This window comes from Tiliqua scincoides, chromosome 7 (assembly GCF_035046505.1).
Source record: "Tiliqua scincoides isolate rTilSci1 chromosome 7, rTilSci1.hap2, whole genome shotgun sequence".
Lineage (NCBI taxonomy): Eukaryota > Metazoa > Chordata > Lepidosauria > Squamata > Scincidae > Tiliqua > Tiliqua scincoides.
In genome coordinates this window covers 26,451,100-26,566,690 of record NC_089827.1, presented here as the reverse complement: position 1 = coordinate 26,566,690, position 115,591 = coordinate 26,451,100, and the positions used below count along the sequence as shown (strand labels likewise).

The following is a 115,591-nucleotide window of genomic DNA, read 5'->3' as shown; positions in this document are numbered from 1 at the left end:
AGTCCTTATGGCTATGAATTGAAGCTTGAGAATGTGCAGGCAATGCCTGGTAAAACCTCAAGCCAAAGACTGAATTGTTATATGATTGGGAGCAGGCCTTCAATATCCCCATGACTATCTGACCAAAGCAGAATTAACAAATTCCATGCAAAAATGCATAATTAGTTCTGGTATAATTTTCCTAGTGTAAATATCAGTCTAGCACATAACGTCTTCCTTGAAGAGTCTACTACTTGAACCATACTTGAGCCATACACACTCAAACACTTCAAACATAACTCACTTCTACTCTCATACAAGAGCTGCAAGCAATTTAAACTTCAATGCCATCTCTGCCACTCATCGGAGCCACTCCACATCCATGTAGTCATTTTTCATGTCCATTACAGAAACTGATAGTGGTCGTACCCTTTAATCCTGCCCCATTTTGTTTTTAAACTGAGTTTCAGACTAGATCAGCATGTATGTGCTTCTGGTTAAATATTTTTAATTTTTGTAAGCCTTTTAAAGCTTTTTGTCCAAGATGACTGTAGAAAACTATCATTTAAAAAAAACAAAACACACACACACAGTACAAACTTTGAAGTATTATGCTACAATAAGACATGGATAATACCAAATAGCCATGTATATTCAGGGTAGATACCCACTCCTAGCTCTGCTTTATACCTGCCACTTCTGACTCTCTTCTGTATACATCTCCCTGCTGTTGGTTTTTCTTCTTATATTTGAAGGCTACCTCTACAGCATCCAGAAACACCCACAGTCAAGCTGCTTGAGGGGGGTCATCTAACACAGCCCCCCCCCCAATTGCACTCTCATAAATTGCCTGAATGTGTCCATGCAGCATCCAAAACCCAGTTCATCCTGAAGGTTACTCTATCTCACACATGCACCCTGGATGACCAGGCAATTAACACATAGTTGATAGGCTTGAAGTGTGCACAAAAGGAAAAGGCATCTATTAACAGTAATTTACCATCACTTACCTTTTATAATATACCTGCTGCATTTACATATGACCTTCTCCATAAATGTAGTACTGTCTTTAACAGTTATGATCTATATTTCTGGGCAATCAGACAATTATTAGTATGCTTGTTAAATTCTTTTCATCAGGTAGACTTTTGATCTAGTAATCTGTGTTCAAAAAAAGCAGTAGGAATGTATGTCTACTTTCCAAGGACAACACAATGTGTCCAATATAGGTGCAGAGAAAATTAACCTCTTTTGAAGAGGCAGCTAATTTCAAATGATTTTAAAGAAGCAAAAGTCTACTTCCTCTTAACTATTCCAGTCTTTTTACACAGATTTTTCTATTCTGGAAGCCAGTTCTTACCTCCAAGAAAGAACTGATTAACTAAAACTACCATTTGAAAATAACATGAGAAAGGTACAATTTACTAGAAAGTGTTCTAAACCTATATGCCAGCGGTTCTCAAACTTTTCGCACCAGGACCCACTTTTTAGAATGAGAAGCTGTTGGAACCCACTAGAAGTGATGTCATGACCGAAAGCAAGAAATTTTTTAACAATCATAGGCTGCAATCCTACCCATGCTTACCCAGGAGTAAGTCCCAATTACTATCATTGTTAAAAGCATATACACAGTAGCCTGTTAAAAGTACAGATCTGTAACATTTCCCCAAATGCAATCCTATACCATGGTAGCATCAAGTCTAATACATGAAAAATAAAATATTGAAATGAATGGGGACCCACCTGAAATTGGCTCGCAACCCACCTAGTGGGTAATGACCCACAGTTTGACAAACACTGGTATATGCAATTTCATTGAATTAAACAGAAATAAGTAAAGCTGCCATGCAGCTTCTGATTCTGTGTTATGTATGATTTATGTAAGTGCATTTTTCTTTTACATCGTAACTGAAGTGTGTGTAAATCCTTCATAAAAGCAATTTTTTAAATCAATTTGTGATGCTGCTAATCACTACAATTTTCTGCTGCATTTTGGCCTAAGCAGTACTTGTTTTAAGTAGGCATTTGTCTTCACGCTATAGATGTTGAAAAGTATTGAAAAGTACTCCATGATTAATGCAAAAGTAAAGTTTTTGATTAGCAAAGAAAATATGTGCAATAGTATGTACATATTGTAAACAAAATTCCCTTTTAGGAGGAATATTTTAAATATATATTAAAATTGTACTTTTGTAATTCAGATCAGACTATCCAGTTACCCTGATCCACTGACAGTCTTATGTAGCCTGCTGCCAGCATCCTCCTCCTACCAGAAGCCCTTTATCATGCTGTCTGTAGAAAATGAAGGCAACTGGGCTGATAATTTCCCTCTGTTCCTGCCTCCTCTGAGAAATGCTCAGAGAAAGTGCTGCTTTTTAATCCCAAATAGTTATGTCAGAGCTAGAAGCACAGCAGGTTCTCCAAACCCGGGGTCACTCCATCATACCGTAGACCAGGGGTGCTCAATAGGTGGATCGCAATCTACCGGTAGATCGCGAGGCAAAATGAGTAGATCGCGGAGTGCTGACCCCCCCCTTCAGGTGCCTCTGGGAGGAAACGCCGGGAGAAAGGCCCATTGTACTCAATGGGGCTTACTCCCAGGTAAGTGTGGCTAGGATTGCAGCCTCACAGCCTAATCCTAGGCATGTCTACTCAGGAGTAAGTCCTGTTATACTCAGTGGGGCTCAAGGTACACCAACATACATTGAACACATAAATGTTATATGTTATGATGGCACGAACATTGTAAAAAAAAACTCTGGTAGATCTCCGGGCCTTGCTGGGTTTCAGAGTAGCTCTCGAGCCAAAAAAGTGTGAGCACCCCTGCCTTAGATACTCTCCTATAAGTCGATCTCACGGATAAGCTGAGGGCAGACTTTGAGCCAAAAATAATGGAATTTTCTATGACCCTTGGATAAGTTGGAGGTTAAATGTAGGAGAGTGTCTGACTATAGTTTTGTCTGATTTTACCAAATGCCAAATCCTGAAAAATAACCTACCAGTAATTGTTACCTAAGAACTGTACAATCTCTAATTTATTAAAAACATAGTATAAAAGGATCAAAAGATACATTTTTATTCTTTAATTTTTTAAATTCTGGTCTTCACAACCTTTTTTGTAAACACTATCAGAGTAAGTGTACTGTAAACAACATACCAGTAAAACAGTGGTTCCCAATTTGGGGTACATCTACCCCCAGGGCCACTCAACAGGACCTGTAGGGGTACTTGAAAAAGAATGGAATAATGGCAGAAAAAGGCAGGTAATGCTCCAGAATGCCTTGCAAGTCCGGCAAGGCAGGAAGGGAGGAAGCTAGTTGGCTGTGAAAGCCCCACCAGGAGCTAGTTTTTGGTCATCAATTCATGTATGAACCAGTGATTGAAAACCAGCACAGTAAAAAAGCTGAAACAGAATATTGAAAGTGCTCAATCAGCCAGAATTTCTCAGGGCACTTCTGGTGCAAAATAGTCTTCAGTTCTTCAAACAGATAAAAACAGAAAACATTGTGATGCATACATGAAGTCTGGGTTTCCATGCAGAGGAGATGAGGGTTTATAGTATTAATTACAAACATTTTGCTAATATGAAGGGTACAATTTATGGAAATAGGCTGCCAAGGGATATGCAAGTGAAAAAGGTTGGGAACCACTGCAGAACCATGAATCAAATCTACCTTTAAGGTGTCTGGTGTGTTAAGCCAGAAGCTCAACATGTAACATACTACTTAGAACACGTAACTGGACGTCTGCAATTCAAAGCACAGCAGAGAGATGGGCAAGTGCAGTTGCACATAGTTGCAACCCAATTTACTCAGAAGTAGACCCATTGCTTATTCTTAAGTAATGGTGCACTGAATTGTAGCTTGGGACTTTGCTTCAAATGGAAACTAGGATTACATCCTGGTGTTTAAAAAAGGATCTCTGCAAAATGCAAGCAGGGTTGATTTCAGTGGAAGCTTTTAGTCCTTTTCTCTGGAGGAGAATAAAAGGTTAACTTTGGCTGGGATTTCCCAGGTCAGTTACCATAGAAATTAATAGCTCTCTAATGATCTCTGCTTTGCTTCTAATGGTGAAAGCTCTGCCCTCTGATCAACCTCAGAGATAAGGGAAGGTGATAATCTAAGCTTGATTTGTTGGCCAAAATTTCTTGCCCTGTAGGCAAGTATCTACATGTTTGGCCCTTATAGTTTAGAACAGCCATTTTCAAACTTACTCAGGTCACGGCACACTGAAAAGGCACTAAAGCTGTCAAGGCACACTATTAGTTTTTAATTGCATTATTACGATACAATTAATTTACTATAAGGGCACAATGCTAGCCAGGTCTACTCAGAAGTAAGTCCTATTTTGTTCAATGGGTCTTACTCTCAGGAAAGTGTGGTTAGGATTGCAGCCTTAGATCATTACATGACAATGAAAGAAATTCCCAAGAGGCTTGCTGAGGGAGGTGTATGTGGTTTCTGGAAAGGAAGAACAATGTTTTGAAGCAGGTCTGCTCAAACTGTTATCAATTGATATGCTCTGATATGTCAGGAAGTGTTGGCAAAGAGAGATGAGACTGAGCATACTGGAGAAATGTGGGATGAGGAGCAGTGAGGTGATGTGGCTGAAAACAGTGAAGGATTCAGTGGGGTGGAGGAAAAGAGAGAATAGGAGGCAACTGGTGCTGAACTTTGGAAGGTGGGGAAGAGGGAGGGAGTGTCAGTAAGAATGTGTGTGGAGGAGGAGTGGAATGGGGGAGAGGAAAAGCATCACTTGCCTGCTCATGTATTCAAGAAAGAGTGCTACCAAGCTTCTGTATGTCTCTTCAGAAGTAAGCCCCATTAAAGTCAATTGTAATTGTGGATAGGATTGTGACTCAGCGCCCTTACTGCCAAAGACTTGCCAGTGGAGGCAATGCAGGGAGGGTTTGGGGCATTGCAGGCAAGGAAAAGGGTCTCTCATGGATTCTTTTCCAGCCAGCTGTTTCTGGCTCTGTCCCTGCTTTCACCTCGCCCTCACTCCCTCCTTGCTCTTGCTGCTTGCCCTCACTCCCGCCCACCAGGACCTCTTCCAGGCTTGGCTGGCTGCCTGCCCAATCAGCACGTGCACAGCAGGCACCAGCAGAAGCAGGAGCTTCAAAGCCCCTTCGCAGGCTGCCCCCTTTTCTCCTGCTGCTGTTCAAGGCTCCAAGTGGCCACTTTTCCTGTGCACACCGCTGCTGCTGCTTGACAGCTGAGGCAGCCTCACGGCACACCAATATGCCACAGCACAGTGGTTGAAAACCCCTGGTTTAGAATATTGCAGCGGTTCTCAAATGGTGGGTCTGGGGTCCACCAGTGAATTGTGACCCAAGTTCTGGTGGCCTGCCAAACTGACAGGGTAGATTAGGCTATGACAAGGCTTCCCAAACTGGGGCATTGTAATATCCCAGCCAGGGAAGCCCTGTTCCTATCCCTTTACGGAACAGGGGAAGTGGAAGGCAGCAGTGCAACCCCCAGAATCACACTGTTGCAGGGGAGAGGGGTTATTTTTGTTTAGCAGGAGCCAGTATCATTGTCATGGGGGCTCCAGGGAATTCTGTCGCAGAATTGGAAGTGCCCTTTTTTTAAACATGTAGCGGCACAGGTAGCCCTGCAGAGGGCTCCTCGCGCACCCCCAGACCCACCAGGCCAATGGTGCGTGCTCCTGGCAAGTAAAAGAAACCCTCCTGTTCCTGGCAGCAGGGCAATCTTAGGGATTGCTTTGCTGCCTTAGCCCCTCCTATGCATGTCACTTACCTTGGTTCCTGAGGAGTTTGAGAACCTCAGGGCTATACACATCAAGGGTTAAACAAGCTACCACTCAGGAAAGCACTGCTGCCTAATCACCATTATAGCCATACCCCTTGGCATTTATATACATCAGGCAGCATCCTCTAGGGCAGGGCTCTCCAAACCTTGGCCCATGGGCTGGATCCAGGGTTTGGAAGAAGCCCCCCCCCCCCAAGCCATGTTTACCATTCTCCCACGATGCTGCTGCTTTTCCAATTTGATCATTGCACATGGACACTCTGGGCAGTCTCAGCTGCCCAGACATTCTGCTGCACAGCCTGCTGGGACAATGGGCAATAGACATGACTGCCCAAAGCATCCCTGTGCAGCGATCAAGTTGGAAAAGAAGCAGCGCCATGGCAGAACCGTAAAGCATAGGGTGAGATGACTTTCCCCAGACCCAGCAGTCTCAGTTTGGAGACTGCTGCTCTAGGGCCTCTAAAAAGTTTGAGAACCGCTGGTTGAGAACTATAGCAACTAACACAGTGTGATGTGTGGATTGTTATGCATAATATTTGAGTAGCCTGACAGTTGGTAAAAGTAGATTCTTCTTACTCTACAGTATGTTCAATATTGCTGTCAAAGTTAAACTAAAGGACTAACTTCAATAGCAAAGCTACATGTATTATCTGTCAATGAATGATAAGTTAGTTGTCTTTTATTTCTATTTTTAAAATTGTCCCTCTTCCAGTATACTAGAACAGTGGGGAAACAAGTCTGATGACACATGTCCCTTGATAAGAGCATGAATTGGTGTTACTGTGACAGCAATTTCTAACTGAGCTTGACACAGCAATGTGGTGTGTTTAACGCCCTTTATGTCCCATGGTATGGATCTTTTTTAGACATACAAAAGTAAGAAGATACATTAGATGGTTTTGTTGACAGGGAGGAAAAACATACTCCCCTCCCTTATTAGACAAAGATGTTGGGGTAGTTAGGATGCAAGCAGTGACTTGCATAATACCATATTATGTTTCTCTACAATTAGGATTTTCTCAAAATGTAGTGTCATTTTAATCTAATTTTTCTAGAACAGCAACTTTAGGACAAGTTGTTAAAACTGACATAATTGTGATTTATTAACATGAATTAAAATGCCCAACCAGTGCTGCAATGTGACAGTATATTAAAAAAATTAATGTTCATATACTGTACTACTTCCACAAAGATCACACGCTTTTGCAAAAGACTTGTATGTACAATACTATATCAAATGAGAAGCACTAAGCAGTTTTACACGCAAAAGAAACAGTATTTACAGCACTTGTCAGAGACATAAGAAACAATCTATACATTAAATTACAATGTCTGCAAATAACTTGAAATAAGAGTCATGTCCACACCAAACTATAAAAATCTGTATTGCATTTTCTATCTATATGCACACAAATTGTTGACAGAAGATGAAAAACCTGTTAGTGCCGTCACTTAGTTGTGTACTTATTTTAATTACAATATGTATAAAAAGTAAATAGAAAACATTCACTAAATGAATTTAACTGCAACAATAAAATTTAAAGTTATGCAGCATCAAATCTACTGCCAGAACAAACAGCTGGAATGTTCACATACAAAATAAAAAATGCCTAATACTGGCTCAATAGCACAGTTTCAGGAATTTTTAAAAGCAAAAATGGAAAGAATACAATGACAGAGCAAGCGCGCACGCACTGGTGTCTTTTATACAAAGTATCCATGTACAAGCTTTAAAAAGTACCTTGAATAGGTACATATGAAATATACAGTTTTTACAGAACATTTTTAAAATGTTTAGAAGCAAAGGGTCCATTTTAATGCCACCCTGACCCATGATAATTGTTTTGAAACGTTGGCGGCACCTGTGCTCTGTGAATAGGTATTTGTCCAGGCACTGGAGATGCCTGCTGAGGTCCTTGCACCCCATGTGGAAGGGTGACAGAGCCAGGATGAGGACAGAACCCTGAAGCAGTAGGTGCAGGAATACTGTTTGGTCCTTGAGGCTGGATGTGAGGACCTTGACTGGGGAGTGAACAGTGAGGTCCTGTTCCAGCAGGCTGATGCTGAGGGCCAGGTCCCAAAGGTGTGTGGTGTGGAGGTTGTGATGGGTAAGAAGATACCGCTGAGTGAGCACTTGAAGGAAAAAGTGGGGGGCCCTGATGAGATGGATGATGCAATCCTTGCGCTGATGCTGTGTGATGCCCAGAGCCTAAAACGCTGGAGGGGGGTGGTGGCGGCGGTGGTGGCGGCGGCGGCGCTGAATTTACTACATGCTGGTGTTGTGCTTGCAAACCTTGGTGAGCTGTTGTGGCGTGAGTAGAATGGTGGTGAGGAAGAGGGCCAGGAGGAGGCGGAGGTGGTGGCAGATGATGACCAGCAGCTTGAGAATGTATGTGTGACCCAGGAGCCACTGCTACTGCATGCACAGGCCCTACGACGTGCGCCACGGCATGCTGCTGATGAGAACTTTGCTGCTGCACAAGATGTGGTCCTGGCGCAGGTGGTGGTGGTGGTGGTGGTGGTGGAGGAGCAGCAACTGCTGGAGTCTGGTGGTGAATACTGGGAGTCTGAGATTGCAAAAAATGCCCACTGCTTACATGGTGCCCTGAAACTGGCTGCTGGCACGTTGTACCAGCAAGTGCTTGATTTGGTCCAGAGGGAAATACAGTCTGTTGGGGTGCTATGCTACTTTTTAACTGACTATAATTTTGAAAGTTTCCTGAGGGGGGCTGCTGGTTTTGATAGTAAGTAGAGGAAGGGGGTGGTGGTGGTGGCGGAGGGGGGGCAGTGGTGTTCAAATTTTGTTGGTGGAACTGATTGAAAGATACTGAAGATGTTTGGGAAAAGAGGGCTGCACTGGGCTGCTGTTGGGTACTAGGCTGAAGGTTCTGCGTTGCCGCATAAAAATTTCTATGAGAGTCTCTTTGAGGTGTTCCAACTTGAGGTGACTGAGGATGGTGAGGTCGGTATGGCGATCCCAATTGTTGCGAATGAGGCTTTGGTGACAGGTAGCCATGCTGTACAGGTGGGTGTGGAGTAGAGGATTTTGGAGGATTTTCTACATGAGGTGAAGGGGGACAATGTAGCTTCAATGGGGTAGAAGGCAGTTTTTGCGAGTGCGTGAGCTGCTCTGCCGTGCTACGGAGATGGGGCTGGGATGGATGGTTTTTTGAAAGTGCTTCAGCGTTGTTTGTCAGCGGTTTCTGCACCTGGTCAGGTTTCGGGTGAGTTGTGTTCTCAGCTTCTGGCGTAGCTGCTGCAGCCTCCCACTGGGGCTCCTGCTTGGTGGGTGTTTTCCCCAGAGACTGAGCAGGAACTGCAGGACTTGGTGAAGGCGGCTACGTTAAGAAAAAGAAGAGTGAATATTGACATGCCTTGTGTTGAAAACCCAGCCATATGTCTCAAAGTTTTTTCTAACAGTGTATTGGCTTGCTTGAAAAATAATTTCTCTCCTGTGGGAGAAGTAGGCTGCTCTCTATGAAATGGCAAAAGCAGCTCTGTACCATAGGACACCTGTGAAAGCAAATTAAAAATTCAGACCCCTCCCCATCTTTCCATTGGAAATTGAGGTTCCAACCTCTCTAAGTGTTTGTGGGTAATGTGTCTTGCTACTTGCCACACTTCATTAGAGCCACACAAGCAATGCAGAGCTGGCTTAGTGCATTCAGTCCCGTTACCATACCAAGTAATGCTGTATTTGTTTAACTCAGCAGATGGTTACTGGGGTTGTTGCAAATAAGTCTTCTGAGAACTACAGGGAAATGGGAACTTTGAAACCATAAATTTTGCCTCCTGTGGACAGAGGGCAGCACTGGAAGGGAACAAGAGAAACAGTGAAACCCCCCTGCACACACTTGCTACTGCTGACAAGTGTGTAATTGCAAGTAATTAGCCAGCAGATTAGCAACTGTACCTCCTGTAGAGGTGTTTAATTTAAAAGAAAGCTTTGGGGTCCTGATTCATTTTAAATAAGACACTTCTGCAGTCAAGATGATCCTTCCCAATTACATACTTGTATATATGCAGGATTGTAACTTTTTACATGGATGCTAAACATTAGATCCATCTCGTACAGCTTTCTGTGTCTGACAGCTGCTAAGCAAGACATGATGGTGATCGTATTCCAGTATTTGTCTCCAGCACCTTGTGTAAAGGGTTTGGGTGTAAAGCCTTGCAGAGACTGAGCTTTGAGTCAAGAGAACTTCCCAGTTCAAATCTGTTCTCTGCAATAAACTAGAAGGCCTTAGGCAAGCCACTCCCTCTTAGCCCTAGCTTGCCAGCTGCAGTATGGGGTCAGTAATACTTAGCTTACAGGGTTGTTGTAAGTCGAGACAATGCATGCACAGTGTGTTGCACACTCTAAAAGTGCTATATAAGTGTTAAGTTTGATTTATCATCATTATATGGCCTCTGTCCATGGGTGCGCTCTCCCTAAATTTTGAACATAAATGTCAGTTTGCAGGGACCTGGAGTGATGGAGGGAGGTTCAAGCCATGCATTCACTAACTTGGTATTACTGATGTATAGAAGTACCTTGCTCACTTTGGAAGGGCTCCTGCAAGTCTTCAGAGAAGTATCTGGGGACGGACATTCACTTGTGGGCTCAGAATTTTCAGGATCAGGGTCTACAATAAAAAAAACCAATTGCATAAAGGTATTCTGTGCTTAAAACCACCTCTGTCATTCACTTAATTCTCGAAATCAGCAGAAATCAGAAGCATAGATATAATACTGGGTCATGAAGAGCAGCTACTGAAGCAAGCCTGCCACCCTGCAACACTACTAGAAATGAGTGAAAGTGCTTTCAGAAGCAGCCACAGGATTTCTTACCGCTGTCTTTGTCTTTCCTATGGTCACTAAGAAGCAAAGCTCGCTGATAACTTCGCTCCCTCACTTGCTCCACTGAAGTTGAAGCAGTCCTTCAAAACAAAATAAGTTGTAAACATGTATTTGTTCTTTTAAATATGCACAAAGGAACATTATACCCTCTGTAAGCTACAATATAATCTCCCCTGGAATTAAAACAGTCTGGAAGCAATTCAGCGCCTTTGGGTAAGATGCAAATTTTGGTGCATATATGTGGTACTTAACAGGGTACAATGACCTGGGCCAGTCTATAGAGTGGATTATACCATTTGTAAAATAAAGTTTGTCTCCAATATGAAATCAAGGACAAAGGAAGGTCTGACACATTCTGGAGGCAAAATAGTGGAAGATGCGGATCAGCAGAGGCCTAAACATTTGGTGGACTGTTGGCCCTGAAGTCTGGTAATTCAGCCAAATCTACACTGACAATTTTTAGGTAAAGGTAATATCCCTAATTCAGATCTGAAATTCAAACTTCTCAAAAGCAGGTGGAATGGAACCTAGACAAAGTCTACAGTGTTATTTTTTCATGGAACTTGGTACTGATAATTAACTAAAATTAGTTATTTTACTTTCTCTGTAAACCACTTTGTGAACTTTTCATTTAAGTGCGGTATATAAATACTGTCAATAATAATAATAATAATAATAATAATAATAATAATAATAATAATAATAATAATAATAATAATCTGGGTTGTCTGGAACTTGAGCTGTAACAGACTACCACAACATCCACATCTATGAATAGTTTCAAACCAGTATTCTGGAAGTTCTTTTGGGGTTGGCCTCTTTGATCCAACCTTACAGAGGGAAGCAAAGGGACCTCTGAGGGGGAGAATTACAGGACTGGGAGTTGTAACTTATTGATATAGCCTCGTTAGCAATTAATTAATGGAGAATGTGGTGATATTGCATAATAAAGTAACATCTCAAGTCATTATAGCCATGGGGAGCTACAAAGCCTACACAAAACTATCACACTGATCTGCATGAAATGAATTTGGATTCAATTGGTTACAAAGCCAGTTTTCAAAGCTAGTGTCTGAACTGGACAGTTAGGAACTATTTATGAATCTGAACTCATTGTTTAATCATTTAGCTTCCCTGCACAGGTTGTAGAATCACAAAGAGTAGGATCCATCCAGAAAGATTCCTGGAGATGTGCATTATTAAAGACTGAACCATGTGTTTCCTCTTACAAGTAACATGATCCAAAAATACACCAAAAGACTTAAATATCTTTATCTGCCTGACAGGTATGGCATACCTGTCATCAGCCAACCACATAGAGCAAATCTACCTTGGCAGTTTATTGGCTCTGAAATGGTCCCATCATATTTTGAAGGTCTTGCCTTTATTCAGAGTGTGTTCAAACATCTCTTTATCATTTTACTAATCCAAGCACTTTCTTAAGGGCTTACCATTGAACCTCAGGATCATTTTTCTCACTTGAACCTTCTTTTGATGGAGAAGAGTTTTCTGTTTCTTCTGAAGTCACACTATAATCAGTGGCTGGTAATGGTAAAGGAAAGCTAGCTGAGTGCTCCCTCTCAGCTTGCTCCCCATTTTCACTGCTGTTATACCCATCAGTGGCACCACTGGTTCCTCCACTAGCTGTGTATGGTGACATAGTAATAAGGGAAAAGCTTTCTGCCTTAGAGCCACTTTTTCTAGCTTCTCGTTGCCTCTTGCGATATTCTAGAAGCGACACCTGCAGAAGGAAGAATTGAGAATGTTCTACTATTCTTAGGGCTTGTTTCCAATTTTCCCGAGATTTCTTGGCACATGAAATAAACATACAGTTTCTCTTATCTCTAACACACATGGATTTGGTTTCAAACATGGGCCACTTATTGAGATAATCATGTTGCAACAAGATACGGCAGTGTTTCTCAACCAGTGGTATGGTTGTACCAGTGGTACTTGAGGTGGTGTCTGGTGGTACTTGCAGGACCTCGGGACCCCTGCCACCCAGCAGTGAGACCAGGAATGGAATACAACAAAAAGTGGTAGGAGGCTCAGCTCGGCAGGCAATGCTCCAAAGCATGCTTTTCTGTGCTCGAAAAAGCCCTCCCATCCATCCTGAGCCTCTTACTGGTCTTGATAATGTTGTATTTGGCCTCCCACCCTAGAAGTAACTGTTCATGAGGTCATTGCCAGTTACTTCTGGTGGTACTTCAAATAGGTGGATCATGTGAAGTGGTACAGTAGAGGACAAACATTGAGAAACACTGAGATAAGGCTATCCTCTCATGTTTACAACATACCTACTGCTTTTTGAGTAAAGTTAACCACCAACAGGGAATGAGGAAAAAGACTGGATTCAACTGTGAGAAAAAGGAAACTAGTAGCTAGCACTGTTCCACAATACTTGTGCATCTGCACAAATCTGCACAAATCTGCACAAATCTGCACACTGCTGCAAAAAATCTGCAAACAGATCATCCTACTTGGATTAGTTTTACCGTCCTTGTATAACACTTGAGTGTGAGGTGTGCAGTGACCTTCCTTTGTGCGGAAGATGCCTTCCATGTGACAGAATACCTTTTGAGCCAATGTAATTGTTCTATATTGCTATATTTTACATACAAAAACTCTGTTTTTCTGCTGGACTTTATGCTCTAGAACAAGGTGCAACTCTAGAGCCAAACTGCTTTACAGCCAAAACAATGTCAGTGTGTGGGAGTCTTAAGAGGCAGACTGACAGCAAGAACATAGGAAACATCAAGCAGATACAAATTAATAGCTTTACCTCACCTACATTTGTCACTTATAGGACCAACAAGATGCAATTCCTACAGCTTAAAATGTTTGGCACATCTGTGCTAGCTTAGCTTTCTAGCTAAGAGACAGCAGATTAGACTCAAAATGTGACGTTGGGCAAGCAGCAGTCTTTGGCCTTAAATACCGAAGCCCCTATGTAACTTGTATCATTCTGGAGGGTCCCCAACCCTCAGAAATGCAAGAAGCAACAGCAAAAAGGGGGAAGTAGGAAAGCCCTCTGCTGGAAACGGAACTTCACTCACAGAAACAAGGATTCCAAGCTACTGTCCTGGCAATTATTTTCTTGCTGGTACTGTGTTATTTCTACCTGTATCTATCTGTTCTAAGGGGAGGCTCAGAATGTAAAATGTGGAGTATACAATGCAAACACTGATCAGATACACACCTGCTTAGCTTTAACAATACTATAGTATCTGATTCTTCTACTTCAGACACTCAAATCTTATTTCACTTAAATATTTCATCAGCGTTGGTTATTTTTAATTTTTCAAGTCTCTTTAAAGGATCCTATGTTCTACATAAGCAAAACATCAATCTTTTGCTTTTACAGCTATACTAGCCTGACTTTAGCTTTGTTAAAATATACACATTGATACAAAATTAGTAACACATGAAATTAGGGGAGCTAAAAAACTTGCTGTCAACATCACAGGAATTAGTACATTTGTTTACAGACCATTCACATGGGGCTGCTACAATTGGTGCCTTGATATAGCCTAACAACAATTGATTCAACCGAATCCCAGGGTACATTCTATCCCCTGTATAAACTATTCCATTAACTGAGCCTATTTTAATGATATTATCGAAAAGCTTTTGTAATGAAGTGATTACAACCTGAACAGCCAAATTAATTTACTCACTCTTAAAGTGTACATATTTACCTGGCTTCAACTGTACTTACACTTCATAACCTCCTTTGGATGCTAGTTTGGAAATGACTTTTTACTACTTTTTAAAATGGCTATCCTTAAGGCCAAATTAAGATGTGCCTTGAGAAAGTTTGATAACATCTATAAAAAGTAGTCGTAATTCATTTCAAAGCAGAACAAAAGTTTAAGTGAATAGGGGTTCCTTGTCAACTTTTTCTTGCACAGAGTATTAAAGAAGTGAATTAGGCTGAAGCTTATAACCTTTTTCTTTTGCGGAGGATTCTGGGGTGTGCAATTTCCATCCATCAAGTTGTCACTAATGACAGTCCTTCCAAAGCCAGCCACAAGTCCATCTTCAGAAGTACAAAATACAGGTGCTTCCATGAACATGCCTCTAGCATCATCTGGAATCAGGCACTTTGACTCACTTATTCGGAATCCACCTCCTACCTCCAACTGGTGTGAAGGAGTTAAGTCCCTCAAATTAGAATTCATTGAGAAGTTTACACCTGTCCTATCGGGACTTTTTACCCAGGTAGAGTAAACTGTTCCCCGTCCACAGTGGGCAGTTTCTAGTTGGCTGCTTGAATCAGTCCTTTCATGGCAGGGGGCATCCAGGGGCTTATGCAGGGCACTTTGCTCAATTGCTTCGAGTCCCAACTGGAGGTCTGAGGCTGTTTCTTTTTCTCCGGAGCACTGCCTGGTGCCATCAGTCCTACTCCTTGGACTGGAATATCCAATAGTCTTTATTTCTTGCAGGCACATTTCAGTTAGGTTGGAATTTCTGAATGAGTTGAGTGCTATCATTGCCGATGATGGCCGGTCATATCCCTACATAAAGAAGGAAATCATCAAAATGTAACTGACAATATTTGGAGGGACATACTGGAAAGGGGGATGAAAATGTTCCTGTGAATCCACTTAATTGAAAACATTTTGAGAATATTCACATGTTGACATTTGATGGCATGAAGATTACAAAAATGTCTAATTGTTCGTAATGCGACAGGAATGTAGGGTGTGTGCCCATTCTTACAAACCTGCTCGAACCAAATATTGGGAAAATAATAGAAGTTATGAGAACTGAGGTACAGGTAGACCTCATAGTGGTGACACTGAGCTATTTGGAAGAACTGGGTTTGATACCCAAGATCAATCAGATTTATTTTTTATTTTATTAATAAATTTAATAAAATAGATTTTATTTTATTTTTTTAGTGGTAAGGATTTTAATAGCCCGGTAGCGGATAAAAGATATCCCATCAATTAGGCAGTGGAAGATTGTGAAGTTGTTGAAAACATGTGGATAACAGAATGTGGTATCAGTTGAAATGTCTTCCTGAGATACAAATTTTTAGACCAGTGAATTAACAAATCTTGTCATTACTACTGTTTCACAGCTTATATAAAAAATTTTATATCTTTGAATTGTTTCTTATAAAATACTCTCTATATGCTTAATACTAAAACAATGCTTTAAAAATTACAACAGGCTAATTTTGTAATATAAAATTTTTTTTAAAATAAATGACTGCATTTCCACAAAAACCTATTTGCCCATATGTTACTGGGTTGCATCTTAAGTTTACTGAAATTATCTTGTCATTGAAATCAATGGGACTTAGCTATGAATATTTTTTTTTAAGTCATGACTAATTAAATATCAGGGATGGACAAATCCAGCATGGCTTGACTCAAGTCAAGTCATGAGTCTTCGCCCCCGTATCTCAAGTCAAAATGAGTCCTAAAGTGGACATTTTCCGAATCGCCTGGAGCATTTTTGCAACTCAAAGACTCAAGTGACAAGTCTTTTTGATACACATGTAAGGTGCAGAAAAAATGGAGCTGCTGCTCTTGTGTGTGTGTGCGCGTGTCAGAGTTCTCTTCAACCACTCCCCTGCTGCCCCAATACAGCTGTAAAAAAGGCAGAAAGGAGTGGGATGGACTGTGAGAGAGCAGGGAACAGAAGCAGCAAAAGGGAGGAGGGTCATGTGCAGCACACAGGATGACCCAATCCTTTGCAGCTGTACTCAGAAGTAGTCCCTCTGCTGCTGGTCATTCAATGGGGCTTCCTCCCCCCCCCCAAGTAACAACGGAACTCACAGTAGCCATGCGATGGGAAACAAGATCTCTAGGAACTTCCCCCCTCTGCTTCCCCACCTCCTTTTTCCCTGAGCTTCTCTAGCTAATTCCAGGGCAAGAACCTGCTTGGGCTCCTCCTCCTGCCCTCCCTCATTCAAAGAAGCAAAGCAGACCTCCTATCTTTCATCCAATGATCATCGGTTCCTTCAGAGATGGGCAAGAGAGCCCACTTCTGCCTTCCCCCCTCCTGCTCAGATGCAAAAGCAAAACACTAACCCTTCCCTGCCTCCTGTCTGGAACTTCCCTGCCACTTTCCTGGTCTAAATGATGACTCCACAACATTTTTCATGCCGCAAAAACATAAGCAAGCACACCCAGACACAGAGAGACTCGAGTTGCATGTGTGAGGACCGAGTGCCGAGTCAGGGATACTTGAGTGTTTTGCAGAGTCTTCCATGCACGCAACTCGAGTACACAAGTCAGTGAAAAATGCTGATTTTCGTGACTCACTTGAGTCAATCTGACTCAAGTTCCCATCCCTGCTAAACATACAATCCACTGACAGTTTAAAGAAGGTTGCTAAAGTGAACAAATCAGGGTTTTCTCATAAGCTTAGATGCCCTTACCTCTTGATTATACGTTCGCCTCTTAACTTCTGGGGAACTTTCTGGTGAAGAAATATTCTGAACCAAAACAAATTAAGAATGAAGAATTTTAACACTATAATTTTGGATTATTTTAATAGAACACAAATGAAAATGGTTCCAAACTGCAAAACATATAAATTGTATGTTGATCATTCTCTGCAACTGGAATATATGCTAGGTTTAAAACTGCACAAAGAATTTCTTTATAACACAAGTGACACACTTGGAATTGTTTGTAAGATCAGCAAGATGCTAGTTCCCACATGAGCAAAGCTTTACCCACTTTCTTAAGCAACTTTGAGACAATCTAAATGACAGAAAAATCCATGCTTATACAGCAGGTTTGCTTGCATAATAGAGCTCAGTTTAAGCACAGATTTTGATAGATTCTGTGTTAACTTCTTTAATATTATATTATTCTGAAGAAAATTCAAAGTGCTCTAAAGCGACAAACTGAACATCTTTTAATAAATTAATTTCCAGGATTAAAAAGGCAGAAAGATAACTTTTGAAGTTTTTGAACGCAGCAGTTACTAACTTAATGTTATAGTCCCTCCAAGTTATGATAAGATCAACCAATGTAGTCACTGATGTAAATTAATGTATAAATAATGTAAATTAAATTAAAAAGAGCACAGAACATGCAAATCTCACCTCAAAGTGCATTGCATTTCCATGTACACATGGAACCACTGGTGTAACAGGTGAGTAAATAGGTTTATAGCCATTCCTACAGGTTTCATCTTCTGCTTTTATTCTAGGAGGAGTAGCAAACAACAATGGATCTGATGCAGAGAGATCAGCATGGGTTGGTGTGGCATATGGAGAAGGAGTAGGTGTAGAGCTTTCTGAATAGGCAGAATCCAACAGCTGATATAGTCTTCGTTTTTTTAGTGGTGTTGTGAGGTCTGCAGTTCAAAAGAGGGATTAGTAATTATTAAAGCATAAAGACAACTATGGACTCTGTCACCTTTAGATCAGCAGTCTCCAAACTACAGGTCACATCCCCCCCACAGAAGATTTTACCTAGCCTAAGGCACGGTAGTAGGGAAGCACTGAACCTGCTGACACCCCCAGTAACTGCAGAACCTTTCGGGGTAATCTTCCATGGAAGCAACTCCACAGTGAAACGCTTTGTGGTCACCTGGGGCATCAGCAGGTTGCTGCGGGCCAGAATGTTCAACGCTTCCCCACCACGTGGCCACCCGCTTGGCCTCCTAAGGGCCTCCTCATTGTAATCTGGCCAGTGTCTGCCCTCATTCTGCTGAAGTGCTGTGGCTCCCCAAGTCCCCAAAGCAGAAACCCCAGCAGAAGTGGAGGAGGTGGGGAGTCAGTGATCAGCCTGCATTTTACTGCCTCACTTAGTGATGAGAAAGTCTCCTTTGCCTTTCAAAAGCCATTAAGTAGTCTTTGAACCTAGTGCACAGACCAGGAAACAGTCAGAGAGAGAGAGAGAGAGCATGTGTGTGGGCAAAGGGGTGGGGCCACAGTTTATATGGCCAAGAAAAATTTAAATCAAATGGTGGGCAGATGTCCTGACATCATTATTCTATTTATTTCCCACTTAACACAAAAGTTAACAAAGCAGATCGGGTAGCAAAATAGCAACCAGCTGACAGGTTCACCTGGAAAGGTAGTGATATTTATGGAGTGAGATGGAAAGGTTGGTATAGGAAGAAAGGAGGGGGGAAATGGAGGAGGAGGTTTCATTTAAAGCTTATTCATTCACCGCAGGCACCCGTCTATAAGTTGATCCCACAGACAAGGCGAGGGCAGGTTCTGAGCCAAAAATCATGGAATTTTCTATGACCCTCGGATAAGTTGGGGCGTTTAAACTTAGGAGGGTGTCTGACTATAGTTTTGTCTGATTTCATCTGAGGCCAGATCCTGAAAAATAACCTACCATTAATTGTTACCTAAGAGCTATAGTCTCTATTAAAAACACAGTAAAATATCCTAAGATACATTTTTATTTTTTTTAAATTCTGGTCTTCACCACCTTTTTGGAAACACTATCAGAGTAAGTGCACTGTAAACAACAGACCAGTAAAACAGTGGTTCCCAACCTGGTATTCATGTACTTCCAGGGACACTCAACAGGACCTTTAGGGGTACTTGAAAAAGAATGGAATAATGGTAGAAAAAGGCAGGTTGTGCTCCAGAATGCCTTGCAAGGCGGGAATGCCTTGCAAGTATCAGCAAAGCAGGAAGGGAGGTAGCTAGTTGGCTGTGAAAGCCCACCAATAGCTAGTTTTTGGTCATCAATTCATGTATGAACCAGTGATTGAAAACCAGCACAGTAAAAAAGCTGAAACATAATATGGAAAGTGATCAATCACACAGAATTTCTCAGCACACTTCTGGTGCAAAACAGTGCAAAGGCAGAGTCTTCTGTTCTTCAAACAGATGAAAAGAGAAAATATGTGATGAATACATGAAGTCTGGGTTTTCATAGAGAGGAGATGAGGGCTTGTATTATTACAAATGATTTGCTAATATGAAGGGTACAGTTTATGGAAATGGGCTGCCAAGGGATATGTAAGTGAAAAAGGTTGGGAACCACTGCAGGAGATCCATGAATCAAACCCAGCTTTAAGGTGTCTGGTGTGTTAAGCCAGAAGCTCTATATACAACATACAACCCATAACACATAACTGAGAGTGTGCAATTCAATTCACAGCAGAGAGATGCAGCTGCATATATTTGCAACCCTTTTTACTCAGAAGTAGACCCACTGCTTTCCATGGGTGTTATTCTTAAGTAATGGTGCACTGAATTGTAGCCTGGGACTTTGCTTCAAATGGAAAGGAGGATCCCATCCTTGAAAAAAAGACTTCTGCCAAATGCATGCATTTGCAAAAAGGAACCAGGTTGCAGCAGCATTTGCAAAAGGGAACGGAGGAGAATAAAAGGTTAACTTTGGCTGGAATTTCCCAGGAAAGTTTCTATAGAAACAAATGATCTCTGCACTGCTTCTAGTGAGCCTGCTTTAGCAAGAAATGAAACTTTTCAGAGTTGAAAAGCTCTGCCCCCTGATTGACCTGGAGAAAAGGTGAAGTGATAATTTGAGCTTGATTACTTGGCAAAAATTTTACATACACTCTACAGTATTTATAAAACTGATTTTTAAAAAAATTCAGCCCCCGAACATGCGTAAAATATATTATGTAGCCCTCATACTGAAAAGTGTAGACACCCCTGTTTTAGATCCAAGAACTGTTAACTTAAGACACATGTCTGTTTTGGTTCTACAAAGAGGGTAACGATATGCATTCAGTTTCAAAGCTAACATTTACGAATCATGAAGACATCTCAGACCTGAATATATATCACAGTTCAGAGCAGTATATAAGGTTCTAGCCCCCCCACACACACACCCCATTTATTCTCACAACAACCCTGTGAGGTGAGCTAGGCTGAGAGCAACTGACTGGCCCAGGATCATCCACTGAGCTCTATAACTGGACCCTGCCCCACCTGACTGCTCCAGTCTGCCTTTTCATTTGACAGGAATTCAGCTTGCTGTGGGTCTTTGCTGTGTCTGGAACCAGAACTGGATGAAGAAGGACCCAGCCACCAGTCCCAGCGTGTACTGTGACCACATCTTGATGTACCAAATCAAATCCTGCTCTGCAGGATCCATAGCTCCACGTTGGGCCTCCCAGCCTGACAAAGGGCTACTCTGTGCCAGCTAAATTCAGAGCAGAGAAATATCTGGCCATACACAGGTAGATACCAACACAGATATTCGTGTGTGTGTATACACATACATGCGCAGAAATAAGTCACTAATCATTAACAGTCAATGCAAATGAATGCTGTCCACTTGGCCCTCTATTTGAAACTCATATTCTTTTAATGTGAGGTACATGGAAAATAAAATTTCACCTGGTAAGGAACCGCTGTCATTCAGCAACAAGGGACTTCTACTTTCACCATTGATCGCAGGACTTCTAGATCTTTCATGAGATGGTGAATTAAATCTATCTACAACTACTGTGTTTTCCTCTTCCAAAGCTTGCTTCAACCAACGCTACAAAAAATAAAATCATTTTTATATGATTAAAATCAGTTAACTATACTGTAAAAATCCAAGTTGGATCCGTTTTCACTATTCATTAATGTGAACTAAATGAGCTATCTGCGTCAATTTCAAAAGGAAGACACTTTAAGAGGGCATGTTACCTTCTTGCATGAGCCAATAATGTTTTCCACAGGTTCTTTTCGCCTCCTCTTTTCAGACAGGAATGGGGATGTAAAACGAATATAGTGCTTAGGAGTAGTATATACATGTGGGCTGTAAGTAAGGCCTGGTAAAGAATTCAGCTGTGTAGCTAAAACTTCAGGATCTGTTGTTATACGTAGTGGCCTTTCTGAAAGGCTGTCTGTTGGTTTTCCGGTCTTCTCATTCTTTTCACTTAACCACTCATTCACCAAGTGCTAAACAAAGAGAGAAGAAAGTCAACATTGTAAAATCTTTCCTTACGTAAATGTTACCAACTGCACATAAAGAACATATTCAGGATCATGCAAGATACTCACTTGCCCAATGAAGCTCACTTATTCCTTACAGTCCACAGTGTAAATATTTTTTAATTACTGAAAGTACTTGAAACAACTTCAGTTTAGTTCAATTAAATAAGTTCTGATTTAACCTCTATGTAGGATTAAAATTTAATTCTGCATATTTTAATTGGTAATTGAAGAAGAAACTGCATCAAGGTAAGATAGATAGTAAATAAGTTGTTTTTATGCCAAATCCTAAAAAGTGCCAAATTTGTGCCAAAATGTTATGGTCTTTATTTTGGTCTGCAAGGTCAAAGATTCTTTTACTACAGCTAACAAACAAAACAAACAAAAGGGGGGGCTGGATGGAAATAATGAACACAAAGTCATCTACAAAGCCCTCCTGGTGCATAGAATGCTCAAAAGCCAAGGAATAAGAATGGTAATAATACTGTCACAAGCCCTATAGGAACCCCTCCAAGTATGGGGTTCTGACAACCCCTTTCTTAACAGGAGGAGCCAAATCCCACCAAGAGTTTCCTTTCAGAGAATCAGTCTTCCGATTCACTTGATTTTCCCTAGGGGAAAAGGGAATCTGTGCAGGTGAAGAGAGAAAGTTAGTCCTCTTTAATGAGGTCTTGCTTCAGAGAAGAATAACTTTAACTGTGGAAATACACATACCTTTTTTGTTTTAGGATATTTAGTAGGGCATTTATTAAGTGCTGGGACTTCTGGTTCAGTAACTATTTCAGCAACAGTTGTCTCTGGTGTTTCTGGTTCAGCTGCGAGTACAGTGTTTTCAGGTTCATTGTGCTGTGAATTAACTTCTACATCAGGAGAGGATGGTTGAATATCTGAACACATGCTAACAGTTCTATGCCGTCTCCGCTGTTGCCCAATATGAGTTCTGCTCCGAGAGAAGCTCTTTCTCTGTTTCGTCCTGTTTACTTTGGCAGGGGTTGGTTTGCTGGCAGTTTCCTCCTTTGATGGTTCCTGTATAGTACATATAACACAAAGTAAATTGCATGTGAAATTTTCCACAACTGTGGAAAAAGACTTCCACAGATATAAGGAACAACTTATGCTGGAATTTTTTTCTGATTAAAATAAATAAAACTCTTGCTTTTAAGAAATCTATTACTCAACTTCTGTGTCAGATGTAGTGCAACAGCTCTGGCTGCAATAGGACATGGCAAATATTTTCAAAAAAGCAACTTTTCCTGTAATAAATACTATACTTTTCCTGTAATAAATACTATAATAATAATAGTAATAAATAATATAAATAATAAATAATATAAATATAAATAATAGTAATAAATACTATACTTTTCCTGTAATAAATACATTTCAGTATTCTGGAGACGGGGTGTGTGTGTTACCTACATCCAGTAGCATAAGCATTACTTGGGAACAGTCTTCTTTAAATGGTATGCAAACTGTCCAAGTAAGATTTCAGAAGGGATTGTTTTCATGTTTGTGTAACAGTACATGACTCCTTTCAAGTCAATGAAAGCCTCAATAAAATTAAATAGCATCATACAGAAGTGGTTACCTTAATATTATGGTTGTAAAATGTTATCACATAAGCTTGCTCAAATGAAAGAGGGCATTAGATAACTTTGGATGTTTACTCTCTATACTTAATATAACTGCATGCAACTACCTGAACAAATTCTGCATCATTAATGATCTGTGTATCCTTGCACTCAGATTTTACTTCAGTTTTTGCAGTACTGATCCTTTCCAAAGCTTGCTCTCTTCTTTTTTCTCTTTTTTCTAGTCTGGCAAAAGCTTGAAGGATGGCTTCCATTTTGCGTTCTTCTCTGGTCTGAAGAATTTAACAACATTAAATTTTTATGTAGTTAATACCTAAGATAGTGACTTAATCTAAAAGGTATAGGAAATATTAGTAGTTTATGCAAAAGTCAAAATCTAGAAAAACAAGTTACAGAATCAGAATGCTTAAAATATAAAGCAACGTTCCAACTCCCAAGAATGACTTGCATTTTAAAACTCTGAGCAAAAGAAAACAGAACCATCACCACATATACCAACAAACTGTTGTGCAAACGACTTAGTGGAATTCGTTAAAGAGGTAACAACAGTAACCAGAATTAAAATTCAAGTAGCTTATTTAACTTTACACTACAAAAGCACTTCAAATACTCTCAACAGAAGAAAAACTGCTGCATGTATAAATGAAAACAGACTGGTATGTTAAAATTATATTACATCAAATTTTTAAGCAATATAGTTATTTTCACAACTAAGCAACAGTTTGTGAATAGTGTATATGTCTGAAATGGAACAATGCTTTCCTTTTCTGTCTGACTTTTTAAAAATATATTTTATAAACATTTATATTTGAAATTAGCAACAGAGTAATTTAACTTCAGCTCAGCCAGATTAAAGGGTAAACCCGTACAGGAGTCTTGACATTCGCAGGGTTCCGTTTCCAGAACTCACAAGGATGGCAAAAATCCCATTAAAGCACATCCATTTTAAAAAACAATGTCCCTTTGCTAGGCAATTTAAAAACAGTCTTGCTGACCTCTGTGATGTGAGACAGTCATTAGGCAGACAAGCAAGCAATCAGTCTCTCTCCAGGTGCTTAGAAAGGCTTCACTGCAAGCCAGCGAACCCTCCCTTTACCCAGTGCACAGCACTGGGAAGGAATGCAAAGTGATTATCTTTCTTTCACATGCTCGGGGGGGGGGGGTCATTTGCCTTGGAAGGAAGCTTTCTAAGCACCTGGAGAGAGAATGATGAATTGTCAGCCTGCTGCCCTTTGTTAAACGACTTTTTTCCTTTAAAGGATTCTTATGTTGAGATAAAACCGCAGGTTAAAAATCTGTGGATAATTAGGTTATACCTGTACAGATAGAAAAACAAACATTTTAAGATTTCTCCAGCTCAGACAGAAGAGGATGGCCCTAATAATGATACTTCTGATGAACCAAAAAGAGCAAGTTTGAGCTCAAGCTCTGCTTACTGTGTCAGCATCTAAAGATACTACAAAAGTTTATCTGCAATATTGGTGTGTGAGGTTTTCACATCTTGGACATAAATTGCATGTATCTAATTTCAAGACTGAAGGTTGCCAACAGGTAATTTGGCATACTAGTAACACATGAAACACTGACACCTACTGACTCTCAAACCAGGAAAAATGCTGAACTTGAAGATGATTGCATCTTACTTAAGTAGTTATACCCCACATTTCTATGATAAATATATTCAAGGTGATGTACATATTAAAATATACATCATAACATCTTGTAATGGACACTGGCTATTCTTCACTGTTAATGTCCTAGAAACCTGTCTCACCCTAATTTTCATTTAAGAATGACATAGCATTTTCTGTCTTCATTCAATAATAATAGCAGCAATGTGACCATTTTTGTTTAGCAATAACACTGTCTGAGGAACAAATAATATTAAGGCTTGGGGATTGCAACAGGACTTGGAGCAGCACCAGTAACTCACCAGATCCCTGCATTCATGGATCCAATTCTAATGAGTCTTCATTCTAACTTATCACTCTTTCAGAGTTAAGTCAACAGAGTGAAAAGAAAAATGAAAGTAAATCATCGCTGAGCTATCAGGGATGTTTCAAATGATGAGAAGTAATGTCATATGTTCCAGGGAGAGATGGTATCACACTATAAGGAATCAAACAAAATGTCCACTGTAACTAGGGTCTGCACACAGGAACCGGCCCATGTGACCTAAACAAAGCTTCAGGAGGGCAAACTTAAAAACATATTTGTAAGTGGTGCTGTACTGATGGGGAAGGCTAGGCTTTCATGGATTGGGGAATGCATCCTTTACTGAAGGCCTTCAGCGCTCCAGCAAACAGCTCTTATGCCCAGCTGGATAAAGCTGAAGCACTATCAGCCTCAGAGATCACCTTCCTTGACATTGTTTTCTCTTTGTTCTGGCACAACAGCAAGAGATGTGTCCTGTTTCTCCCCCCAACCAACCCCTTATGATGTTCGTCAGTAAATATCTTCCAGCTGCACTTCAGTCCATCTCCCCTGAGCACTATTCCCTCTCTTACTAATAGGCAGGCCAGCTGAGCCAACCAGCTGGCAAAGCTCGCAGCAAGAAAAAGAAATAGCCAGGTCTGCTTCTGCTGTGCCTCCAGAGACACAGGACTCAGCTTGACCTCATGGCATGCATCTACAATCTCAGAGACTCCCCTTCTGCTCTCTAGTCAGGGATCCAAAACAGCGGCATACCTGGCCAGTGGAGAAAGATAATACTGGTTCTGTTTCATCACAGGACCATCTTTCATCCTTTCTAACTCCCCATTTCCCTCCAACTCTCCTGATAATAAATGTATTATAACTTATCATGTTATTGTTGACAGCATGATAATGGATGACATGATTGTGGAAGTTTTCTATCAATGAATGTGGTGGACATCCATAATCTAAACTAGGATGCCAAAGTGATGCCCAGACTACTATGGATGCCCATAACATCACTCTTTCATGTAAAAAAGTTTTTTCCAGTACCCCACAGAACACTGGGATGATAATCTCTCATCTTCTTATGGAGAAGGATGCTGTTGTTTCCTTTACTATAGACATCAGTTGAAGAGTCAAGACCAGCTGAGGGCCAAAACTGCCACAGTGGTAAATAAGATAGACAACAACTATTTTTAAATCCTTCAGCTACACTAATACAGACAATACATGCTACCTCTGCCACAAACACTCCTTAGCACTCTTTCCTCATGAAAAGGAATTACTCAAATAGCAAGGATACATACAAAGTAAAACTGGAGATAGGAATGACATGAAAAACAGCATACTCTCAAAAAAATACGACAAAGATTAAGAAAAAATTATGCAGATGATTAGTTTGTATGCTAAGGTGAGCCATGAACGCTGAACTGAAACCTAACATGCTCCTGCAATCACATAGCATGCTATTTGTCCATATGAACATCATGACAAAAAACCTTAAAACATTATTTACATCTTTCAATGCCTCCTCACATATAATAATAACAACTTTATTTTTAGCCCGCCTTTCTCCTTGAAGGGACTCAAGGCGGCTTACAACAGGTTAAAACAGATTAAAAACATAGTTTAAAACAAATAAAAGCATATTAACACATATCACAAAAACAGCAGTCAGATAAAAAGCAGTCAGGTAAAAAGAGCATAGAGCAGCAAGTCATAAAAGAATCAGGCCTGTAAAAAATATTAAAAGATGTTGAAAAGATGTTAAAAAGGCCGAGAACTCAGAAGGCTTGTTTAAACAGAAGAGTCTTCAGGCCTCGCCGAAAAGTCTCAAGAGAGGGAGTCCTTCTAAAGTCAAGGGGAAGAGTATTCCATAGCATTAGTGCCACTACTGAGAAGGGCCTATTTCTTGCCGCCACCCCATGTACCTCCCTAGGCAGCGGCACTTATAAAAAGGCCTTCTCTGATGACCTAAGAGGACAAGTCGGATTATACGGGAGTAGGCGATCTCTAAGATACCCTGGCCCAGAGCAGTATAGGGCTTTAAAGGTCAAAACTCGCACCTTGAATTGGGCCCGGAAACGAATGGGCAGCCAATGCAGCCGCTGGAGAAGTGGACTGACAGAGTCAAACTGCCTACCTCCAGTAACTACACAGGCCGCCGCATTCTGCACTAATTGCAGTTTCTGAAACGTCTTCAAGGGCAGCCCCACATAGAGCGCGTTACAATAATCTAACCTTGATGTCACCGTGGCATGGATCATCGTGGACAAGTCTGCACGATCCAAGTACGGCCGCAGCTGGCGCACCAGCCGAAGCTGAGTGAAGGCCCTAGGAATCCAGGAGCAGCTGCGAGTCCAGGAGGACCCCCAAGCTGCAGACCTGCTCCTTCAGGGGGAGTGCAACCCCATTTAGCGCAAGCCAATAGTCCAGCACCTGCATCGAGGATTTCCGAACCAGGAAAGCCTCTGTCTTATCCAGATTTAATTTCAGCTTGTTAGCCCCCATCCAGATCTTCACTGCCCCCAGGCCCTCAACCGCCACCCTGGAGTCTGGAGGAAAGGAGAGATAGAGCTGGGCGTCATCGGCATATTGATGGCACCTCACTCCAAACCCCCAGATGACCTCTCCCAGCGGTTTCATGTAGATGTTAAATAGCATGGGGGACAGAATTGAACCCTATGGCACCCCGCACCTCAAGGGCCAGGGTGTCGGACAGGCATCCCCCAGCACCACCATCTGGGACCAATCCTCCAAGTAGGAGCAGAACCACTGCAAAACAGTGCCTCCAACTCCCAAATCAGCCAATTGGCCCAGAAGGATACCATGGTCGATGGTATCGAAAATTGCTGAGAGGTCTAGCAGGACCAACAGGGACGCACTCCCCCTGTCCAGTCCCCGGCATAGGTCATCCACCAAGGCGACCAAGGCAGTTTCCGTCCCAAAGCCCGGTCTGAAACCAGACTGAAAAGGATCCAGATAATCCACTTCATCAAAGACCCTCTGGAGTTGAGATACCACCACCCGCTCAATTACCTTGCCCAGAAACGGGATGTTGAAGACTGGCCGGTAGTTGTCCAACACAGTGGAATCCAGGGAGGGCCTCTTCAGGAGGGGGCGAACCACCGCCTGTTTCAAAGCACATGGCAACGTCCTCTCCATCAAGGAAGAGTTGACCATCCTCCCTGTCCACTCAGCCAGTCCACCCCGGGCAGCTCTTATCAGCCAAGCTGGACAAGGGTCAAGAAGGCAGGCAGATGGCCTCACACTTCAAAGGAGTCTGTCCACACCCTCAGGCTGTACAAGCTGAAAAGAATCCCACAACACTGGACACGCAGTTGCCAAGGGGACATCGTCAGACATTGTCAATGTGGCATCCAAGTTGTGACGAATACGATCTATTTTATCTGCAAAATGTTGTGCAAACACATCACAGCGGCTGACCATGTGTTCCTCCTGGTCTACTGGAGGGGCCTGATGGAGGAGGCCCCGCACCACACGGAACAGCTCTGCCAGACAGTTGTCAGCAGATGCAATGGTAGCAGAGAAGAACGATCTCTTTGCTGCTACCACCGCCACGGAATAGGCTCTGTAATGAGCTCTACTCCGTGTCTGATCAGATTCATCCCAAGTTTTCTGCTACCATCGCTCTAGAAGCCTGCCCTGCCACTTCATCATTCGCAGCTCCTCAGTGAACCAAGGAGCCGCTCCGAGTCTGCAACGTGGCAGAGGTCGCTTTGGAGCAATCTCATCCACTGCCCTGGTCATTTCCCCATTCCAGAGATCAACCATGGCCTCAGATGAGACGCCAGTCTTGGCAGTGGGGAAATGCCCCAGAGCCCTCAGGAAACCTTCAGGATCCATTAGCCTCCGTGGGCGGACCATAGAAGACGGTCCCCCACCTCTGCGGAGGTAGGAAGTCGAAACAAGCCTAAACCTTACCAGGAAGTGATCTGTCCATGACAATGGAGTGATCTTGATCTCCTTTACATCCAGATCACTACCCCCATGCCCAGCTGTAAACGCCAGGTCCAGCACGTGTCCAGCAGTATGTGTTGGGGCCAAGATCTTCTGGGACAGGCCCATGGTTGTCATGGCAGCCATGAAATCCTGAGCTGCACCTGCTGCAGGGGCCTCGGCATGAACATTGAAGTCCCCCAGCACTAGTAGGCGGGGGGACTCCAATGCTACCCCTGAGATCACCGCAGTCAGCTCAGGCAGGGAGACTGTTGGGCAGCAGGGCGGGTGGTACACCAACAGAATCCCAATCCTGTCCGGCCCTCTCAACACAACATGCAGGCACTCGAACCCAGCAAACTGCTGGACAGGGCACCTGGCAAGGGAGATGGACTCATGATAGACCATTGCAACTCCCCTTCCCCTTCTCTGCAATCTTGGCTGCTGCAACACCTGGAAACCTGGAGGACAAAGTTCGGAGAGACTAACTCCTCCCGCCATGTCCAACCAGGTCTCCGTAATACATACCAGGTCGGCTTTCTCATCCAGGATTAAATCCCGGATGATGCAGGTTTTGTTATTCACCGACCTGGCATTCAAAAGCAGCAGCTTCAGATCCAGGGACTCACTGCCAAGACGACCAGGCATCCGAGAATTGGGGGAAGGACCAGAAGGAGAGATGACACTAAGCCCCTTTGTTTTTAGAGTCTTCAAAAATTAGATACATCTTAAAAGCAATGTCAATAAAACCAAGAGAATCTGACATTTCAAAGCTTTACAAGTTTGTGTGGCCAGCTCAATAGTGCAATGAAAGGGACATTTTGGTGACTGAACTTGACCTTTATTGTCCCTCTGTAAATGCACTGCATAAATGCATAAAGAGATGCATAATGGTAAAAGCTATAAGGAGAATTACTGTCAGAAGCAGAAATGCAGGAATAAAAGTAACATGCCCTTTGGAAGCATCATTTAAGGGTCATGTTACCTCAGTGTAAGGAAGAGGGAATTCAGTTGTTCAGTTATAGAAATGCCCGATTGTATTGTGCACTTGAAAGTGAAGTGAACTTTATAGGCACGCATGTGCTGACCCTGAAGCTAAGTCAGATTTTTCCACACAGGAAAAAAATGTATGCTTTGGGTTCCCTAAAAGTGACAAAGCAGAAAAAACAATACAGAAGATTTGGGATCCTTTCCCATGATCCCAAGCTTCCCTGAGCCCCTCTGAACAAAAACAAAAACTCCGGTGCTTGGGACTCCTTAAGCCACAACACTTTCTACAATAATTCTGTATGGCTTCATGTTCCCAGTGCACACGGGAAGTAGGTATGAACTCTGACCAACTGCCAGCCTATTACTGTGCAGGCTTTTGGACTGCATAATCTGACATCCAAGACAGGATGGAAAACTGTATGTTCCCCACCACTGCAGGGGAGCAAGGGGAAGGGGGAAGAGACATACACTCTTTTTTCATCTGTCCTTTCTCCCCTGCACTATAAACTTGCTCATGTTTTAATAAACTGTGAAGTCTGGTCCTTTTCCTAAGGTTCCAGAATAAAAAGTAAGAAGAATTGCTCAGGCTCTTTACATTCATATTTGTGTAACATTATAAACTATACTTTTTACAACAACAGTTTGCAAATCTGTTTATGAATGCATATAGGGCAATATTAAATGTCTGGGTTCTACCCACCTTTCCCCCAAACCATGACAAATCAACACAACTGAGGAGTGAGAAGAAAATCTCCTATTTAGTATTAATAAACTTCCAACAAAGATGAATTAAATAATATAGTTATCAATTATGGCTAGTGATCAGTTACCGTCAGTTTTGGTTGTGAACTAATCATTCAAAATTAGCAATCACAGTACATTTGTATCTTCATACATTCCTCCCAGACCATCTTCCCCCCACCTCAAAATTTCTTCTTAAACCATTATACCACAAACAGCTTGCTACTCTGTGCTTCTCAGACACAGCAGTGATTTTCAACCTCTCTCATCTCATGACACAATGACAAGGCACTGAAATTGTCAAGGCACACCACTGGTTTTTTGACAAGGCACCCTACACTGCTGGCAGGGTGCTCACATTCCCCATTAGCCCTACTATAATATGATCCTCCCCCAAATTCCTGCAGCACACCAATGTGCCACAGCACAGAGGTTGAAAGTCACTGCTTTAGAGAGAGTGCTCTTCAAAGACTTGTGCAGTCTTCTACTTTCTTCCCCGTCATTTCTGCAATCAGTAGAAACTCCAATACCACAATTAAATCTACTTTACACAGAGTGCCAAGTCTATGTAGGACACAGGATGTCAGAATTCCCACTTGCAGGCTCTCCATTCACACTAGACAGGTAGGACCAGGATGACAGAGAGATGAGTTACGGATACATGAGTAGTAAAGTACAGGATTCAAGAAATAATGGAAGTGTACAATCAGGAAAGCCTTTGCACATGGATCTGAAGGAGAGACCAACAGCCCAATCCTAACCTGCTCTGGAACAGTCAAGCCATAGTGGGCTGGACTGTATCCAGCACATGTTAGGTGCAGGCTGGAGGTCACTTTGGAATAAGTGGATATTTTCCTTCTTACCCCATGTCAAGCTCCAGCCTGCCCTATGGGGCTACTTATGGGGTCTTATGGTACATTTGTGACACTTGGGAGCCAGTGGGGGGGGGGAGGAGTCGGCACCAGCTCAAAGCGTTTTTTGGATTGTGACCATAATAAGAAAGTAGCCCAACAGTGTGATGAAGCTGTTCCAGGCATAAAAAAACATGATAGTTTAGTGCATGGAAACTGGGAGGAGTGAGAGATTCACAGAAAGGGACTTGGAATAAATGAGTTTCAACTGAATAGACATGAGTAGGTGCAGAGGAGATACCAATCTTTAATAGTAAGAATGTGAGCTTGGGAACTAATATGGAAGACATCTATTAGAAAGACTTAAGGGAAATTGTAACATAATTGCATTAGAAGGATTGAGTGTAATATTTGGAATGGACAGAAATTGAAGGTTGGAGAGAAGGCTAATGTAGAGAAAATATTATCTACTTGAAATCTCTCTACAGAATCAATAAGGGCTTTAGCTGAAGATGCAGGGCAGAAAGGGAAGCAATTGGGGATCATGCAGTTAATGAAGAGGAAGATACTGTAGGATCTAGTAACTGCTTATTATGGGAGAAGGGAAGACCCAAAAATGACCTCAAGATTGAGCTTGGGAGGCCAGTCTGATAACAGTATCTCCTGAAAGACAAGCATAAGAAAGGAGTTTGGATGGAAAGACTGGGAATTAACTTTCTTATGTTCAATTTGAAAGAATGACATGAAACTCAGAAGGGTTAGTGAGATAGGCAAAATTACATTACTGGGTACAAGGCAAGCAAAATAGCTTTGGCTAATATCACTTCTGAGAACCAATTAAGCTCCCAAGAGAAAGAATGCAGACCAAGATAAGTAACAAGCACAAGGACCAAGCCCTGTGGGGAGCAGATGCAGCAAACAAGAAGGGTGGAGAAAAATGTCAAAATAAATTTTTAAAAATATCAATGAAGTAATTCCTCTCTCAAAAAGAAGTGGAAAATTGGATTATATTTATAAGCAGTTACCACATCCCCCAATTTTGGGAGGGCCAAGATGATAGCATTTTAGGACTCTGTCCCAAACCTTCACTACTGCTCATTCACCCTTTGCCTCTCGCCATGTGCTTGAGCCATTGCCCAGTTCCTGCTTCATAACAAAGTCAATATGAATGCAGAAATATGCAAATTAAGTATGTTTAAGCACTTTCTTAATTTATACAAGTGCAGGTCAAAGCATCTAATTTCTCCCCTGAGAATTTCTGTCTTTCACAATCCTTACAAATGTATTCAACTTAAATAATCCCATGAAAATCCTAGACTCTTTTATAGATGGCTAGCCAAGGTAAGTGCAATAATCAAGGTACAGAAAGTGTTTTTTGTGAACTGTGACAACACTTCAGAGTCAACAGACAGTAATTTATAAGCAGAATCTCTAAAAGCATACACACATCCTTTTCAGAAAGAAACAAGCAAGCCAAAAAACAGAAACAAAGTCACACACTCAAATAGCAAGCTTTAGATATGGTTAGCACATATCAGGAGCAGATTTCAAATATTCTCAAATGCTAAAATACCTAAGAAAGGCAGCAATGATTAGCATGGGAAGAGCAGCTGTCACTAAACTTAGTGACAGCTTTAAGCAGCTACTAGCTTCCCAACTTACCATTTTCCTTTTCCTTTCTGCAATTTGCTCCTCTGATTCCATTTCTACTTCACTGCTAATAGGAGTTTTTTCTTCTATATCCTCAATAAAATCTGGCTCCTGAAAGATGGAAATGACTGCTTTACAGAAGCTCAACTATGCTGCTGCTGCTGCTGCTGCTGCTGCTACTATATCCTAGGAAACTCTAAATACTGTAAGATACGAAGACACCTCAAGTCATCACTACTGTAAGAGCAACCAACCAATTTGCCAGTGCAACACACAAAAGCTACATATCACACTTTCGAGTCCTAGAAATAAATAAATAAATATCCACAGCAAACACATCTTTTCTACTCTGAATATACAGCCAAATATTAATTTGTCAGAACGCATATAGACAAAGTCATGACAATTGTCTGGTGTATTGAACATTCAGCCTCTTAACAATATTTTTTAAAAAACCAAAAAACTACAAACCTAAATTATATCTTATTTTTAGGAAGTTTTGCATCTAAACGGGGAAACAATTGTTACAAAAGCATTTTACTCCAGTCTATGTATAGCACACCATGGAGGATAAGATGCCCATCAGTAAACCAGATTTTTATTGTCCAGTCTTGTTATGGTAACTAAATTACCTTAAGCATATATAACTGTCTACTCACAAATTACTCCAATACTTTATTAATAAGCAAAATAAGCATCTCATTTTAATGTTACTATTATTTAATGAATTTTGTCTTTTACCATAACCTTTGATCTGATTAATCCTATCATGAAAAAACAAGGTTTAAGACCCATAGTACATAAGATGGCTCCATAAATTATTGGTGACAAACCAGATAGAGAACTGAGTGTTATTCAGGATGATTTCTGATTCTCTTTGTTTCACTTTTGTGCCAACCAAACCAGATTTCTCATAAGACTGAAATGTACTGTACTTGCAAAACAGAACACCACAGTACAACAACTCACATGCATGCTTTCAGTGTGCTCTGTGTTATGGTGTGAACTCTGACTGCATTAGCAGTACTATGTGTGGTGGTTCTGAACTCCTCCTCCATATCCCCCTCTTTTCTTACCTCTTACCTTCTGGAGTATTTTAATCAGCAACTTTTGTTTTTTAATGGGTGAGAGACCAGGTGTGTCTGCTTGCATGAATCCCAAATAAATTTCTTCACATTTTCCTTTGATCTTGCTCAGATTTAAAGAGGCAATTTGCCTAGTCCTCCCTTAGGTCCATGTATTGCTTTATTATTTTTTTAATTGTGCAGATCAGGAATTGGTGACCACAACTCCAATATAATATGAGTCAGATGTGTGCTAGACTAGAGGATCACTGTACTTTGCATACAAAGATTCCAAGATTTATGTAAATGGCCTTGAACTGTAAGAATCCACCTAAACCTCTGCTTTAAAAAAAAACAACTTGAGGCACTAAGGGTGACTATGTCTGATGGCCACCAAGACAGCATTAGTAGAGAGACAGGGAAAAGTGGCATGAGGAGAGATCTGCCTTTACCAGCAGAATAGTAACCTGAACATTCATTCTTTGCAGATCAGTCCCTGTAGGAATCACATACTGTGCCTTGTGAGCTCAGTGGAAAAGCAAACAATGTTTTTGATGTATCCCTCAAAAAACAAGCAAAGCACTTAGGAACAAGTAATAACCAAAACAGCCATGTTTGCCTCAAATTCACATATTCCTCAAGTTTCATATCATCTTTATTTCCTGTCTCACTTTTTGCTCCTCAAATGTGTTTAAAGTAGACTGACCACTAACTGCTCGCATGAATGCACACCACCCATCTCCCCATTTTTCAATCACCAAATAAGTCTTGTTGAAGGATCGAGAGCCTCATCTCCTGAACATTTTAAAACCCCATGGGATCTGAAATTTCTATCAGTTTCATTTGTTTGAAAACTGGCTTTTTCTCAAGCTAAAACGTGGAAAACAATTTTTTATCAGAACTATGAAATACAGCAAACATAATGATTACAAACGCTCATAGCATTGTACACCAGAATTTTCCCAGAATAAAATTTCAAAAACATGAATGGCCATTTTCTGTTGTCCGCAGCTCTCCGAAGACCATAATCAAGTGCACAACCATTCCACAAGACATGGAGAGCCTGTTCCTGGATCCAAATTTAACAGCAACTCTTTTCCCAATGTGCATGTCGATTATGCAACTGAGGTGCAATCCTATACATATTTCCCTAGAAGTAAGGTCTAATTAACTCAATGAGACTTACTTCTGAGTAGGCAAACCTGGGCTCCCACTGTTAGAATCTTAACATGGTTTTCCTAGAATTTGGAAAGTCTTCAGTTTGGACTTCTTCTCATGCTATACTTATACTTATTGGAGACCCCCCATCCTACAAAAGAGGCTCTAAGCAGCAAACAAAACAGTTGTTGTTTGCCTAAAATCTAGTGGGCATTAATTACAGAATCCATTTCCACATTTTTCTAATTAACAATCAATCTCTAAAGGGTGAATCTGGGATCATGAGGCACAGAATGATGCTCTTACATTAGTGATCTGCAAACATATTCAAGGCAAACCATTTTGATGCACAATGATGTAGCTCAAGGACAACGGAATAAAGAAATCAGGAAGTAATTTTTTTGGAGAGAGATTTCCAATCAAAGTACATACAGCCCAAAGCCAGTGGTCCCATGAATGTTCAGAAGTTCTTATTTGCACACAGAGCTCCCAATCCATAATATATATGCCCATGGTGCCACCCCCTTACTGAAGTGAGTCAAAAAGTTGCTGAGTTGGAGTTTGTAAGCATATCTAAGGGGCATGGAAAAGCATGTTCGATACTAAGAGAATTTATTTAACAAATCAGACTCTAGAACATGCTGCAATACCTGATTATTTGAGATGGATAGCCTAAGGGGAGAAAGCTTTCTCTGTCGGTTTTCTGGAAACTTTGTTTTGGTGGCTACTCCTTCACAGTCCAAAGTGATGTTTTGGTTTTGCGTTTCCTTCTCTTTTGAAGCATCCCTCTCTTTTTTGCCCTTTTTTCTTCTAGTTTCATATCCTGTATTTATGTTTTCTGTAGGTTCAGAGACTCGTTTAAGAACTGGACATTCAGGATTTTCTTTGAGGCAAGCACAGTCCACTTTGTATTTGCTGAAAAAAATGAAGAAACTGGATGTAAAATTTTGTGAATGTGATTATTAGATGCTCAAACACTATTTGCACAACAACAATAGTTGTTGTAATTACTGCTGTAATAGTAACTATTACTGTTGCAATAGTAATAATTACTGTTTGCTAAAGTCCATTGAGGTCAATGGGCCAGTAGCCCCCATTAACCTCCAACAAACATTCATTTTTTAAACAATCTGGATATCAGATAAAAACTTTCCATTTGCCAATGATGCCACACATGCTACTAGTTTGATATGCCTAAAGGGCCTGAGGTGCTTATCAAATAACAACCACTTCAACTTGATTGCAGACCACTTTGGAAACCAAGGAAAATCTCAACTTCAGTTTGATATGAAGCTTATCTAAAGTAGCTCCCTAAATGCGGGGCAGAAGGTTTTTTTAAAGCAGCATTTCTCAGAGTGTGCTCCTAGGAGCCCTGGGATTCCCTTCAGAGGTTTCATGAGCACACCGCAAGTGGCTGCCATATGCCCATTACTGGGTTTGCTCATCCAGTTCCCCCCACCGCTTGTTCATGGCTCTCCTTCCTCAATCCCTCCTGTTCCAGTTCTTCAGTATTTGGTGTTCCAGTTAACCAGTTCCAGTTCACCAGTATTTGGTGTTGGGCTCAGTGTTGCACCACTCCATGCATGTGCCAGTGCTCTGAGGCTTCCAGAGACTTTGTGGATGCTCTGACAGGGCTGCCCAAGACTCCTTTCAATAGTGAAGGGCTCCCAAGACTGAAAAGCTGGAGAACCACTACTTAAAAGGAAAATCTTGCAAGAGTACCATTAACAATGTGTGAATGCAATTAACATGTTAATCCAATACATTTGCAAACCACAAGGAATTTGTACCAGAATATCATCAGGTTCCTATGGCACCATGTGAAAAGGGATTCTAAAAATCACTACATTTAATGGTGATCTGTTATTGTAATCTTTAAACACAAACTGAAGATCATTCAATTGCTCATGAACACACAAACACCATACATGAAAACAAGAGTCTAATACTTGATGCTTAATATTACTTACCAATTTCCATAATCAAAATCAAATGCAATAGTTATTTCTGTTCCTTTTGGAATGTTTTGGATGGAGTAGATATAAAGATGAATAGTTCCATCTTCAATGGCATGTCTAACCTAAATGCAGATAAGACAGACATATTTGTTCATTCCAAAAATTTCTGTTTTGAGGTTTCTCTTTTGAATGATGAAAATTTTAACACTCAGATGGGAAAGGGGTCAAAGGATTTCTTATGTGAAAGAGCTTAGAGCAGAGGTTCTCACACATTTAGCACCGGGACCCACTTTTTAGAAGGAGAATCTGTCAGGACACACCAGAAGTAATGTCATGACCGGAACTGACATCATCAAGCAGGAAAATTCTTAACAATCCTAGGCTGCAATCCTACTCACACTTACACTGGAGTAAATCCCATTTACTATTATTGTTAAAAGCATATACAGAGTAGCCTGTTCAAAGTACAGGTCTGTAACATTTCCCCAATGCAGTCACATACCATGGGAGCATCAAGTCTGATTTATTAAAAATAAACTACTGAAATAAATGGGGACCTACCTGAAATTGGCTCGTGAACCACCTAGTGGGTTCCAATAACCAGTTTGAGAAACACGGAATTAGAGGATACATTATCCCTGAAGGTGGAGCATGCTTCAACATGTTTATGTCAAAAGTACAGGTGGAGCCTCATTATTCGTGATATTTTTAACCTTGAATCTGACTCAGTGCTGGTCCCCAGGACCTGTGTGGAGCCAGACTTGGCCCCACCTGAACCCTCCAGAGCACAGTCGCCTCTGGAGGCACTTCAGAGGCCTATGGAGGCCGCATGTAGCCTCCACAAGCCTCACAATGGCCTCCAGAGGTCCTAGAGATATACTTCTGGTTTTCGGTCGAAAACCAGAGGTGCTTCTCTAGGACCTCCGGAAGCCATACAGATGCCTGTGTGGAGGCTGCACACAGCCTCCATGGGCCTCATAAGAGCCTCCGGAGAAGTGGTCTCCAAGGCTTTCAGGGGTCTTTCAGGGGTTGGACAAAAACCGGAAGTGCCTCTCTAGGACCTCCAGAGGCCTTTCCGAGGCCCATGGGGGCTGCAGAAGAGCCTCTGGAGGCGACTGGCGTATAGCTCCAGTCATCTCCGGAGAACTGGCCTCTGAGGCATTTAGAGGCCTTTCTGAGACCCACAGAGGCTGCACACAGCCTCTATGGGCCTTGGAAAGGCTTCTGGAGGTCCGAGAAGGGCACTTCCGGTTTTTGGTCGAAAACCAAAGTGCCCTTCTAGGATCTCCGGACACCATTTTGAGGTCCATGGAGGCTGCACGTGGCCTCCATGGGCCTCAGAACAGCTCTGGATGTGACCGGAAAAAGACTCAGGTTGTGTTCGGAGGTGGGTGGAGCCCAAATTTCAAGTGACTTGATTCCACACTAAATTTGGTATTTGCGTAGGTTCCAGGAACGAGGCTCCACCTGTACTGGGAAAATGGAGTAAGACTGGGTAAGATCTCAGCACCTTTACAGCTGCTAAAAAATTTGTATTAAAACACTGGAAGGATAAGTGCCCTTCTTACGTTACTTATGCACACCTCACTTCCAATCTGCAAAGTAATTCGGCTATGTAACCTCTGAAGTACTTTGTAAATGAGCAGCAGTGTGCATCAGTGACTGATATGGAAGTGGGGACCATATGAGCGGTAACAGATTCTGTGGTAGGTGGTTTAATCACAAATGGTGTACTAATTCCTTCCTTTCCCTCTGCTTTATGCCAAAATTCTATGTGTTTTTAATGAATTCTAGAACAAGTATCTAGGTCCAATATTATATTGTATTTAGGGGTACAACCTTGCCATTTCCTCCATTTCTCACTCGTAACAATAATCCTTTGGTACTTAATGCTGAATGCAATCCCTGACATCTGAGAATTGATTGTTTTGTTATTTTATTGTTGGAAACCAAAGAAATTCAGTGGTGTTGATATAAGATTCTATCTTGCTCAACAGATTTTTACTAGAAAAGTTTTTAAAATTTAGAAAAGCCTACCTCAGCATTGGGTGTACAAGAACGTCTGATAAATCGAGCTTCATTTCCAAAGGTTCTTGCATCCACGCACATTTCTAGTCCATGGAATTTAGAATAGAACAGAACAAAGGGGTATGGCCTAGAACAGCAACAGCAGCAACAAAACTCTTAGCTTAAAGTAGTTAAACATTGGAAGAAAGAAGATTTTGTTTTCAAAAGTTTAGAAAATTTTGAATTATGAACAAAAACTTTACTTTTTCTTCCATAGTGGAAAAGTTACTATTTCAAACATACGTATCGAGTTTCAGATTCACTATCCAAGTATAAGGATGGGCTATGTCAGAATGCCAGATGCAAAGGAGGGCGCCAGGATGCAGGTCTCTTGTTATCTGGTGTGCTCCCTGGGGCATTTGGTGGGCCGCTGTGAGATATAGGAAGCTGGACTAGATGGGCCTATAGCCTGATCCAGTGAGGCTGTTCTTATGTTCTTAAGGATTACACACAATTACCATTGGCCTGATGCTTCATACAACAATTTCATCATTAAATGTTCCTTAAAATAAGAATCCTGCAAGCCAAATAACATGCACTATACTTGTAGATGTTATGGTACTTTCTTAGTGAGCCCAACAAGAATCCCACTCATTCAAAGTCCCAGATGTTGACATTTCTCTGCCATCCTCTAAGGCAGTGGTTCTCAAACTTTGCTCCCTCAGTAAGTTCTTGTGGTGCTCTCTCCAAGCTCTCTGAGGCTTGGAACATTCGGAAACAGCAGGAGCAAAGCGCCTCCTGCAAAATGGAAGTGCTTTGCACCCGCTTTTTCCAAACATTCCAAGCCTTGGGGAGTGCTCCCCGCACCTCCTGCAGCCCTACCTAGCCCCCCCTCGCCCCCCAAACGGACGCAATTCTGGGAATTGCTTCCCTGCCCCTCCCCTTCCCCCGCCCTTTACAAGAAAGGGACCTTTACAAGGGAACCTTTACAAGAACTGGTGGGTCATGACCCATTGGTTTGAGAAACACTGCTCTATGTCCAATTACAGACAGTCACAAGAAGAGACTGGATATCTGGTTGGAAGAATTTATTCAGTCACTCAATTACCATACGTGGGATTACAAAGTCAGTTTCCTTTAAGACAGGTTAGACCTGGTGGAGCAGGAATTTTGCCCCTATGTGAAGAACAGCACAGCCCTCTGTGCTTCAAGTTTATGCTAAATGGTTTATGCTAAATTTATGCTTTGTTTATGCTAAATGGTTTCTTTTTCCTGCAAGAACTTTTAGTGCCACACATACAACTCTTTGTTTGTGGCACACTATAAACTGAATGATGTAGGATAATATAACAGGCATGTTTGGGTACAGAGAAGCATTCTTAGTATCTTAACACAAAGATAGATAGAGTAAGTTTTTCATGGAGAAAAACTCTAGGGCTTTTTCACTGTTTAGCTTAATTTGTATAGCTTCCTCAGTGTGCATGGCATTTTACAGAATGAAGGATGAAACCTTTCTCTATTGGACATGGAAAAGGAGGGTGCAGGGAGATGCCAACAAAAGACTAAAAGCAAGACTAGAGGCAAATGCAAGTGCATTTACACTTCCAAATGGAGGGCTTTTCTGAGCATCAAGTGAGCTGAATAAGTGTGCCACAGATGCACAAGGGAACTGTGTTAATCCTTGCTAGCACAAATTTGACAGATCAGAAGCTAATAGGACTACAGTGGGGAGTGCACTAATTCCTCTTCCAAACTAATTCCTCTTCCACAAAGTAACATTTCTATCATATTTGTTATAGTGTAACATGAGCTAGGCAAACTGCTGTCTGGACAAAGACTGAACTTGGATTCTTTGAAATAGCCTACACCAGTAGTTTTCAAACTGGGGCGTTGCAACACCCTAGCCTGAAGGCCCTGGCCTCTGCCCCCTTAAGGGGCGGGGGCAACAAAGAGGCAGGGAGGAGGCAGACCACTTTCACTTTTAAAAGCCCGGGGAGCCCTGCAGATGCTCACGCAGGGCTCCCCCCACCCCAAGGAGGCTGCTGCAGGGACTGGTGAGTACATGCCAGTCCCTGCAGCCCCATTAGTGACACAATGCTAGGGATTGCGTCACTGCCTCCCCCCACCCCCACCAAGACTTACTGCGGTTCAAACTCTCCCTGAGAGTTTGAAAACCGCTGGCCTACACCATCTTGAAAAAGGAACAAACAGATTGCACAGTGTCCTATGAGAAGTGTGCCATGCAAGAGAGGGAGAATGGATAAAGCTGCTGAAAGAGGAGACTTGGGTGATGGAAGCAACTGCGCTGTAATGGCAAAGTACTGAGAAGGCTGAAGTGAGAAATAAGCTTTGAAAAAGCAAAGTGAAGCAAAACCATGACAGGCCAGAAATGAAGCATCAAAGGGTCTGTGGTGGATGAGACAAAAATCATATCAAAATAGCAAGCAAACTACTAGTTTTTAACAATGGTAAATGAACTCAAGTGTGAGGTAAAGAAATGCCAGAAAGAGTTATAGTCTCAAAGACAAAATGTTTGCCATTTGCTGAGAGAAAAACCAAAAGGTAGCTGTAGAATCATGTAGAACTTAAAGTAAAATTTTAAAGAAATGTACCTCTTAAAGAAATATCCATTTGCTTCAAATTGTTCTCTCAGCATGAACTTTCCTCTATATTCAATAATAAGTGCATCTGGAGGCAAGTCTTTGGCAGCTTTTAGGATTTTCTTATTTTTTTGAATATAGCTCTAAACGAAAAGAAGAATTTAAGAAGTCTAGTTAAACTGATTGCATTAATGCCATTAAGCACATAATAATTTATGTGCTGCTTTAGGAACAACTTGGTGATTTTAACATTTATTTTAAAAAACTGAAATTGACCAGTCCTGAAAGGGCAAACTAACAATAATTGCTTAGTGCAGGAACAATGCCTCCATAATTCAGTATTATAGGTGATGTCTTATTAATTTACATTTAAGGAAAGAACAACAACTTCAAAATATCAATTCTCATAACTGAAAACCAAGAAAACCTTTCAACATATATCAGGGAAGTATTTCCTCAAAGACCTTTTGCACCCTCTGGTTAAAAGGTGCAGGGTTCGGGTGGGGCAGGAGAAGAAATGACAATATGTAAAATATGCAGTCTGTTTTCTCATTGCTAGCAAGAGCAAGGCCTGATGCCACGTAAGATGCATTTTAATGAAAATGTCAACATCTTAATTTCTGGGAAAAGGAAGCTTTTTGTGCATTTAGACAGCCTCAAATGAGAATAGGCCTCTCTAAGTAAAATCTTACTGTACTCTTGACACAACAACTAAGGAACTCACACCTCTTGTAATTGTGTCACTTCTGATCAAAAGAGAATTGGCCTATATTTAGGCGAAGGTCTCTGCAAGCAGGGGCAATCCTCCAAGGAGTGCGTCACGTGCGCCATGCTGATGCTAGAGGGAAAGAAGCAAAGATGCTTCTTATTACGAGATCTGAGAAGGTAACTTTTCTTAGTCTCTCTACAAACATTAATTTAATCAAATAGCTTGCAGATTCCTTCCATAGACTGCATGACAGATAGCAGATGGTATAATTTTGTGTTCCTCTCCCTTTCCTTTGCTCTTGCTGTCGCAATTAATTGACATGGATTAAGGGGAAATATTGCATGACATCTCTGTAAGTCCTACCTAGCATTTCAAAAAAGGTGGTAGGAAAGGTAATCATCTTGGTTAAAGACAGGAAATTTCTAGCCTGCTCATAAGTGCTGCAATCAATAAGCCACAAGCACATAATAAATGAACAACCACACATTAATAGGTACTGTAATAATTCCCATGCTGACCATTTTACTATTTAGTTGGAAGGTTTTTAGGCTGCCCTTCAATATAGAACTCCCAGACAACAAGAATAATTGTACAACAAAAAGATAATTAGAAATATACAACAAAATAACCAAAGATCACAGCAGATTGTAACATGTCAATACAATCCAACAGCATCATAAAAACTGACAAGTGTTAACAAAACATTCTGGAATGCCTGGACAAAAAATGATTTTGTCTTGTGCTGAAATGATTTCAGGTTTGGTGCCGAATGAGCTCCCCAAGGAAGGACAGTCAATGAACAGAAACATTATATGTACTGTAACTGAGAAGATCCTCTCTGTTGTCTCCACCCACTTAGATACAGTGAGGATTCAGATGAAATGCATAAGGGGTTCAGACTTGTGTAGTAGAAAGTAGTTCGTCAGGAAGAAGTGCCCCAAGTCATTTAAGGCTTTAAAAGGTAATCACCAGTACTCTGAATTGTGTCTGGAAGTCAACCAGAAGCCAGTGTAACAATTTAAGCAGTGATTAGATATGTTCACTGCAGCTAGACCCAACAGCACACAGCAGCAGTGTTTTATACTAACTAAAGTTTCTTAGAAGTTTTCAAAATATAGCCCCACATAAACTACTATGTGCAGTGTAAGCATATTGGCACAATACACACATGGTGGGTGGGTGGTAATATACCATACACATACGATTTGAAAAATGGTAAATGTGGCAATAGCTGAAGTGGAACTAATGTATAGTAGTTTAAATTTTTGTTTATGCTGAAGGTAGCAGTACTATTGTTAGTAGTGGAATGTCATTACACAATTAGGTGGGTATCTATTTTATGACACCTCTGAGCATGCTTAGTTTTTTATCTTCCTGGGAAACTCAATTGGAAAAGAGGTAAAAGTGTTAAAAAGAATAAATGGCTTGTTGCAAAAATTCTGCTCCTGCTAACTGAACAAAGAAGCACCTTTTAAGTGCTGGCTTTCTCATATTTTTAGCTGAGGGTGAGCATCAATCCTATTCATTTCAGCATACTGTCCCTCTCAGTGCTTATTGCCAGTATCTCCCTTGTGTTTCTTTTTAGACTGTGAACCTTTTGGAGTCAATCTTCTCATTTCTTTTGACATATAAACTGCTTTTAGAACTTTGGGGTAGAAAAGTGTTATAATACATGATATAGCACATTGCTTTAATCTAGCTCAGGGGTGCCCAAACCGAGGCCTGGGGGCCACTTGAGGCACTCAGGGACTCCAAATCCAGCCTGTGAGCAGCCCCCAGTCTCCAATGAACCTCTGGCCCTCTGCAGACTTGCTGGAGTCTATGCTGGCCCAACGCAACTGTTTTCAGCGTTAGGGTGACTGTTCGACCTCTTGCGTGGGCTGTGGGATGAGGGTTGTTTGCTGTTTGACATCTGTGATGCAGCAGCAGCAGCAAAGGAAAGGCCGGCCTTGATTTGTGCAAGATCTTTATAGGCCTTGAGCTATTGCAAGACCTTCATTCATTTATATAAGTTCCACCTCTAATATATTCATTTATGTAAATTTATTCAAATTTTATTCCCTGCCTCCAACACTGTGTCAGAGAGATGATGTGGCCCTTCTGCCAAAAAGTTTGGACACCCCTGATCTAGCTTGATAGAATTCTATTTTCTTTCCTAGAAATTGTACTGAAACAAAATTAACAGTTGGAGTGTCAGCATAGTGGAAAAAATGCAAGATTTTAGCGCTACTTTACTAGAATCCAATGTTTCTTACATTTACCTCAATTGGAGGTTTGAAGATTGAGTTGGTGTTAATCACTTCCTTTTTGTCATCTCCATTTCCTATTCTCAAAGCTATTCTTTGTGCCTCTCTTTGAACACCTTCACTGTACTGGTTGTTGTTTGCTTCTTCATAACGATCCATCCATGCCTTGATTTTAGTTTCCCATCCAAAGTTTGAACTGTCAGAAGGATCAATCTCTGGAGCTGAGCCCTAAATCACAGTTGGCAGATTTAAGTTAGGATATGTGAGCTTCAGAGCAACTCAGCATACACAAAACCTTAATGCAGGATACAATTCTGAAACCAAATATAGCTGGTTGGTTCAAATCATTGCAAAAGTTAAGCGTATTTGTTTGCTGACAGGGCAAACAGCTTTAGGGCACTGGTTCCCACACTTTTTCAACTGGCAGCTCCCTTGAACTACTGGGTTACTGGCTGCAACTCCCCATTAGGACTATAATCCTTTACATCAGTGGTTCTCAAACTTTTAGTACCGGGACCCACTTTTTAGAATGAAAATCTGTCAGGACCCACCAGAAGTAACGTCATGACCGGAAGTGACATCATCAAGCAGGACAATTTTTAACCATCCTTGGCTGCAATCCTACCCACACTTACCCAGAAGTAAGTCTCATTTACTATCACTGTTAAAAGTATATACATAGTAACCTGTTAAAAGTACAGATCTGTCACATTTCCCCAAATGCAGTCACATACCAGGGTAGCATCAAGACTAATATATTAAAAATAAAATATTGAAATGAATGGCGAACGACCTAGTGGATCCCGACCCACGGTTTGAGAAACACTGCTATACATTGTATAGGGTAGTGGATTTTCATGAGGATTTTATGGCTCCACTCGCTGGTTTCCACAACCCCTAGGGAGCCGTGGCTAACAGTTTGGGAACCATCAACTTTAGGGGGATAATTAAACATAGCACTTGCTGGGGGGCATTCAACCCCTCTCACCCAGCACTGCAGCGCAAGTTTGATTTTTCCACCCTCAATGGACTGCCTTTAACTTAAAAAAAAATAAAAAATAGAAGAGCTGATCACAGATTTCCAACATCTCATTAGTTGTGCCCAAGCTTCCAGTCTCGCAAAATCCTGGAGATTCTTTTCATAGTCATTAGTCTGGATTGAAACCAGTCCAAGTAACCATTGGGCTACTTAACCACTGCAATGAAGGCATAACCAAAAATACACAAAAACAAAAGAAAATGAATAATTTTAAGCAAGGAAACTGTATGTAATTCTGACTAAATTTGCAGCCTGAATATTACTGCTTTACACTATAGTGCAAACAAACATTACTGGACTGACAAGCATGAGATACTATATTTTATACACAGCTCTCTCAAAGAGTTATTTCTAAAAAGAATACTGTTAACACTTAGCTAAAGAAAAGCATCACTTGTAAAACAAGCCTCTATTTTGTTTTTTAAACTGAACACCTCTGGGCAATATCGATTTATCCATGCATGCATAGCACTCAGTGGGGTCATAGAGGAATGTATGCATTGGCTCAGTTAAAAGTACAGGTTGAGTCCCAGAACTCAGTGGATGGCAAAAATCGCATTAAAGTAAATCCATTTAAAAACAATGTCCTTTTGCTAGGTGATTTAAAGACAGCCTTGCTGACCTTTGTGATGTAAGTCTGAGTCAACAGGCAGACAATCCATCAATCAGTCTCTCCAGGCGCTTAGAAAGGCGCTGCGAGTCAAGCCACCTTGTCCCTTCATCAATGCAAAGGGACCAATAAAAATTGCACTAATGCAAATTATCTGTCTTTCAAGTGCTCAGGGGGAAGGGTTGCATGCCTTGGAGTGAAGCTGTTCTAAGTGCCTGAAGAGAGAATGATTGATGGATTGTTAGCCGGCTGCCATCTCTCGCATTAACGAGGCTATTGTTAAACAACTTTTTCCATGTAAGTGGTGTGGAATGTATGTGTACAGCAACTTTCGAAGGCCTAAGAGGAGGCACCTGCTGTGACACCACACAGCAAGAAGACTCATTGAGGAAGGAGGAGGGCCAGCACAGCACCCTCCTGGCCCAGCTGCTATCTCAGCCGCTGGCTTGTAGTTGAGACAAAGGGGTATGGTTTGGGGCTGCTGGGCAACCCCTATCCATCTACATGGGCTCTCACACTAACAGGGCCACCTGCAGGCCCAAGACAGGACTCATTAATCAAGTGGGTCACTATCATCACCATGCCATACGTGACTGTCCTAAGCTGGCCTCTTATAGGCAAAGCTGCCCATCTGATACAGATGTCATCCTTGTGTGCCACATTGCCCCTCCAACTATGACGCTCTTTGCCCCACTTTTTCTCTCTCTTCACTGGCTGAGCCAAACACCAGCTACAGACCAGTGGTTACCTTGATCCCACCCATACCCAGTCAGGGAGTGTTTCCTATTGGCTTTCTGCTTAAGGACAAGAGCCAGCCAGCGGTGCTTCCTGTGGATGATCCAAAATGGTGGAGGTTAGGCCAAGCATGGCTGAGGAAGCAGCAGGGCTGCAGATGGCTATGGGATGGATGATTTCAGGTGGCGGGCCAGTTCCAGCCTGTGGGCCATAGGTTGCAAATCCCTGCCTTAGTGGAAAAAGCATGTTATCTGTGTTGCTAGATATGTAATGCACCACTACTTTCCTGATTCTTTAAAATGACCAAATGGTGTAATAGTTAACAATACATACAACAATACTAAAATCAACTGTTGCAAAAGTGCCAACAGCAAACATTTAAGCAACAGATTCATTTACCTTAACTCTTGAAGATTTCCGTGAACCTTCACGAAAAGCCTGAAATAAATATACAGTTATCATTTTAAGAGTATTTAAGATTAAAGTAGAAATTATCTGGAGGAAAACACAAACAGTAACAGTTCAATTTACAAAACATGGTATCACAGAAGAAAAGTTTCTTGTAGCATTGTGAACAAAGTTTCTTTTCATGTCTATATGTTTTTAGTTAAGAGTACAGCAGTATGCATTTTAACTTTTGTATGATATATTCAACATTACCATAGGTTTCATGGGATGCCCATAAAATTGTGAGAATATGTAACTGTGCAGTCAGTCACCATCTCTGACACCAGCTGGTTTTAACCCATCTTTCTTTCTCTGGGCTCTTATTTCCACCCTCTCATTGTTTTGGGACCCTTGCCTCTGCACACTATCTGCACCCTTACCTCAGTAGCCTCATTCACCCGTTTCCTTCAGACCTATTAGCAGTAATCCATCCCTGTGGTCCAGTGGTTCCCAACCTTTAGGAGCTCAGGGACCACTAACGCAAAATTTGGAGACACCGAGGACCACATGCAACCCACCACTCCTGCACACAAAAAACACAATTAAATACATAATACATGGAGAAGATTATTTAGAATTAATGTGATGCTTGTGCTTGCATTTGCTTCACTAGTTGCGAAATTATTGGGTTTATACTGCTGCTCAAAGCTATGAACACGTCGTCATTAGTGACCAACTGATTCCAAGCTTCTCTCTATCCCCTCTGCCATTAGTCTGTGGAATCCCTTGCCACAGGATGTGGTGATGACATCTGGCCAAATGCCTTTAAAAGGGGATTGGACAAATTTCTGGAGGACAAGTCCATCACAGGTTACAAGCCGTTATGGGTATAGGCAACCTTCTGATTTTAGAAGTAGGCTACCTCAGAATGCCAGGTGCAAGGGAATGGCAACAGGATACAGGTCTCTTATTGTCTTGAGTGCTCCCTGAGGCATCTGGTGGGCCATTGTGAGATACAGGAAGCTGGATAGGTCTTTGGCCTGATCCAGCTGGGCTCTTCTTATGTTCTTAAGAGCAGAAGTGGTTGTGGCAGCAGCAACAAAACAGCACACTGGCTGCCAGGAGGGATATGGGACGGAGTGCGGCTGTTGCTGGGGCTGCCCAGCTTCAGTTCTCTCTGGTCGAGTAAGCACTGAAGTTGCTCTGATTGCCTTCTGGGACTACTAGCTCTTTACAAGTCTTTCCAGGAGATAAGCAGCAGCCACACCAGTTAAGCATGTGGGGGGTGGGGAACTGTCACAGTTTGCCTTCTTGGCCCCTTTTACTGGCTGGGCTGTGAGCCTGGTTTTCCCTCATCACCTTGCAGCTCCTTTCCTACACCCCTGAATTCTTTTCTACCCTCTGCACCTTCACCCCCAACAGGCTTTGCACTCAACAGAGAGACTGGAGACCTGACACAAGTGGGTGGCAGAGACAAAGGTACGGGTGGAGCAAGAAGTGGTTTCCCCACTCATCCGTCTCCCACCCACCCCAATTCGCCCCTCTAAGAATCTGGAGTTGCTTTATTTTTAACCCTGTGAGTGGCCTGTCAGCTTCGAGAAAGGACTCCTTGCAAAGAAACCAAGTCTGGATCCTGCAACTCCCAGGCAGGATGGGAGGCGCATCTCCTCCAGCCAAGCAGCCTGCCCTCCTTTTCCCCATGCAGCACCTGATGCCTGCAACAGACCCTGTTTTGACCCTTCTCCAAGGGCTGATCTTTTTCTTCCCCCCTTCTGGGCTGCAAGTGGCTGATTTGGACTGCAGCTTGCCCCTCCACACCCCCAAGCTGTGTAGCATGGGGTGGAGAATGGCCAGAAGCTGTGTTTGCCACAGGGGTCTCTCCAAAGGAAAAAGAACAGCAAAAGTGCTTTTTCCCTTTCAGAGAGGCAGAGATGGTAAACACTTGCCCTGACTGCTCTCCGCCATTGCTCCACCACCTCCCCCCAGCACCAGCCCCCCAAAGCCTCCAAGTATGTAAGCCTTTGAGTATCTCGTGTCCTCCAACACAGCCTCAACTGAGCTTGCTGTGAGTAAGAGCATATGCCCAAAAAACGCAGAGGAGAAGCCCACTGATCCTCCTTACCCTGGAGTTACCGAATGGAACTGAAGCCAAGCCAGCCAATCAGATGCAGACCAACGAGGAGAAAGGAGGAGCAAGGGGGTAGCCATGAGAAGGCACTGTCAAGCTAACCCTAACCCTAAGGCTAGGACTGCAAAGTTTTTTCTTACCCCTCCTGGGATGCATTGAGAGCTTTTTCCCCCTTTCTTCAGGAGACCTCACGGAACACCTGGCAGGGTCCTGTGGACCATCTGTGGTCCATGCTGGAACCCATGGGAACCCATGCTGTGGTCATATCAGTGAGAGGTTTATCAAGCTCCCCACCCAAACAGTGTAAAATGACCCTGCACAATTCTTGCACTATCATATTTCTAAGATCGCAATCCTAACTACAAATTACTGTGACACAGCCCCCCTGTACCAGCCTGCAAGCATCACAAATGTGCTGTAAAGCACGTTTGCAACAACTTATGAACAGAGAAGGGCGCCACAAAGATGTGCAGCAGCCTCCTGGTGCCAGATCCAGTGGCAGAGCGGTCAAGTAAGCACCAGCCTAGGAAGGCTAGTGCAGATGGTCAGAGAGGGACCTTCTTGGGTGGAACTGGCCTCAGCACCTTAGGTTGCAACCTAACTCCCCTCCCAGCCAGCCCAGAATTACACTAGGTTGCCTGGATCTGCGCTGGCAATTTCACTGGTGCAGATCCGAGTAGCCCCATAGGGGTGGCTGGTGTGCAACACTGAGTACGGGATAAATACCCCCTTGCTCCAAGCTGTGCTGCAGCCACCTTATACCCTGTGCTGGATACAGTGCAGGCCATTGGCCTGCATGTTCCTGTGCAGATTAGGATTGGGCTGTCCAGCTCATAACCCAGTTAGAAGGTTTCTAATACAGAGATTTATTAGAAATTGAAATCTCTAGCACCAGAAATCTGCATAAATATCATGAGAAGCTGAACATTAAATTAACTTACCTTTCTACATTTTGTGATGTTTTGCTCTCTTTCTCCACTTTTTTTCCGTTTCTTATCAGTGACCTTGGTAACTCGTGTAGCAGTTAGAGTAATTGTAGTCGGTGTGTGTTGAAAAGCAGTATATAGTTCTACAGGAACCTCATCACCACTTTCAGTTGCACTAGTATCCCCATCTTTAAAACAAAAAGAAGTCTCATATTATTTCTAGTACTGAAAGATTTCTGGATTTCAACAGTCAGCAAACAGAGCAATTATAAAAATTCCTATGGTCACTAGTTGTAAACCTAGAGCCAAAACCTTCTCTATCATAGCTGAAAAGCACTGATTTAGGATTACAGATTGAACCTACATATCTGAAGATTTGGCTCAAAGTGGGTCTCCTGGACCTGCATTGAACCAGATTTGACCCAACCTGAAGATTCCAGAGGCAAGGAGCTGTGCTCTAGTCCCCTCCAGAGGCTCTTCTGAGGCCCACAGAGGCTGTGCACAACCTTTATGGGCCTCAGAATGGTCTCTGGAGGTTGCAGAAGGGCATTTCTGGTTTTCAGCTGCAAACTGGAAGTGCCCTTCTAGGACCTCTGGAGGCCATTCTGAGACCATGAAGGCCTTGCGTGGCCTCTACAGGTCTTAGAATGGCTCCAGTTACTTTCGGAGCTCAGATGGGGTCTGAAAACTGTGCATTTCATTACATGTGGGTGTGTGTGTGTGTCCAGGAACAGAATCCCCATGGATAAAGAGGCTCCACCTGTGTATGATAATAAACATTATCTTTTGGCATTTTTTGGTTTCTGTCCCTCTTCACCCACCAGCACAGTGTCTTTCTAGTGACTGTTACTTGTGTTCTTCTGCATCTTTTTAGATTATGAGCCATTTTGGGACAGGGAGCTGCCTTACTACCATCTTATAATTATTGTATTGTTTTCTGCCACTGCTCCAGATATCTAGGTGAGAATAATTTTTTTATTACTGTTACCTGCTGCTATTTTATTGCCTGTTGATTTATCACTGTCTATTTGTTGTGCTTTAAGGTTAAATGATTGTGTTGGATTTTAATATAAGCCAATGCCGAACTTCTACGTTGCTGAGCACCCAGAAGTCGACCATGTGGAGCTTGGCTTAGGAGCCTTTGCCTCCCACCCGGTTTGTTGCATGCAGGATGAGGAATGGTGGAGCTGCCAGCCCAAAGTTCCTGTGCCATGCTGCAGCACAGGGATTCTGTGAAACCAGGCAGGTAGCTCATCCTTTCCTTGTCAGGCACACAGTAACTTGGATGAAAGTCAAAGCCTCCCAAGTCAAGCTCTGCATAGTCCAGATATCAGCTGATGGATCAGATTCGGTCTAGGGGTTGTAGGTTGCCAACCCCTGCTATAGAAGTATCTCTGTATAAACCAATATAGGGTCTATATAAATACAGGGTACAGGAAGAGCTACTGAATAAATGTTGTATGGGGGAAAATGTTTGAAGAGCATTCCATAAACAGACTAATATTTGAAGTTATTCAACCATATTTGCATATGCATTTTTCAGATTAAGGTTCCTTAATGTCATGATAATTAATTTCTTAATTCAGCATTTTTTCAGACTGGGGCGTCACGACGCCCCAGTCTGTGGGTCCTGGCCTCTGCCCCCTTAAGGGGTGGGGGCAGCTAAGAGACAGGGAAAGCAAAAGTGGAGTGATTGTGCCCTGCCTCCTCTAAAGCCGAAGTGGCGCGTGATCACTCCACTTTCACTTCTGAAGCTGCAGGGAGCCCTGCAGGAAGCCCCTGCAGCCCCCCTGAGCGGCGCAATCCTGGGGATCACACCACTGCCTTTCCCCCGCCCCCACTAGAACCTAGAGCAGCTCAAACTCTCCCTGTGAGTTTGAAAACTGCTGTCTTAATTACATCAAATGATAATTTCTCATGATACTTGCACTCTGGTTATAAAATTGTATTATTGAAATTGTGTAAAAAATATTAGTAACAAGAACAGAATAAGGCTGTAAATCAAAAGCTATAAAATAGTCTGCATCAATGCATGTATTTGAGGGATAGGAAGATTAATTTAGACTTTTATGAACTTTGTAACTTACCTGACATATTCTCTCTTTTCCTACGCTGCAGTAACATTGCTCTCTCTTTATCTAAACTCCTGTTTAAAAACAGAAAATAAATGAGGACAAATGTTAGTGATGTGATTTGTCTGAACTGAAAAACTTTCTAGTTTGATGGAGCCTACCTATCAAATGAATGAAATAATAAAAATATGAACTTGCTGTTTCTCCTTATTGTTCAATACCAATTCATTTTCCTACTCACATTAACTATTAGATGTTAAGAAAGAGTTCTCTATTTCAGCAATTTCAAATCAGGTATAAAGCCCATAACAAAACACAGAAGAACTTAACATCTCTAGATGTATCTCATTTCTCCATGTGCTTCAGGATTCTAGTTTCCTAAGGAATTAAGCAGAAGCCCCAAACTATTGACTTAAAATCACTGCAGGTGTATATAAATCTAGAGACACTTTGATTCTCTATGTTTAACAATTTCCTGCTTTATTTATGAAATTTCTACCCACATTTCTACCAACCCACCTAAGGTGTCCTCTCAATTCTTGAAAGGGCAGCTATTGCTGTTTCCATCCTCTTCCCATCCCAACTCATGCCCCTGAATGTCATCAGTTGGAAAGCCAGTTGCTGGAAGTTATGAGCTCCTTACAGCCCAATTCTAACTGCACTGGAATGGGGAGGCCGACTGGCCTGCGCCATATCCAGAGTGGGGTTGGAGCTGCCTGGGGCAAAAGAAATGCATTACCCTTACCCTGTGTAATGCTGCAGAATCCCCAATTGGGCTACTCAGATCTACGCCACCTAAAGAGGATGCCAGAGTGGTGTAGTGGTTTGAGAGGTGGACTTAGACCTGGAAGATCCAGGTTTGAATCCCCCCTCAGCCACGAAGCTTCCTGGGTGACCTTGGGTCAGTTACTTTCTCTCAGCCTCACCTACCTTACAGGGTTGTTGTGAGGTCAAAAAGGAGGGGAGCAGATGTGTATACCACCCTGAGCTCTTTGGAGGAAGGGTAGTATAAAAATATGAAAAAAAAAAAAATCCAGGTTGCCCAGGATTCGATTTAGGATCCTGGCCCTAACCCCTGCTCTGCCCTAAGATCTGCTGTCTACTCTCCTCCCACCCCAGAACACCTCCATTCTGCCCTTCCCCCACCCACTCCAAGCCACCACACAGGCTTGACTTGGCTGGCATGATCTTATCTTTGCACTGGCTCTGCAGGACCCAAATTGGCCTCTTTCCTCTCCTGGTGGTATGAAAGTGCCTTATGGTACTTTTGCAAGACCTCCAAGCCGGCGCATGTGATTTGCGCTGGCTCAAGGGCAGATTAGGATTAAGCCCTTAGTCTACCTTCACCTGAGAACTGCAGCTCTTTTCACTGTCCCATGGTAAAGAATAGGGCACCAAGGTACCAAGCCTCCCTCAAGAAGTACAGCAATAGCAGCGGACTGCTAGTTGTGATACAGAGAACTGCATCAGCACAAACTACCTTGCATATGGCTCTGCATTTGGATATGCACTGTTTGCATATAAAAGAGGCAGAGTTGGAGATTTAACATTTACTTGGAATATTTTTGCTGAAACAGAAGAGCTGATAAAAAATGCAGAAACTGGATTCGACATGTATATTGGTTGTTCTCATCTCATATTGGAGAACTCATCTTTGTTTTATTAGTCTATTTAGATGCTTAAAAAGTCAAGTGGGACCAGCAACAAAATGTTGCATTTTCCCAAGCCTTATGCTTACCTGGCTTCTAGCAGGCCAATTCCTTCCTCCTGTTTACCTTCTGTGTTCTGCTGATTTTTGCCAACTGACACCTCAACATTCTATGGCTTTTGGGGGAGAGTGACTGAGCATGCTCACTCTGTATCAGACAGATTTGGGGGGACCTTTCCTTTTTAATTAAAAAACTTATCTACTCCTGCATACATACAGAGATCCTCCCCAAATATGTAGTAACCATTACAATGCCTGATGATGGATCCAGTTCATGTATAAACCAACACTACACAACCACCTTTCACTATTTGCATATACAAAGATTTAAATTTAATGTTAGAGTTTAACTAAAAAAAAATTACCTTTATTCACTTCAAAAAGCAGCATTTTTCATAACACAAAATACTATTTTATAATCTTCTGGGATGAATTTTTCAGGCAAGATTTTTTACATAATTATAAATGATCTTAAGCCATTTCTGCCAAGTGTTGCATATATGCATCAGGGATCAAATGTGTACACTTGTGGGCTGGGCAGAATGGGTTAATATTGGTTTTCTGTACTTGACTAATTTGTCATTGATATGCTAATGCATTTTATTGATTGTTCTAACAATTTTGCAAAAATTTCTTTGTGAGATTCATTTGAAAAGTAATATACATATGCTTAACAAATAAAATGTTGAAAAGCATTTTAGGATTAAAAGACTTATCACAAATAATGTGAAGACAAGCAACAGGAGGGCAGGAGGTCTGGTCTAGAGGGTAGAGCCTCCATTAGCCCGAAGTTAACATCAGAAGGTCTGTTCGAGGACACCGGCAGCTCCCTGAACAGCTGAGAATGGCGAGACCTTGAAGCAGCTGACAAACCAAGCTGAGTGATTCCACCTGCTCTTGGTGTGAGCAAGAAGCATCTTGGCTGCCCTCCATGTGAGAGATGGAGCTGCTTGTCAGACTGTGTCGGAGAACTGGGGGCCAGAAGTGAGACCAAACCAGGAAGATCCATTCTGAAATGTTGTTGGTTCTTGAAAGAGAGAACCTTTATGATTGTAAAAATCCCCTTGAGGGATTTAGGAACGCCTGCCTATGTAAACTGCCTTGAATAAAGTCAAAGGAGTAATCTGATGACCAGAATGGCGGTATATAAATACCGAGTTGTTGTTGTTGTTGTTATTATTATTATTAACATAATCAGTTGATCATTCTAGGCATGAGTTTCAAACTGCATGCAAACAACATTAAGTGTCCTACTTACCTAGGCTGACAACGCTCACACAGGTATATGTCAGGAATATGCTGCCTGTCAATCCCCATGCAATCAATGTGCTGCCAAACACTATAATAATAATTTTAAAAATGTTTAGTGTTCTTTTCAAGGAGTATTCAAGGTCTGCATGAAAAAATCCCTTATACAGTATTCCAGACTTTTGCTGTTTTACACCACTATGGGTCAAAAACAATGCACTTCAGCAATATAAACATTCAAAAGGAAGAGACAATTGAGTCCACAATTGCAAATAAGTTCAGGGGTGGGTGGGTCAGTGATTGAAATGAGCACACAAGCCTCTTTGGCTGGCAGTGTACCCATTTCAGATACTGACCTCCATGGTGCTCTTGAACTCTCCTACAGTAATTTGTTCCTACAGTACTTCTACTGAGTTCCTACAGTAATTTGGCTTTCCAAGACAAAAGCAATTTCTACAGAAATTGCAGTCAGCGTATGTTCTATTATTCCAAAGTTTCCTTTTATTCATTTGATCAATTTAAAGTGCAAATTATAACCTGTTCTTCAATGAAAAAAGTTCAGAGCAGCTTATAAAATACAGGCGTCAGCTGTATCTGTGGTTTCACTTATCCAGGGTTCTCAAATCCCCTTCCCATCATGCTCATTACTTATCTCTCTTCTTTTGCAGCCCTCCTTGTTAGGTTGTTTCTCATGTCTCTTCCTTTGCAGCCCTTCCTGTTACACAATGCTAGAGGAGAAATGCAAGAAGCAATCAGCCATTTTGCTACAGGAGGGAGGCAGCGAGAATGCTAGCTGGAAGGAAGGGCTGCAAAGGAAGAGACAGGAGAAACAATGCTAACAGGAAGGATTTGCATGGCATCACAGTATTGTAAGTATAGGGGTAACTTTTAATCACAGTTTTTTATATCTGTAGCAGGAACGTATCACCCGCAGATACACAAGGATGCCTGTAAATTTACAATCAGCCAAACAGCGACACTTCCCATGGCGCATAAAAAGGATGGAAAAACCAAGTCTTTGCCTCTTACCAAAAATACAGGCACCACACAAACCTTCCTGAGGAGAGCATTCTATAGGTGCAGTGATGAAAGGAAGGAGAGAAAATCCTCTCCAAAGATTGAGTGTACAGGCAGGCTCATGTTTTAAACTGCCCTCACACCATAACACAATTCTATGCACTCCTAGTCACGCAATACCTTCAACCACCACACATTAATAACTTCAGCCCTGGGATCAGCTGTGACCAGCTGGCTAAGATGTCCATCTCTCAAGGCCTCCCTGCTTACCCTCCTGTAAGGTTAACACTGAGTTTTGAGCAGTGACCTTCTTTAGTATGACTCCTCTTCGCAGTCTTTGGTGCCATGGCTGGTCTATCACAAAAACAAAGCAGTGATGGCTTCTATTTCTTCCATATTTGCTCAGTGCCCTATGAAGCTTGTGAAGTAAAAATGACTTGCTAAATAGGAAAATGGCTCCAAACAATTAGGGACAAAGAAGGCTAGTGTCAGTATTACACAACAAGAATATTTAAAATGGAGTTAGCATAAAATAAGATTACTTATACAGGATGACTTTACCTGCATTTGTCACAGCAAATCATATATCCATCATCATGTGTAAATCCACAAATGCACCTGGTTATATCAGTTCCATAGCTTCCATCCTCAGATGTGCTGATAGTAGTAGCACTGGATGTCTCATCAAAATTGGGAGCTGTATATATGCCTATTTCATTCTTGCTTATAAGAACTGATGGAGGAGGAGATGCTGGAGGTGTTGGAGGAGGACGAGCACCATAGTTATGGTCCTGGAAAATGTTTTATATAAAACAATTCACATTTTAAAGCTTAATATTCACTTAAGCTTTTCATATTCATTTATACAGTGAACCCTCAACTTAATGAACTTTGGAAAGAACAATATCTGCAGAGATCTGTTAAACCTCTACAGTATGGAGTTCTCTAAGGCAATGTTTCTCAACCAGTGGTACGGATACCATCAGTGGTACCTGAGGTGGTGTCTGGTGGTACTTGAAGGACTCCAGACACCTGCCGCACTGCAGTAAGACCAGGAATACAACAAACAGTGGTAGGAGGCTCCAAAGCATGCTTTTCCATTCTCGAGAAAGCCTTCCTGTCCACTCTGAGTCTCTTACTGCTGTTTGTTGCATAGCATCTGGCCTCCCAATTCGAAAGTAACTGGCAGTGATGTCATCACCAGTTACTTCTGGTGGTACTTTGAATAGGTGGACCATGTGAAGTGGTATGATGGAGGACAAACATTGAGAAGCACTGCTCTAAGGTAGGTAAATGTTGGAACAGGATTGAGGCAGAGATACCTATCTTCCAGGGCTCCCTCAGCATGGATGCTCCATTCTTAACCAGGGCACTCTAGGACATTCCAGAATGTCTTCATTTCTAGAGTGGCATGAGGAATGGAGGAGCTTCTCCATTAGAGAAGGGTGGAGAGGAGAGTGGCAGCGCTGATGCCAGCACCAAAGCAACTCTGGAAGGTAAGTAAGTCAGCCCCCTGGGTACAAAAGATTCCTTGTGCAAGCCTTGCTCCACTCACACAAGTCTAAATCCAACTCAATATCACACTCTCTCTTACAGCCCAATCCTGTCCTGTGCTCTAATAGGCAGGCCGAATGACCTGTGCAGTATCCAGTGTAGGGCAAGAGGTGGCTGCTGCGCAATTCATAGTAAGGGGATTTAGTTTCCCTTACCACATGTTGTATGGCAGCTATTTTGCTGGTGTAGATCCGAGCAGCCCAGTGCAACCAGACTGCTCAGGACGGGGGTCAGGATACAGCGTAGGTTGCCCAGGTCAGTCCCACCCCCCCTTCCTGGTCATCCTGCCTTCAAATGCCCCCATTCCACCCTCCCCAACCCCCCTCCCGCACTGGCTGCCCCCAGCTCGCACAAATTCAGCAGGTACAAATTCACTCACTCCAGTTTGGATCCCGCATGGGGAGGCCAGCACACATCCTCATACCGGCCTCCTCAGCTCACAAGGAGGTGCAAACATGCCTTAAGGCATGTTTGTGACACTCCTGGGCTGGCGTAAGGGACTTGCACCAGTCAAAGACTGGGCATGAATTGTGCTCTTATTCTTTTAAAAAGTGAAAACAGCATCTCTTTTCCAAATGTTTATTGCTCAATAGGTTTTGAAATTCATTTCTTATCCACAGTGAACAACAAGCATCTGTTTAATCACTAACACCAATGTCCAGGCAAACTGCTAGGCATCATTGAGCAAGATGCCTGACAAGGCTCTACATATACACTTGCATGCTTTAATCACAACACAATACAGCAGAGAAACTTATCTGGGTTGCATTCTAATAAATACATTAATGCAAAGCACACCTCAGTTTCTCAGCACCAATACAGATTTTTGTATCTGGTTTCCACCCCTGGTTAGGAGAGATATCAGAATTCTTCAGTATCAGAACAGTACTGTGTGTCTTAACTCCTTTAAGAAAAGGCACATTTCCATTTTATACACAGACAGGTGCCATTACCAGTTCCTAGCTGAATGCCATTTATCTACAAAGAAGAAAACTATGGCTATTCTCTTGCATAGATTCAACAATCTATAAACTGTTACAGACAGACATTATGAACTGCTACACTGAGGGAAGGGCTTACATTATCAGGAATAAATGTCACTGTGCTAGTATAGGAGAGGATAGAAGCTTGGCTGTTTTGTGGTGCAGCAATGTTCCTATATTGCCTAGAGACATTATAGACACTGAGACTAACAAAAAGATGTATGTGATTGCCCTCACTGTTCCATTTACCTGCAACATAGCTTCTTTGTACATGTAACTTATGTCACTCTGGTGAGGCCCCTCATCTTCTCATAAATATCCTGCATCCCTGCCTTTCACACCAAGAACTTTGATACAGCAAGGAAGGCAGAGCTGGTGAGCCTGCTCAACTTCCAAACAGCAATACTTCTTCAGCTATCACAACTGAATGCACTTTCTGTATAGCAACAACTGAAGGACATTTCTAGGATCAGGATGCAAATAGACAGTAATCTATGCAGAATTGTTTTAAACACCATTACAACAGGAGAAAAAGTATTTTGTTCAAAAAGGACAAAAATAAGAGAATATAAGACTCCTAGTACTGTAAGACAAGTATGAAAAAAAATCTAAGAATATCAAGATTTTGGCCATTTCAGTGAACTACTTTACAACAAGCCATAACAAGATAAATAATCAAGGTACCTGACAGTTCTGATTGATCTCTTTAAAAAACTTACCGCATAAGGCAAACCAATATAACTATGTGAATGATGAGAGCTGCTGTTATAAAGCTGGTGTGGATAACTGTTTGACTTCTCAACTACCACAGGGCTAGCTTCTACAGATTCAGGTCTGAAAAGCAAGAAGTATGGCAAAATAAGATTCCACTTTTGATTGTTATCACATTTCATTTATTTTGTTAATTAGTGATTAATATTAATTCTAATGTTATTAGAAAGTAAAGATACGAACACAAAATGGTTCTAAAGGAAACCACTTAAGAAAACTTCTTACAGGAGGTCAGTTAAGGGGCTCATAAAATTGCTATTGTATTATGGGTGCTACCAAATGATCACTATCAATTTAAACAACGCAGACAACAATGTTGTGCAACACAACACAGTTGCACAAAAGTGACTACAAGACAGGAGCACATTAGCATCAATAAAACTTTTTTTTTCAGTGAATACATATGAAGCGTAGGAGTCTGCCCATATGTTGTTAGCAGTATTTGAACCCCCAATAAAAAAAGTTACAACAATGACATCTAGTGGTAGCATAAGCACAGCACCACAGGTTCCCTGAGTTAATAGCACAGAATAAAGGGAATCCTCTCAAAGAGAAGGCAAAAATTAAGGAACTCCTGATTATTCCTCTCCCCCCCCCCCATTTTAAGCACAAGTTATGTACCAGCATTCTGTATTTGACTTCTCCTGGTTACTAGAGAAATATATAAGCTCAGAGTAAAATAAGGTGGTATATTAAGAAATTCCATTGGCACAACAATTACAAAAATTACATATGAATGCAAAACTTACCCTTGGATGCTACAATGCAAATAAAACACTTTGTTTGAAAATCTATTCCTAAAACCCACATGCTTTAAGAAACGAGAATTTAAGAAATCAAGAAACATGCATTTAAAAGTATGATTCAACTGCTGAAGATACTGAAGATATTCTTTACTGAATAAAGCAGTTTGTGAAGATGGAAGCAACAGCATGAAGGTCTTGCATGCAGACTCCTAACAGAACCCTAATTCGACTTTGCTCTTCTACAACATGTTACTCAATATGACACAAATGTCAGCACAACATTGTGCAGTTTCTTCCTCATACAATTTGCATGGATGCATGTTAGAAATTTGCATACAATTTGCATGCATGTTAGAAATGGGCTATGTCAGAATGCCAGATGCAAAGGAGGGCACCAGAATGAGGTCTCTTGTTATCTGGTGTGCTCCCTGGGGCATTTGGTGGGCCGCTGTGAGATACAGGAAGCTGGACTAGATCCAGTGGGGCTGTTCTTATGTTCATGCAAAATAGCACCACATGTCTCCGTATTTCCACATGTGCTCCTTAGGATACAATCCAACCTGCTATTGGAAAAGTTTCCATCTATCAGAACCAGAAGCTGGTCAGCTGAAATTTGACAACAAATACTGCCCCAATGAATAAAATGCAGTGTAACACATAATCAGCCTTGCACATCTGCTTTCTGACACAATACTTACTCCGAGCCTGCAGCCATTTCCAAATATGAAGCTTCTGCTGTGTCAACCCCCACCGGGACCACTATGCTCATGACGTTCGTTTCTGAAAAATTCGATTACTATGGAGTTCTGTGCATTGGTATCCAAAACACTGGGGCATGCCAGCCACAGTGCTCATTGCAAACATCTAAGTGCATCCACAAACTCTGTTTGAAAACAAAACAAAAAAGGTTGGCACATTTACTCATTTCAATGTTGACTTACACCATAGCCCAAAAGAATTCACTTTTTTCTTTAGAATAAAAACAAAGTGATTAAAGACTGCAAAACTGATTCAATCATTTGCAAAACACTTCAATCATTTTCTCTTACACGTATTTGCCAATTTTATCGAAACCCACCAAAATATGATTAGTTCCATTAAAAATATCCCCAGAGACTACAAAATACAGTATATGCAATAGTTCACACAGATTAACAGCATGATCCTAACTCCCCGTACAGTGATGCAGTGGTGCCAATGCAGGTACCGCTGTACCCCGCAACGGAGTTTTGGACTCCAGAGACCAACTCAAGAGTACAGAAACATTTGTTCCTTTGCCCTGGGGTAAGCCTCTAGCACCTCAGTGGGTTTACTTGGACCTGCGCCAACTCTACAGCTGGCACAAGTATGAGTTGATCTGTGCAGGTGGATCAGGCCCAGGAAGGGGGTTAGGATTCGGCTGGCTGCTGCCACCACCTATCCCCTCCAAGGCCCAATTTGCCCCCTCCCAACCCATCTCCTCTCCTCTCCATCCTCCCCCACCCCATTCTGTTTCACCCTCTGAGCAGTCTTACCCACTGTAGAGGGCATCCACTGCTTGTGGCAGCAGCCAGACCATGCACACTGGTACAGTCACATTTGCAATTGCTGTAAAGCATGCTATGGCGGCAGAACACATGTTCTGCCAGCATAACAGCTAGGTAGGATTAGGCCATTAGTTTAGGGGTGGGCATGTGCTTGTACATGTTACATCTGTAATGTTAGAACTGTACTTTAATGGCTATGGCATAACAAATATTACTAGGCATTTCTTTAGCACATAAGCAGAGTACAAATGGAAAACATGATTAAAGTAAAGACTTTCTATTTGATGTTTTAAACTAGGGATAGCTAACTGATGGACTGTCTTAGCCACCATTGTCGTTCTCTCTGCCTCCTCTACTCTTCCTGGCAGCAGAGGAGTGGAGTGCAACTCTCACGCATTCCTTTTAGCCTTACTAGTGCCAGAGTCTTCAGTATTGGGGTGGGTGTGAGAATCTCCCCCATCAAACCTTCTGAAACTGGGCAATCACATTGCTTAAGGGGTCTCCAACACTGACCCAACTAAAGGCAACACTGGATTTAAATACTCTTGACTAAAATAAATTTCCTCCAATACAGGGCCAATACAAACCTTATGCAACATAAAACTACCTAAAAAAAAAACCCCCATATAAATTAATCTATATAGTCATTTTCCTTTATACCAATTCCCATTTCTTTTTTCATGCCCCTTTGAACCAACGAGCTATCTTTTCAAGGTTCCCGACTTTTTAGGATAAAGTAGACTTAATTCTATCATACTGATAAAAGTTCATTACATTTCAACTTGATGTATTACAGAAAACTGATAATTTAATGAACAAATTGCAAAGGTAGGACTGAAACTGGAAAAAAACCCATCTGCCCCAGCATGAAGGAGAAGCTGTTAACATTCTATCCTACCTGGGCGAGGGTATTGCCCAGTTTAATGGAATGCCCTTTCTCTACCAGGAAAATGATAATTTAATGAAGGGGGGGCTATTTAAAGAGATTCCACAAACTGAAATTATATTTCTGGCGCCTTGTATAATATCACTTGCCACTCACAAAGTGTGGAATGTGTGCACTACTTACACTTTTTAAGAATGTATTTGTTTCATAATGCTTTATATATATTCATGCTACAGGCACTTTTCTATGTGAAATTAACCAGCTGTTTTTAGGAGGTGTCTGAAAATGACTTGCACACATCTAACTCCTCCAAATGAGATCCAAACCACAAAACATCAGAGCTACTTTCCTAAAGCTTTTTCCACTTGAGCTATGAAAACAATTGTTCTCCCTTTTTAGCCACCAGGGACAAGGTTTGTTAACCAGTGACAGCCAGGCAAGCTGAGCTGCTTGGAGTCTTATGCTGAACTTTTTTCCCCTGATTTCTATAACCTTCTATAACTAAACATGCATGCAACATTGTGGTGTATTTCATTAAGTCTCAGAGTATGATCTTGCTCAATAATCAATGGTGATGTAAAAAGAATCTGGAGAATTAAAAATTTAAATTCACTGCATCTACACTCCTAGTTTCGAAAACATTCCCTACAATTGTACAACAGGATAGAAAAGCACACCTCTTCCAAGTGTCTGAACAGTTTCACTGCTTACCATCTGCTCTGACTGCCCTCAGCAGGAATGAAACTGACACATCTGTCAGAAAAATGCAGAATAGAAAAGGTTGGTTTTCTAAATTCAGAAGATCTTAACTGGTGGAGCACTAGCTATTCCAACAACGCATCTACTATAAGACATACATTTTATACTTGTAAACCCATCGTTTACCAATGACTTCCTGCTATTTTAAAAGATTCCCCATGTAAGGTACCATCATGAACTTTTTTTTATTTTGGAGTCTAATGTTCTATAGAGCACAATATGAAATATAAGGGAAATTTAAACAATTATGGCTATGGTACTTCTTGGCTGTAATAATGCCTAACCAACCAATAAAACAAATTGGAAGGTTCTAGAGGGCCATACAAAATTCAAGCTTATTCTCATATAGAATTCCAAGTATTATGAAAATGAAAACAAATCCTTAACAGTAAGGCTGTGATAACTGTAAAACAAGAATAAACAGAGAGCTAGATAGCAACATGCTTCTTAAGAAATAAATTGGGTCATATCAATAAAACAGTCTCTACAGCCTCCTAACTGTACTATGAACATGACATTAGCAGAAATCCCTGTCCCTAAGTGTGGTTGAATTTAACAAATACAGAATTGGAACCATCACACATCAAATGCACCAGGTTATATTAACACAGTCCTGCAGTCCATAAAACATATAACATGTTTTACAGGGCAGCTAGTGCTCTTGGACTGACAGCTACTTGACACAGGAAGGTAAGCGACAAACTGCAAAGCTGTACTAATAGAAGTATGCTCAGCTTACATCAAGAATTAGTTCAGTACATGCTGAATCCCGCTAATAAGTTGGTTGTGTTCATCAGAACCCCTAAACTAGTGGTTCCCAACCTGTTTCGACTGACATCTCCCTTGACCTGCTGGGCCACTGGCCATGGCTCCCCATCAGGGCTACAATCCTATACATTGTATAGGGCAGTGGGTCTTTCCCAAGGATTCTGTGGCTCCCCTAGTTGGCTTCTGCAGCTCCCCATTTGGGAACCCCTACCCTAAATCATTTGACCAAGCAGTTGATTTTTTTCAAGTACAATACAGTACTTGAAAAACAATGACTTGATTTTCTGGCCAAGACTAGACACATGAAAACTATACCCAATTATGATTTCCCATATAGTCCTTTAAATGAGGTCTAAAAATGAGGCCTAAAATGGAATTGCTAGCTAGCTGTCCAATTTATCACAGTTCAGAGCAGCAGTTATCAAAGTCTCCAGGAGTTTGAGAACCGCTTTAAGTCTTTGCGGGAGTGAGGGAGTGATGACAACACGATCACTACGACCACAGCGGTGGCAGAGACAGAAGGGGTTTTTTGATACTTACCTATGCCAGTGCTGGCCTCTGGGAGGTGCAGGGAGCCCCACAAACCCCTTCACATGACTCCCCGCATTTCAGAAAAGTTAAAAATAGCCATTGCAACCTATTTCAGTGTTGCAATCGTGAAACCAGAAGTGTGTTGCAATCACTATGTTTAATTTTTCTGAGGTGCAGGGAGCCCTGCAGAAGGGTTCGGGGAGTTCCCTACATCCTCCAGAGGCCAGCACTGGCATACGTAAGTATTAAAAAAAAACGCTTCTGTCCCCAGCATTGCTGCAATCATGGCGATTGTGTTGCCCCCATCCTCCACCCCACCTCTTAAGGGGACAGAAGTAGGGCTTTCCTGGCTGGTGGGTCAAGATCCACCAGTTTGAGAATTCTTGGTTTAGAGAATTCCAAAATGGCTATTTCTAAACCTTTTGGTAAGAGTTATAATTCACTCAATAACGAAGGTGACCTACACTACATTCAGAACTGGTCCCTGCAGAATTCCATTTGATACCTCTTTCCAGTTTGATGCTGATCCATTCATTATTACTGTCTGAGTGAAGTTGTTCAACCAATTGCAGTTACTCATCTTTATTACCTGAAAGCAATAGGCATTTCATAATCATGTTTCAATATCAAATAGCTCTAAAAGATTAAAACTAGCCAACACAACTGGATTTGTAACAATTGTTTAAATCAGCTAACACTCAGCAAGTCAACTCAAAAATTTTGAACAAGGAACTAACAAAGTAAGCTGATATTTACAACATGACAGTATACTAAAATGTGAGTCCAGAACTAAATTTGCTGAGGGATCAGTACTATGACAATGTACAAAGAAACCAGCCAAATCAGAAGCCTCTGTATATCAAGTAGCACAGGAAATAGAACAAAAGCAGAAAAAGACAATCAAGTGAGAAAGATACTATATACCAGCAGTTCCCAAACTGTGGGGACCCACCAATGGGTCATGACTCAATTTTTGTTGGGTTGTGAAACTGACAGGTAGATTGGGATACGTGCATCAAGGATAAAAAGGTGGCTATTTGGGTGGGAGCACTGCTGCTCAATCACCATCATAGCCACACCCCTTGGCATTTATAAATTAGGCAGCAGCCTCAAGGGCCTCTAAAAAGTTTGGAAACCACTGTTATACTCAGTTGGGAAGCAAGAAGTGATCACAGAACCACCTCTGGCAGGAGTCCCCATATGTCTCCATTTTTTTCTGTATTCTTATGCTAAACACAGACCACTGGAATGAGGACTAGCACTCTATCTGCTAAGTACAGGAAGAAGAGACAGAAAAGAACGAAGAGGACACCTCATTGCTGTTGTAGCAGACAAATGGATTTCAATTGGAAGTCCTCCACAGGTGAAATCTGACTTGTATGTTACCCACTGCTGACCACTATACTCAAGAGATAACTGAAAAGCAATTGTCCAAGCTTGGGCAACAAGAAGCTTCCAGACAATAACTTCAATTCCCAATACATGAAGGAATTTATTTTGCTCTGATATTTCAAAACCTAAGGATAGACACTGAAGTCAAATGATCAAAAGAGATCAGTTAGCAACTATAGCAGAAGAAAGGTTTTCCAGTTACTCTGAGGACCTAATCTTACTAAAATCATTTGTCGCCCTCACTGCATACAATTTCAAGCTTCATAATGAAAAGCAAACATTAGAAACATAGTATTTGAAAATATAGATTTGCAAGCTTATATTGATCTAGCGCCAATCCAATTCTCAAACATATTTTGTTAATCTAAATTCAAATGAAGAAAAGAGGCAGTCAAAGCCTGGAATAAGGCCCTTACTTTACATGTTCACTATTTAGTCTAAGAGAAAATATTATATTGCAGTAGAGTATTGCTGTTGACAGCAATATGACAGTTTTCTGTGGTACTTAAATGTACATTAACTTAACACAACGTAGCTCACAGTGTCTAATCCAGCTTTTTTCAACCAGTATGCTGTGGCACATTGGTGTGCTGCAGGAATTTGGGGGATGGTCATTTTTTAGTAGGACAGCTGGGGAATGTGAACGTCTGGTTGGCAGTGTGGTATGCCTTGCCAATTTTCAAAAAATCTGCAGTGTGCCTTGACAATTTTATTACCTTGTCAGTGTGCTATGAAAGGACACTGTCAGTGTTACCTTGTCAGTGTGCTATGAGATGAAAAACGTTGAAAATCACTATAACCCATCCCACTAGCTATAACTCTACATCTACTGGCTGGCATGATATAATGGATCAGAGTGTGGGCTGTGAACTAGGGATAAAATCCTCCCCATGAACTTCAGCAAGAATAGTTACCATAAGACTGTGTAATAGGGATGATGTAATATAAATTCTCTGAATATCAAAAAAGAAAAGCATTCTATAAATCCTAACAATTATTATTAGAACCCAGAACAAAAGGTCTTGCTGAGCTTTAAAGTCAGCTTGAATTGTGCAGGGCTGAGCTTTACTCAACACAATTTTGAAAGATATTGAACAACAGCAAACAGAAAAGCCACCCTCAGCTTGTTCACCTGTGCAGCTATTAGTGTTTCGCCAGATGCCATTGTTCACGGTTCCCATTATTTCCTGAAAGGTCACACAATGTCAACATGACCTTTTCTACACCAATAGTCTCTAATAATGAAATGTCAGATTATTGGCTATTTCTTATCGAATAAGAAATAGATTATGAAAAAATATACACATCTGAGAGAAGTTTATTCAACTAAAATAAAACCAGAACTATAGTTGAGACCAAGAATGCTAGATATGAGTGGGGGGGAAGAGGTCTAGGTTTTATTTATTGTTTTAATAGTTGTGAGCTGCCTTATAGTCGAGAGATGCATATAAAAATTATAGCACACAAAACTTTCCATCACTTGACTACTGTTGTGCGAAAGTGCAAGAAGTTAGCTAGACTTTTTAAGTGTCAAATATTTTAAAAATTATATAGTGTATATATAGATAAATATGTATATGTATGTATGTTTTAGAATACACAGTTTTAACTAAATGCATTACAAATTACTATTTTTAAGTCTCAATATTTGCGGCCGGTACAGAAAAAAAAACTATGGAACATCTGAGTCAAGCAAACACTTTCGCCCAGACTCAGAGGAAGTAGCTTGCAAGAGAATAGCTGTGGGTAGAACTAGTTACATCAACTGGTTGGAGAAGCTGAAAAAAAGTTTTCCTTTAAAATGTGTAACTCATACCATTTGCAGGAAGTGAGGAATGCTTTTGGCCTGAAGCCACTGTGCCGTTTCCTAATTGGCCAGACAACTTTTCCAAAAATGTTCATAAAGGCATAGTTCTCACTTTTTCTAATACATGGATTCTCTCCCTTTATTAATGTCATTCTAATGGAAAGCATTCAGAGCAATTTCAAAGTAAAAATGAGGGGTAGAGGGCAGAAGCAATGGTGTGTTATTCTTCCTGAAAAACCAAAAGACACTTTCTCCTACTCTCAGCCACCAGTGCCTTTATCTTTTCCCCCCTGCCCTCCTACTTTTCCCCCATGTATCCTGTCTAATTGAACTGTAATTTTTTAGGCATAGATTCCTTGTTCGTTTGCATTTAGCAGGACTCATGTTTAAGTGGCACACAAACAATCTCCGAGATGATCCAAGCAAATGAAACATGGCAAAATTACACCCACTCTATATTACTGGCTCTCTTGCTATCATACCATTATGAAATAGGCCTTATCCATATCTCCAACAGAAAGGCCTCCTGGGTCTACCACCTATGGGGTCAAAGACGGGGCAAATAAATTTACAGGGGCCATAGAAAAAAGGTTAGATAAACAAGAGGTTAGATAAACAGTAATTTGTGGCCATATATCAAGCTTTACACTTTTAATTCAAGGAACAGTTGCCTAGACAAGAGCTTTCTGAAGTTTAGAAAGAGAGCATAGGAGAACTGAAAGACTATTTTTAAAAACTTCATTCTTTGAGTAAATATTTTGCAGTATATAAAGAAATGCTTTTTCTTATAGAAAGAAACATTACTGTATAAAGAATTTTTATTTTCCTATAAAGCAAACCATGACAAGTCATCTTTCATCTCTGCGGCACACCCAATTTTGGTCCTCCTTCCTTCAAAATCTGGAACAGAAGCAGGCTCACCACAACAGCTCCACCCCCGGTTCTGTGAACAGATGTACATACTCACCATGAAATGGTGGGATCATACTCATTTGTGTTTGCTGTCTTAAAAGTGCAAAACAAAACACAGTAAGGGTAAAAAGAAAATACAACTGACTTTTGAAATGGTCTAACTCAGTGGTTCGGAAATATTTTAGTGTAAGAACTCACCTTAAAAAAAGTTTCACTTTACCAGCTACTCAAGCCTCTGTGGCTATAATGATTGGGCAGCAGTGCTCCCCGCAAGCAGCAGGTTGTTCAACCCTTGAGGCACAGAGCCTAATCTACCCTGTCAGTTTCACAAACCAGCAATAACTGGGTCGTGGGCCAGAGACCCACATTTTGGGAATCAAAGGTCTAAGTTTTAAAAAAATGTTATCCTGCTTTCATAAACACAAGTCTGTTAGTTAGAGCAATGAAAAAAGTGTACCCAAATCTTCCATCCATTGTTTCTCCACATATTAACAGCACTGGATAGCTACCATTCAATTTTTACTTTAACCCAGTTCCTCTATTTCAGTAAACACTTACCTAAAACTCTTCACGTGTGGTAGAATATATTTTAGGGTTAGAACAAGTTCTCCCTCAGGTTTAGTTTTACTAACATCTAGGAACAGGAAAGCCGGTCAGCAAGATATTACAGTATACACTATCTACAACTATAAATTACCTCCACAGACTAACCATCTTTAAATAAATGCATATCAATGTGATGTGTTAAGACCCCTGCAAACTGGGTAAGGGGCACTTTCTTCAAGTGGGTGCTCCTCTTTTTAGCAGGGAGAGAGTAACTGGCACTCCTCACCCCAGCAGTGTCTTTTCTAGCAGCTGTCTACGGGTGTTCTTTTGCATCTTTTTAGATTGTGAGCCCTTTTGGGACAGGGAGCCATTAGTGATTTTTCTCTGTAAACCGCTTTGTGAACTTTTTTGCTGAAAAGCGGTATATAAATACTATTAATAATAATGTAAATAACTTCTAGAAAAATGCTCAGGATATGGCAACTCTTGAGATTAAGCAAGTCTTAAAGTTGAAGCACGACCATCAAAACTCCTCATGCCTTTCTTGGACAAACCTGACATGTACTGGTAGAGCTTCTCCATTCTTGGAACCCCTGTGGATGCTGAATTTTGTGGATAATCAAATCAGCCCCACCTGAGATCTCCAGAGAGAACCAGAGCTACGATCCAGTCGCCTCAGGAGGGCTTTCTGAAGCCTGCAGAGACAGCATGCATCCACCTGCTGCCTCTGCAGCCTTCAGAATAGCCTTTTTGGCTGAAAAAAAACATACTTCTGGCTTCCCAAGGGAAACTGGAAGTTACTTTTTATGCCATATAAGGCATTCCGAATGCCATAAAAGGCACTTTGAGGCCCTAAAGGGCTTCCCTGGGCCTCAGAATGCCTTACATGGCATTAAAACATCACTTCTGGTTTTCCCTAGGGAAACCAGAAGTAGCTTTTTTCAGCCAAAAAGGCCATTCTGAAGACCACAGAGGAAGCAAGCAGACGCACCTTCAGAAAGCTCTCCAGAGGCAACCAAAGCACAGCTCTGGTCTCCTCTGGAGGGCTCAAGTGGGGCCAAGTCTTGCTCCATGAGAGTCCAGGGGGACCTGTGTTGAGCCAGATCTGTGGATGAATAATTTACAGATATGGAGGCATATGTAGATTGGTGCTCTTGATGCATCTCAAGAATCACAATGGGACAAAAAAGGGAATTTGTCCTTTCAATGATTATTCTTATTAAGAATTCAAACATGTTTTTTACAATAAGCATAATATTTCAGTATACTAGTGTTCTGAGTTGCCAAAACCAAGTATCACAATATAAATACAATTGTTGTGAATGGCCAAACATGCTCACAAAACTGCAAAAACAAGTCAGTGGAAAACAATTTACTTGCCAAGAAGGATTTATCGCAAAGTTCTGCTAACTCCAGGGTACTTATCACACACAAACGCAGAAAATAAAACTACAACATGACCAACATGAAAGTACTGACCAACCCAGTACTGTGTAAGGGCAAGATTAACAACATGTCTCTATCCAAATACTGACTTGTCAGATTTTGCTGTTGTGATGTCAACAGGGTTCAAGTAACAGTATCAGAAGTCACTAAAAGGTTTGTAGAAACAAAAGGGTGATAGTCCCCCATTTGTCTTAGCACAGATAGAGGACTATGGCCATAAACACAGAGTCAACCTATATGTGCATACAAATGTGCTATAGAGGCTTCTAAGTAGAATCATGTTTTCTGTGTGTATCTACATATACAAAGACTCCCCTGGGGAAGCCAGTGGTGTTAAAAATGAATTTAAAGCCAGAAAGCAAAAGCCAGTGTCACTAACTTTTAAACCAATTATTCCCAAACTGTGGATCACAAGCCAATTTTTGCTGAGTCACAAAGAAGTTGTATGCCACTTCTAGCTGTGATGCTACAAGGCATTCTGGAGTGCTACCTGGCCTCTGCAAGGCATTCTGGGATGCAGAAGCTGATGAAATGGGTTGTGCACTGAAAAGTTTGAGAAGCACTGGTTTAAATACACTGAGATTACAGAACTGAAGCCTGTTCAGACTTACCTAATTTTTTAAGGCTGAAGAAATGGGATTAGTAGAGGTATTTGAAATCATAATGTGTTCCAACTACAGATCAAAAGTAGTTCCTTGCTTAGCTCTAAGCACTTCCTCAGTGGACAAAACCAACTAAATCTGATCTAAATGGCCAGGATGACATGAAGAATCTCTCATTCTATGACTTTGTTGTCAACTGTGATTAGCTTAAATGAAGTCAAGTAAGTTGGGGGTGGTCCTGAGACAGCTGTATTTTACCCTTCTCTCATTCTGAAGATAAATACTAATTGCACCTATATTTATGAATGTTTCTAAATTAGTCAAAAAAGTACAAACATTGGAATGCAATAATGACACTGCAGCAATACTAAGTTTCCAATATTTCATTTTTATCAATGATTTTGAAGCTTTCTACCTCCAGACAACCTAGTCCATACCTATTTGTCTGCAAAGGAAATCCTATGCATCTGCTGAAGAACTCTGGTATTGCAAAAGATTCTGAGGCACATTCTAAGGCAAACTCTTAAATTACATGGGACATCATCCAGACTCACTGGGCTTTTCCATTAATCCACAAAGACTGAAAATAAAGAGTAGAATGTGTTCAATGCTTTCTTCTGACTAAGCAACTAGCAGAAGAAGATCACTAGTGGCAGACTTTGGTTTTGTCCACCATCGCTGAGCAACTCCAGAAGTATCTCATGAAAGCTCATGGTACAATAAATGTGTTACCCTTTAAGGTGCCACAAGAGTATTTGTTGCTTTTGCTGCTATAGATTATAGCTACCTCTCTGGAAGTGATCTGTTTAATGTTCTTAAAACTTCTGAGGGATGCTATTTGAGAGAGAGAGAGAGAGAGAGAGAGAGAGAGAGAGAGAGAGCACACCATCATTAGCTGTGTATGAATCTTGCCATCTTTCATTACAATAAACTTTTTCATTGACGGAGTTGCACTGACTGAGAAGACAATATGAAACCGAAATGGAGATAACAGTATTTGTATTTTTAAAATTTGAGGAAGTTTTGGTGTTGTTTTTTTTTTACTTTTTCCCCTACTGAAACAGGAAAAAAATATGATTCAGTAATAAAAACTCCAGCAATAAAGTTAAGGCAAAATGGCTAGGATAATAACAATTCCAAAAATACAAGGAAATTGAAATAGCCAGTTTAATAGCTTTAACTCTATACTGCAAGATGAAACAGTAAAATACTCTTCCCTCTCCACAAGCAATTTGTTTATTGGACACTACTTTTGAGGTTCTCAAATGAAATGAAAGCCACAGTAATATTGGAAAAAAATACAATTCCTTTCCCTTCACAAACATATTAACTGGATGAATGAAGACTTCATTTACTGTCATGCTTCTCTGTTTTACATAATTGTTAAACAGATTTCTGATTTTGTAGATTTATTTTACTAGCATACTACCACAGATTGAAGGCTGTTTTGATGGCATAGGGACAACACTTATTCAGTTCTGCATTGCTTTCCTTTTTGATATTTAAACTGTCTTCCTGTTTTATCTGAACTCTACAGGGTTGTTTGCCTTTTGTGCTTTTGGAGTATCAGATACTAATGACACAGACACTACACTCAAGGTATTTTCAGCAAAAACTTCCATTTGATGCTTGCCATTGACAGAAGTATCTTACTAGAAGTCATCATCCAAGACTTTTTTTTTAACTTTTATTCTCTTATTCTTACTTATTACAATGCATAGTACCCCTTCTCACTCCCACTGCCCAACAAGAAACTCCATTTACAGTTAAGAGAATCAATGTCTCAAGGCACGCTGGCAGGCAGACTAGCAGGGAATCAGAGGAACTCTTTGCTCACTGAGTGAAGTGCCAAGCCAGAGTCCGAAGTTTTATAAAGTTAGATGAGGCCCTCCCAACTCCTCATATTATCTGGTTTGCCAGGATGCACTGTAATTACACCCCCTGAACACATGAAGTGGTGGCACTGCAGCACAGCAAAGATCAGACCAGCAGTTGCCTCAGTTTGTAGGTTGCCAAGGTAGCACATGGTAGGTTGCAATCACGCAAACCGAAAGTGAGGTCTGATAACAGACTGGAGCTCATTGCAGCTGCATGGAGGGTCGCAGATGCAGCTGCAAGCCTCCAGGACTCTCCATGATGATGCAGGACATCCACAGTTAAGTGGGGGTGTTCCTGGGTCCCTGTGGCGCCACAGTCACTGTAGCACCAATGGAGAACCATTCCAGGGCCACGCCCCTTAAGGGGGAATTGCCCAGTTTTGGTTCCCAATGGTGGGTCACGACTCACACTTTGGGAACCACTTGCCTAATGCAATGTTAGTAAGGAACAGGGGGAAGAAGAAGGGGGGAAAGGTGTATTCTTACCATTTTAATAACAGAAAGTGTAATTGGAACTATGTACTGCAAACCTGATACAGCAAACCTGACTACAGAAGGTTCCCGACTTACAGACGTTTGAGTTACGAACATCCGACTTACGAATGGACTTGGTAGGGGCTTTGAAGTAGGTGCAGCTGTGAAGACATTTGCAAAACAAACAACAGAAACTGCTTGGAGACAACCAGCACAGCTCAGTAACTTTGAAAATAGCGACCCTTACCACAAAGAAAAACAACAGCTGGGTAACACTGAAAATCTGTGGGACTCCCTGGAGCAGAGAAGATGCAGGCAGCAGTTGGTATGGCCAAGACTGGTTGGGCACTGGGAAAGCTGAGATTTTGCAAGGCACAGGGAAGTTTACATACCATATGAGAAATATGGGCCCTGAATGGAGGCAGCTCCAACAACAGAACAAAACACAGCCATAGTTGGCAAGGACAGAGGAGAAGGTTAAAACTGAGTTTGAACAAGGCCCCCCACAGTTTCCATCTTCTCTCTTTAAAAAGTAAATATACAGAAAACCTTATGGTCTAATTCCTATAATTTAATTATTATTAATGTGATTAAAAATTAAGACCAAAGGAACATCCTTATGACAGCACCATTCTGCGTTCTGATTGGCTTGATCCAGTGGACAATCCAGAATTGTAATTTTGCTCATATTCAGGTCTTTGGAATTACCCTGCCTCCTTGAGTTACAGACAGCTGTGTTGGTCCTTTAGCACCAGCATAGTACTTCCTTGGTTGGTGCTTTCACATAGGTGTGATAGTGCCAGGCCAGCAATGATCAGAGTTTCAACAAAGTATGAACCAATGGAACCTTACCTATACTCAATTACGGGCTGGATGTGTCCTGTTTCTAGTTAGATACCATGACCTACTTAGATTTTTGAGTTGATTTACAATGAATTAGGAAGATTCCCCCCCCCTTCCCCAGAAAATCAACAAAATACTGACTGGCTTTCAAAATTCTGTGAGTACAACTGAACAATAAAAATACAGAATGAATCACTCTTCCTCAATAAGAAGAGTACTTATAGCACCTCACTAGACTGAAGTTCTGTTCTACTTCTCCAACACTGTTGGGGTATTTAAAGCAATAACAGCTGTCAAGGTTTAGAAATAACAGCCATTTGTTATCAAAGCTGGAAGGTTGAGGACCTGCCAGGATAGTACAGCCCAAGCTATATTCTTCCACATTTCTTTGAGCTCACTACACAATTGTAAGAATCTTGTTTCTTGGGCAAAGTTTGACATCTTGAAAATTCCAGTTTAGTTTGGAAAAAAAGACCCCAATGCATTTCTAATCATTAGTTCAGAAAAAACAAAACGAAGAACTCCTAGTGGTTCGTAGTAGAAGTTTTTCCAGGTAGCTACCTCTGTCCGTTAAGATTACTATCCAGTTTCACCTGAACTACAATTCTATAGCATATGCCACCCCTTCCTTCCTTATAGTCTCCATTCCAGTCAAACAAAAAAAACTTTCATCTGCAAAAATGTGATTTCAAAATGAATCTTTTATGCAGTGTACCCCACCCACTTGGCAGTGTCACAGCCTCCTGGAAATTCACCAGACCCCAGTTTTGCTAACAAAAACCAACATATTCCTACACACAGGAGAAAAACAAAAGCAAGATAACTTGATTTAATATTCTAGCTTCCATATTTTGGATAACTATACCTTAGATGAGGAGGTCAACAGTTCCTGAGCCTTTCGAACAATGCAAAGTCCTGAATAATGGTATTTTTTCCTTTTCAGATCTTGATACCCCTACTGAAATTCCTATATTGGTTTCCTATCCAATCATAATCCAGAATGAACTCTTCATTCAAAGTCCCTTCAAAGTCCTATATGGTCTTATGGTCTATATGGTCTTATGGTCTTTCAAAGTCCTATATGGTCTTGTCCAAGTTCTCTTTGCTAGTCTAGTTCTACTGGGCATGAAGGGAACCTAATTCCTAAAAACTACTCCCCCTTTTCTTCTTGCTCCCCCTTCTTGCTTCATAAGCTTAGAATTACCACTCAAAACATGTTTGTGTTGTCACCCTCCTCTCAAATCCTTCCTCACAACGCATTTTTTTCCTTTAAGTCCTTGGCTCAACTCCTTAGTCTTCTTTGCCTACTGTAAGTATGCTTAACCGAACCGAAACTATCCTTCCCACTTTCCTCATCCCTATCTTCCTCCCCCCCCCCACATCAAATTCTGAACTGTAGACTTCTCATGACAGAGACCTACCTTACAGTTTGTTACTTACCATCAGTGGTACACACTGATGGTAAAGCAAAAATGACTCACAATGGTGCAGCACCTTCCCAAGAGAAATGATATTTAGACATTTTGCAAACTTTACACCTGAGTAGAAAGAGTATCTGTATATTTTCCTGAAGCATATGCACCCGATAAAGGGTTCTATAGTCACTGGACATGGGCTATCTAAAGTTGAACCTTGTGGGAAAGGTACGTCTTTCTCTATTGCTTATGAGTTTCCAAAGCAGGCAACTGGTGGACCACTGAGGAAAACAGGATGGACAAGATGGTTCACAGCTCTTCTATCTCTGTCTAAGGAAGGTGCTTTTCTTTCAAGACTGGGATAGAAAACTACATCAAAAGGAATATCTGTTCTGCAACACAGCAATGGTGGTGGCCATCACTCCATGTAATTCCATTTGAAAGAAGATAACAAGACTGAGCAGGGGATTTCCCCCCACCCACAAAGGAGGGGAAAAGACACAGAATTGTCCATTGGATTCTTTATGTCCCCAATTCAGCATTCCTACGGAACCAATGAAGAAACTTCATCAATTCAATGGGTGATGTTGAAAAATAGCATTGCTGAAATTACAATATTTTAAACACATAGAAAACACTGGCGCAAAAATGCTCCCAAGCTTAACTACTCTCTCCTTATATTGAAATCTGATAAACAGCAGTAGTTTTTTCCAAGATTCAAATAATCTCTTTTAAGAGTTAGAATTACAAATGCCTAGTAAGTTTCATGGCACACACATATACAGAAACAAAACAAAAAAAAAGAATTTTTAAAAATATCAGGATCAGAACTCATGAATCTATGTTTTGGTCTTAAAAATGGTTTATTATTTACTGTGCTATCTGCAAACATGGGACTTTAAAAGTAATTAGGAGATATGCCCCTGGGTTCAAAATGTAAATTCAGTTTACAGATATATATTTCTGAAGTTACAGCCTGTTTAAAGTAACTTGGATTTATCATTCCTACTAAACAATTAAAATAAAGAGGAACTATAGCTGACCATTTATATAGATGAGAAAAGAAGCAATAATCTGATCTCCTACCTCCTGTCCAAGACCTTTATGCCCTTTCAACATATTTCGAAAAGATATGGTGCTTCACAAGTAATTCGTTCAATGCACAAGTTCTGAAAGTTATTAGGTATCAAGGCCTGATATGAAACATGTACACAAAGTTTAATTTTAAAATTAAAACAAAAACCTGCAAAACAAGAGAACTACTTAAAATATTAAAGAGATAATGACAAACATATACTCTAATGCAGTGGTTCCCAAACTTTTTCAACAGGTAGCTCCCTTGACATCCTGGGCCACTGACCACGAATCCCCATTAGGGCTACAATCCTATACATTGTATATAGTGGCAGGTTTTTTGTGAGGATTCTGTGGCTCCACTGGTTGGTTTCCGTGGCTCACAGTTTGGGAACCACTTTACAAATTGCAAAAAAATAAGACACTATACACAAATTAGATGTTGAAAATGATGAACATGTTAAATACTTAGCCACACACCTATATCTTGTACAATATCACCGACTAATTAATATTTAGTATTTGGACTGCAAACTTGAAACAATGCACAATAATAATTCAAAGAGTATTTTGTACCAAATAAGAAAACATAACCCAATGTATTATAAATCAATTATATAGAAATTAAATATTGCTTTGTTCAAAAGCCTGAGGATTAGTGGCATGCAGTGGACTTCTTATAGAGTTGTATGTTTAGTTAACTGATATAGAAAAATGTGTGTAATATGATACTTTATTACATCTCCTCTAGAGGTTTTGAACAGGAAACATACTAGATTCAGGGGTGTCAAACTCATTTCAACCAACGGGCGAATGGCATCCATGGCCCCTGTTAAAGGCTGGAAGTGATGCCGTTAAGGAGGTTATGACCTGAAATAAACACTTTTTTTGCACTAAAAATTCATTAACTGCAAATGACAGAAAAGAAAATATGGTACAGTCTGCCTCTTCCTTAGTACCGTTTCTCACATTTTGGGACCTCCTTCTGTCTTGCCTTCCCAGCAACTCAGCAGAAGCTGTGCTGCTGAAAGGGTGCCTCACATGATAACTGGACACTCCCAGCTCCACCTTTTCAGCATTGCCACTTCTGCTAATGCATCACTTCACAGCTCAGCAGCTGAGAGCAGCTGATGGTGGTGCTGGGAAAGCCCAATTATCATGGGGGTGGGGCAGATAAAGAGCTTCTGGAGGCCGTATCTGGTCCATAGATCTTATGTTTGACACCGCCATACTAGATTATTTTTAGTTACTTTATACTAGTCCACACTACAGCATTTATTAAAATAAGTTTCAAAATTAAACTAATGTTTTCCACTTGAATGCTTCTGGATCGCCCATGAATTTTTCCTCATAGTCTTAAAGTATATTTCAACTCAAACGAAAGAATTTTCTGGGTGGTTGTTTGCTTTGCAATTAGAAATAGAATGCAGACACATTATTTGGGCAAACCAAAATAGAATACTTTATATTTTGCATTTTCCATTTCTCCAATTTGAAAAGGGAAAGAAAAAAAATGTTATGTAAAAAAACATATGAGAGATGTTAATTTTTTCCAGGTATGGAAACAAATATAAGTCATAGAAGAGTTTATGGAATCTTCTTAGATGATCCCACCATATTGCAATGTATGATGTGTATTATGATCAACTAGTCTCTGCATATCTACTCAAAAGTAAATCTTATTGCATTCAATGGGGCTTAATTTCAGGAAAATATACACGGAACTGCAGCCTTAATCAAAGAAATTCTAGCATGACTAACTTAACAAGATGGAAATGTTTTCTTCTCATTTCTGACCAATGTCATGTGAAGTCAATTTTTTTTCATTTCTTTTATATACTTCCTTATTTTAGGCCTTAGCCTATATATTTTTTTATAGCTGTGAGACTGTTGCATCTTATTCAACTCAGTGAAGTCTTTTTAGTATTTTTTAAGCATTGAAATTTACATTTCTATTCTGATTAAGTATTATTCATCAACATTATTGCCTAAGATCCGTTTTAGAAAAATCCTCACTGAATGAAGAGATGTCTGCTACCTGACACTGAACAACAGAAACAGAAGCAGTGATGCAATAAAAGACCGAATTCTGAATCCCACTTTGTGATTCCAAGGGTGAACCTGTAGTACAAATACCATTGAGGCTACGGTCTTATTAATGCTTGGGAGCAAAGCCCATGGAACACAACAGAACTTCTGAAACAGCATGCATAGGATCAGGCTTTTAGTCCACTAATTCCCATATAGTAGATCAGAACCCATCAATGGGATGCAACACTGCCAACAGAAAGCATTAGGGACAATGCAGAACAAAGGCCTCAAGATGGTTTCAATTGTACATGAAGAGGCTGGATTGACAAGTGGGTTCTGACCAAAGACAAGATTCTGCTGGTGGTTTCCTTCAGCAAAGTATTCAGAAACCATAGAATTAACAATGAAACACCAATTAGACCATTCTAATGTAAGTCAGTGTAAGTTTTAATTCTCTTAGAATCCCTTTTGAGTTAAACCAAATGTTGCCATTTTAGGAATAAAATAAAACCCTTCATTTTTGTGAATACATATGTATTCAGTAAGAATTACAAATATGTGATCCAGATTAAAATATGATCATCTGAACAAAAACCTCTGCAATAAAGGAACAAATTCAGATTAATACAGAACATCCTGCTGTTCCAAATTTATAACAATATTCCCAAGACAACATATTTTAAAACATATCATGAAAATAGCAACAGTTCTGACAAGGTCTGTATTCCCATTACACTACCATGCCAAAACCACTATGCACAGGGCCTCACAACATATTGAAGGCATACATGAACAGTCTTGTAATGCATACCATGTTCCCTCTCACATGTCTAAGAAACAGGTTGTCAATTATGCAAGGCAGTGAAAGTTATTAATTTACATATGTTGTCAGAGTGTGGAGGGGAAAAAATGTCTGCTGCTACAAAGCAATATTTTTGTTTGGCCTTTTAAAATCCAGAATGTTCCAAGGGTACTCTAAAGCTAAAACTTGGACCTCAAAACATTTAAACTGCAAAATATGAATACTGAAAACTTTCATGTACTTCTATTGAAACATGCTGCTCACAACTGTGATGCATATCTACTTATGCAGACATGCATAAACTACTGTGCATGTCTACTTAGAAATAAGCCCCATTGTGTTCAGTGAAGTTTACTCCCAGTAAGAATACACAGGATTGCAGTATCAGTATACCAGAAATTCATCCTGGAGGAAGGAGGTGCTTAACAGAATACGAATGACATTCTTAAAAAAATAATTACTTATTTGTCTGGGGAAATTAATATTTCTTTAAAATGTGCTACTTTTTCACACAGAAATATGTACTGAATATGCATGAAGAGAAAATGTTTATAGGGAAATTAAGTACAAGCACAAAAGGGGGGGACCTCCCTGGAAAATATCTGAGGAGCAGCAGCAGCAGACTATTAATAGAGAAGAAATTAGTTTGACAGTGCCATTGCAGTCTCAAATGAAATGCCATTTTAAGAAAGATGATTGTTTTCAATTTCTCACTTTAATACTGCATTGCTGTCAATAGCAGACAGCATTGTAACACAAATCTGGGTTAAGAGACAGGAACTTGTCCACCATTTTAAAAACAAAAGTGAAAAGATTAATATGGCATACATATCAACTCACTTCAAACATACACACACAACCCAAGCAGCTACATGAGTCCGTCATCTTTCCCCTCCCCTAGGAAGAGTTGTCTCGTTCATTTGCCTTTCACACAAATAACCAATAAAATTAATCAGCTGGAACACAGCATTTTAATCGTAGTAAAGATGAGACATGTTTTGTTCATGATTGGAAGACAGCAATCTTTTTTCATTTAAGCATATTAAGCAGATAATGTGCTGCAGACAAATGCACTGCATGGGGTGTGGAGGACCCGAGCTGATTAGATTACCACAACATCAGCCTGGGGCCGCCATTTTTAGAATCTCTAAAGGACAAAAGAGGGAAATTACAGTTTTTACTCCACTTTCACAGAAAGTAACTTTAAAAGTATAAGTGTGTGCTATCAAACGCTCTTTGTGGGTCATGTATGTTTCCAGACAATGTTTTAATTTCTCTAAAATATGCTTTGGAAAGGGGGGGAAAGAATTCCCTTATTAATCTCTTTTAAGGCAGTCTAAATAAAAGTGAGGCGGTAACAGTCTGAAATTCAGACCGCTTAATACAAATACAGCGTTGATACAAATACAGCATTGGAAAGAGAGTTCTGTGTGAATTGGGAAGCTCCGGGCTTGGAAGCAGCACACATTCCTCGATGATTGAGACTGCAATCCTATCCGCACTTTCCTGGGAGTAAGCCCCATTGGCTCTAACGTGACTTACTTCTGAGTAGACGTGCATAGGATTGGGCTCAGAGTATGGAGGTGCCCAGGACCTTTCCAATTGGAGCAGATCCTGTTTCTTCTACCCTCTTTAGTAGCACACAGTGGACCGTTTGTTTCTCCTCCCCCCCCTCGTCTGCTGCAGCAATCAGGGGCTACTCCTCCACCTCCTTTCCTAAAAGAGGTTTCAGAAGCGCCCCGGGGAGGAGAACACCCGTGGCCTGAAGAGCAGGGCATGGAACACAGAGGGCCACAGACAGAGCCTGGTACCGACCAGGAAGCTCGCATAATCCCCCCCCGCCGCCTCCCCCTTTAAAATCACCTCAGAAAGTCTTTAGAACTGAGCGCCGTTTGTCTGTGTTGTGCCACAGCCCCGAGAAGATGGAAGGGAAGCGAGGGGTGTGTGTGTGTGGAGGCAGGTTAGGCCCATCACGAACCCTACAGAGCCCAAGCCCGTGCGTGTCTACTCAGGAGTAAGTCCCACGATAGCCCACGGGGCTGACTCACTCCCAGGAAAGTGGGGGTAAGACTGTAGCCTTAGGCTGCAATCCGATCCACTCTCACCTGGGAGTAAGCCCCACTGACTATCATGGGGCTTGCTCCCGAGTAGACACGCACAGGCTTGGGCTCTCAGACAGGCGGGGAGCACAGGGCAGCTTCCCGAAGCTGCCTCCCCTCGAACTCAATGCTGGTTGCTGTGAATAGCAAATGATGATAAAGCGTCTGTTCTTTATTAAACCAGACGCCTGCAGAACTGCAGCTCTCTCTCGCACTCACACAGCCTCTCTCCGAGACACACACACAGCCAGCCTCTCTCACACACACCCCACGTCTCTCCTCACACCCCCTCCTGAGGGTTCCTTTCTTCCCGGGGAAGGCCGGAGCACAGACCCCGACCCTCAGCCCTGCCAGTGGCAACAACGCGCCATATTCCCCGGACTGAGCGCCTCCCTCCCTCCCCAACGCGGCCCCGAGCGGCGAGACAGACAGACACCCACAGCAGAAACACGCACCCCCGGGGGGAAGGGGAGGGGAGGGGGCCGGGACACAGCCGCTTCGCCCTCCCCCCGGGCCCCTGCCCGCGCAGGATGACACTCGCGCCCCGCGGCTGACCATCGTGGCAGCTCACCTGCAGTGGTCACAGGCCAGGCGGCGGCACCGGAGCGAGCCTCGCTCCCCGACCCAAACAATGCAACAGTCCCACTGCGGTGTCGCTCGCCCGGGCGGGACGCAGCCCTGGCAGCTTGAGGGGGAGGGACGCGCGGCGCTCGCTGCAGGCAGGGCCGCCGGAGACGCTCTTGACCGGCTCTGCACGCCCCTCGGCTGCCACTGCTGCGCGGCCAAGGCTCGGCTCGGCTCCGGCTCGGCGCCCGGGTCTCCCTCCTCGCAGCCGCCTACGCTCCCTATGTCACTGCCTCTCTCCGCGAAGATGGCGTCGCGCCCCCTCCCTTCCCTTCCTCCCGCGGCACGGGGTTCACCCGCCCCGCCTGGCAGGGGCAGGGTTACCAGGGCGAAGCCAAACAGCCGCCATTTTGCTTGTGGGCTGGGCGCCGCAGCCGCCGCCATCGCCGCCCGCGCCCGGGAGGGCGAGCCCTCCTCCGGCTCCATTTTGCAACATGGGGCCGGAGAGCAGAAGCGGAGACCCTTCTCCCAAGCTCGGGAAGGGGCCTTCTGCCTGCAGGAGTGCCTGAAGGGGGCAGGGGACGCCGCCGCTGGGGTTGGAGCGCGGGGGGCTCCGACGGCTGAGAGCACAAGCCTGTGCCTGTCTACTCGGAAGTAAGTGCCATTACAGTCAAAGGAGCCTGCTCCCAGGAAAGTGTGGGTGGGATTGCAGCCTCACAGCGCAACTCTACGCCTGTCTACTCAGAAGCAAGTCCCATTGTCTTCAATGCAGCTTATTCCCAGGAAAGTGTGATAAGCTTGCAGCCTTACAGCCCAACCTGATTCATGTCTACTCAGAAGGAAGTCCCTTTGTGTCTAATGGGGTTTACTCCCAAGAAAGGGTGGATAAGGTTGCAATTTTACAGCCCCATCCCGTGCATACCTACTTAGAAGGAAGTTCCATCGTATTCAATGGAGCAGCCTCCCAGCCCAACTCTACGCCTGTCTACCCGGAAGTAAGTCCCATTAGAGTCAATGGGGCTTACTCCCAGGAAAGTGTGGCTAGGATATTCGCTAGGCTATGATTACTGGCTGCAAAAATGCCCAAGAAACGCTGCCTCCAGCCCACTTTGGCCTCCTCTTCTAAAGTTATGGGGGGAAGGCCCCACAGTCTGCAAAGCAGAAGACAGATTCAGGCTGCAATCCTCTCCACTTTCCTGGGAGTAAGCCCCATTGACTATAACAGGATGTGGTTCTGAGTAGACATGCATAGGATTGGGCTGTGAGACTGCAATCCTATCCACACTTTACTGGGAGTAAGCCCCATTGACTATAATGAGATGTACTTCTGAGTAGATATGCATAGCTTTAGGCGCTAAATCAATTGGGCCCAGACCTAAGTAAGGGCCCAACCCTATCCAATTTTCTAGCTCTGGTGCAGTTGTACCAATGGGGCATGGCTGCATCTTGCCCTGGAGGGGCAGTCACTGAGGCCTCCTCAAGGTATATGGAACATATGTTCCTTTACGTTGGGGCTGCACTGTAGCGGCACCAGTGCTGGAAAGTTGGATAGAATTGGACCCTAACCCACCCAGCCACAATGCAGCCTCAGGTTTAGGGAACAAATGCTCCCTTCCCTTGAGGCCTCCCTGATTGCCTTCCCATCACAGGACGCCAACAGCATGAGCCCTGTTGGCAAGGGCTCCTGGGAAGTTGGCTAGGATTGGGCCCTCAGGGTTTTTGGCCTCTTTTTGCACGCCATTGACACCCTCTGTTTGCACTCCTAGAACTAGGAATCCCATTGTAGTCATTAGGACTTACTCCCAGGTAAGTGTGGGTAGGATTGTAGCCTTAAAAGGTGGCTTTCAGTGCCTGCAAAAATGCTTGAGAGCTTCAACCTGCCATCCTACATACTTTCCTGATAGAAAGTCCGCTGAGCACATGGGACTTCTGAGAAAACATGGACCATTTGCACTGTTTTGCAGGAGTTTTAGGGTCCAATCCTATCCAACTTTCCAGAATTGATGCAGTCTCAATGCAACATTTGTTCTCTGATGCTGAGGAGGTCTCCATGACTGCCTCCCCACCACAAGATGCAGCACAGGACCCCTTGGCACAGCTGCACCTGTGCTGGAAAGTTACATAGGATTGGGCCCTTTGGAAGTCAATTTCACGAATGAGTTTTTGGTTGGGCATGTTTTATATAGTAGGTGTGGTGAAGACTGACTGGAGCAGGAGGTCTGTTAGGACGACTCACACAGTGCAAGCCCATATGTGTCTACTCTTTAGTGAGCCCCATTGAGGTCAGTGGGACTTGCTCCTGTAGTGTATTAAGGAGTTTTGCCTCAGAGCCCAATCCTATCCACACTTTCCTGGGAGTAAGTCCCATTGAATACAACTTCTGAATTGGGAATGCATAGGATTGGGCTGTGAGGCTGCAATCATATTTTCTGGGGAGTAAGCTCCACTGACTACAATGGGACTTACTTCTGAGTAGACATGCATAGGATTGAGCTCTGGTGAGAGCGCACTATGTGGAGGAAGGAGTTTTTCATTGGGGGGGTGCTAGGCTAAAGGACTATTTCAAGAGTCCCCACCCCCGAGATGCACCTCTCCCTGTGAAAAAGACTAGGAGTCCAAGGGACCACCAACTAGTGACAGCCATTCCCACGTGGCTAGTGACGCGTGTGCAGTAGCCAACCCAGTTCACCCCAGCATCATCATCTGTGGCACCATCTGGAAAAGACATCACCACGTGACCAGCTCACGCTAAGCCCCATTAGACACAATGGGACTTACTTCTGAGTAGACATGCATAAGATTGGTCTGTGAGGCTGCAATCCTATCCACATTTTCCTGGGAGTAAACCCCATTGGACGCAATGGGACTCACTTCTGAGTAGACATGCATAGGATGGGGCCATGACGCTGCAAGCCTAGCAACCTTTTCCTGGGAGTAAGCCCCATTGTACACAATGGGACTTACTTCTGAGTAGACATGCATAAGATTGGGCAGTGAGGCTGCAACGCTCCTAGGAGTAAGCCCCATTGGACACAATGGAATTTACTTCTGAGTAGGCATGCATAGGACTGGGGTTCCCCGAGCGTCCCTCTCGCTCCTTCCCACTCCTGCCAGGGCACCGACGTAGATTCCCGCCCGGCGCCCAGCTGCAGCCCCTCCAGCGAGAGCGAGTGGGGGAGGGGAGGCGGGCCGGCCGGGGCTCCCGCCCTGCTTCCACTCGACGCCCACCAGGGGCCGCGCGAGCCTCCTCAGTGCGCAAGCTCGGGCTGCCGCATAAAAGCCGGGCTGGCAGCCCTGAGTCCTCCTTGATGGAGCCGAGACGAGCGCGGGCGGAAGGAGGACGTTAGAGCAGGCTAGAGTAGCTGGCGCGGGGGCAGAGGCTGAGGGCTCGTGGCGCCGCCGCCGCAGGAGGAGGACGCTGAGGCGGGAAGCTGCGGCCGGCTGGACCAGGGAAGGCGGCTGTCACGGGGCGCGGAGGGGTGAGAGGGGAGGGCGAGTACGTGTCTCGTGACCCGTGGAGTGTGTGGCTGTCCTCAGTTTATTCCCCTTGTCTGATCCCCCCTGTGTTTGTCTCTTATAGGGCGAAATGGCGGCCGCTCGGCGCCGTTGGTGATGGCCGTTGAAGGGCTTCCCCTCCCCCCTTCATGCCCTGTGGCCGTTTCTCCGCAGCCAACCGTCAGGAGGGGGGCGGGGAGAGCCCCGCAGCCAATCAGCTTTCAGGCGGCGCCGCCGAGGCGCGTTCTGATTGGCCGGCGCTGACATCATCCTGCAGCAGGCCGCTGGGCGGGGCCCGGCCTGGAGCTGTCGGGGGTGGCTGGTGCAAAGGGAGAAAACGGGCGCCATGACAGCAGCCGCTGGGGGAGGAGGGGCGCTGCTGGCGTGAGGAGAGGCAGGGCGGCGGGCCTGAGGCGGCTCCCCCCTCTTTTGGGGGGGCGCGCGCGCGCGCGCGGAGGAAGACCCGAGTGCCGCAGCAGCAGCAGCTCCAGCAGCAGTGTTCCCCCGACAGCCGTTAACTGCGTCAACTCAAGATGGCGCGAGGTCTCCCTGGAGAGGAAGGGGGACGGCACGTCCGCCAGAGGTCATATGACCGCCTCGCCTCCTCCTCGTGTGGGGCTTGGCGTCCTCCCAGGCTGGCTCAGGGAGCAGCGGCGGGGCCGGCCGTGGCTGTGCTGGTGGAGCTGCGGCCTCGGTGGGAGAGCCCGCTTCGGCGCGGTTGGAGCAGCTGCTGGTTTCCCCCCTCTCCCCGCACAGAGGCATGACCAGGCCTCTCCCCCGTTTTGGCGTGTGGCAACCCTGAGGAGGAAGTGGCTGATGTGGTTGCTGGTGGCGTAGCTGGAGGAGGGCGGAGCACTCAGGTTGGCATGGGGGATGGGCGAGCGGCCCCTCCGGAGCCATTCCCGGCGGAGGGGGGCTACGAAGGGAGGGGCTGCTCGCCCATCCCCATGCCATCCTGAGTGTCCCGCCCCCTCCAGCTACGCCACCGGTGGTTGCCTCCCGGACCAGAGGGCGTAGCTGCTCCAGGACTACTCCCCCCTTCCGCTCTCCCTCCCCTTTCTCCACCCACAGCTGCATTAATCTGGTGCTTTGAGCGAAAGTTCTCGTTCTTCCCCACCACTAGTGTGCGTGGGGGGTGTGATGAGGAGGGAGCTGAGCTAGCTTGTACCTCGTGACACCAATGAGCTCAGGGAGGGGGAAGTCACCTAATCGGTTATTGACCTCCAGTCCATACAAAACTGGATTTGGCGCAGTCGGTAGACGCCAGAGGAATGCGGTGTAGCAGGAGGGCCCACTGAAGTCCTTTCCAAAGCATAATCGCCTGTGAGGTACTGGGTGTGGGGAGACAGGTGAGGCAGAGCCTCCCCACTGGAGTCCCAAAAAGCGCCACTGCCTTTGAGGCACTCAGCCCACACACTGTATGCTCTCCATGCTCTGAGCGTGGGTTATGGGTGCTTGGGCACCTCGCACAGTGGTGGTGCTTTTCGAAGGACTCCAGTGGGGAGGCTCTGCCTCCCCACACCCCGTACCTCACAGGCGATGGTGCTTTGGAAAGGACTCCAGTGGGCCCTCCTGCTGCACCACTGGTATACACTTGATGAAGTCTGTGGCATATATGCTGGAGTAAACAAAAGGAATTAAACCCCATGAGCCTCATTCTAAGCAACATTCTGTACCATGTTGGGGAACCCAAAGGGTTCAGTGATCATTTGTCTCTATTCCTGCTTAGGTGAACTATAATGTGCCTTGTGGCCTTTTTAAGCTATCAGCTAGTTATGGAGTTGGAAGTGTGACAAAGTCTTGGAAAGCAATTGATTTTTCTAGCAAATGAAGTTCTGCCTGCTCTTGCACTTAGTGAAATGTAGCTTGTGTTTTTTTATATAAAGCTCTCATTGAAATTTTGATTTGTGTTTTAGTATTGTAGGCTTGGTTTGCAGAGCAGATGGCTGATTCCTGTTACAGGGTGTTCTCTGCTTTTTTAGGGTTTTAAGCTGCAAAGGTGGTATGGTTGGCAACAAACAGCTAGACTACTTTATTCTGTGCCATGGTATATAATGCCTGTTTGTAGAGTGGCAGATGTGTACATGATCCTGACACATGGAGCTATAATAAATTGGTTATGTTCCATTGACTAGAGCTAAATATAGATATTAAGCAGTTGGAAGATTTATTATTTGATGCTCTGAAATGGAGAACTACATTCTTTTAGACTTGGATATTTTTGCGTGTGGTGATTGTTGTTATACTGCATTGTTCCCCTCTACTACTACGTGAGGTTTGAATTTTTTTTACAGTTGTTACATTAACAATATTGAAACATCTATGTATTTTCAAATCTTAAATTAGAACTGTTGAGTTAGTAAATGGAACGTATGTATTAATCAAACTTATGTAATTCAAGTTTAGGTGGGGCCTGGTGGTTTAAATGTAATTCATTACTAGTCTTTGAAATAGTTGGCTTGAGTTTGTAAATTTCTGTATTAGTGATTATTAAAAGAGGCATTTAAAGTGGGTGTTCCTTGTTCTCCTATAGGTACTTAAAAATAATACGTCAGAGTAGATACAGGCTGATAGTAATTGCATTAATATCTTGTCACTTAGTAGGGTTTGAACTTTACTCATCATTCTTGAATTTCTTTGCATGCATTATAAAGGTGACCATATTGAAATACTTGAACTTTTAGAATTTGATGTCCAGCAAAATATAAGTGTAACTGTGATGGACCTCTTTATTCCCTATTCTCTATTAAGTAAGAATAGAAATAACTACCTTTAAAATAGGAGTCCCGTTGAAGCTAAAATTATAAATCTCTTATGAAGCTTGATCATTTAGAATTCCAAAAGAGATGTTAAATGTCTCTGCTTCTCTGGGGTTAGGTAGATGGCTAGCCTTGCATCCGGTGTGTACTCTGTAAAATTCAGGTTTTCAGCATTTACTGGTAAACCGTAGCACTTTATACACTGATCAACTTTTGTTAAAACCACCCCAAACATGCCAGTTTGCTTTCTTCTCTCACTACCTTCCCACCTTCTCCTGCCCCCCAAACAATCTCATTTGAATTTTGTCTTGCTTTTTGTAGATAAAGTCCTATGTTTTAGTACTACACTGTACTAAAAAATAGGATATACCCAAGAACTTCCTTTTCATGCAGTGGGGGGACAGTTCTTGATTATTCCCAATCTACTCCTGAGGGACCATCAATTCTCAGGAGTAGATTTGCATGTGGTGCTTGAGACTGAAGGGAAAGGTCCTCTTCTCACCCCTTGCATATATGGAAGATCTTGGGAAACATCTTGGCACAAAGTAGCAAGCTGTATAATATATACAAAATTCCTGTTCCTGGTTATTATGCATTTCTGGTTAGAAGTGACTTGGTGTACTGATGGTGTTTCTGTAACAATTGGGCATTGGCTTTGTTGTGATGTTTCTTACTAATAGTACTCATTGAATCCCCTGCTAATTGGGTAAGAGGCACTTTTTCAAGTGGGTGCTCCTCTTTTTAGCAGGGGGAGAGTAACTGGCCCACCTCACCCCAGCACTGTCTGTTCTAGTGGCTGTCTGCTGGTATTCATTTGCATCTTTTTAGATTGTGAGCCCTTTTGGGACAGGGAGCCATTTAGTTATTTGATTTTTCTCTGTAAACCGCTTTGTGAACTTTTAGTTGAAAAGCGGTATATAAATACTGTTGATTGATTGATTGAATCCTTCTGAGCAGATGGTGTCCATCCTGATCTGAATTCTTGCTGAACCACTCATGCATTTTGATGGTCATATGTAATTTGACTTTGACAGCTGATCATTCCAGCTGTGGATCAAATTTACATACTACCTATGCAGTGCATTAATCATTAACACTTCCTGTGTTATGGGATGTGACCATTAACTTTTAAATGACTGACTTCCATACAAGCCCTGCTCATTTTTTGCTATCTTTAGGGGTCCCTGGTTACAATGGTAGGGACTTAATGGTCTTAATAGTGACACTGTACTTTTTGGAGCATAGCATCAGATGAAAATGAGTTGTCTATGCCTTTTGGAATCAGTGACTTGTCCTTTTGGCTGTTTTTTAATTTCTTTGGTGTGATCTATTGTATGTTTGAAATATCTCAGATATATATAGTCAGATGCATGAGTCAACCAAGTCATTTGGCTAAATTGCTCAAACAGTGACACTTAAGTTGATAGTAACCATATGATTGACATTCCTGCCTTAGAGAGAGAGAGATGGTGCAGAAAATGTTGTTAGCTTTCTCTCAGAAAACACTTTTTAAAAATGCATGCTTTCATAAAACTAAAATGAATAATACTTTTAATTTGAAATGTTTTTCAAGGTGACTTTTCTCAGGACCCGTATATAATTGGACCCAGTTGATAAATGTGGGAGAGGTGTGGTTAATCTAAAACCCAAGAATGCACATAATTTATACAGCCTGAATTCAGGGAAGCAGACCGAACACAAATGTGTAAAATGGGACCATGGCCAATTTAGCTGGCCTTGCCGATTAGCAAAACAAACAAAACTTGTGGTCACCAGGATCTGTCACTTGCCAAGTGCCTCAGAACAATAAGGTCAACCTATAATCCTTTGGCAACTCTAGAGTTGAAGTGGGCGGTAGAGACTTGTCCGCTCATCCTTGTGCTTCTGAGGTACTTGGAGCACTTCTGCAACAGCAAAAAAGTCTCTCATCTTAGAACTAAAGAAGGTAATGGTTTTCCTTGGGAATACCTTAGGTTTCAAGGGCCTTAGAAGTACAGTACAACTGTGGGAATGATCCCTGCATTCCAAGTGACGGTTGGGAGAGAAGCTGGGGGCCCATCATGATTGCTATAAAGCTGTGGCATCCCCTGCCATGGCAGGTGAAATTATGTGAACAGCTCTTTTCAACCTAGCCTAGGGTTTGAGATATTGGAGAATGTTTAAAGCTGTCACTACTTCTAAACAGCCCGTACTATTTTTGCTGGGGAAAGGTGTGAATTGGGTGAGAGGAAAAGAAGCTGTTTTGCTAGCATATGAAGAGCAGTATTTATCATCCTGTACTTTCACTACCACTACAGTATGGTGACAATTTGAAAGTTGGCAAAAAACGAAGAGGGTATTTGTGTCCCAAAAGGGCAAGATAAGTCTGGAAAACTTCTTTGTGTTCCAGATCAGAGATCAACTGTGTTTCTGTAATTGCTTCTCAGACAAGAGCCTCCAAATCACTGTAGAGTTCTCAAAACAAGTGTGTGCTGCTGCATTGAGCATCTTGTAGTATGGACCATGTACCCCAAATAGTGTTGCCCTAAACTTCCTTGACCGGAGAACTAACTAGAATGGGAATGGAAAAAATCTCTGGCTCAGAGGTTATAGAAACTATTCAGAGGGTCACTGTGCATTCTTACATTGCCATAACTTTGGAATGCAAAATCCAGAGTTGGAATCATACCTGAGCAGACATTGACTCTTTTTTTAGCATTCCTTAATGAATTGGAGTTTGGGGAAGAAAATAGTAAGCTTTTTTTTTCTACTCCTGTTTTACATTGAGTTCTTACGTGCACACTAGATAGGACTTGTGCTTGGTTGGTATGCTCCTGTGCTGCCCTCCTGTGTACATACACCACAATGCTCTATTTGTAAGGGAGGTTGCTACATTTGATAGGCCAGTACCACCTCCCTCAGAAAAAATGGTGTGCTCGTACATAGGAGAATAGAGATTTAACATTTCTGGGAATGTTGAAGCTGTGAATAAACCGGGAAAAAATTAAATATTCATTACAGTATTTGTATACCACCTTTCTCAGATTCAAGACAGTTTACATAGGCAGGCTCAATATAAACCCTATTTTTCAGTGAGGTTTTTACCTCATGGAGCCCTCCATTTCTCCAGATGTCTCCCATCATAGTGCAGTCATCATCCTGGCTGCTGACACTTGTGCCTTCTTGCAGGGTGCTGTAAACCAAGCTTCAGATTGGTTCTCTAAATGTTATCTGTTTCTTGCCAGCCGACTCCTCCACGTTTCTGATCCTGCGGCCAATTCTGCTTACCTTTTTAGGCAAGGGGACAGCTTAACCTCCAGACCACACCTCTTGCCTTTGCAAGATATTGCAAATGTATGCAATATCTGACCTGATTTGAACTTACTTTTTTACATTGACATGCATTATGTATAACTTAGTTGGCCTGAACAATTGTACTGTTTTGTTGATGAAAATTAAAAGTATAAATGCCCTGGTTTTTTGTTCAAACTATTGTAAATGCAGCCAGTATGAAAGAGCAGCGAGCCACTGCAGTCAAAGGTACCTAAAAGTCTTAGTGTTTATTAAAAAGGGGGAACTAGAAGCCATCCACTAGGTGAAGCAGTGCTCTTTCTATCCCTGTTTCTTGCACACATTCATCCCAGCCAGCTTTCATTGCTGCTGTCTTGTCCCCTTCAGAGGGCAGAGCATACTGGCTACGCTCCAGACCAGAAGAGGCTCTCTGTGCATAATAATGATAATACTGGTATTTATATACTGCCTTTCTGGTCATCAGACTACTCTAATTTTATTCAAGGTGGTTCACATAGGTGGTTCACAGAGGCAGGCTAGCTCTAAACCCCCAAGAGGATTTTTACAATAACAGAAAGGTTCTATCTTTCAAGAACCACCCAGCATTTCAGATGGATCTTTCACGGCCTGGTATCACTTCTGGCCCCCGTTGCCTTCCATGCTGACTGAAAGCAGCTCCTTATTCTCTCACTTGAAGGGCAGCAGAGAGATGCGATTTTTTGGTGACTCGCAAGACGAATTTTAATGACGGTGCTTCGCAAGATGAATTTTTTTTATGCTTTATGCCAGTTTATGCTCACATTCACCCTAAGGAAGGGGGAGGATCTTCATGCCAGTTTATGCTCACATTCACCCTAAGGAAGGGGGAGGATCTTCATGCCAGTTTATGCTCACATTCACCCTAAGGAAGGGGGAGGATCTTCATGCCAGTTTATGCTCACATTCACCCTAAGGAAGGGGGAGGATCTTCATGCCAGTTTATGCTCACATTCACCCTAAGGAAGGGGGAGGAAGACAGCGAAGAAAGTGATGTCAGTGATTGTGAGCAAATGAGCTTCATAAATTCTGACTCTAGCGATGATGAGTTCTTGGGGTTTCCAGAAAACTAGAGTACTCAAACCTTTAAGTCTCTCCATTTGTTAATGACAGTGATAATGGTTCTTAATGCCACTGTTGACTGCTGTTCACTTTACATGGAGCGAAAAATACGCTATGCCTTTAAAGAGCACTTAAACACTTTGTAAACCAAATTTGACTTTGTTCTGACTTTTTTTGCCCATAGGAACGCATTAATTAAATTTCAGTGCATTCCTATGGGAAACTGCGCTTCGCAAGACGAAATTTTCGCAAGACAAAACGACTCGCGGAATGAATTAATTTCGTCTTACGAGGCACCACTGTATTTGGATTTAAGTATAGCGGATCATGGTTGAGATCCGATACAGTTGCTTTTATATATTTAACAGAGTAATGAAATGCTTTTCATCATAGACTAAGGTTGTTGCTGCATAATACAAGATGGGAGGAATAGGAATAGCCATGTGACACTATATTCTTAGTAATTTAAGCTTAGGGACTTGTAATGTGAGTGTATGGTGTCTGTTTAAAAGATGATCAGATGCTCTAAAGATTGTTGCTTGACATCAAGAAGCCTTCTGTTAGAAAAATATGTATGAGTAGGATCTTTATTTTGGATAGTATTCAATAGCTGATCTGATGGGCTGGTGTAATTTTTAACTATTTTAGGTGATCCATTGGTGATCCATTTTGTACTATGTATTTGTATTTTGTTTAGTGCTCTTAATGTTTTTAAACTGCTTTTAGTATTGCAAGCTGCCTTCATTGCCCTCATCTGGAGAAAGGCAGAATATAAATTCTTTAAAATATTCTTGTTTGGGGTTCTCAGAAGAGAGGAATAGCTTATTGCTTTTAACTATGAAGGTGGCTATCTGTCCCCATTATTTGGAAACTTGTGGTTCCCCTTCCTGCTCTTGATTACTGCAGGTACCCCAGTTTAGCTTTGCTGTATGTGTGCAGCGGCTCTGGTTTTCTCAATTCTGTGATTGTACAATTCACAGTATTTAGAGCTCTTTATTACAGTCTTAATATGGGAAAGTTTCACTTTAGATTTAATAAACCACAAGACAAGATTGCATTTAACAGGGAATTTGGTTCAACAGTATCTTGTTGGCATTTTGGTATGCCACGAAAATTATAATTTCCCACATTGGTCTACTTTCACTCTTTACAATATATTTTGTCATAAGTTGGCCTTTGCTATATATAACAGTACAGTTTCCTTTTATGCATAAGGTAACATTTTTGTGTTAAACCAAATGCTCTTGAGGTTGTGAAGAATACTGAAACAACCAGAAGAATAACTTTTATTGCAGATAGGCTGTACAGTTTTCAGTGTTTTGTAAATGTCAGTAACTTTTTGGTCTACTTACTGGGGCCAGAGTATTGGGTAGCTTGATGAAGCCACATATGAAGCTAGTGCTTGTAATGTAGCTCTTTACAATTGGGCTGGCCTAGTCATCTGTGTTCTAAATGTCTGTCCTGTGGATGGAAGGGATTCAAAAGAAAATATGTAGTTCAGCATATTGGTGTCTCTTGGAGATTGCAAATGCCACAGTAGAGGAGTTGCTTTTCAAGGCCTCTAAGTGATATGCTAGCATTTTCACTTCAACAGCAGGACCATGCATGCTAACAATTTATCAAAGGCCTACTCTGTCCTGAAAGTGGGTGGTATTAAAACATTAATAAATCTTTATTCCAAGGATATATACAACATGGTTTGAGTTTGCCATTGCTCAAAAAAAGCACCATAAAGATCCTCATGTCAATAAAGCAGGAGTCGTGACTGGCAGCTAAGAGCCTTTCTTTAATACTAGTACTAGTATTAGTACTCTCTGTATGAGCTGACTTCTTACAGAACAGTACAGTAGAAGTACAGTAGAAGGTTCACTGAAAAGTCATACTGCACAACATAACTGCATGGATCTGCCTCAATAGCTGGTGCTGTAAGAACATGATGTGGGGGGAGGAGACTTTGAGCAAAGAAAAACCTTGCATTCAGCATGGTTTTTAAAAATGTTCCTTGGTTATGTAAGTCTGACCTAAAAAGAATGTTTATAGCTTGAATTAAATGTCATAGTTAACTTTGATCTAATGGGGGGTGTCCATGAAATCCAAATACATTTAACCTAGTGGACATGGGCAAAATGCATGACTTTTTTTTATGGAGCAGAAAATGTTCATTGTTTCCGACTCCCGTTAAATTGAGGGTTCATTGTACGACTGTTGCTAAGCAGCTGATTTTACAGACTTGGAAATTCAACTCTCTAATTGAATATAGGAAGAAAGCCTATACTGGGGGCAAGGGGAGTTTTTAGGTTAAAGGAAGAAAATCTAGTTGGGGGTGTGTCACTCTGCATTTGGCTACCATCTTTTAAAAAGTCAATCTAGGTTAATACTGCCTAATGTACCAGTATGTATTGTGGTAATCTGCAAGGCCTGCTACTGTCCTCTGGTTTACATGGAGGTCTTGTGGAAGGGGAAGTGGTGTTGACCACAAGTCAGCATTGGACTGCTGTCAAACACAATCCATGATGGAGCTGTGTAGACAAGGACTTGTAAAATTCCTCTACCCCAAAGTGTAACTGCTTAGATGTTTGCTTATCTGAATTGCTAATGTGTACTAGTTCTGTGAGATGTCACAGCTTCAATGACCATGCAACATTACCAGATTACACCAATGTACCATGATACCTGGTGGTGATAGTTTCCCATCACAACGTGGTGATGGTACCATTCTGCTTGTTTCATACTTTTGTAAACTCATGTAAATGCCATAGAATGCAGAGAACTATATCATTGTACTTTTCTGAACTTTTTGCATAACAGTCAAGTATAAGTGTTCCAGTTACATTTGGGCTTACAGATCATTTGAAGGGAATGAGGGGTGTGGCTAACTTTAGAAGATTTGCATATAAATTTAACAGGGTTGGAAAACAAGCTGCTTGTGTACTTACCTCAGCTTGAGCCTCATAAGAAAATGGGATGTGGTTGTTGCCTTTGGAAAGGATGCAGCCCTGGCTCTGTCACAAGTGTTTGAATACAATGAAACTCTTCATGTAGCCAAAGCAGCTGAAATCTGGTGCAGAAAAATGAATGCACGACAAACCTGGTGGTACATTTCTAAGAGAGATGTTGAAACCCTTCAGTCATTATTTTTCATTTGTGCAGGATTTGAACATTCATATCCTAGACGTGGTGGATCAAAATCTAATATATAGCTACAGCACTGCAGTTGCTGTATAACTGTGCCACCCGAGTAACTGCTTACAGGCACTCAAAGGCTGAAATCCTTTCCACACTTTCCTGGGAGTAAACCCCATTGAGTACAATTATTCTGAGTAAAAATGCATAAAATTGTGCTGCAAACTTTGGGTGACTATTTGTCTAAAGGGAAACCTGTCTTGTGAAGACAAGAGATGTGTCTAGTAAAATGCTTCATGACAATGGAATCTTCATGTCATGACAGTTTCAGCAACAAATGGAAGATAACCAACAGCAAAAATGGATTGTAGTAAAATAAAAGGTTTTTCAGCTGCTGTGCTTCTTGTTGCCTATTTAACCCATTTCTGCCCAGCCCACAGATGTACACATTTGTTGTGTATATGAATTGTTGGGCAGAAATGGCTTATACTTGCAAAAGGGGAAACACTTTTGAGTGAGCAGTCAAAAAAATGTGACCACCTATGTAAGAAATACAAACTACCTACTGTGATATCTGTACAAGAAACTTTAGGATTATTTTAGGAAAGAATGGTTGCTTCCTCTTTTCTCCTCCCCTCCCCCAGCATAGAAGATCCTATTTTGAAAGTGCAGTGAGTCCCTGAGGTATAGGCACTCTAGAGCTGATAAAGAATGTAGCAGTGTCTTTACTCAAGCATTGGACAGAAGTTGGGAGTCCTGTGGCCATGTGAAATTGATTAATTGCAAGAGAACAACAGCCAGTGCTATGCACAATCTTTATTTGCTCATCCTTCTACAGCCTTCTTCAAATGCAGACTGGTTTCAGAACAATTGCAACCAGCTGTTTATCTTCTGCCAAATAATTGTTGTGCCTGATCACAGGAGCAACTACAGTTTTAAAAAAAATTGAGGTAATGAAAATGGATGTTCACGTGAGCAAAAGTCAAAACATATTGATAACGAAATATCACTACATACATAAAGAATACCCATTGTATGCTGTGTCACACTTAAAATTTGAATTGAAGCTGTTTTTGTTAACGCTATTGAAGACGACTTCAGATATTCTGCAGTGTTCCTCTTGAAATAAGTGTTCTTATTGCTGAAAATTAGTGGTGTCTTTTCTGTTTAGACTTCAAGCTCTAAACACAGTTCTTGCAAGACACCTAGGATTTAAGCCTGGTTTTGGGTAGAGGGATCAACATGTGTTTATCTCACTTTAGTCATGACCACTATTCATGAAGATGGCAACCAAATGCCATTATTGGAATGTATCATTTCCAGCTTAATTCCATCCTAGGCAACACAACAAACTATTTAGTCAAAGTTCACTGAAATCTCGCATTGTGACTTTGCCTCATTTGGCTGCTTGCCAAGTTGGTGCATGTTGTTTCCCATTTCTGGTAGTCCTTGTCTCTTCAGGCAGGCAAGATTAGATTCTCCATGAACTTGTAGATACCTAATAATGATGGTAATATAAAACTTCATTAGGGTAGCAACTCTTGTTTCTCCATATCTTTTTCTCTGCTAACACTTCATCTTAGCATTTGAGTAATAGCCCAGCTCATCAGCTGCACAAAGCTTTAATTTGACTTTGTCTTCAGATAGCTGTGTACCTTTAACTTTTTTCTTAATTTCACATTTTAACAAGAATAATCAGCCAGAGGATGGAAATAGCTGGCATTTAACAATCTGTAAAGTTTGTTCACCTAGAAATGATATGAACTTGCTCAACCTTATGGCTGGTACACCTAGCCACTATATGTTGTGCCTACCTTTTAAGCTTTCTTTGGTAAAGGACCTAATGATAAATTATTGAGCTCTTCTAAGTACAGATGAGAACACAGGTCTGCAAACTGATGTGATTTTTTTATTCACTGCGTTGTAGAGGGGGAAGGATTTTTTCCTCTTGTATTACCACCACCCTAGCATTTCCATGTCCAGCTGACTGTAAGGGTTCTTCTTGGTGGATGGTGAAAACACTAGGCTAAGTGCCCCCTCCCCCCCCCCGAAACTTGGAAAAGAGCTTCCTAGGCTACTACCAAAAAGCAGTTTTAGCATTCTCCTGCCAAAGTTCCTGGAAAATGTTGAGTGGCTAAATAGAGGTATCTAAAGGAAGCGCTGTATGTGCATGTGTGCTTTTCCAACAAAATGAATTTGTCCTACAGGTTGCTGTGTGTAAAACTTGGAAAAGTCTGGGAGACTGCCCTTTGTGTTCAGCAAAAAGTTATAGCAATGCATACAAGATGTGGGTTTTAAACATATTAAAGTTCTATATGAAACTCATGAGAAATCTGCATTGTAGCAGGTGGCTGACAGGTGGTCACAGGTACTATCCAGTCAAGAAAGCATTAATTTCCAAGCTGTCTTTACTCTGAGAAAGGAGAAAAGAATGCTAAACAGTGCTGAATTTCTGTAAGCTGACTTTAGCAGAGAAGGGAAATAGAAGTTTATCTGGATTTTTCCTCTTGTCATTCAAGCTAGCTTTTTTTAACCTAAAGAGTATTTGGCCTCCATGCCTCTGCAGCCTTACCCTGACAAGGGGTGTTACTCCCAAAAATGGACAGCTGTGTGTGGATGTGGGAAAGAGTTGTCCAGTCTTGGACATTTCTTCTCTTAAGTAACCCAGTGTGAAGGCTGTTGATTTAGAGAAACTGAGCTTTAAATTCACAGTGTCGATAGTAAAAGAAGATGCCAGATGCAGCATGTTCTGTCATGCATATGTGTGCTGGGCTATTCTGTAGGTCACTTCACAGCCTGATACAGAACTCAAAACTAGCTGTTCAAAGCTGTAGTCATTTTGATTGGTTCCAATTAAGGTATTACTAGCATGTGGTTTTAGAATCTTCTAAAATTGAAATGGATAAGCATGCCTACCTACAATTTCTGTGTTAGAAACCAGCTGTTCCTATTGTCACTTTTTAAACTGGATGCTTTTCCTGAATGCAGTACAGTAAACTTTTTTCTCTGTATGTTTCCTGAGGAAGAAAATTTAAACTCTGCTCTAAGGCAATACAAACCTTTTTAAGAATAACATAATTGTGCAGTCTCAAGCACCTGAGGTTCTCTGCTTGCAACATGAAGGATGATGAAGATAGGGTTCCAGTTATAGAAACCTTCTAAAAGGTATGTGAATGGCTTAAAGACCTTTCAAATGTACATAAGGTCTGTCAGAAAAGTTGTTAAATAGACTTAAATTTCCAAGTAATCTGATCTGTGTATGGGAACATGCTTGAGAATTGTGAACTGGTCTGTACCCATAATAGCCTGATGCAGAAACTTGGAAATAGCAACTGGTGCCTTCTCTGGTCTTGTGAATCAGTTGAAAGACATGCTGGTGCCTCCTGGTTGTTGCATCTTTAATCATGTGATTCTCAGGTTAATTGTGTCAGCCTGTGTGAATTGCCTATTGCAGGGTGTGTATGTAACTAGTCCTGCCACTGCATGGTGTGAATAGAACAAAACAAAGCTTGGAATTTCTTTCACATTGGCCACTTGTTCTAGCCTATAGGAGTGTCCAAGTGCAGATCTCAGAATGACATCAGTCTTGTCCTAGCTTGTCTTTTCCTTTTAGACAGTTTTATGACACACTTATGCCTTAACCACTTGAAAGGAAACTTAAGCAATGAATTTCCTGAACTTCCTCTGGTGCTTTTCATTGCTAGAAATGCAACATAAACTTCATCTGAGCAGTTAATGGTCACCAAGAAGCTGAAAAGAGCCTTTTTATTTTATATCCTTGCATTTCTTGTGCTAGCTAACACAATCATTTAGAACTGTGTATAATAGGGGCTAGGATCAGAAGTAAATTTTTGCTGCTGTTAAGATTACAACTGCAGTACACCTTCAGTATCTTTAAATTGCTTGGCTAGCTAGCCTAGTCCTTGGAGTACAGATACTGAAGGGAGTGGAATATCCTGTAGCTTCAGTATATAGCAGGCAGAGAAGAGGTGCCTCAAGGTGGGAAATGGGTCCTGTTGAAATGAAATAAACTAGTAGGGGAGTTGGACTCTCAAGATACCCACACCTTGAACTAGTTGGTGGATGCTTGTGTCTCTGTTAATAGCTCACTGCATGCTTTGGTTTAATCCTCATCCTAAAATGTACAGGCTAGGTATGATAACTTTTCATAAAGTTATCCTAACCTGTTACAGGTTACAGTGCCTGATGGCACTGAGTAGACTTTCATTTTGACTTGCAAATACATTTTTAAAAATCTCATAGGTGGTGACCATAAGATCAAATCTACTCCTGTGCTTATTGGCCCTCCTCTTTAGCTTATGGCTGTAGAGAAATGCATTTTCTGTGTTTGCAATCCAGTGCTTTGATGCAGCCTTCAGCAAGTGGCCTTCCAGCTCTTATCCACACAGAACAGAGCTCACAATTTTAAACTTTCTTTGAACTTCATCTATGATCAATGCAGGCAAAACTGATGAGTTTCCTCAGCAATGCTACAGCCTACCAAGAGTGTGCAAGAGTTGAGCATACTAGATGCCAAACAGTTACAGCACCATTGGGTACTCTGCAAAATGTGCAGCATCTTGTTGCAAAGAAGCAATCTAGATCAAAGTGTGTTTATTCCTGGATATTGATACTTCATAAAACCTGTGGTTTTAATCAAAGTATAATTCTTTACTCTGTTACCCTGCAGATAAAATTAAGGTCTTTCTGCCAGCACACATTGAAGGTTTCATCCTGGAAACTAGCTTAAAGCTGCCCATATGAAGCATTCTGTATGATTAGAGTTTAATTTAGCACTGTGGTATACCTTAAATGTTGCATTTACTTCAAATATTTTTGTAGCTTTCAGTAGAAGTTGAGAAGTGGGTGGTTATTGGTTTCCATTTGTAGGGGAAGGAGACCAATCTCTTGTTTTCAGCTGTAGACCTGGAACCCAGAGTATGTAATGGGGAATTTTTTAGGTTGAAGGAATCTCCTTTAAGAAGGTAACTTTTTAGGGGGTGGGGAAACTAGCAGGAAGTAACCTAGTTTTTAAATTCATCACGGTTCCAGAACATGTGCTGACTCATAATGCTTCAATGTACTTTCACACATAAAATGCCTGTGCCACTCATTCCAGGTAGATCTGATGTGAAAGCATGTACTGGGGATATGCATTTGATTAGGAAAGAGTTGCACTCCAAACTAAAGCAAAGCCATTCAAAGCTGCTTCAGCTGCCTTGACTGTTATCTCCCTTTTTTTGTCTGTGCCTTATAGCCTGGATCCTTCTCCTCCATATATGGAGCATGGCTTTCAAGAAGTATAGGGGGAGGTGTATGAGGCATAATGTGACTGACAGCTTTGAGCTGTCAGTGAAATGCAAAGAAGCTGATAGGTGCTTCCTTTCCTTCCTCATAGTGATTCTTGAGAAGAAGCAGTATGAAAATGGGATAACAGTTCCTGGGTTGAACCTTTCTCTGCCCCGTGTTTTCTCTTGGAGTGAATGTTTTCAGGAGCCTGTCCCATTTATTGTCTAACTTAACCATTCTTCCCCATCAAAATTGCTTTGTCTTTTGGATGTAGCTTCTTTGTTCTGTTTTGTGTTCATGACCTAGCGTTCTGTGAGAACTCCTGCACTTGCATTTCTGAACTATTTTAGGGAACTCTTCTTGGTTCAGCTCGTGTTTCCTGTGACTTGGGCGCAAACTGAGCCCCAAACAATAAACTTACACCTCTAATACTGTGCTTACAGATAATTTCTGAACCTGACACTTGGGTTTGTGAAATTTAGTAGGAATCTTATCTAGGGCCATCTAGGTGTAGATGTAAAATTTTTGGAAATTTTGAAGCTTGGAAAAAACCCAGTTTTTTTCTGGACATTTTATGAAAAAAACAAATTTTTGGAAAAATTGAAAAAAAAAAAGCCACATTAGCACTTTTTTCTTTTCCAGATTGAAAGTCATTCTGTTACTTTAGGAACATAAAATATGACTATGGACAATTTGACTTTGCATAAAATTTTCACAACTAGCATATTAAAAATATAGTGTATCCAAACAATTATTACAAACAGAATTTACTTTTGTAATATTTATTTGTAATTGTAACAAATGGAGCAATAATCTCCTAAACAGTTTACTAGTTTATGTGGAACAGACAAAAAACCTCCATAAAACAATTTTTAAAAATCCAGAAGTGACAATTATCATATTTCCTCTACACAGTGTTAAATAAAAATTAAAGAACCCATTCTCATTAAAAGAATTGAAGGGGGGAAGTGTATAGAAGGGAGTGGGACTAAGTTTCAATGAAATCAGAATCATTTTCTGAATTGTAATTATCAGTTTCAGTTTCTGCTTCTGCAGCTACTCTGTTGTGTCTGTCATTATCATAGTTATTATGGACTTCTAAAAACTGAAGGTTTGCTCAGATTGAAACAAGCTTCTCTACTCTTTCACATGTCACTTTATTTCTTGATTTTGTGTGAGTGTTTCCAAACATAGATCAGATTCTTTCACATGCTGCAGAAGATGGAGAAATCTGAAGAAGGCGAGAAGCAAGAGGAGTCAGAGGCTGCATTGTGCAAAGACCTTGCCACCAGGTTGCAGGAGGAATATGTTTGGCAGAATCCCAGATTGCATTCCTGAACCAAATCCCTGAAGATGTTCTATATTCTGCAACATTTGAAAGTACCTTCCCAACATCAAGTCCTAAATGTGATGCTTGTTTTGTAATCCAGTCAAATGCAGTAACAGTGCTATCATCACTTCTACTTCCACCTTTGAATCTTGAGTCCAGCAGATTTGCAGCAGCATAAATTGGATGGCAATAAAATTCTTCCCTTTTTAAAATAAAATCTCACTTTACTTCCTTCTGTAGTTGTAAGTGCAGATATACTGAGATTTTCAAAAATCTGGGTTTTTCCCCCTGTGTTTTTCTGGACCTTCACATCTCTACAAACCACAGAGGTAAAATGACCAGTCAAAACCTTTCAAAATTATCACGTCAATTGCCTCTGGAATGAAAATTCACCATCTACTTGGAAATTTAGCTGACTTTGTCCCCTGTTGAGGGGTCCCACTCCTATGAATGTCAATTTCTGAAAATAAAGTTGTGTAAACTGCATTTTGCTTGTTTGATATTAACTTTAAAACCTAAATTGAAGCCAGTTGGGAATGAATTAGATGTCCATGTTGCTTAATGGGTGCTGTTGGCCTGATCACAATCTCTGAAATACTGCAGGATAACTGTAAAGGTAAAATGGAATACAACTATAACTTGTCCTCTTGCTGTTGAACACCTTCTCTAAAGGCAGCTGGACATGCACCAAAACTAAGATTTTGGCCTATTGTAACTTTAAGTGATTGGCAAGTTTTTTAAAAATTGCATCTTGATTAAAATTTAAAGAAGGCATGACAAGTTCACCAGAAGGCTGAAACCCCTGATTTCAAAATGGGGAGGGGGGAATGACAGGAACCCCTACTTCATTCACCACTCTTCATTCACCATTCTTTTCTAAGTTAAATAACTTGCACTTTATTAAGAGTAAACTCCCTTGGTGGTTGACTCTGTGTTTTGCCAGTATATCATTACAGAGAAGCAAGGTAGCAAGCAAGGAGACAGAGATGACTGTAGTTCTGCTGATGTTGCACACGCGATCTCCGTAGCAATGAAGTAGAACAATAAACAAAACTTAGAAGTGTAAAGAAGCAGATGGGTTAAAGGAAGTAACATTTGCAAGTGACCGCAGCTATGGAGGTAAAACTTTTAGGAGGTGGTTTCTGTATGCTACTACCTCTTTCCTGTCTCTTGAAAGGTGATGTGTAATTTTCTTACAAGTTTACAAATGTGGAAATGGTGTTTGGTGAGTTTGTAACCAGAGGATCCCTCCAACCTCTTTGCTCAGCCAGGATCAATATGTCAGGTTCCTCCAGTACTGCCATCTCCCTCATCTGCTGGATCAATCACTATTCTTTTGCCTCAGAACGGGTATGGGGAGAAAAGGAAAGAGCAGCCTTCTAAAATGTGGAAAAATGAGAGGAAAATGAGTCTAGGATTGAATTATATGGTTTAAACCAGTGCTTCCCAAACATTTTATCTCCGGGACACACTTTTAAAAATGATGCTCTATCCTGATCCATTAGACCAGGGGTCTCCAAACTTTTTGGCCAGATGGCCGCATCAAATATCTGGCATGGTGTTGAGAACTGGAAAAAAAAATTAAAATATAAAATTTATTTAAATAAATTAGAGACGGAACTTTGATGATTGAATGAATGGGCTCATTCATTCAACCTCTCTGGCCCTTGAACACCCACCAGATGCAACCAGAGCACAGTTCCAGTCATGTTTGACTAAGTGGGCCAGAAGCTTTTAGGGAACAAGAGGCGGGTCGAATAGAGGCTTGCCATAGGCTGCATCTGGCCCCCAGGCCAGGGTTTGGACATCCCTTTATTAGAGAAAAAGAAAAAAAACTAGAAAGAAATATAATTGGAGTCCTGTGTCCCGAGGCTGCTGGAGATCTTACATGTAGTGTATGTGTGTAGGCATTTGTTTGATTCTCTCTAGAAATAGTTTTTCCCCAAACCTTTACAGTCATTCCAAAAGGATGAACTGGAGAGCAAGATGACAAAAGGCTGAAACTGAGTTCACATGTGATCATTGGGCAGTGGTTCTCACACATTTAGCACTAGGACACACTTTTTAGAATGAAAATCTGTTAGGACCCACTGGAAGTGATGTCATCAAGCAGGAAAATTTTTAACAATCCTAGGCTGCAGTCATGCCCACACTTACCCAGGAGTAAGTCCCACTTAGTATCATTGTTAAAAGCATATACATAGTAGCTTTGTTAAAAGTACAGGTCTGTAACATTTCCCCAAATGTAGTCACATCCCATGGTAGCATCAAGTTTATTAAAATATTGAAATGAATGGTGATCCACCTGAAATTGGCTCATGACCCACCCAGTGGGTCCTGACCCTTAGTTTTAGAAACACTGATCTGTGGCATGCCAATTTTTAGAGAAAATTGGAAAATATGCCATTTCAATTTGGGTGGTATGAAGATTGCCTCATACCAGCTAACAGTTTTCTTCTGCAAATTGGACAAGGGTACTTTGCAAAGTTTTTTTTAATGTTTCAAAAACTTTGCAACCTACCAAAACTTGACTTGCAATCCACAAGTATAGTGTTTCTCAAACTGTGGGTCGGGACCCACTGGGTGGGTTGTGAGCCAATTTCAGGTGGGTCCCCATTCATTTCAATATTTTTAATATATGACTTGATGCTACCATGGTATGTGACTGCATTTGGGTACATGTTACAGACCTGTATTAGCCACTATGCATAATCTTTTAACAATGATAGTAAATGGGACTTACTCCTGGGTAAGTGTAGGTAGGATTGCAGCCTAGGATTGCTAAAATTTTTCCTGCTTGATGATGTTACTTCCAGTCATGACATCATTTCCGGTGGGTCCTGACAGATTCTCATTCTAAAAAGTGGGTCCTTGTGCTAAATGCGTGAGAACCACTGCACCAGTCAGTCCCAACCCATACTTTGGGAAATAGGTTTAAAGAGTAGGGAGATTCGTTGTGCCAGGCACTGACAGAAGGCATGAGCAGACAGTTGTGGAGTGAACCATGTAGTTGAGCAAACAAATCTTAATAAAAAATAAGGCAAAAAGCAGTGATTGTCTTCTCCAGCAGCACACACCACAAAGGAGAAAAAGGCAGAGTGAGGCCCAGGTTTGAAGTAATATCTTCATAGATTTTTCTGTGGAACTGATGACAAGATATTTTTAGGCTTTTTTTTGTTTTGTTGAAAAGGCTGTGATAGTTCTTGTGTCCTGCTTTTTTCCTTTTAATGGAATGGCCACAATTATGTACGCTAGCCCCAACTGTGTCCAAAGTCCAACACTTCAGCTGCTGCTAGAGTGACTGGCATAGCAGCAACAGCCTTGGCCTTAGACTAAGTTCAGATCAGTTTATGAAGCCCACAGGATGCACTTAGGTCAGGCATTCACTTCAGCCATGACTATCATGCAATGCTCTTCATGCCTGTTCTGAATCAAGATGGGGTAAGGCTTCAGTGATCACCACACAGTTTGTTTCACTTGACAGTGCCTAAAAGAAGCTTCAAGCTGCAGCTCATTGGGTGCTGGGAGTGAGAGGCCTTCAGCATAGTTCCTCAGAAAGGCTATTAAGACTTTTAAAAAACTATTTAAGGCAGTGGTTTTTCGAGTTACGGGCTTGGGAATTGTTGACTTCCTCAAAAATGTATCAGGTACTTAGATCATTACTAAGTAGACAGACAAGCTTTCCTGAGCAACAGCTTTCCCACTGCTCCTGATAGTCCTCTGAAATGCACTGTTGTAGTGCAACTTTAGGTATTGAGAGCACATTTAGGGCTTTCTCAGCAGCTACAATGTTCTTTCTCACAAATGGCATTGCTGAAAAAAAACATGATGAAAGTTCCCTCTGCTCTACAGCCTAAAGGGGCAGCAGTGCTATTCCCTTTTGCGGCTGGTTAGCCTGCATGTAGTCTTAACTACATGAAATTGCTTGGTATTTCCATTGCTGTGAATAATTACTTCATCTTGCAATAAACATAATTTGTAAATCTACTCTGTCTCTCCTCACCCCCTGCAGGGAAACTGAATAAACTTTTGTGTGTGCGTGCAGGCCTGTGTGGCTATTCATTAAGGAGAGGCTTTCAGACACATTACACAAGCTCCCAAGACATCCTGTCCACAGAAGCAGCTGACAGGAATGTCTATTGTTCTGCTTTGTATTTTCTGCACCTAATCTGATTTTTCGAGGGCCTGCTGGAAAATGCAAATAGAAAGGCATCTCAGGGCTTCCTCTAGGGCACAGTGCTGCAAAAACAACCTGGGCCCTCTGCTACTAAAGTCTATGGGAGTAACCCTTTGCGGCTTGTGTTTTTGGCAAGGAGATGTTCAAAACACAGTCTTTCCTGTGGTGCTGCTGTATGGAGCAGCCAAACTACCAGTGCTTACGCAAGTGGAATATGTAGGCACAGGAATTGCAGCGGCCTGTTGCCAGGTGCACAAATTCATCTGTTTCTGCCCCAAGGCTGCACAGTTGGCACCTGGAAAAGGGTGCCTCATCTCTCAAAGCTTTGAGAAAGTAGGAAATGATGCAACCATCCAGCATTTGGCCAATGCCTTGCTCTATTCTGCATGCTTTTGGGCAGCATGAGTCTGGCATCTTTAGATGAGCTAGGAAAGATCCCTAGCAGCAGCCCTGCCCAGCCACTACTTAGTGTGATGGACCATTGGTCTCACTGGGTGCAAGGTAGCTAGCTTCTTTTGTAATTGCTGGAAGTTCTTCCCGCAATAGTGCCTTGATCTTTCCCCTGCAGCACTGCTATGGCACCTGTTCCCCACCCCCAGCAGCCTGATGCTGGCCAATTCTGTTCTCACTAGCCTGACTTCAGGCCAGGCTCCCTCTGTCTCACTTCCCAATAGTGTCTTATTCGTTTCCACATTAATGAATAGCAACCATTCGCATGAGCCAGAAAAAAAAATCCAAAGCTTCAGTTTGCTATTCCTAGGTCTGCATGGCATGAAAACCAAAGTATAAACTTTATTCAGCCCCACGCTCCAGAAAGCCAGTTTATAGGATTCTCCAGTCACTATACTGGGGGGTGGGAGTGGGAAGGTGGATGGACTGAAGCTGAAAGGCACAATATTGCCAAAGATTGTAATGAGTGAGTAGGGGTTCAAATCCAACTCTCCTGGTTCTACGTATAATAAACCATACTGATATACCCTTTGTGAGCTTACTGGCCCAGGTAAATATCAATATTTACCCTATGGTACTGGGGGAAAATTGTATTGCTGTTGAAAAGGGGGAGGGTGGGGATTGAACATTTGTTTTGGGGCCCTCTGCTGCCCTCTAGTGCTCATTTTTTTTTGTCTAATGCTTTAGAAAACAGTATATTCAGTGGAGGTTAATACCATAGTCAAGCTGCACCAGTGTTGACAAAAAAAGAAAATTTTGTTTATGCACAGAGATTATGTTTTTTTCTAATTATGCTGTACGAAGTTTGTTTACTTTTCATGCATTATCACTGGGGATGCCCACCAATTAAAGACTTTTGAGGTGATTAGTCACCTTTTTGACCACATACGTTTGCATTTTACCAACAATCTCCATAAAGCTATAGCAAGAACTGTGAGATATCCTAATAAGGGCGCAATCAATCCTGTCCTTCACTTGAGCCGGTGCAAGTCCCTTGTGCCAGTCCAGGAGGGTCGCAAACATGCCATGAGGCACGTTTGCACCTCCTCAGGAGGAAGCGGGCCAGTGCTCAAAGAAGCACCAGCTTGTGGGGGCCTCAGCAAGCCTCCACGCTGCCTTCCTCCGCATGGGTTGCATCGGCCCAGCTGGGCTGACACAAGGTAGTGCAAGTTTGAGGAGACCCATGGGGAAAGGGTGCCTTTCGCAGGGGTAAGGGGAAATATTTTCCCTTGCTTCTGGCTAAGCTGCTCTTGGCTCCTATCCTGCACTGGAAACAGCACAAGCCTCCTGGCTTGCCTGTTCCAGCGGAGGTTAGGATTGTGCCCTAATTTTCTGAGGCATCCAGCTCTGCTCAGAAATATCCACTCCTAGGGAATGTGGAGGAACAGTGCAATCCTAGTCATGCCTACTCAGAACTCCACTCAGTTACATAAGACTTGCTCCCATGTAAGTACGTATAGGAGTGCAGCATTGAGCCTAATGTCATTTTAATCTAAATGCTTAACAGTGACCCTGGATGCTAAATGCTCATGGAGTTTGGTGCATTGATGGCAATGTGTTCCCAACTCCATTTGGTTTACCCCCTTTTAAAGCCTAGGTAACCGTGCATTGTTTAAAGATTTTGGCTGTAGTACACCTGAGAGGCAGTCCAGTTGAACTCAAAAAGGCTTACTCTGGAGACATGCCTAGGAGTGTGGTGTAAGTAGCACAGAATCTCATTTACTAATGTTTGCATGAAGTACTTCAGTTCTGTGCTCACCATACAAAGAGTTCCTTGCAGCTGCAATCCTTTTTTTCCATGCTTGTCTTGTTATCCCAGTAGTTTTCAAAGTCTACATGGAAGGAATCATTTCCAAAGAAATTTGCCTGCTTAAGGAACCTCAGTATTTTTACTGCAGACCCTTATGCGCTACAGAAGCGACTGGGGCTCACACTCTGTTCACTTGAGCAGTGATCATCACCCCTTGGGTGCACTCAACACTTGCCTGCAGTGGTGTATTCTGGGGAAGTCCGATCATAGTGGGCAAGCTTTCTTTGGTAAGTACAGATTTTCTAACAGGGTTCCCCAGAATGTATTGCAAAAACCACAATCTTGCCCCACTGGTCTAATTGGGTGCTGTTCCTCTGCACTCCATTGAACTGCAGGAGAAAGAAAAGACAGCAAAAATAAGAGCAATTGCATTTTTAAGAATTGTATTTTAATTAACCTTTTCATCACAAAATAGAACATTCCTTCAGTTATCTTTCCCTCTCACAATTGCCTTTATGCTTCATTTATGTTTCTTTACCAACAAAGTACTAGTTTTCGTATTCACATACCCACTTGTAACAATACATTAAAAAGGACCAGGATTTAACTTGTCAGGCCCTAAGTTGCCTGAGGACTTTTCTCATGGTGAATTAAAGAGTTTGTTGTTTCTTTCCTATTTTCATCTGCTTCTTTATTTGTAGATTTATAAAATGATCTCCCAGATGTCCTGAAACCTGTCTAGATTTCCCTATTTATAAATGCTGCTTTCTCCCTAGCAGTTAGAAATACTAATTAAGCAATCAGGTTTGTATTGTAAGAAGGACCTTAGATTCCCAGGCTGGAGATCACCAGGGTAGGTTTGTGTATCCAACTGAATTCCTTTTGTTGCAGCTCTAGCTTCTAACTAAAAGGTGAATAGTTGATTTGCATAGTAAACTGCTCCAATATAATTTTTTACCAGCTGATCAATACATGCACCTGTCATTTAGAAGTTCCAATCAACCTTTTAATGTCTTTAGTAGGGTTTTTTCAGTTTCTCCCAATTGTTAGCTTTTAGCTTCTTTCTCCCATTTAGACGGATCACTTGTGGGCAGGGCTTTGTACAGCACCTAGTTTCAGTGCTTAACAAATAATAAATATGATTAGCTAAACCAGTAGCCAGTCATCTTTCTGTTTTATCCCTCAAGCTTTACCATATGATTGACAATTCCAATACATGTGGCATAAACTTAACCTGTTTTCTTCAGAGCTCCAGCCTTGAATGTTCTTGTTGACTAAACTGTCCACATTGTTCTCCTTGTGAGGACTTGGCCAACAGTAGTTAATTGACAACTAATGTATGCACACATTTAGAAGAAGACACAAACTCTTGAGGGCTTAGGGTCATGTGTAGTTCTAAATACGTCATTAATAAAAGAGAAATATACCTTATTGACAGGAGAAGATGTCCTGAACCGTAGAGTAAGATTAGCTCTAATTAATAAGGCAAATATAAACAGATGAGAAACTCAACATTTGCTAGGTGGCTGGTGAGTCAAAAACCACAACTGAGTTGTGGCTTTTAAGGGGCAACACAACAATTTTGTCTTTTTTGCTAAATTTTAAAAAAAAAAAAAGCCAGAGTGAAGCATGGTGGCAAAGATCAATAGATACTACTGCAGCAAAAAAAGTGTGTGTCCTATTTTGTAGGTTGTGATTAAAGGTGGGTCCCATCTCAGAAAAGACTGGTCTACTGGTAGACATACTGCAGTATTATACTATTACCGGCACAGCTTTTTACCAAGTAATGATGCAGAATTTCAGTTGTCAATAAGATAGCATGTTTGCACAGTTAACAACAGGGTAGAAAAGCAAATAAAAGGCAAGCCCTTTTAGTGCAGTTCAAACACACCAACCACGTAGAGAGACTGCACATTGTAATCATAAAGTAGTGAAAGAGTAGTGTACCCAGGCAGTGCAGGGTCCTCTCTGTTCACTCTTAAGAGGACTAGCTGTTGTAGGGTTAGACCTAAGAGTACTGAATGAAGGGTACTGAATGTAGTACGGGCTACATGTTTTCTTGTCAGAGGTGAGGATGCTGGGCTTGTAAAAAGTTGGTTATGGTGGTTAAGGAGGGATGAATTAGAGGACAGTGGTTCCTAAACTTTTGAGTGCCGTGATTCACCTCGTGCTCTGTGGTGGGTTGTGACAATATTCAAATCTGCAGCAAAAGCCTTTCCTGGAGCCCCTAGAGGCTGCTTCTGGATCACACTGGTCTGCTATGACCCTCCATTGGCCTCTGGGGGACTCCGATTGCCTCCTGGATGTGACAGGAAGTCATGGGAGTAAACTATAAGTAGCTGCCGGTTGCATCTAGGAGGCATTCTGAGATGTGCAAAGGCCAATGGAAGCCCACAGCAGACCAACGTGACCTGGAAGCAGCCTCTAGGGGCTCCAGGTAAGACTTTTTGCTGCAGATTTGGGCACTGGTGCACAACCCACAGGTTGGTCGTGACCCATAATTTGGGAAATGTTGAATTGGGAAACCCACAAGTTGCAGAGGCAAAGGGAGAGTGACCTCAAGGTTCCTCTTTTCGGAGGTGGGATGGTGTGGTTGGGATGTGACTGTATGTGGAGCCATCCTTGTCCCAGCCCATTCCATCTCTAGGGCAGACCTTGCAAACTTGCAAACTAGAATGCCTGCTGTGACCTACTACAGGCTCACTGGTTTAAAAGGCCACATTCTTACTTACATTCTCCTCCCCCTTTTACTGCTGCAATACAATAAATTTCTTTTTCCTAGCTCCACCACAGCAAGTCTGTGCACTGGCCTTTAAACAACCATAGAGGTTTGTACACCATAACTGGCAAAGCAAGAGGCACATGGAACTGTTCTTTAGATCATTCCTTTGGCCAGCATCACCTATTTACAAGTACAGGATGTTGTCATTAACAATATGTGTGGTCTCTGATTGTTTGTTCTTTCAATTTGTTTATTCCCATGGAAGTCTCTTTTTGGTTGGAGACCTCAGTCTCACTCCAGAAGTCCCTCACAAAGTCAAGCCCTATCCTTGCTGCAGGCAAAAAGAACACCAGCACACAAAGCTCTTTGCTATGCAACCAAAGCAACAGAGAAGGCACTAGCAGCCTTATGAGCTCAACATGTGCTTTCATTTTCTCTTATGTTAATTACAAGTCGCTGAACAGTGGACTACAATTTTCAGGAATGCAGAAGATTTATGGTCACATTTCAGATAAACAAATGATTGCACTTACCCACATTTTGCCATGTTCTTTTTAAGCATACTAACAAACATTAAGGCATTTTAAAAGCCTTAATGCACAAGGCAAAACAAAAAATGGGGAGAGGGAAATGCTTTATCCTGGTTATCTGTTTTCAGAGCACTGGAAAATTGTAAACCCCTGTAAACATCTGCATATTGCCTTCACTTTTCCATACACAGATACTTAGGGACAATTCACACCAACAAATGGTGCTTTATTGTGGGCTGAGTGGCTCCATGCTGTAGCTGAAGTGGTCAGCAATGCCTTACTTGATCAAGTTCAGTTACATAGCACAGGTTTTGCATGCAGGCGGTCCCTAGTATTGCCAGCTAAAGCCCTCCAGTCTTAGAAACAGGCTAAGGCAGGGGTTCTTAAAGTAAAATTCCTGTAGTAAGTCCTTGCGGGGCAGGGGGAAGTGGAGCGATGTGATCCCCAGGATCGTTCCGTTATCTAGGGGGGAGCAGGGGCTTTCTTTCACTTACACAAGGCAGCAGCAGCTCCCAGGGGTGATGGGAGCCCTGCAGGACTTCCCATGCAGCGGAGCATGTGAAAAGAACGATTGTGACCCACTTCCAGTTTGTGATTGCAAAACTGGAAGTGGGTCGCAATTATTTTCACATTGTCTGCTGCTTAGGGAGCCCTGTGAAGTATTCTGCAGGACTCCCTGCACCCCTGGGAGCCTGCTACTGTCTTGTGTAAGTGGAAGAAAGCCCCTGCCCCCCCCCAACAGCAGTGTGATCCTGGGAATTATGTCACTCCATTCCTCTTCCTGCCCCTTTAAAGGGGTAAGAGCAGAGGACCTTAGGCTGGGGCATTGTGACAGCCCAGTTTGAGAACCTCTGGGGGAGACCTCTTCCTGAGAGTTGGCCCACTAGCACAGGGTCAGGCACTATAGCTGTGCAAACTTTACAAGCCAGACCTACCAGGTTTCTCATCTGCATGGGATTTTCAAAGGCACCGAAGAGCCTGGGGCAAGTTGGGAACTTGTTCCACAGAGTCACTCCTGCTGAAGGTACTGTAAAGAGCTTCATGCTACAAGTCTTAAGAGCGTCACTTGTAAAAGATGCAAAACTGAAAAAACAGAAACCCAAAGTGTAGAGACAGAATTTGACTCACTCACCCTCTATTAGCATGAAATATTGTTTATCCAGTACTTTTATCCAGTATGAGTTTATCCAGTATGAGTCCCTTCTGGGATAAAGGCAGAGTAAAAATAAAATTATTATTTTATTATTTACAATGTCCCCTATGCCTGTTACAGCCTGGTTTTATCCACATGACCACAAGTTAAATGAAATTTACTTAGAAGTAAGTGTGCCCAGTCAGGGCTGCTATGAGGCCAGCTGAATCCCTTGCCGTTGTAACAGGTTGGAGGGGGCTGTGCACTGGTAGGAGATACCTTGCACCTCAAGAAGAGGGTGGGGAGGACTTACCTGCTGCTCCAGCTCCACCACTGTTTCTTGGCTGAAGGAGAGAATGCTGGGAACTCCTAGGATTCGCTTGGCCAGACCACTTTACAAAAGAGTAGAAGCAAAGCAGAAAAACCAAGATGATAAAGTGCACCCTGATGGGAAAAGACACAGGCAAGTGTGCTGGTGGGGATGAGTGGAAACTGGGGAAGAGTGGGATTTGAGGGTGGGCTTGAATGTTAAGAGTAGTTTGAACCACTGCTCCCTCTTTGGTGACAGTTTTAGTTGAATGCAAATAAATCATGTCTTCAGTCACCTTGGAAAAGAAAATGAGATTGCTATCCTTCAACAGCACATTACACAGTAGAATGGCATTTTATATGACAGGATGTAAAGAATTGCTTGGTTAACCATTGCCAAGAAATTGAGGTAAACTAGAAGACAATTCTTCATCAACTTGACAGCTAACTGTTGTCAGGCATGCTGCATGCCAGCTAGCCCTCCAAATGTCAGCCTTGGGATGAAATATGACTGGAGAAGGAGAGCAAACCTCCAGCTCTCCTGGATCTGGGATCCAATGCAAGGCACTATTTGAATTGTCATGAAAAATTTAATACTGTCCATGGTTTGAGCATCAATAATGGGTCTTGCCACCCTTGGAGATGATATTTTTGAAGCAAGAGTGCCTTCAGTAGCATGCTGGGGCAATAATTCATTTTGCAATCGAAACTACACCTCTTCCTTTACAGCTGGACTTGAATGTCTAGCTTCAGGGTTTTGTAGACCATGGACAAAAGGCCAGTCAGTGTGCCCTTGCACAGTGGGACTGCTGGCACCACAAGTCCACAGAAAGCAATACCAGCAGCTGTGGAACGCATGCTTGAAATGTGGGTGAGTGAGTGGGTTGTTACTATTTAACCTGAATACCATGACCAACACCTCTACTCAGTAGCCACTGGTGAATGCTTGTTACAACACA

At 42.0% G+C, this 115,591-nt stretch overlaps 1 protein-coding gene and 1 long non-coding RNA gene across 5 annotated transcripts; one reads left to right on the top strand and one right to left on the bottom strand.

The window, feature by feature from the left end:
* Nucleotides 1–7,464: 7,464 nt before the first annotated feature.
* Nucleotides 7,465–83,500, bottom strand: KMT2E (lysine methyltransferase 2E (inactive)). Of its 4 annotated transcripts, none has more exons than XM_066633700.1 (25): nt 83,206–83,500; nt 61,543–61,727; nt 60,047–60,161; nt 57,352–57,581; nt 55,784–55,864; nt 52,833–52,891; nt 50,761–50,933; nt 47,704–47,742; nt 44,936–45,148; nt 41,978–42,108; nt 39,396–39,513; nt 37,371–37,480; nt 36,051–36,315; nt 33,191–33,289; nt 23,177–23,341; nt 22,192–22,503; nt 21,190–21,444; nt 20,893–21,037; nt 17,659–17,912; nt 16,984–17,040; nt 14,537–15,106; nt 12,041–12,330; nt 10,581–10,669; nt 10,284–10,375; nt 7,465–9,088 (listed from the first exon to the last, which is right to left on the bottom strand). In XM_066633700.1, exons 2-25 carry the CDS (start codon nt 61,611–61,613, stop codon nt 7,565–7,567), a joined length of 5,457 nt encoding a protein of 1,818 aa, XP_066489797.1. In that variant the 5' UTR covers nt 61,614–61,727; nt 83,206–83,500; the 3' UTR covers nt 7,465–7,564. The 4 variants fall into 4 exon arrangements, with proteins under 4 accessions (XP_066489797.1, XP_066489798.1, XP_066489799.1 ...); XM_066633701.1 differs by having other exon boundaries at nt 10,293–10,375; XM_066633702.1 differs by lacking the exon at nt 33,191–33,289.
* A 4,624-nt stretch (nt 83,501–88,124) lies between these two features.
* LOC136656886 (uncharacterized) lies at nt 88,125–104,048 on the top strand. The gene is made up of 2 exons (XR_010794722.1): nt 88,125–100,108; nt 103,427–104,048. It is a non-coding gene; the product is annotated as an uncharacterized lncRNA (long non-coding RNA).
* The last annotated feature ends 11,543 nt before the right edge of the window (nt 104,049–115,591 follow it).

What these genes read in the sequence shown, in the direction of transcription:
- KMT2E (XM_066633700.1), bottom strand. Translation starts at nt 61,613, where the DNA reads ATGAGCATAGTGGTCCCGGTGGGGGTTGACACAGCAGAAGCTTCATAT. An exon ending in GATTTTGATTATGGAAATTG is followed by an intron (nt 36,316 to 37,370) that starts GTAAGTAATATT and finishes CATTTTTTTCAG; the next exon opens with CAAATACAAAGTGGACTGTG. An exon ending in TAGGAAAGACAAAGACAGCG is followed by an intron (nt 10,376 to 10,580) that starts GTAAGAAATCCT and finishes TTTTTATTGTAG; the next exon opens with ACCCTGATCCTGAAAATTCT.